Source organism: Saccopteryx bilineata, chromosome X (assembly GCF_036850765.1).
Source record: "Saccopteryx bilineata isolate mSacBil1 chromosome X, mSacBil1_pri_phased_curated, whole genome shotgun sequence".
Taxonomy (NCBI): Eukaryota; Metazoa; Chordata; class Mammalia; order Chiroptera; family Emballonuridae; genus Saccopteryx; species Saccopteryx bilineata.
This window is the reverse complement of record NC_089502.1, coordinates 59191089-59312984: the sequence shown is the minus strand read 5'-3', so window position 1 is coordinate 59312984 and position 121896 is coordinate 59191089. Positions and strand designations below refer to the sequence as shown.

Sequence of the window (121896 nt, the reverse complement as noted above, 5' to 3'; positions counted from 1 at the left end):
AGTATTTCAAATTTAAACAACTGTTACAAGTTGAGGCTAATTAATTCTACATATAACTCAGTGCCTCAAAGTAGAGGAACTTTTTTCTTAAAGTGGTAGGTATAAGTTTTCAGCTTAGTCTATCAAGGGATTTCCCCATCCATGGGAACACCTCACTGTTTAATACCAAAAGTAAGATTCTTTTTAGAAGAGGTTTATTTTATTCTGTCTTCACTAGACTAAGTCTATAAAGGGGAGGATACTTATGCAGGATTAGTTCAAGATCAGTCTTCTCCGCATGTGCATGCACACATACACAGTAAATACATTTTCTCACACATACAATCTCACAGTCACATGCTTGCTGGAGTCTATCTCACAAAAACACTTCAATAGTTAGCCATATACATGTACATGCAGCAAGATGTGAGTTGCCCCAAGTGATTAAAGGTGGTGCACATATGTCTACGTGGGGAGGTCATTTTAGGGTATAGGTGTACACAAGCCAATAGGGCCATTCATTTGTAGATTTTGTATTTTTTCCTCTCCCCCAAGATAAATAAATAAAATAAAAAAATACCCGCTGACATCTTCCTGGGTATCATGGAGGCAACTGCCTGGAAGGTCTACTTTTTGCACTTCCACTTTCCTATGACAACTTCATTTTGCCCTGAGGGGCCTTCTCATATAAGGAGGGTTGCTCCTCAGCCTTTCCCTCATTTCCTACATTGCCCATGGGCAAGGGTTTCTTCTCAGAAGACCGGTCTTCAGGCTTGCGGGCAATCAGCAGGCGGCAGGTGAGTAGGATTCCAAACACCAGGGCATGGGCATAGCGTTTGAGAGGATCACCGACTAGCTGATGGAAGAAAAGAACAACCAACACCAGCAAGAGCAGGAAGAAGTTAGCCACATCTTTGGGACGTCCAGGCACAAGGGTCATGACAATGCCACAGGCCACTTCAAGAGCACCAATGCTTTTACGGAGGATAATGGAATTGATCCCCATTTTCTTCAGCAGAGGAAGGGCTCGGACATAGGTCTTGTAAGCACGTTTCTAGAGTGGAACACCATAAGAAAATCACTGCTTTAATTATGACTTTAACATTAGAACAAAGAAAACACAAGCAAGTCCCTCCTTCCCCACCATTCCCTTTCCACACCAGCCAAGGGTGTCCCATTTTTTAGTGTTCCCCTAAATAAAAGCCTAGTAATTAAGAAAAGGAAAAAAAAACAAGTAATCTGCTGAGATCCCTGTGATTTAAACCAGGTGTCCCCAAACTACGGCCCATGGGCCGCATGCGGCCCCCTGAGGCCATTTATCCGGCCCCCCACCGCACTTCCCGGAAGGGGCGCCTCTTTCATTGGTGGTCAGTGAGAGGAGCACTGTATGTGGCGGCTCTCCAACGGTCTGAGAGACAGTGAACTGGCCCCCTGTGTAAAAAGTTTGGGGACCCCTGATTAAACCTTAGTAACAGCGTAAGAGGTACAAGAATTTGGCTGTATTATTGGATTTTTTTTCTGATTGTAAATCATAAACATTAAGAATTTAAAGGAAATTTTATCAGTCCCAAATAAACTGGCACAGATTAGCCACATTCAGATTTTTTAGTGCCTGCCTTGTCCAAATGCAGATAGATATGAATATAAATATAAATAAATGAAACAAGGCAAAGCACAGTATGGTAAAGCCTCACTAATTTGGACTTCCCTAATTTGGAATCTGTGATAATTCAGAAACTTCAGCTGAGCTGGAGTTTATATTTGTGGAATCTGTAAAAAAGAAAAAAGAAAGTGTGTGCTAAGCAAGTAGAAAATTTAAAATGTGTGTAGATGTTAGCCCCTTGTGCATCTTTAAAATATAGTAAGACAAAAATCATTCTCAGGGTCATTGAGAAAAATTCCCAGGCCTTTTACAAGGCATTATGATTAGCCTGGTTCAAGTTCATTAATTCAACAAATATTTATTGAACACCTACTATGGATTATTCGATGGAGATATACAGATGGATAAGACAGGGTCAAGAAGCTCTTGGTCTAGTGGGGGGAAACAGATACATAAACAGCATTATAAAGCAGCATGGTTAGTGGTATATAATAGGTCTGCACAATGTCTAATTGTAGCCCAAAGGGAGACATCATAGGACAGAGGAAGGAGTCACTGGCTATATTACAAAATAATAGAATTATATTGACCTTAGAGTAATAGATAATCATAATTTGCACTATTCAGAGTGGCCTGATCCTCATTTCAAACTAAATTGATGAGATTTTATTAAGTGTCTTATTAGGTTGGTCCACTGATTGGTCTTCATTAAGTATCCATTAGTTCATTCAGTATTTATTGTCTCCTCATGCTAAGCACTGGACTAGGTACTCTGAATACAGATATCAATTATTATAGGCTCTGTCTTCCTGAAGATTGAGATTATAAGAGGAATAAAAGTTATGCAAATACATAATTGCAATAAATTAGTACAGGTACTGAATAAAATTATATAAGTGGGTACAGTGGAGGCGTACCAGTGGGGATGGTCAAGTATCCCTGGATGGAGACTGAGGAAAGCTAGAGTAGAATCTTCAAAGAAGAGCAGGTGTTTGCAAGACCAATAAGGGAAGTATATTGCAGGCAGGGGAAGCTGGCTAGATGAGCAAAGGCCCTGAAAAACAAATTAGACTGATGTGTTGTGAATACCGCCCCAGTTCAGCATAGGTTAGGGGAGGGAAGGGAGACATGACACAGGGGAGATAGATATGAATCAGATCACTAATGTGTTGTGGAGCTGGATTTTATCCTATAATCCAGGGGAAGCAACATAATTTGCTTTTAAGGAAGAAGCCTCTGGAAATAATATGCCGGATGGGTAGGGAGAGGTATGCCTGGAAGCAAGGAAACCAGGTGAGAGGCCTGGACTAGAGTAATGATAGAAAAGATAAAGGAAAGAGAACAGGGTCAAGAATACTTTGAATGCAAAATCAACAGAATTTCGTGTCTTATTGGATGTGGACACTGAAGGAAAGAGACATAAAAGAAAGATTCTCTGGTCTCTGGCTTGGGTGCCTCACTAGAAGTTTGGGAATGCACACAGGGGAACTGGTTGAGGGTGGCAGAAGGCAGTAAGGAATAAGAAATTCAATTTGGGTTTTTCTGAGTTGAAGTATCTCTAAGAAACCCAAGTGGAGATGTCTGGTAACCAGTTGGTGAGAAGAGTCTGGGGTAAAAATACAGAATGGATTGTTATCAGTATGCCCAGATAGAATATATATAATGGGAAAATTTGTATGACAGACATTTAAGAAATGGGGAGAGGAATTGTGTTCACAAAGTAAACAGAAGTAAGTATGGTCTGAAAAGTATATGAGGAAAACTAGCAGAGATAGGGTCTTGGAGGCCAAGAGGAGTTTTAGAAGAGATTAGTCAAATGAACATTCAGAAGTGAAATTGTTGGGTCATATGATAGTTCTATACCTAAGTTTTTTGAGCAGCCTCCATACTGTTTTCCATAGTGGCTGAACCAATTTACAATCCCACCAGCAGTATACAAGGGTTCCCTTTCTCCACATACTCACCAACAAAATTAAAACACTAATTTAAAAAGATATATGCAACCCATGTTCATTTACAGTAGCCAAGATATGGACGCAACCTACATATCCATCTATAGATGCATGGATAAAGAAGATCTCTCTCTCTCTCTCTCTTACAGACACACACACACACACACACACACACACTACAATGTTACACAACAATATAAAATAATGAAATCTTGCCATTTGAGGCAACATAGATGATGGACCTAGAGGGTACTGTACTAAGTTAAATAAGTCATAACGAAAGACAAATACCATATGATTTCACTTATATGTGATACAGAAACAGACACATAAATACGGAGAACAAACTGATGGTTGCCAGAGGGGAGGTAGTGGGGAGATGAATGAAAAAGGTAAAGGGGAGAAAGAGGTCCAAAGTTCTAGTTAAAAAATAACTTCTAGCCATGAGATATAGTGTATAGAACAGGGAATATAGTCAATAATGTTGTTAATAACTTTGTACAGTGACAGATGGTTAATAGACTTCTCATGGTGATCACATTGTAAGGTATTTAAGTGTAGAATCACTATGTTGTGCATCTGAAACTAATATTGTATTCCAACTATAACAATTTTTAAAAAATAAAAATAAAAAATAAAAAAGAGAATAGTCAGAAGCACCAGATGCAAGACAAGTATGGGCAGAAAGCCAACTTGACCTCTCAGAAGCACCAGGCACTTAGAAGAGTGTTTGGAACAAATGATAAGCCATTTCTCTTACTTCTGAACAAGAGAATGTACCCTTGTTTCCTTGCTTAATTGTCATGAGTGGCACAAGATAATCCTTTATGAGGACTGTTAAAAGATGGATGGTTCAGTGAACAAAGCATGGGTTTGGATTCAAACAGTCTTGGTTTCAAATCCTATCTCTGCCACTTTCTACTTGAGTGTACATAGGCAAATCATTTCATCTCCTTGAGCCTCACTTTCCTTAGCAGGGCTGCAACTAAGGTGAAATAAGTGAACCTATTTGCCTTGAGTACAAAATTTACTCAGTCCACTGAAGGCCCATGGTCAGGGCACATATGAGAAAGCAGTCGGTGAGCAACAAAGGTGTAGCAACAAAAAACTGATGATTGATGCTTCTCATCTCTCTCTGTTCCTGTTTGTCTGTCCCTATCTGTCCCTCTCTCTGACTGTCTCTCTGTCTGTGTAAAAAAAATTAAATAAATAATCTTTTTTTAAAAAAAAAAAAAGATAGAACTAAGTTTAGATAGGGTCTTGGCATTATAAGAAACCCTTTTTCTTTCTCCTGTGGAGTAAGATGAAACATCAAAAGTTTGCCAGTCCCATCAATATTCTGTCCGGGCCACCTCAGTTCTAACAATAGAAGGGGCATATGTCTTGCATCTATAGTAACAAGCTTTCTGAAGACTTTAATTGTTCTGATAGTAACAATAAAGAGAGTTGATGGAATGACTCTCTTAAAAGACTCTTGCAATTCACTTTGTTAGGGCTGTTTCCTTTCCATTGCAATGACCTAGACCCTGTAATCACAGTCTCCTTTTCAGGAAAGAAAGTAGGAAAGAGCAGGTTTCAACTCCCTTAATCAAAGGCAATCATCCAGCAACATCCTTGAACTGGGATTCCTAAAATAAGCTAAATTCCAATTTTCCTTTTGTCCCTAAATTGCATGTAGGAAATTACTAAGTATTTGATTTCCTCAGTTTCTTCTTTTGTAAATTAAAGCATTTTGGAGATTTAAGAATCATAACATCAATCAATGGCCAAAGGCACATATTTTATCATTAATGAACTACACAGTTAAAAATCCATAAGTTTGAGCCTGGTCTGTGGTGGTGCAGTGCCTACAGTGTTGACCCAGAGTGCTGAGGTGGTGGGTTCGGAACCCTGGGCTTGCCCAGTCAAGACACATATGATAAGCAATTAATAAATAACTAAAGTGAAGCAAGTATGAGTTGATACTTCTTGCCCACCCCTTCTGTAAAATCAATAAATAAAAAAATATTTTATTTAAAAAAAGAAGAAATCTATAAGTTTGCAAGCCAGTAATTAATGATAATAGTGTTGAATCAAGCAGGTCTATTCTTGTGGTATGAGGAAATGATTCAGACATGAGTCAGAAGCATATGGAGTCTTTCTTTAATCATGCCTTTTTTGTCATTTATTCTTCACAACACCCCAGGGTCTATGATCTCATATTAATGACATTAAACTTGAACAGCTCAAAACTGTCGAGTAATATTTATCTTTGATTACAATTAATAACAGACCCAAGCCAGATACCAGGATAAAATGGGAACAGGGGGCAAGTGGTTTGGTCCACTTTAGTTCACTTATGCCAATTAAGTAAAAGAAAAATTAATTTGGCTGACATATTGAATCATCCCATTTATATAATGGGCAGAAGCTATTAAAACTAACATATTGTAGAGTCCAGATACCAATTACCCTTGTAGAGATAGTAACTGGAAGGGGCCATGGCGGGTTTTCTGAGGTGCTAGTCATGTGCTGTTTCTTGATGTGAGTGCTGGTTATACAGGAGTGTCCTAAAAATTCCTTGCACTGTATACTTAATGTGCACATTTCGGTATGTATGTTATACTTCAATAAAATTTGCAGGGAATAAACTATATGAAAGCAGAAGAACAACAAAAAGAAAACACATACATATCATTAAATACTTCTCAAAGTCTATACAATGTACAAGACAAAGAGTGAACCTAATATAGACTATGGACTTAGTTAATAACAATGTATTGATATTGGTGCATCAATTGGAACAAATATACCACACTAATGTAAGATGTTAATAATAGTAGGAAATAGGAGGGAAGGGGGTATATGGAAACTACTTTCTGCTCAATTTTTCTCTAACCTATAACTTCCCTCCCCAAATTTAAGTTCATTAATTAAAAAAAAAAAACCTGACCAGGTGGCATTGCAGTGGATAGAGCATCTGACTGGCATGCGGAAGACCCAGGTTCGAAATCCCAAGGTCACCGGCTTGAGCGGAGGCTCACCAGCCTGAGTGGGGTCACTGGCTTGAGCATGGGATTATACACATGACCCCATGGTCGCTGGCTTGAGCCCAAAGGTCTCTGGCTTGAGCAAGGGGTCACTTGCTCTGCTGCAGCCCCCCTCCCTCCAGTCAAGGCACAAATGAGAAAGCAATCATTGAACAACTAAGGAGACTAAGGAGCTACAACAAAGAATTGATGCTTCTCATTTCTCTCCATTCCTGTCTGTCTGTCCCCATCTGTCCCTCTCTCTCTGTTATAAAAACAAACAAACAAACAACAACAACAAAAAACCCGGGAAACTCTGCCTGGTTGCTATCTCACACCATAAAGCCTACATAAGTGCTACAAAATGTACTGACTCAAGTATGACTTCCCTGAATCTTTGTGGGATAAAATGCCACATGTGAATCATAGATCATTTCTTCAATTCAATACAAGGCCACACATGTTTCATTGCCAAATATCCATATGAATGATAAATACCTTTTAAGCATTAAATATAATCTATACTATATAATAGCTATAATATATAATGGCTGTCATATAATGCTCACCTAAAGAAGCTGGGAAACTTGGTCTACTAAGGTGAATCCCTCCCCAATTGCATTTTGGGGCAAAAGAGTCTGACTTCTACTGTCAGTCAAAAGTCACTCTAGCCTGACCAGGCAGTGGCACAGTGGATAAAGCATCGGCCTAGGACACAGAGGACCCCAGTTCCAAACACTGAGGCCACCAGCTTGAGTGAGGGCTCATCCGGCTTAGCCTGGGCTCACCAGCATGAGTTCAAGGTCTCTGACTTGAGCGTGGGATCATAGACATGACACCAAAGTCATTGGCTTGAAGCCCAAGGTTGCTGGCTTGAGCAAGGGGTCACTGACTCGGCTGGAACCCCCCAGTCAAGGCACATTTGAGAAAGCAATCAATGAACAATTAAGGTGCCACAATGAAGAATTGATGCTTCTCATGTCTGTCCCTGTCTAGCTGTCTGTCTCTCTCTCTCACACACACACACAAAAGGTCACTCTAAAACAAGCATAGTTGGCCACCAACAGGCTACAAACTCCCTGGTATAAGTTTCAATACAGTTTAGCTTGGGAGGCCTAGCTGTGTGAACTAAGCAAAGTCACTTTACATCTCAGGGTCACCTTCCTCTCTGAGGGAATAAATGTACTATGCTACCTCAGAGAGCAGTCTAAGCATCAGTGAATTACTGTTTTATTGCCTAGTTGGAGAGCAATTAATGGCAGTGATTGGAAGCATAAAAGATTACCTATGAACATTAAATAAACTGCTCAAACATATCTGGAGTGCTTCCCCAGAGTTACATGAAAAGGAGGACACTTAACTATAGATAAACATATAAATGAAATCAACAAACCTTCCCTATGAGGGGATGAAAAGAAACCAGATTTGCCCTTCCTGAAAGCCAAAAATCCCTTCGCTTCATTGTGACAGGATTTGGGGTGTTTTCTTACTATTTCATATGTGGCCCCTGTGCTTACAGAATGAAACCTCTGCTATCAAGAGCTGAATATAGTCTGCCCTGTGGTGGTGCAGTGGATAAAGCATAGACCTGTAATGCTGAGGTCGCTGGTTCAGAACCCTCGACCTGCATAGTCAAGGCACACATGACAAGTAACAGCAGAGAGTTAATCCTTCCTGCTCCCCCACCCATTTTTCTCTCTTTCTTTGTCTCCTCTCTCTAAGAAATCAGTAAATAAAATCTTGGGGGGAAAAAAGAGCTGAATACCAATGTACAGCAAGTCACGCATTCACATTTTCCTCATCACTGCACAGGAAACTGTTTAGCAGCATTGGAAAGCGATCTCTCCCAATTTCAAATGAATTAATGAAGGCATTTAGTCAAGGGAGTAGTTGGTCATGTTGAATTCACATGGGATTTAGAATACTCTATAATGACAACTTGCTAAATCTGGAGGAGAGTTTGAGACAACATACACAAAATGGGCTATTCAAGAGAGGCACCTGGAAATTCTGCATGGGATCCAGTGTGCATTACCCAGCAGCAAGTGTGGTGTTTTCAATACTAGGTGAGGGCATAAAGTCTGTTCATCAGGGCAAAGGAAAATAATACCTTGCTCTTCTGAAATGCCTGATTTTAATCCCTTAAACTAATCTAAATGCTTGATTCCAATCCCTCAATTTAGTCAGAGATCCACTGCATAAAATAGAATCAATCCTCCTTACCACTTCACTAAGAGCATGTTTTGAACACCTATCATATGCAAACACTGTACCATATGCTTCCATATGTAATCTCTGTTAATATTTACAACAATCTTCTGAAGTAGGTATTATTATCATTTTACAGATGAGAAAACTGAGACAGTAAGAGTGTTAGGATTTGAACCCAAACCTGTATGATTCAAAGCCTGTACTTTTTCCACTAACTTCTCCTGGCTTTCCCAATAGAGAAAGGAAAGAAGTTCATGGTTGTTTGTCTGTTTGGTTTTTAGCAGGAATTCTTCAGAGAGATGATAACATCTAAGCATAGTACTACTAGTAGTTTTGAAACAAGAAAAAAAAAGTTGGCAGAAAAGGGGAAAAAAGTCTGAAATTGAAAGAATTGGTTTGAAAATAAAACAAAACATCAAGGTATGAATTGGGGCAGTTGAATTGATACGAAAAAGGAGAAATAAAATGCCAGATATTTTCAAGAATCAGTTGTAAGTTCTGACATCCAAAAAAAAAAAAAAAAGCAGTTGTCACCATTTAATGATCCCTCTATTGAGAGTACTGAGTCATGGCTTGGCTTCTAATCTCTGCTCCAGCAACAGTTTACCTTAAGATCTTGGATCAGATATCCATCAGTAAAAGAAGAATAGATAATAAAATGAATCTACCTCACAGAGACCTTTTATTATTTTTTTCATTGATTTGAGAGAGAGAGAGAGAGAGAGAGAGAGAGAGAGAGAGAGAAAGGAAGGGAAAGAGAGGGAGGAGGGAAGAAGAAAGAAACACCATGTCATTGTTCCACTTGGTTGTTCCATTTAGTTGTGCACTCATTGACTGCTTCTCATATGTGCCCTGACTGGGGGTTGAACCAATGACCTCAGCGTGCAGAGATGATGGTCTATCCACTGAGCCATTTGGCCATGGCTCACAGACATGTTTTAAAGAACAAATAATATTAAAATAACAACAGCAATACTTTGAGATGTTATAAGAAAAGCTACTGCAGTCAATACAAGACTAACTCCATCAATGCAGAGGAATCATTCCTAAATGGAAAACAGAAAATCCCAGATAATCTTCTCAACTGATGTAGGGTTGGGGTCCTGATTCTCCCTTCTAAGAATCAAGAAATAGCTCCTAAATTGCATAATTGAGAGTCAGAGAAATCCGAAGGGTGGTAACCAATCAAGACAGTGCCACAGTCACTCATTCATTCACCCATACATTCAACAAACATAAATTGAGCACCTTCTTTGTAGTAGAACTGAATTGTTCCCATTTCCTGTGGGTTCAAGAATAAAGCCGGACCAGCCCAGATACTATTCAGTGAGCCCTGTCCCAGACAGCCAACTCTAGTTTGGGGTGCAGTGCTCAATGCAGGAAGGGACCCTGGAAAGGGCAATCTAAATATCACCCTCGAGCTTCATACTATTATGAAGTCTACCTCCCAGCTAGATGTAGTTCTTCCATTCCCTCCGGAAGCCCCTAAGCACAGAAGTACAGAGTTGTGCGTACAAACACCCACCCACCCACACACAATGGTTCTGTACTGCTGTTAGATTAAACCTATTTAAGTATGTTCCTTTGTATAGTGTGAAATCTTCATATTTGTTTCTTCTTCTGCCTTTCTTTAGACTGCAATAGACAGCTCCGCTCTCTAGGAAGAAACCTACTGTAAACCCATTTGTGGCTGGTCCTCCTGTGAGCTCCTACCAAGCTAGTAGAAAGCTTCCCGGTGACTCCATCTTAGTTGGAGTGCCTGCAGAGCCTAACACTGTACTTAGAGTGCCGCTGAGGGGGCTGGAAGGCAGCAGAGCAGTATCCAGTGGACATCAGGTATATTGAAGAAGGGTACTGTGTCCCCAAGGAAAGGGAAAGCTTAAAAATACCTCAGATGCACATAAAAACATATACATATATGAAAAGTAAAAAAAGGAAGAGCACAATAATTTATTTATAATCTAGCACTGCATTACTACTGCCAAGACAGAAATGTAGTGGCATTTCTCCTCCACCCATCCCTCTGCTTTGGTGGCTTCTGCTACCCCACTTCTCCCTCGCTCTGCTCTCCAATGCAGGCTGCCTCGGAGACTCATTTTGACCTGATTTCCGTTCCATCTGGTCAAACAAGTTGGGAGGAGGGGAAAGAAGAAGAAATACATTAGGATTTGCTACTGGGACTAGATCTAGGTCCCTGGGTCCCCAGTCAGCCTCCCCCACCCCAGGGTGATCCTGGGGCGAGGGGGGATTTGGAAAGCACGGCTCAAACCCTGAGACGGAAGCCAGAGCCGCCTGCAAACGTTTTCTGAGCATCTACAATTGGCCGGTCTCCGTGCATTCGCAGCTCACGTTGAGGGTCACTGGAAAGCTCCGCAGTGGGCTCTAGGATAGCTCCGCATTCCGATCAACCTGTGGGGCTATTCCTCCTTGCCTCAGCCCTCAGTAGGAGTCCCTCTTACCCCTCTCCCTTCCCTTTCCTCCTCTAAGCTTCTTTCCTTCTTGACCTTGAGAGCCCCGAAAAGGGCTCCCTCCTATTACTGACAGTCTGGCAAAGAAAAAAAAAAGAAAGAAAAAAAAAGTGGGAAGCAGTTTATCTTCAGCTGGGGCGGAGAGATCGAGGCAAAGTGACAGGGCAAGAGGCGGGAGGCCGAGAAAGTGCTGGAAACATCCCCTGTCATCTCCTCACACTCCACAGCGGAGGAACAAGTCCTCTTCACGTCCCACCGGGGAGAAGAGCCCAGCGCCGAGGTTGCGGAGGAGACGATTTGGCCAGTCACCTCCTGTGGTTCTAACTCTGCAGAGAGAAAAGCCTGCAGAGGGCCTGGCCCTGAGCACCCAAAGGAGGCGGAGGGGGTTCCGTGCTATCGCAGGAGGGAGGAGGCAGACTTTGCCGATTGTGCACATTTAGCTCACCAACAAAACAAAATAAAACATCCAGCTGTCCGCTGAGAGAAGGGGAAGAAGCAAGCTCTTGGTGACCTTTATTTGGGCCAAGACTGCTTTGTCTCAAGGATACAGACACACGCCCATGCTGCTAGGTTAATACCATCTGCGCTCCGCCCGCGACGAGGGATACCTTTCCCGCCCCTAAAAATTGTTCGTTTTAGTAGCCCGTTCTCCCCCAGCCCTTTTCCTTCTTCCCCTTTGTTCTTCCCAAAGATAAATAAACTCTGCAGCTTGCTAAAACTCTTAGCTCCTAGGGAAAGAAGCCGACTTGCAGACCGGTTGCCCCGACTTCGGGTGTGCTGGGAGGCAGGCAGGGTTCCTGCCGGTGACAGGTGGTACGCGGGTCTCAGCCCCCCTACCGAATCACTTGGCGGTGGGGGGAGACCCTCCGGGCGACCCCTCCCCCCAACGGGCATTCAGCGGCTCCCGAACAGTTGCTCGAGGCATAGCCCACAAATGCAATCTCTGTCGTCCAGCTGCTTCTCCCGAGCTGCAAAGTTGTTGGGGAGACGGAAGGGTCCGGGTAGGGGTGGGGGTTAAGGGCATGGGACCCCGGGCTGGGAAAGAAAGAAGGGGAGATGTGTTCGCTGTCCCCTGGGGGTGCGCTCCTCACCACCCCGTTAGCTCCACTTACCATCTCATTGTAAGCATCCTTGCTGAGCCTTGGGGTCAACTTGATAGTCCCCATAAAAACAAAGAAGAGTCCCAGGGCCACCGAAAGGGCCACGACAGTTACGGTTCTGGGGGATGCCATGGAGTGACCGAGGAAGGTCCGAACTTCTCTGCTTTGCGCACCCTGTGAGTCTAGAGCACTGGCAGCGGGTACGGAGCAGGCGAGAGGGACGCTGCGGAGGCAGCAGGCAGCTAGAATGACAAAGGGAGAGGAGGGAGCTCGAGAGAAAAATTGAGAGATTGAGATTCTACCTCTCTCACTACAACAATCGCTGGGTCCTAATGCCCTACGCCGCCTCTTCTCTGGCCAAAAGCCCAGTCTCGAAGTTAAAAGAAGCTCTAAAAGGAGATGGAAAATTCAAGCCCTAAATGCGAAAAAGGTACTTTAGGCTCCGGGCTCAGTCCCTGAGCTGCCTCTACACTGAGGATTAGGGACGTCTTCATTTCTGCCACATCCCACTAGTTATATCTCTGTAGTCCTCAAATGACCACTCTCTTTTTTTCAATCTCTCTCATTTTATCCCTTTCCTGTCCCTCAGTCAAATCCGTACTGTTTTCTGCAGTGGATAGCGCTCAAGGATTAAACTGCAAAATTGTCAGGTTTGATTGCTGCCAAGGGAAGGCTTTCTCTTTATCTTCCTCTAAAACCTTTCATGGCTTCAGCTGCCCAGAAATTGAATTCTGGTTTAACTCCGGAATTTTAAGCTGCGCATTAAAGACCCTCAGCCTATCTGCCAATAGCCCCCACTGCCAAGCGCCACCTTTCCCCTCCTATCTCCTCACGCCCCACAGAGCCTGACCTTTCCCACCTCCACCATATTCCCCTTTCCCAGGGCTCTTCACTAACATTTCACATTTTCTTCCAGCTCCTCCATGAAGCCTTCCCTGATCCATTTCCAGTCGGATTTCATTTCTTCTTCTGATTTCCTGTAATAATAACCAAAATTTATCGACCATTTACTAAGTGCTAGATGCTGCCCTGGTATTAACGAAGTTATCCTTATATCAATACTGTGAGCTAGGAATGAGCTCTCATTTTATGTACGGAATATTGAAGGATAGGGAAGTGAAGTAAGTAACTTGCCCAAGAGTGTAAGCTAATAAGTAGGGAGCCAGAATTCAAACCCAGGCAGTCAGTTCCAGAGTCTGGATTCTTAAACATCGTTCTACTGCTTCTTGGTATAATATTTTACATCATTAGTATGGCACTTACCTGATGCTGATTAGCACTGTAATTACACACACACACACACACACACACACACACACACACTTTTTTGAACGGCAGTGTTCATTAAGGAAGAGAGAACAGTCTGGACTCAAACTCAGAAGGCAAAATTTAAATCCTAGCTCTGCCATTAACTCTGTGAACTTGTATAAATCACTTAGCTGAGCCTCCATTTCCACATTTATAAAATATGGATGAAAATTCTGCCTCAAAGGTTTGCTGTAAGAATTCCATGTAAATCAATTGCCTAGTAAGTGTCTAACATAAGATTCCTTAATGGCTGTTGTTCTCTTTTTGCTTCTTCTGCCTTCAAAACCTACTCCACAATTAGTTTAGATTATAAGCATTTAAAAGGAAGGAACGACTTCTATATATCCCCCATAGCATCTATGAAACAACACCTTTGTGCAACAGATCTTAATACATCTTTGTTGGGGAAAAAATTGATGAATTTAAATGCAAATATTCCTGGGAGCGGTAACACATTAAGATTCAGTGATCATTTGCATATTATGGTGGAAGAATTTCAGACTCTTTTATGATTATAATGAAACCTATAAATTACTGAGTGCATACAAAGTGGATACAAATGAGTTAGACACTGTAGGAATACACAGATAAATGAGTCATTGACCCTGTTCCCAATGGGCTTGTGGTATAAGAGAGAATAGGCTTTATTAGGGAGGAGAGTATTTATACATACAAGAAAAACTGGAAAGAATAAACCAAAATGAAATGTTTGTCTTTATCATTTGTCTTCCAAATATCTTACATTGAATATGGCAGTAAAATGGGCACTTAGGGAAGCCCATTCATATAGTTAAGCAACTGATCGAAATGTATATATATACTATTTTCTTTCTCAACTTACATGATAATGGGAATAATGCTATTCATTATCAAATGTATAAAATACTGAACAATAAATAAAAAATAATTTATAATCCCAACCTGGAGAGATAAACATTGTTAACATTTTGGTCAATATTTTAATTGACCTTTTTCTTAAGCACCTCTTTATGTACAAAATAGATGTGAATTAATCTTTCAAAATCTGACCCTACTGTAGGTTTAGTTTTATATCCTGCTTTGTTTCACTTGTTGGCATTTTTTTTGCATCATTAAACTGTCTTGAAAAGCACAATCTTTTAAAAATGATTGTATAATACTTCAGCATCAGTTGAATGTACTATAACTCATTTAACTGTTGTTATTGCTAGATATTGATGCTGTTTTCATGACTGTTGCTTATGCAAGTGAAGATGTGATGCATATCCTTGTATGTATATATATCTTTTTTCTGAATTCCTGAATTTTTTCCTTAGGATAAATTTTAGAGGTCAAATGGGTCCAAATTAACAACTTTTCATTTTATCTATATCTATGAAATATATAATATAATATAATTAATATAATATAACAGAGTATAATATAATATAATATAATATAATATAATATAATATAATATAATGCTAACATTTACTTATTACTTAGAAGATGCCAGACACTATGCTCAGTGACTTGTATATATTGTGAGATTAGTACTGTTAATTCTCTCCATTTTATAAATGAGAAAAGGAATGCCCTGAATCCAGATCAGGGCTGCCACCTTTTGGGGTATTCAACTTAATCCTATTGTTTATTAGTATACTGTAGCACCTTTAGTTCATTTAGGAGATATGAATGTTTATGCAGTAGCACAGTGGATAGAGCATTGGCTTAGGATGCTGAGGACCCAGGATAAAAAACCCCAAGGTTGCTGGCTTGAGCATGAGTTCACCAGCTTGAGCGTGGGTTTGTTGGTTTGAGTATGGGATCATAGATATGACCACATGGTCACTAGCTTGAACCCAAGGTCTCTGGCTTGAGCCCAAGTTTGCTAGCTTGAGCAAGGGGTCACTGGCTCTGCTGAAGCCCCACCCCCCGCCCCCTATCAAGGCACATATAAGAAAGCAATCAATGAACATCTATGACGCAACAAAGAATTGATGCTTCTCATCTCTCTCCCTTCTTGTCTGTCTCTCTCTCTCTTGCTCACTCGCTAAGAGAGAGTAAGAGAGAGAGAGAGTGAGTGAGTGAGAGAGAGATGAATGTTTAAAAGACTCAATGCATATTACTCATATGCTGTCTAGAAAGAAAATTTAACCTCCCATCAGCAGTATAGAAGTGTGTGCCCTTCACCACATCAGATCTGCATGGAGAATTTAATTTTTCATCTTCACCAATTTCATTCATTTAAAAATTTCTATGTCATAAAATATTAATGTTAGAACATTTTTTCATATATTTATTAGTTGTATGTATCTCTTCTGTTTATGTTCCTTTCTACTTTTATTTTGAGTATTGGTGTTTTTGATTGATTCCTAAGAGCTCTTTATATCATACTGACATAAGTCAAGTTTTAAATATTTTTCCCAGTCTGTGTTTGCCAATAAATTTGACAGAGTCAACTTTAGCAATACCTTTATGATTTTCCCATTGCTTTTATGCTTAGAAAGTTTTTCCCAATCTCAAGATTAAACATTTGCCTATATTTTCTTAAAGCTGTTGTATGTTTTTTTTTTTTAATTTAACACTGATGACTAATTCAATACTCATTGGTTTGTGTTGCTTCTTTTACTGTGTATCAGTTGCTTAGCTTTTTTCTAGGTCAGTCTCAAGGCCTTGTTTTCTGTCCAATTGATTTCTTTGTTGATTCTTGTGAAAACACTATAATGTTTTAGATATTATAATATATATATATATATATATATATATATATATATATATATATATCTTGTAAACCAGGTTTCCCATCATTATTATTATACTTTTTCAAAAATGATTTGCCATTCTCCCTTATTTATTTTTTAGGTGAACTTTAGAATCACTTTATCAAGGTAAAATAAGTTTAAATTTTGACTGGATTTAATTTAACATGTAATTAATTTTTAAGAGTTGATTTCTTATAAAATACAGCTTTCCCATTCAGAAATATGTTATTAATTTCCATTTATTCAAATCTTGGTTGCAGAGAGATATACAAATATCCTTGGGTGTTTTTTTTTCTTTGTATAGCCTGTTCATTTTTTTAAAATTAAAGTTATTCCTAAGAATTTTATGCTATTTTCCTTTCATCACGAATTCTTTTCTATTATATCTCTAACTGGTTGTTGCTGGCTTACAGGAAAATTATTGACTGGTATTCAGCCACTTCACTGAACTCTTTTCTGAACTCTCTTGTTAAATCTATGGGTGTTTCAATTGATTCCTTTGGGTGTTCTCTGGACAGAAAACTGAATCCGTTGCAAATAATGATGATTTTGTCTCCTTTCCAATAGTTCTACCACATTTCTTTTTCCACATCTTACTGTATTAGCTACAGGCCAACTTTTAACATTTGCCTGGCTTGAGGCAAGAGTACAAATGGAAGCCCACTTGCCACACTGTCATAGAACCATGAATTGGAACACAAAGAGAAGCTAGAAAGCCAATGTTTGTTACTACTGAGAAACAATCATTGTTATGGAAGAATCTATTGCTATTGAGAGAGGAAGAACTTGACAAATCAATTTGTCTTTTTTCTTACTAGGCAATTCTGTTTAAATTTCCCCCTGCACATCAAAGCAGTGCTTGACATCGGCAGCAGCATAATTCACAAACCTTCATGGTATCTGTATGAATTTGTCTCTTGTTTTAAGTACATAGGGCAAGAGATATAAAGTGTTCTCCTTATGGTTGAATGATGTTAATCATGAGAGCAGAGGTTTAGGATTATGTGTTGTGTGCTGGATCCTGAGTGACATGAGTGCACGTCTTCTTTTTTTTTTTATGTTTCCTTTTTATTTTATTTAGTTAGTTAGTTAGTTATTTTTCAGAGACAGAGAGAGAGTCAGAGAGAAGGATAGACATGGACAGACAGGAACGGAGAGAGATGAGAAGCATCAATCATCAGTTTTTCATTGCAACACCTTAGTTGTTCAGTGATTGCTTTCTCATATGTGCCTTGACCATGGGCCTTCAGCAGACCGAGTAACCCCTTGCTCAAGCTAGCGAACTTGGGTCCAAGCTGGTGAGCTTTGCTCAAACCAGATGAGCCTGCACTCAAACTGGCAACCTCTGGGTCTCGAACCTGGGTCTTCTGCATCCCAGTCCGACGCTCTATCCACTGTGACACTGCCTGGTCAGGCATGTCTTCTTTAATAAACTTATTTTGTATAGTTGGAATTTGAGGGATCCTTTAAAGCATGGGTCCCAGAGCAGAAAACCCTTCTTGCCTAGGTGTTAACAATACAATTGGTGTCTGACTGGTAGTAGTATAGTGGATAGAGCGTCAACCTAGGATGCTGAGGTTCCAGGTTTAAAACCCTGAGGTTGCCAGCATGAGCGTGGGCTCAACCCACTTGAGCATAGGTTCACCAACTTGAATGTGAGATTATTGGCTTGAGTGGGATCATGTTGATAATCCCATGGTCACTGGCTTGAGCTCAAAGGTTACTGGCTTAAAGCCCAAGGTCATTAGCTTGAGCAAGGGGTCACTGGCTTGGCTGGAGCCCCCCCACATCAAGGCACGTATGAGAAGCAATCAATGAACAACTATGGCTCTGGCCAGTTGGCTCAGTTGTAGAGCATCGGCCCAGCATGTGGAAGTCCTGGGTTCGATTCCTGGCCAGGGCACACAGGAGAAGTACCCATCTGCTTCTCCACCCTTTCCCCTCTCCTTTCTCTCTCTCTCTCTCTCTCTCTCTCTCTCTCTCTCTCTCTTCCCCTCCTTCAGCAAAGGCTCCATTGGAACAAAGTTGGCCCGGACACTGAGAATGGCTCCATGGCCTCTGCCTCAGGCACTAGAATGGCTCTGGTTGCAATGGAGCAACGTCCCAGATGGGCAGAACATCACCCACTGGTGGGCGTGCAGGGTGGATCCCGGTAGGGCACATGTAGGAGTCTGTCTCTCTGCCTTCCTGCTTCTCACTTCAGAAAAATACAAAAAAAAAGTTAAAAAGAGAAAAAAAAAAAGAAAAAAAGAAAAAAAAAATGAACAGTTATGGTGCCACAACTATGAGTTGATGATGTTTTTCATCTCTCTTCCTCTCCTTTCCTCTGTCTCTCTGTCTCTCTAAAAAAACAAAAACAAACAAAAAAATGGTTGCTCAGAACACTACTAAGCACTTTTAAATGGCAGCAGTATAGTTTTGTCTTTGACTCTAGTAAAAGAGCAATTTCATCCAATAGAGTTCCCTTCAGCAAGTGAGGTAAGTTACCTGCTGACTCTTTCCTTCACCTGTCTTTCTTTGTACCTGCTCCTGTCACTCCTTATTTTCTGGGATTCCTCCATCCAACCCAGTTCTTCCTCCTACTCATCTCAAGAGTTCAAGATTCTACTAGGGTAAAGGGGAACCCTTGTGCTTCCGGACCTTCAGGGTTCACCCCTGGATCCTGCAGCTCCTGCATCCAACCTGTCACTGAGTGGTGTGCGCATGTGTGAGGGCAGTGAGGGGTGGTGTGGATGCTTGTGATATTGATGCTTTTGTTTGTAGCCACCAGGCTCAGACCACATGCTGGGACCATCCCAAGATGACCGAGTTATACCAAACCCTGGGTAAGAATGAGAGGTTCCCATAGAGGGTGGGGATTCAGCTGCCTTTGTTCTATAAGAACAGAAGGGACTCCCATTTGATAAGCAGGTGGGCATGAAAGTGAGTGCCTTGTTTTTCCTCTAGTTGCCTCCTCTCAGTTTCCATCTGAACCTCCCTCACCTGGAGGCTCTACATTCCCCCTGGACCAGGGGTACCCAAACTTTTTACACAGAGGGCCAGTTCACTGTCCCTCAGACCGTTGGAGGGCCGGACTATAAAAAAAAAAAAACTATGAACAAATCCCTATGCACACTGTATATATCTTATTTTACAGTAAAAAAAAACAAAACAGGAACAAATACAATATTTAAAGTAAAGAACAAGTAAATTTAAATCAACAAACTGACCAGTATTTCAATGGGAACTATGCTCCTGTCACTGACCACCAATGAAAGAGGTGCCCCTTCCGGAAGTGCAGTGGGGGCCGGATAAATGGCCTCAGGGGGCCGCATGCAGCCTGCGGGCCATAGTTTGGGGACCCCTGCCCTAGACCATTCTATAATCACATTAGGGGATTATGCTTATAGATATGAACCAGATCTGCTTTGAAAGACATTGTCCAGGAAGTAGTGAATGTGACTCTCATGTGTCTTATATTTGGCTACTACCAGATTCACCATGAGATTGCAAGTTTTATCTTTATTTGGCTCTGGAGGTAAAATAGAATACTAGATTTTTAAACTTGACTTGAAACTGAACTGAGATCTAATACCTAGTCTTTACAAAGAAGTGGCCCTCTTTGATATCTCTTAGGGCTTGAGAAATTCTGTTCTCAATACATCTCTTTTCTTACATCCTTCCTACCACTTGGGTGTTTGAAGGTTTTTGCTTCAACTTTAAAGGTCTCTGAGTGGTTTATGCACCAGGGGTCACAAACTCACATGCCTACAGAGGGTGAAGAGTTAACATAAGACATTAGGCAACAGACATTAGGGTTATTTTTTTGTATTGTGAACTCTACATACTCTAGAAATTTAACAGCTGATGAAGCCACCAGGTACAGTGAAGACCATCTTTCATTCTTCAACATTTCTCAAAATGTGGTCTGAAAACCCAAAGTGATCTATTATTTCCTCAGGGTCCTTTGTGGGCTGATCTCTTAGAATATAAATGTTACTTTGTTTTTGGTTTGCTTTTACTTGGTGTCTTATCCAAAGAAGCATCATTTCCCCCATCTGTTATGGGAGGTTTGCAAGATAGATGTTCTGTAGAGTCATTTGCTTTATCATAGTGGTCCTTATTGATCTCGAGATCCAGAGCAGAGTGGGTACGCTACTCACATCTTCTTTAAGGTCAGAGCCTCATGACTTGCTCTGTTTGCTGAAAAGGGCTGCCTTAATTTTATTACTAGCCACCATCTAGTGAGCGATCACTCTGTGCTAGGCATTGTACAATTTTATTGCATCGAATACACCAGCCTATTCAATCCTTAAGACAGCCCTATTAAATAAGTCCGATAGGTTCTATTATTTTGCCAATTTTTACAGATGGGAAAATTGAGGATCTGAGAGGAAAAGTCATATGCCCAAGGTCATCTCACAAGTGACAGAGCCAGAAATGGAGTCTGCACAACAGCAGAGCCTTTTTGACAATTATTGATTTTTAACCTTGTCTGATGTCAGAATCACCTGCAAATTTGTTTTTAAGGCACATAAGCAGGACCCATCTGCAGAGATTCTGATTTAATTGGTCTGGAAGGGGTGTCCCCAGTCCTTGTATTTTTAAAAAGCTTTCCAACTGCTTCTAATCTGCAGCCACACTAATAAACACTGCAGTCTGTTGCCTCAAAATTCAGTGACCTCAGCTGTAGTTCACGGAAATACTAGGCACATGGTGGGAAATGAGTGTAAAGTGAAAAGAGAAACAAGGTTACGGCGGGATGAGTGTTAAATTCAACTTATGCCTCTCTGTCTACTGAAGGCAACACATGTTCTTTTAAAGGTAGGTGTGAATAGCAAGCTCTGAGAAGAGTTTGCACAGTAATGGCCCTTTCCTCAGCTTCACAAGTAGTGTTAATCGAGACCCTACATGGCATCAGACTGAATGTGTCAGTTATATCATAACCCCAACTGACAAGTAGCGACTCAGCGAATACTGCTCTTCAACTTAAACTCTGAGCTGCTTCCAAAAGAAAACCAAGAACATACGATACATGCATCAGCTTTTTGTAGCTGTCAGGACTAAGTTGGAATCCGAACCTAACCCAGATATGTCCAGCTCTTTCTAGATATATTATGTTCTGTGAGCACCGTCTATGTGCTGTGTTCTCTCCCACAGCGGAGTCTCTAGCCAGTTGTCAGGTCTTCCTGGGGAGGCGAAGGCAGCGACTGAAACCTGCACATCAGAACTTCCCCATGATCCCTGAGCACTGAGCCATGAGGAGAGAGCAAGCCCACTGTCCTTCATTGTAACTGTAGCCTCTTTTCCCTTGACTGGAGGCTATGGAGTACAGAGTGAATGTCCTCTATTCCAGCAACATCAGCATCACCTGGGAACACATTAGAAATGCACATTTTAGGCCCTACCCTAGACCCATTGAATCAGAAACTCTGGGGATGGGACCCAATAATCTATTTTAACAAGCCCTCTGGAACTTTGCTGCACACTAAAATTTGAGAACTTCTGTTTAAAAATTCAAAGAATAAAAATAGAGATGCAGGCAGGCATCAGACAGCTGGATTCAAGTTCTGGTTCCACCACTTACTATGTGACCTCGAACAAGCTACTGATCCCTCTCTAAGTCTCAGTTACCTCATCTGTAAAATACGGCTACCAATTTTCTCATTTGTAAAATAGGTACTTACATGGGATAATGCACATAGAGCACTGATGAGCACAGTCCAAGGCACAGAGTAAGGATTCAATACAGGTTGAATCTATATTATTAATATACGGGCTATTCTGAATAGTAACTTTCATTTCCAATGTCATTGAATTCCTTTGGAAAAGAGACTAATTATAAAGTCAGAAACCAAATAGTGTCTTAAACAACCCATTGGGTATGGGGCAGAAAGTATTTCATCTACCAGTTTCTTCATTCACATAATTGTTGAACATTAAGGGGAGGGCACCCTAAAAGCAATCTAGTTCTATCATCCATTCAAAGTAATAATGGCTCTTAAAAAATACAAGTGTGTAGCATCAGGAAAGAAAGTAGAGAGGAGCGGTTGAGGATGGTGACTTGGAGAGGACTGAAATTACAGCCTCTTGGTAGAAGTGGTACCCTTAATGCTGAGTCTAGGCACGAAGCCAAAGTTCCTGTATTGATGGCACTGCTGTGCAGAGCAGGAAATGGGATCGTTTTCCCCCTGTTATTTCTCTACATCTAGCTCTGACGGATGAGCAGCCACTGTTGGAATGCTATTGACATTGATTGCAAATTTTAACACTATAAATAGGAAAGGTTAAGGACCTTATTAAGTGAGAAAATGAACATCAGCACCAGCCATGTAAACCTGAGGAAGTAAATATCTGTTACCCTAGAAATCAGAACGTAAAGGTAGATAGGTAGTTTGGTTATAGTTTTCAGGGTAATTTCTCCTACGTACAATATGTTAACTCATTTTCCACATGCCCACTGGACTTTCACTCCAGGTTCCACTATCATCTCCCCTTCCAGGAAGACCTCCTTTCTGACTTTCCTATTTTTAAGTGCCCGTGCCATTCTCCTAAGTACTATTGTCCAAATTCTTGATGTTTATCATGACCTGAAGGGCCCCAAAAGTAATATGCATCTCCAAACCTAAGAGATACAGTTTAGAAAATATTAGACACATAAATCAGAAAATGATAGATGCTTTAATTGAAAAAAATTTTTTAAAGCTCACAGTGGGTGAAACGAGCCCTCTGTAACTCTTCCGCGAAGTGACTTCTTGTAAATATAATTTGTATATATGCTGCAGATGAAATTAAGATGCTTTCCAGTATCTCACCTGGGAGCTACCAACCTAGAATATAATTCATGTTAGATGAGCTGTTACCTTGGCAACTGTAACATGTAATGAGCATAGGAGGCAGGTGATATTGTAATGACAGAAGATTCTGGTAACTAGTTAGAAATGGTGGAAAAAAAGAACATGGGAGAGTCAATGTTTATCCAGTACTGTTCAAGTAACAGGAACACTGGTCTGATAGATGTGTTACAAATAACACAGTCGAAGAGCCCTCAAAACCATTGCGCTCCATATGTTCATATTTCAAGTGACCTTCTGATTGCTAGTTGGCTATCTCAGGTACGTTAATAGCTGGAAGGTATAACCTCAGATAAGAGAGGAAAATGTTTCAGTCACTAGGAACTGTATTCTTCACTGGTATTTGGCTTATAAGCCAGTCTCCCTATAAATCCTCTTACAGTAAATTAGTTCCTAAGACTCTAAATCATTTCCATGGGAAATGATAAAATCTAGTTCTCAGTTGCATAGTCTGGACTATGGGGCTTTCACCAAGTTTTATCAATTCACATTTTTTCCTGACATTTTACTTTGTTTTTTGTTTGTTTGTTTTTTGAAAGAGACAGAGAGAGAGAGTCAGAGAGAGGGACAGATAGGGACAGACAGAAAGGGAGAGAGATGAGAAGCATTAATTCCTCATTGCAGCACCTTAGTTGTTCAATGATTGCTTTCTCATATGTGCCTTGCCGGGGGGGGGGGTAGTGACCCCTTGCTCAAGCCAGCAACCTTTGGGCTCAAGCCAGTGACTTTGGGCTCAAGCCAGCGACCATGGGGTCATGTCTATGATCCCATGCTCAAGTCAGTGACACCCCCCCCCCCGCTCAAGCTGGTGAGCCCACGCTTAAGCCAGAAACCTCAGGGTTTTGAACCTGGGTCCACTGCATCTCAGTCCAATGCTCTATCCACTGCGTCACCACCTGGTCAGGCTACTTTGTTCTTATTATCAGTGTAATGCCTGTTCATTGTAGACAAATTAGAAAGCATAGAAATGGAAAAGAAGCAACAAATGACTCACTCCAAGCTCACTATCGAGAGTAAACAGAATATAGACTAAACAGTTGGCATACTGCCTTTTAAGGCGTTTTTAACATACAAATTTCAGATCATACTGAATGCACAATTCTTTATTTTTTCATATAAGGTTGCTGTCTTCACATACTGTCATGTTGTTAAAACTAATTTATATTTTTACAAACTTTCAAAGACACGATTTTAAGCTATATTTTTCAAGGAGAGAGAGGAAGAGAGACAGGAAGGGAGAAAGATGAGAAATATTAACTCGTAGTTGCAGTACTTTATAGTTGTTCATTGATTGCTTCTCATGTGTGCCTTGACTGAGAGGCTCCAGTCAAGCCAGTGACCCCTTGCTCAAGCTAGTGACCTTTGGGCTCAGGTCAGTGACCATGGGGCCATGCCTATTATCTCACGCTCAAGTCAACCTGCACTCAAGCTGATGAGCCCACGTTCAAGCCGGCAATCTTGGGGTTTCAAATCTGGGTCCTCAGCGTCCCATGTTGATGCTCTATTCACTGTGCCACCACGGGTCAGGCTTAAGTTAAATTTTTATTGAAATGTAACCTACATACAGAAAGGCTTACATATCCAAAGAGTATAACTCAATAAATTTTCTCAAAGTGAACACACCTCTATAACCAGCACCCAGATGAAGAAATCAAATTTTATCAGCTCTCTGAAGCCCCCTAATGCCCTCTGCTAGCCACCCCCAACATCATAAAGGCAATGACACCATGACTTCTAACACTATACCATGAATGTAATTTTTAGTGGTTTTGTAATAGTCTATGGATAGACCCTATTTTATGTAACCAGTCCCCATTTTTTTAATGTTTGACCTTGAAGATGCTTTTTATTTTCAACCGTCAAAACCTTTGGGCATATATCTTTGTCCACATCTCTACTTTCTTAGAATAGATTCCTAGTTGGAATTTCTGGGACAAATAATATGAAATTTTTAAAGGTGCTTCATTCTAATTGCTTTCCAGGAAGGCTATATCAATTTGCAATCCCGCCAGCTATGTGTGAGACTGTCTGTCTCACTGTCCATATATCAATACTTTGAGGAATATTAGTGCTTTTTTAAAATCTTCACTAGTTTGATAGGTAAAATAATATTATCTACTTGATATCATTTGCATATTCTCTCCTTAACAGTAAGGTAGAACAAAGCACTATTATACCTTTTCCTTCCTTCCTTCCTTCCTTCCTTCCTTCCTTCCTTCCTTCCTTCCTCCCTCCCTCCCTCCCTCCCTCCCTCCCTCCCTCCTTTCCTTTTTTTCTTTCTCTCTCTCTCCTTTCGTCCTCCTTCCTTCCCTCCCTCCCTCCCTCCTTCCTTCTTGCTTTTTAATTTATATTTATTTTGAGAGTGAATGTATTAAAGCTGGGGACAGTGAAACAAAAGAAGGGCTTAGGCTAGAAGTGACAGGAGGGGGCCTAGCGGCTCTGCTTTGGCCTCTAGAGACGTTATAGGAAAAGTGAGCCAAGGTGGGGCTGCTGTCACTCACTGGGAAGTCAGAGAGAAGGGGGCCCTGGGGGCCCGTGAGGGGGTTAGCCCAGGACAGGCTGCCGCTGCCCACTGCTCCCCTGGTTGCAAGTCCGGTGGGGAACCTTAGAGTTTAGGAGAAAAGAAAATCACTCAAAAAGGAGACTTGAGTGGGTGTTCCCCAAGAAAGGCACACCTACTTTATCTGATTTTTTCAGCTTTATTGAGATATAATTAACATAAAATTATAATATATTTAAATTGTACATCACAGTGATTTGACAAATATGTATATTGTGAAAGGATTCCCCCATCTAGTTAATTAACACATCCATCACTTCACATATTTATTTTTAGTGAGAATATTTAAGTTCTACTTTCTTAGCAAATTTCAGTTATACAATGCAGTGTTATCACCTATTATCACTAGATTTTATATTAGATCCTCAGACCTTACTCATCTTAGAGCTGAAAGTTCGCACTCTCTTACCACTGTCTCCTTATTTCTACCCTCAGTCCCCTGGCAACTACTTTTTTCTTTTTTTTGGTGAGAGAAAGAGAGACAGACAGACAGGGACAGATAGACAAGAAGGGAGAGAGGTGAGAAGGGAGAGTGATGAGAAGCATCAACTTGTGGTTGTGGCACTTTTAGTTGTTCATTGACTGCTTTGTCATATGTGCCTTGTGGGCTCCAGCCTAGCCAGTGACCCCTTGTTCAAGCCAGTGACCTTGGGCTTCAAGCCAGAGGCCATGGGGTCATGTCTATGATCCCACACTCAGTCCAGCAACCCTGTACTCAAGCTGGTGAGTCCACACTCAAGCCAGCAACCTTTGGGTTTCTAATTTGGGTCCTCAGTGTCCCAGGCCGATGCTCTATCTGATGCCACCATCTGGTCAGGCATCTGGCAACCACCCTTCCTCTGTATTTCTTTTCCTGAGAATTATCTCTAGATGCCTTTGCCAAGGTCTTTATTGAGGTGTATTCTTCATATCAGTTTAAATAAGCTCTTTATACAGTAAAGATAATGAATGACCTTTTGCCATACTTGTATATATTTGTTGTTGTTTATGATTTCACTTTTTTTTTAAATTCAGTGAAAGAACAGGAGGCAGAGACAGACTGCCACATGCACCCCGACTTGGATCTACCCAGCATGCCTACTAGGGGGCATTGCTCTGTTGATCAGCAATGGAGCTCTTCTTAGTGCCTGAGTCAGAGGCCATGGAGCCAGCCTCAGTCCCCAGGGCCAACTTGCTCCAGGAGGGGAAGAGAGGGTAAGAGAGAGAAGGGAGAGGGGGAGGGGTGGAAAAGCAGATGGTCACTTCTCCTGTGTGCCCTAACCAGAAATTGAACCTGGGACATCCACACACCAGGCTGTTGCTCACCATTGAACCAACCTGCCAGGGTGATTTAATTTTTTAATTACATTTTTGTCATATAAAAGTTCTTAAGGTTTATGTAGTAAAATGTACCTATGTGACAGGTTTTTAATTCTTTTAAACTGATTCTTGGTTTAGAAAATTATCTTCTGTCTTTCTGTCCACATTTCAGCATAATCATCTATATTTTACTTTAGGGCATTTCTGATTTTTTTTTTTTTTACCTTCAACTAATTCAGTTGATGCATGGTAGTAAGGCTGAAATTTGAATGGGTGTCAACTGGAGAGCTTGTTGCAAACCCAGACATTCCTAAGATTTGGATTCTGTTGGTGTGAGGTAGGGCTTAGGAACCCTCACTTGTTACAATTACCCAGCCAAATTACACTGCAGATGGGCCACCATCCACATTTTGAGAAATTTTCGCAGAATGCCTTCGTACAGAGAGTTAGCACTCCACATCTAGATGACCGCAGCAGTCTCCCTCAGCTTCCAGGTCACTGCATCTTAAAATCCACCCTATACAGCCCTGGCTGGTTGGCTCAGCAGTAGAGCATCGGCCTGGCGTGCAGGAGTCCCAGGTTCGATTCCTGGCCAGGGCACACAGAAGCACCCATCTGCTTCTCCACCCCTCCCCCTCTCCTTCCTCTCTGTCTCTCTCTTCCCCTCCCGCAGCCAAGGCTCCATTGGAGCAAAGATGGCCCGGGCGCTCAGGATGGCTCTGTGGCCTCTGCCTCAGGCACTAGAGTGGCTCTGGATGCAACAGAGCGAAGCCCCAGAGGGGCAGAGCATCGCCCCCTGGTGGGCATGCCGAGTGGATCTCGGTCGGGCGCATGCAGGAGTCTGACTGCCTCCACATTTCCAGCTTCGGAAAAATGAAAAAGTAAAATCCACCCTATACAGATCTCTTAGAGTTCTCTCCCAGAAACATCTCATGAACACCTCTTCATTAGCTGCTCATTGTTAAGGGAACTAGATCAGACCCCTCATCCCAGAACTTGAGGACCTCCACTATCTCTCTGGATCTGTTGAGATGATCAGCTGGATCTCCAGTGATTCGGGGCCCATTCTTCCATATAGCCAGGGCTGCCTCCTCATGGGCATTAGACACATATTGCTCATTTCTGTTTCCATGCTTTGGCCCTGACTTCCTTTCAGGTTATCCAAATGTCATGCGTTTAACTCACTTCTCACATTCTCTTCCTTCCCTGACTACCAAGAAGATGCTGCTTTCCTAGAATTACCAAAGCTCATTTCATTGTTTTATATCTTCACTGTATGTGTCTTACCTTTCCACCAGGTCACACAGTCTCCAGGGCATGATCGGTGTCTATCCCTTACAGCCTCAAACACAGCCCTAGATAAACGGAAATCACATCTGAAGAATATGGTTAAGGGAACCAAACCAGCCCTAACTGCCAAGTGATTTTAAAACATGTTATTTCTGAGAGTTGATGCTGTAGCCTCTCAGAGATGTTTTACTTGAACCAAAATGAGAGTGTTTGACAAATTTCTAGAGATTTCACTTTATTGTGATTTGATTTGCTGATAACAAAGTTAAGCAAACGTTATCTTGATTTCATTCTTATTTAATTCAACAATATTGCTTATAACCTAAGACATGTCCATTTATTAACTTTCTGGATGAAAAAATCTAACCTTTTTTATAATATGGGGTATTTCTTTCCCCTCTCACAAATGTAATGTAATGATTTCCCTCTTCTAGGAGGACCTGCTTTATCAGATTAAATAAATATAAAAGGGTTAATGGTGAAATGATTACATTATAGCTTCCTTAATCTCTTTTCCCTCTTGTCCCCTCAGGGTCTGCCTTCTCCAATGACAGACCTGCTTTAAAGAAGTTGGCTTGTGGCCCTGGCTGGTTGGCTCAGCGGTAGAGCATTGGCCTGGTGTGTGGAAGTCCCAGGTTCGGTTCCTGGTCAGGGCACACAGGACAAGCGCCCATCTTCTTTCCCTTCTCCTTCCTTTCTGTCTCTCTCTTCCCCTCCCGCAACCAACGTTCCATTGTAGCAAAGTTGGCCCTGAGGATGGCTCCATGGCCTCTGCCTCAGACGCTAGAATGGTTCCAGTTGCAATGGAGCAACGCCCCAGATGGGCAGAGCATTGCCCCCTGGTGGGCATGCCGGGTGGATCTCCGTCAGGTGCATGCAGGGGTCTGTCTCTGCCTCCCTGCTTCTCACTTCAGAAAAATACAAAAAAAAACCCCACAAAAAAACCAAACAAACAAAAAAAAGAAGTTGGCTTGCATCCTCAGAACGGGTGGGGCTGGGGTGAGTCAAGATAAACTCTTTCCCTTTCAGTAAACAAGCTGGGGTTCACTTCAATTCATCAGATATTTACTGAGCTCGTACTGGGCACCTGGCTCTGTGCTAGGCACAACAAAGGAAGCCAAAGTGAGAAAAGGTAAAGGAGTAAACGGGCAAGAGAAGAAATGGACAGAAAAGGCAAAGAAAGGAGAAGAGCTGGTATCCCCATGAGTGGGAACTAAAAGAAGAGAAAGGGAAAAGAGAACCAAAGTCGCTTTCTCTAGCCTTGTCTCACTGGATGGAGCGATGCAGGCTAAGAAACCCAAAGCAACACTTTGGGCTCAAATTTTGCTTACGAGCCATGAGAGCAGTTAGGAAGGCCACAATCTGAGTGAAGCATTTACCAACTCAAACCTTTAGAATGGGAAGCAAAGGACCCCCCCCCTTTAAAAAATAGTATATATGTACATTTACACACAGTATATAAAATTGTTTTTGAATGATAATAGCCAACATTTATTTGAGGGTGTGCTTATTCTGTTCTAAGCACTTTACACATATTAAATTATTTAATCTTTCTCACAATCCTTTGAGGTAGGTGCAATTATTATTGACATTTTTTCAGTTGAGGAAACTGAGGTACTGAGCAATTAAGTAACTTGCTCAAATTCACACAGATTATAAATGGCAGTCCTGGGCTTTGAGCCTTGGTCTAGCTGACTTAATGTTGGCTGTTATTTGAGGTACTGCTGCTCTATGTTTAATTTACTGCTGTACTCACTAGGGCTAATGCATTGCCTAGCACATAACAGGCATGTTAGGCTCTGAATAAATAACTGAAATATTGACTATAAAGTGCTTTCCATTTAAGTCAAATTACTATTAGGCATAGAAATTAAATGTAGGTTCACGTGCTGTAAATTTTATTCCATTAAAGAAACAATTGATTTTTATTTTTTAATTGATTTTAGAGAGAGAAGAAGGGAGAGAGAGAGAGAGAGAGAGAGTGCCACTTACGAGTTGATGCTTCTCCTCTCTCTCTCTCTCTCCCTCTTTCTAAAAAAGAAATTTCCACTACAGTGTTGATAGTGCTGAACCGTTCCTGGGAACCTGTGGTTTAACTCTTCTCAACAAAAGAATAGATTTCTAGCAGGCATCAGATCCACACTGGGTTGGAAGATTGAGAGAGAGAGAGAGAAAGAGAGAGGAATATACAATAAATCTGTCCCTGTATGTGCCCTGACCAGGGATCAAACAGTCTCTGTGCTTCGGTACAGCGCTCTAACCAACCTAACTATTGAATATCTAGCCAGGGACTAAAGCAACAATTTCTTACAGCACATACATGCGTGCACCTTTCAATGTTCTCTTAGTCGTTTTGCTGGGCCTGTGACCCCTCAGAAATGTAGTTCAGGAGTTGATAAAAAGAACTAGTGGTTTCTGGCCTACTTCTGAATTTCATAGTTGAAGAAAAAATTCCTTTCCCTGAGGTTTTAGTATTTAGTAGCCTTGTTTGGGACCCACTTAAGAAACCAGGTTTACCTTGTCATAATAACATAATACTTTTAGCATGCAATATAAAATAGAGGGGGAAGGAATGCCTGAAAAAGCCCAAAATAATGGTTGCGATTTTAGAAAACCTCTTTCATCTCTCAATCTTCCAACCCAGTGTGGATCTGATGCCTGCTAGAAATCTATTCTTTTGTTGAGAAGAGTTAAACCACAGGTTCCCAGGAACGGTTCAGCACTATCCACACTGTAGTGGAAATTTCTTTTTTAGAAAGAGAGAGAGAGAGAGAGAGAGAGAGAGAGAAGAAGCATCAACTCATAAGTGGCACTTGAGTGCCTTCTTCTCATAAGCGCCTTGACGGGGGGGGGGGGGGGGACGTGTCACAGCCAAGCGGGTGACCCCTTGCTCAAGCTAGCGACCTTAGGCTTCAAGCCAGAGACCCCCACACTCAAGCGGGTGAGCCAGCGCTTAAGCCGGCACATTCGGGTTCCAACCTGGGTCCTTGGAGTCCTAGGTCGAAGCTCTATCCACTGCGCAACCGCCCGTCCGGTTGTGTTGAGCACTGCTTTACGATTATCAAGGCTTATCCAGATCCACCAATGGGACAGGGAGAAGAGCTGGCGGTGGGCTGGGTCACAGGGAGGGGTGGAGAACTTGGGACGGAAGCCGCGGGGCAATAGGGCCGGGAATGCTTTTGAAGGAGGTCTGGGGAGAAGCGCCCCCTAGAGAGCGGAGAGAGAGGCTCGGGAGCCGAGCTGCGGGGGTCGGGCCGCCGGCCACTGCGCGAAGCCTGGGGTCCCGCGCGCCCGGGCCGGCTGTGTGCGCTGAGCTCTGTGCACCAGGAAGTGACTCTTCCAGGCCGCTGCGATCCTGGGCACTAGCTGGTTTTTCGTTTGTCTGTAAACCAGGTCTGTAAGAGGGTTCATTGGTTACGAAGGTAAGGGGGTTACCAGGACGGCCCAGAAACCCCGATTTAACTCTTACTGTCCTGAAAACTGCCAGCTGCGCCCAATTGCCGGCCTGGCGGGGAATTGAGAAGACAGGGTAGGGACGGGGACGCCACCCGATTCAGCGCTGGCTGCACTGGGTCGTGTCTAGCCTTAAGTCCCCCTGTGCTCAGACGTCCTCCACAGTCCCTCCCTCCCGGTTCTTCCAGACTATCCCCCGCCCCGCAGCCCCGCAGCCCCGCAGCCCCGCAGCCCCGCAGCCCCGCAGCCCCGCAGCCCCGCAGCCCTGCAGCCCGCCCAAGTTCAGTGGCAGCCTTTACTACTGTGCCCTTCCAACAGGCGCGCGGTGGACAGAACTTGCCCAGAGGCGAGGGGGATGGAGGGGCGGGTGAAAGGGTCTGGTAGGGAAAGGAAGGACCTGACTGCACGTGGGCTGCAATCAAGACGAAGCTGTAAAGCCGTCTGTCTGATTTAGCCAGAAACCATGTCTGGGGCTAGGCCAACTGAAGGAAGGGTGAACAGAGAGTGTAAGCAGGACTTTGCCTGTGGATGAAAGTTTTGCTTCAAGAAGATTCTTGACCCTGTTCACATCTACCTACCACATAGTCTCTGATTTGAACTAGTTTGAGGATTTCAGGCAGGTTAGCCATTCCAGCCCTAGAGCCAGAGGCAGTTTAAGTTCAGTTGAGGCCCGGGGTGAAGAGAAAATATTGGGCTCCTTAAAAAAAAGACAGACAGGGAAAATAAAAATACATGTTAACCATATATATATGGTTACAGGGACAGAGAGAGAGTCAGAGAGAGGGATAGACAGGGACAGACAGACAGGAACGAAGAGAGATGAGAAGCATCAATCATCAGTTTTTCATTGAGAGACCTTAGTTGTTCATTGATTGCTTTCTCATATGTGCCTTGACCACAGGCCTTCAGCAGACTGAGTAACCCCTTGCTTGAGCCAGCAACCTTGGGTCCAACCTGGTGAGCTTTCTGCTCAAGCCAGATGAGCCCGCGCTCAAGCTGGCGACCTCAGGGTCTCGAACCTGGGTCCTCCACATCCCAGTCCGATGCTCTATCCAGTGTGCCACCGCCTGGTCAGGCGACCATATTTTTTTTAAACTGTCAGTGAAAATGTTTATTCAGAACTTGAAATTTCAGACTCTTCCATGTAAAGTAAGCCCCTATCGAACTGATTGCCTGAATTCTTTTTGAAAAATTCTGTCTCATTCCAAGGCCCTTTTCTCTTCCTTCCTGAAGCACGCACTGCCTGCTTTGTGTGCCCGCCCTCCGGTGCTCTGACAGGAGAACAGCAGGAGAAGGGAGACCAGCTGCACCTAGGGGCATGGACAGAAGGTCAGAGGATGTGGGCAAGTAGGTGCTAGGGTAGGGGCCCTGGGGGGAGTGGCCATCCCAGGAACACAGCTGGGACAGTTTGCTAAGCTAGGGAGAGAAAGATCTCCCAGGGAAGGAGGGGAGTGAGCAGATCCCAGGAGTTTGGCTTGCTGGAGACAGAGGGGAGGGTTTTGGTGATGCTCCTTCAATAAGTGAGAAGCAGCAGGAGAAGATGGGCCTCTCTTTGGACTTTTTTTTAAATTCAATGAGAGGAGGGGAGGCAGAGAGACAGACTCCTACATGTACCCTGACTGGGATCCACCCAGCAAGCCCACCAGGGGTCGATGCTATGCCCATCTGGGGTGTTGCTCTACTGCTCAGCAACTGAGCCCTTCTTAGCGCCTAAGGCGGAATCCATGGAGCAGTCCTCAGAGCCCAGGTTCTTTGGACTGTCTTTGCAGTGCTATTCAGGGCTGAGCTCTGGGGACCACAGCCTTCTAGGCTTTACATTAACTAGTATGAGCTTTGACAATGAGCATCTACACACAAACACAATCTCTAGTCTCTACAACCACCCTGGGGGCCCTGAAGACATCTGAGGTTCTCCCATAGTCATTCCCGCCACTCCATTCTCTTCTTCCTTCTGGCCTTCGAACGCTGATTTTGTTCAGGTAGCGCACTGGACCACTTGGGCTGCCATAACAAAGGGCCGCAGGCTGGGGGAGGTGGCTCGCAAAACAGAAACTTATGCTCTACCAGCTCTGGTTGCTGGAAGCCCCACATCAAGGTGTAGGTAGGGTTGGCTCCTTCTGAGACCGTGAGGGAGAATCTGCTCTCAAGCTCCCCCACGACTGCTGGTGGTTTGCTGGCATCTTTGGGCTCCCTGGCTGATAGAAGCATCGCCCCGATCTCTGCCTGCCTCTTCACATGGCGTTCTCCCTGTCTCACCACATCATCTTCCCTCCAGTCAGTATCTGTTTCTATTTAAGTCGATGTGGAGGTCCTACTCTTCCTTGTGGGGTGGAGAAGACAAACGGATGTGATACAGTCTTAACCATATTTTTAAATAAATAAAAACATATTATGTACTAGTCATGTTAAAATTGCACATATGAAACAAAACTTGGTGTAAGAAAAGAGTGTAAAGTTGGTGTTTTGCGGAGGGACCTTCAGAAGTCAGGGTCCAGAGCCTACACCCAGTGCACCCGCCATTAAATCTGCCTCTACCTAGAGCACTACCTTCCTATACAGCATCTCTGGACCCTGGGTCCCTTTCAGATCAATTCCTGAGGCAGAAATAGAGCAGTTATCACACACTTTAAAGAAAAAATCCAGCCTGACTTGGCGGTGGCGCACTGGATAGAGTATGTATCTGGGATGCGGAGGACCTAGGTTCGAAACCCTGAGGTCTCTGGCTTGAGCGTGGGCTCATATAACTTGAGTATGGGCTCACCAGCTTGAGTGTGGGGTCCCTGGCTTGGGCATGGGATCATAAACATGACCCCATGGTTGCTAGCTTGAGCCCAAAGGCCACTGGATTAAAGGTCAAGGTCGCTGGCTTGAGTGCAAGGTCTCTGGCTTGAGCAAGGGGTCACTCGCTCTGCTCTAGTCCCCCCCATCAAGGCACATGTGAGAAAGCAATCAACAAACAACTAAGGAGCTGCAATGAAGGGTTGATGCTTCTCATCTCTCACCCTTTCTGTCTATCCCTATCTGTCCCTCTCTCTGTGTCTCTTTCTGTCTCTGTCACACACACACACAAAATCAAAGTATTTATGTAAAACAGGAAAAATATAAAAATAGTATTTTCTGTGAAAAAATATAGTTCAGTGTGGAATTTGCTAAATATGATGAAAGGTTCTTTAGCGGGAGAGGTGGCTGGTTGGCACCCTAAAATAGTAGGATCCTATTTTATATAATATCTGATTATTCTGAGGAAGAAGCCTAGATCAACAAGGGGCTTTCTGCTGAGGCACAGGGCAATTAGAGCACTATCTCATGGTGGCAGTCACCAGTGAGAGGACACACACACTCACAAAATAGTCTAGAAGTCTAAATACAGCTGTCTCCAAATTGCTCAGCTCTCCTGTCCCTCCTTTGCCAACCCCCAAACGGGCCAAGGGCTTCACTCACGTTTCCATGCCAGCTGGCAGGATGGGCCCTTCCTGTACCAGCACCGCTTCCTCCCCCGTAGTCTGGGCCTTCTGGTGCGGAGAAGAGTAAAAAACATTCTTTATTCTTTGTCTCCTGCCTTTGCACTCATTTCCTTAAGTGGTTTTTTCTTTTTTAAAAAAAATATTATACACGTACATTTGCCTCACCCTGGGAAAATTTCCTTCACAGGTCACACCTGTTTGCTAATATTAACAGGTGGTCCAGGTCAGGCCGTAAGCTCACCATGCTGCAGCAGGCACTGATGCAGAAGGGGAGGACAGGGTTCTTGTGTGTGTCGTTTTTTCAGTTTCCCACATCATTGTACTTTCCCTCACACCACTCACATACATGATTTCATCTCTCCAGTTCTGCATGTTGGATGTAGGGAGGCACGAAGAAGTCAAGTGACGTACTTCACATCGGAGTGTGAGGAAGGGCAGCAACACGTGTTGAACAGTTTCTGTGTTAAGCACAGTCCTAAGCATTTTATATATTTCATTCACACCACAATGCTGAGAGGTAGGTATTATCCGTCCTATTTTTATAAATGATGACACTGAGATTCAAAGTGCTTAAGTAACTTGCACCAAGTCGTAGAGCTAGTGAAAAGCCAACCTGGGCTTCAAACACGGCTTCAAAGTCCATGTTCCTTTTTTTTTTTTTTGTATTTTTCTGAAGCGAGAAGTGAGGGGAAGCAGAGAGACAAACACCTGCATGTGCCATACTGGGATTCACCCAGCATGCCCACCAGGGGGCGATGCTGTGCCCATCTGGGATGTTGCTCCGTTGCGGCTGGAGCCATTCTAGCACCTGAGGCAGAGGCCATGGAGCCGTCCTCAGCTCCAGGGCCAACTTTGCTCCCATGGAGTCCTGGCTGTGGGAGGAAAAAAGAGAGAAAGAGAGAAAGAAGAGGGTGGAGGGTGGAGAAGCAGATGGATACTTCTCTTGTGTGCCCTGGCTGGGAATTGATCCCAGGACTTCCATTCGCCGGGCTGATGCTCTACCACTGAGCCAGCTGGCTAGAGCCAAAGTCCATGTTCTTTTTTTTTTATTTATTTTTATTTTTTATTTTATTTTATTATTATTTTTTTTACAGAGACAGAGAGTCAGAGAGAGGAATAGACAGAAATGGAGAGAGATGAGAAGAATCAATCATCAGTTTTTCATTGCAACACCTTAGTTGTTCATTGATTGCTTTCTCATATGTGCCTTGACTGCGGACCTTCAGCAGACTGAGTAACCCCTTGCTGAAACCAGCAACTTTGGGTCTAAGCTGGTGAGCTTTGCTCAAATCAGATGAGCCTGTGCTCAAGCTGGCGACCTCGGGGTCTTGAACCTGGGTCCTCCACATCCCAGTCTGACGCTCTATCCACTGCGCCACTGCCTGGTCAGGCAAAGTCCATGTTCTTAACGATGTATTTCTTCCTAGGAGTTGGCTGGAGGGCACTATCAATGACACCTGAACTCTGGGCCAGTTTAAATTTATTCTGATAGAAATTTGAAATCCTCCCACAAATGCTTTCATATTATAACAATTACTTTTTTTTTAGTACTTTGTAAACATACAAATGGTACATGGGCTAAATATTACAGCACCTGTGTTAGCGTAAGTTACCTGGTGACCATGACATGCTGATTTACTAGTAAGAGAGGGAGGTGTGGAAGAATCTTACATAGATATCATTCTGAATTAAGGTCTGACTTACATTGGGATGAAATCCAAGGTAGAAGGCAAGGGCAAAAAGGCAGTTTCACAGAAGATCAGCAAGGTGTCCGGTCAGGTCCCGTCTCTTCTCATGTTCTGGGTGCTCAGAAGAGTTCCACAGCAACGAATGATCAGGCAACGTAAGGTAATTAGGCAACAACACAGAGTTCTGCTGGAGGACGAGGGATTCTTTCCTCTTTCCAAGTCTCCTCCTGTTCTAACCCTTCCAGCTTTTTCTTCAGTTCCTCCCACTCTTCCTTCCCCCTGGTGACCTCCTTCAGTATTGCCACTGCCACTCAGTCCCATGTTGTCTTTGAACATCATAATGATTATAATGAACATGTACTGAGTTTTAGTACTGGACACTGCTCAGAAGTTTAAAAATTTTTTATTTAATCTTCTAAGTACTTTTTTTTATTAATGATCCCTTAGTTAACTCTTACAACCACTAACTGAGATAGTTACTGTTATCCCCATTTTACAGATGAAAAGAGGAAGATCAGAGGGATTGTTAACCTGTCAAAGGCCACCTAGCTAGTAAGTAGAGGAACCAGGAGATTGCTCAAGCCTCTGACTTTAGGGCAGGAGTCGGGAACCTTTTTGGCTGAGAGAGCCATGAATGCCACATATTTTAAAATGTAATTCCGTGAGAACCATACAACGACCAGTGTACGTTATGCATTATCCAATAAAAATTTGATGTTGTCCCGGAGGACAGCTGTGATTGGCTCCAGCCACCTGCAACCGTGAACATGAGCAGTAGGAAATGAATGGATTGCAGTACAGGAGAATATTTTATATTTTTAACGTTATTATTATTTTTATTAAAGATTTGTCTGTGAGCCAGATGCAGCCACCAAAAGAGCTACATCTGGCTCGCTAGCCATAGGTTCCCGACCCCTGCTTTAGGGTCTGCACACCTGAGATCTCAAACCTCATTTGTCCTGCCACTTCCCATTGTCCTATTTCTCTTCTTTCTTTCACCTCAGACTCGCTGGATGTGTCAGTGCCTCCCCGAAAGGCATCTCCCTTGCCCTCCAAACTTCATACTCTCCCGGTTCTGAGTTACCAGCATCCCTTCTTGTTCTTCAACTATTGCCTTTCTCCCAGGTTTAGTTACTGCTCTTTTGCTATTCTCTTGAAAGCTCTGTTTGTTTAAAACAATTATTACAGCTTGTACTTCTTATTGGCAATTCATCAAATCTCTAGCCCTGATTTCTTTCCTGCCATGTAGTACTGTTTCTCTACTTGTTAGACATTTCCATTTGGTTGTTTCACTGCCATTTCAAACTCATGCCTCAAACATGAATTTGCTTTTTAATAACCTCCCTGTTTTATCTTTATTTCTCTACAGAAAACTTCCATCAACTCATTACTGCCTTCACGATAAAGTCTATATTTTATTCAAGCATTAAATTTTTTTCAGATCTTACTTTGTTATAGCTTTTCAGTCTATTTCCTCTATTCACTAAAAGGAACTACTACAGGGGTCCCCAAACTATGGCCCGTGGGCCACATGCGGCCCCCTGAGGCCATCTATCTGGCCCCTGCCACACTTCATAAGGGGCACCTCTTTCATTGGTGGTCAGTGAGAGGAGCCTAGTTCCTATTGAAATACTGGTCAGTTTGTTGATTTAAATTTACTTGGTCTTTATTTTAAATATTGTATTTGTTCCCGTTTTGTTTTTTTACTTTAAAATAAGATATGTGCAGTGTCCATAGGGATTTATTCATAGTTTTTTTTTTATAATCCGGCCCTCCAACGGTCTGAGGGCTAGTGAACTGGCCCTCTGTGTAAAAAGTTTGAGGACCCCTGAACTACTATTTTAGCCAGATCAGTCTAAGCCACTAGTCCTCTAAATATCTGATTCACCTTTCTGCTGTCCCTTAAGACCTGGTGCAAGGCCTACCTGCTCTGGGAAGCCTGTTCTGAGTACTTATCAGGAATCAAGAATGTGATGTTTGTTTGTTTGTTTATTAGTGAGAGAGAGAGAGACAGACAGGGACAGACAGACAGAAGAGAGAGAGATGAAAAGCATCAACTCATAGTTGCGGCACCTTAGTTGTTCATTTGCTTCCTCATATGTTCCAGCGACCCCTTGCTCAAGCCAGTGACCTTGGGGTCATGTCTATGATCTTACGCTCAAGCTGGTGACTTTGCACTCAAACTCATGAACCTGCTCTCAAGCCAAGACCTCAGGGTTTCAATCCTGGGTCCTCAGCATCCCAGGTCAATGCTCTATCCGTTGTGCCACAGACTGATCAGGTTGTGGTGTTGTTATAATTTTTTCCTGGTTCTACATTTGTTTTTCTCAATTAGATTGTCAACTTTATAACCCCTTTAGAACCTCATGTTGCACAGCGCCTTACATAGTGTAGGTACTTTATAAATATTAGTTGATTGGTTGGTTGTTGGGTGGGAGGGTAGAATATGGAGAGGGACTGGCCATAGAAGTGTATCCAGAGAGTTGAACTCCTTCCTGGAGGACAAAGACTATATTTTTCTTATCCTATTTGGGGGGGGTGGAATTAAGTCAGTACCTAGCCTTCAGTAGTTCAGTTCTTCTCAGCAGGCCTGTTTTACTGAGTGTTGACTCTGCCAGGCACTGTGCTAAGTGCTGATCTTCTAGAAAGGTTTATAAATGAATGAAAGGATCTGGGAGTTGTGCCTTTGCTTCCAAGCTTCTGTCTGTCCACCTTTCATGCAAGTGAATCTCAGTGTTTCTGTGGTTGGCAGGTATCCCAATGCACAACCCGAGATGCGTTCTCTCCAGAGTGGGTCTGTTCCCCAAACCTGGACTGCTCCCCTGGTGTTCCAAAAAGCCTCCAGTTTGGTCACAGCTCTTCCTGGGCTCAGCATGTAAGGGAAACTTCACTCGTGTGATCACAAGGAAGTGGCAAAGCAGACAGAAAAGTCAGAAGAAACCAAGCCATCTTGGGCCACTAGATTGCTCCTGGCAGGAAAGGTAAGAGCCAGGTTGATGTTCTTTCCCCTTAGCAAGTCCGAATCTCTGGGTGTTCTGGAAGTCTGCATTCCTGATGTAACTAATAGGGATGGCAGAGATTCAAAGGGGAACCTTCGCTAGGACACCCAGGGCAAACCTGAAGACATCTGAGGAATGTTGTAGGAAATGCTTTGGAATTGCAGGAAATATTCTACTTGCCTTTAAGATATTAAACTGGGACCTTACTAAGATGGTCCAAGGAAGGTGGACTGACAAGACAACCAGATGCCCAGAGAGAGACTGGATGGACTAGAAAGGAATAGCCCATTGCAGCCATCAACACACATACCTTATTTCATGCAACAAATGTACTGTCTAAATCAAATGATATTTTAAAAACATTAGAGAGGTGGGCTATCACAATAGTTAAGCCTTTTGTGATATGACTAATTACTTCCTTATAAACCTGGAGTTTTCTTATATTAGGGTTGTCCATCTGTTCGGCTTTATTAAGTAGACAGCACCAAAATGGGCTCTTATCCCAGACTTTATCTTCCCGGGGCTATGAGAATTAGGTCCTCTGAATAATAAGAAAAATGCCAGAGAAAATGGTGGCGGGAAGTACTAATGCATAGTGTAGGTACAGGCAGTCCCTGGGTTATGAAAGGGTTAGGTTCTATAGATTTGTTCTTTAGTTGAATTTTTATGTAAATCAGAACAGGTACATTTACTTATTAATTTTTTTATTTTTTATTTATTCATTTTTTAGAGAGGAGAGGGAGAGACAGAGAGAGAGAGAGAGAGAGAGAGAGAGGAGAGAGAGAGAGAGAGAGAAGGGAGGGAGGAGCTGGAAGCATCAACTCCCATATGTGCCTTGACCAGGCAAGCCCAGGGTTTCGAACTGGCGACCTCAGCATTTCCAGGTCGATGCTTTATCCACTGCACCACCACAGGTCAGGCACATTTACTTATTAAATGCAATTTAGACAGATGTTTGTCTTAACATAGTTTTTTTACCTTTCTGTGGATATAAATACCTAAGCATATTTTTTTACCTTTCTGTGGATATAAATACCTAAACATTTTCATATACAACCTTAAACAATCTTGTGTGGCGCAGAAGATGATGGACTTGTTGGAGGGGACAGGACTGTGTTAGAGGGTCTGGGTTCGATTCTGCTGCCGGAGTCAGTTTCCTGAAGGGTAGGCATCAAGGGAGGTTTGGACAGAGCTTTTCTTTTTCTCATCATACATGGCCCTGTAGCATCTCAGGCCTTTGGTAATTATACAGGAAACTTCGCTGAGCCTCTCTGTGTCAGAATCTTGCTCCTCTCACTTTGCCATTCCTGCTTCAATGAGATAAAAAGCATCAGCTAACTCTTTTGTAGAAAACTTCTTTGGTTCAGAGTTTCTAGGCCCCTGTTTTCTTTCCTAAATGCTGTCACCTGCTGCTCTAGTTCCATAAGGTCTTCATTGCTTAGTTCTTTGCCGTGGGAGTCAAGTAAATATGATATCATTTTCACTGATGTCCAACTGCAGGTGATTACCCATAGCCCTTATGGTGCTCTGTTCCTAAGTATGAGTTGTATGTAAGTCGGACATTTGTGACTTAGGGACTTACTGTACCTAGTTCATATATATATAATGAACTAAGTCTTTGAATTATTTTATCCAAGGCTGGCCAATGTTGTGTCGCCACTCTGGAGGCTGAGCTATGAAGAACAGCTTAATGTTGGTACCCAGCTTAAGTCTTCAGTCCTCTGTCCCACCATGTCAATGGTGTTAGATTTGTAAGAATCTTGACTGGACAGCTCTGCCCAAACACCCCAAGGAGTCCTTAAATTCAATATACCAAGAACTCTGAAATTTTGACTTTGGCCCAGTTATGTCTTCCAAACATTAGAGCCATATATAAATGGCTGTTTCCTTTCTTCCTTGCTTTTTTTTTGTTGTTATTCTTACAGTTTAGCTACCTGTGGTGATTTAAATTTAAATATAGTGAATTATACTATAATGCTTGTTTTGAAAATGGAAATTTGTTCCAATGGATTGATATATTATGAAATAATTTGTACATAATATGTCGTATTTGCTTAGGAATGATTTCAGCTGTAGGAAATATCAGCTGAAGGAAGGAAACAACCCCTCTGAATTGAGTTGCATGAGAATCCATAAAATGAACACACACAAACACACACACACCTCAGACATCTGCTGCCCTCAATTCGCTGAGTGTGTTACGAGCCACACCCATTCATGGCTGCTGTTAGAAATCTCTGTCCCATTCACATGACCCTCATGATAACTCACGAGTGGATAGCCATCTTCCACAAGCAAACTTCAGGTCGTGGTCAGGGCAAAGTGCCACCCTTATTGTAGTATTTATCCAGTTTGAACTACTTAACATGTGAAACTATACTACTCTCTTTGTTAGCTTCCTGTCTTTTCTGTGTGTATTACTGATAAAGTTTTGGAATATGTGTGCCCAACCCTATTTTTCTCACAATCCTGGTGATTTCTTTTGCATGATTTTGTATAGTATGGTGTAGGAAGGCTTATGTTATGTTATAGCAGAGTTGACTGTACAATTAAAATTAAGATTAAAAATTTAGTCTGACCTGTAGTGGCACAGTGGTCAAGTGTCGATCTGGATTGCTGAGATCACCGATTCGAAGCCCTGAGCTTGACCGGTCAAGGCACATATGGGAGTTGATGCTTCCTGCTTCTCCCCCCACCCTTCTCTCTCTCGCTCTCTTTCTCTCTCTTCTCTCTCTCTAAAAATGAATAAATCTAAAAAAAATTAAAAATTTAGTTCCTCAGTCACATGAGCCACATTTCAAGTGCTCAATAGCTACTTGTGGCTAGTGGCTGCTGTATTACATAGAATATAACACCAAAATAGAAGATTTCCTTTACTACAGCAAGTTCTACTGGGCAGCACTGACATATAGCTTGAGTGTTCAGTCTGAAAGATCAGATAAAACAATGAGCGTACGTAAGAGCTCACTCTTGACCTTTCCCCAGTACCTTCTTAGGACTGTTGCTTGTCTATCATTTCGGATTCCTTTTCTGCCAAAAACATGTGGCAAGTGTCTGTGCGACAGTCTTCTCTTACCCTATTTGTTTTCATTCCTTGAGGTGATATTGCAAAAGTCTTTTGTTTTATTGTTTATATTCTTTTGCAGGTGAAATTTGAAGCTCAGAAGAAAATTCTACAAACACTCGAGTCTTACCCCCACATGCTCAATGGATTCAAAATGACAACAGCTGCACCCCAATCGGAGGGGTTCTATTGTCTTCTCCATCCTATTATACCCTCGGTAAGCCCTCATGTCCTGCTCAGTTGCTGGGGATCAGATCTTCTGCTAAGTGATTAGTATGCATTATTGTTTTGTTTACTGTTTACAATCACTCTGGGGGGGGAGGCACTATCATTTGACAGATGAAGACATTGAGTCTTAGAGAGATTAAGTAATTCTCCCAAGGACACACATCTAGAACGTAGCAGAGCTGAGGTTCATACTCAGTCCTATCAGATGCAAAATGCATTTTCTCAACCACTACACTACTACCTCCTTGGAAAAAAATATGACTTTAGAAACCTAAAGATGCCTGACCAGGCGGTGGTGCAGTAGATAGAGCATTGAACTGGGATGTGGTGACCCTAGGTTCAAAACCCCGAGGTTTTTTGGCTCATCTAGTTTGAGCAAGGCTCACCAGCTTGAGCCCAAGGTCACTGGCTTGAACAAGAGGTCACTCGGTCTGCTGTGCCCCCAGTCAAGGCACATATGAAAAAGGAATCAATGAACAACTAAGATGTCACAACAAGGAATTGATGCTTCTCATCTCTCTCCTTCCTGTCTGTCTGTCCCTATCTGCCCCTCTCTGTCTCTGTCACACACACAAAAGAAACCTAAAGATGCCTCAGGGAGGTAAAATTTAATTTATGGCAGAGGTTGACAAACTATGGCCTGTAGGTTATATCTGTCTTGCTGCTTGATTTTCTAATAAAGTTTTATTGGAATAGCCGCTCTCCCTTGTTTATGGATCATCTATGGTTGCTTTCACATGACAATGGCAAAGTTGAATATTGTGACAGGAACCATAAGTCCTACGAAACCTAAAATTATTTACTGTCTGGCTCTTTTTTTTTTTTTTTTTTTTTTTTTTTTTGCATTTTTCCGAAGCTGGAAACGGGGAGGCAGTCAGACAGACTCCCGCATGCGCCCAACCGGGATCCACCCGGCATGCCCACCGGGGGGCGATGCTCTGCCCATCCGGGGCGTCGCTCTGTTGCATCCAGAGGCATTCTAGCACCTGAGGCAGAGGCCACAGAGCCATCCTCAGCGCCCGGGCCATCTTTGCTCCAATGGAGCCTCGGCTGCGGGAGGGGAAGAGAGAGACAGAGAGGAAGGAGAGGGGGAGGGGTGGAGAAGCAGATGGGCGCTTCTCCTGTGTGCCCTGGCTGGGAATCAAACCCGGGACTTCTGCACGCCAGGCTGACACTCTACCACTGAGCTAACCGGCCAGGGCCCTGTCTGGCTCTTGACTGAAAAAGTTTGCCGAATCCTGCTTTATGGCCAGATTGGAACTCCTATCTACTATGAAGTGTCTGTGGTGTGCCTTAATCCTCTCAGCCATGGACTTTCAGTGGTGCCATACTTTGCAAGCAAGCCACTTATTTGTCCTTGTCCAGAGAACATTCTTTCATTCCCTGTATTGTTGTCCTCCTTGGTTCCATTTGACCTGTTTTCCCTTTCCTGCCTCCTCCAGACTGTCATTAATGGCTACTGAAATAAATCCACCTTCTCTGTGAACCGAGGTCCAGATGGCAGTCCGAAGACCATGGGGTACTACCTGGGAACTTGGAGAGGTCAGTCAATGGCCATGCCTAGTAGAAATTACAAACCAAGGACTGAGAAGAAAGGAGATGGTGCAGAGAACAGTGTCAGGAGGACTGGAGAAGAGTAGGGAACAGTGGTGCCCTTAAAGCACTAGGCTGAATTGGGAGTCTTTGATGCTGAACTTGATCACAAGGTTAATTGTGTATACTTTTTGGTGGGTAATCATAACACAGCCATAAGAATCACAACCCTCACCCCTTCTCCCTTTAAAAGCCATATGCCTGAAACCTAGAAAGTGCCTAGTAAGTGTTAATATTGCTGCTGCTCTCCCGTCATCATCATCATAGTCGTTGTCATCATTTTGTGCTACTTTCTATACTGAGTGTAGTCTCCTCTTTATTAGAGTTGCCTTTTATATGTCACATCCCCATATCTTTGAAAACTAGAGTTTTCTATGATAAATTTGCCTCAAGTGAATCTATAGAGGCCTGATCAGGCAGTGGCGCAGTGGATAGAGTGTTGGCCTGGGATGTAGAGGACCCAGGTTCGAAACCCCAAGGTCATGGGCTTGAGCGCGGGCTCATCCAGCTTGAATGGAGGCTCACCAGCCTGAGTGAAGGGTCGTGGGCTTGAGTGTGTGATCATAGCCGTGACCCCATGGTCACTGGCTTGAGCCTAAAGGTCACTGGCTTGAAGCCCAAGGTCGCTGGCTTGAGCAAGGAGTCACTCACTCTGCTATACCCCCCCAGTCAAGGCACATATGAAAAAGCAATCAATGAACAACTAAGGTGCCACAACAAATAACTGATGCTTCTTGTATCTCTCCCTTCCTGTCTATCTGTCCCTCTCTCTGTCTCTGTCTCTCTCACACACAAAAAAGAATCTATTGGGAAGGTGAGTGCTGGTGAGGGAAATCATTACAGCATATTTCTAAGACTTAATTTCAGTATCCATTCCCAGATTCCATTTCTGAACTTTTCATTTGCCCATTTTCAATAAATCCATTTGAAACACCATCATTTTATATTAGTCACACCGTTTAGTATCCACATGCCTTAAACCACAGTTCATTAGGGCAGGCACTTGGCTTTTTTCCCCTGTGTGCAGAATTAAATGAGTATATGACGTTACCATTCTATTCAGTAATGAGAAACAAATCCCATTACTATTTATTTCCCTTTTAAAGTCTAAATAGAAAGTAGATGTCATATTGCTTATCCCTGGTATGAGATAAAATATTGCATACCGACTCCATTAAAAATAAGCTTTTTAGTGGCTAGATGAGCACACAAGTTTTCTCTGAAAAATGGCTTTGAGCTTGAAGTAGGTACTTTGCTTCTTCATACGTGCTTATGCCTCTTAGAAGGAAAAAATTTGAACTGCCACACATTTTCTTCTAAGTAATGTTTTAGGAAACAAGTGTATAAATCAAAATATTTTTCCTTCCATAGACAGAACCATTGTCTGTGTACAGTCTACCCATCTGAAAAACATCCCTGAGAAACACAGCCAAGTGGCACAGGTAAAAAGAACAAGTGCTTGTTGAGGACAACTGGGGCATTGTAGGCTGGAACGGCAGCATCCCTGATGTTTTAATAACAGGGCTGCATCAGGGGGAGCGGTAGGGGGGCTCTGTTCTGAAAGCATACCTCTTAACGTGGAGAGAACATTGCTAGTGTTTCATTTTCAGGGAAGATGGAGAGGAGACAAGAGAACTGCATCTATTACCACAAATGTCAGACATCCAAGGAATTTTAATAAGGGGAAATATTAGGAAAGAGAGGTACTGCTCTGGGCAGCACAGTAAGCGGCAGGTGTCTGAAATATTGGGAAGGCTAGTATGTTTAGCTGAACAGAATGGAGAGATATCCTGAAAGATGTAGAAGTGGTGGTTGGGCATCTACATCATGAGGCTGGACTTGCAAACATTTTTATATCTTTCTGTTTCAAGCACCCACTGTTTATTGAGTACCTACTATGTGTCAGGCACTGTATTTGGTGCTGGGGATCCAATAGTGACTCAAATAGACATGGTGCCTGTCTTCATGAAATTAAAAAAGGCAGAAGCCTTACCTTTGAGGACTGAACAGAAATTCTAGCTAGCATTCTTATTACTTGTTCATTCTTACCAGCATCCGCCCTCCTAATGATTCAGGTTTCTGGCACTTGGGTGGTGCCTTCTGATAGGATACCTTGTAACCTCCAAGATTTCCCTACTAGGACACAGTTCCCTTTGTAAGATCATTTTTCAGAAATCTTCCTACATGGCCCTTGTCAGTTCTCCCATTCTCTTCAGTGACTCTCCTAAACTCCTCCTTGTCCTCAAATTTCCTACCCCACCACCGTTACCCTTGCTCTCAGCAGATGTACATTCCTGGTTCTTCACTGGAAAAGACAATCAGATGAGAACTTTGTTACCTGCTTCTACCATCCAGCATTTCTGCTGAAATCTTATCCCTCCTGTCTCAGTGAAAGGCCGTTGGTCCTCCCCTGATTCAATGCTCTCCTTCCTTGAGACACCATCTTGAACTCATCCCCTCCCTTCCCAGGATCTTACTCCTTTATTACATACCATCTTCCTCCTGTTTCTTTCTTTTTAAAAAAATTTAGACAGAGAGAGAGTCAGAGAGAGGGATAGATAGGGACAGACAGACAGGAACGGAGAGAGATGAGAAGCATCAATCATCAGTTTTTTGTTGCAACACCTTAGTTGTTCATTGATTGCTTTCTCATATGTGCCTTGACCATGAGGTTACAGCAGACCGAGTAACCCCTTGCTTAAGCCAGCGACCTTGGGTCCAAGCTGGCGAGCTTTGATCAAACCAGATGAGCCTGTGCTCAAGCTGGCGACCTCAGGGTCTCGAACCTGGGTCCTCCGCATCCCAGTCCGACGCTCCATCCACTGTGCCACCAGCTGGTCAGGCTTCCTCCTATTTCTTTATTACCCCCCACCTCTATCTTTTCTTTTGTTTTAGTTCATAAACATGTTCAATATCTCCAATCTTTTTTTGTTTTAATCTGGCAATTCTTGCTTCTGCCCCCAACACTCCATGGAACTTGATCTTGCCAATATCATCAGTGATCTCCATTTTGCCAAATTTAGTCAAAATTTTTTGCCCCTAACTTGCTCAGCTTTTCTCTGCTGTTGGCATCACTTATTATTCTCATTTCCCTCCTTGAAACACTGTCTTTGTTTGGTTTCTGTGATTCCATTTTCTGATGTTTCCCTGCTGCCTTGCTGGCTACTTCTTAGTTTGTCTCATGGGATCTTTTCCTCCTCTCTTTTCCCACTGTAAGTGTTGGTGTCCCCCAGGGCTCTGCCCTTGGCCTTCTTTTGGAATATACTCATGGGTGACAGTACCCAACTGTAGCTGATGACTGGAACGACCAGCAATAAATTGAAAACTCTTAAACATACATAGTTGACCCTTGAATAATGTGGAGATTACAGGCATGGAGGCCACACACAGTGAAAATCTACATATAACTTTTGACTCCTCTAAACTTAACTATTAATCAGCTGTTGCCTGTAAGCTTTACCAATAGCATAAATAGTTGATTAACACATTTTGTCTATTGTATGTATTATATACTGTAATCTTACAATAAAGTAAGCTAGAGAAAAGAAGAAGGTTATTTAAAATAAAATCATAAAGTTTGTCCATTAGTTTTTTTTCAATTTGTTTCACATATCCCCCAATTTTCCCACTATATTTGTTGGAAAAAACCTGAATATAAGTGCTATTAACTGGTAGATCTGGAGTGTTGATTAGATTTGGGCTTGATTTTTGGCAAGAATATTTTTCTGAATATATGTCTGATTGACTCTCCTTTGGTGATGTTGAAACTGGACAGTGTATTCAGATGTCATCAGTCTGATCTACTCATTAAAAATTTCCTCATCGATTTTTCACCTACTGGTTTTAGCAGTCACAGATATATACTGTGTTGATTTGATAAACTTATATATTGCAATATGATTACAGGTCCCTTCATTCTTTCTTTTTTTTCTTGTATTTTTCTGAAGCTGGAAACGGGGAGAGACAGTCAGACAGACTCCCGCATGCGCCCGACTGGGATCCACCCGGCACGCCCACCAGGGGCCACACTCTGCCCACCAGGGGGCGATGCTCTGCCCCTCCGGGGCATCGCTCTGCCACGACCAGAGCCACTCTAGCGCCTGGGACAGAGGCCAAGGAGCCATCCCCAGCACCCGGGCCATCTTTGCTCCAATGGAGCCTTGGCTGCGGGAGAGGGAGAGAGAGACAGAGAGGAAGGATGGGGGGGCTGGAGAAGCAAATAGGCGCTTCTCCTATGTGCCCTGGCCGAACCCGGGTCCCCCGCATGCCAGGCCGACGCTCTACCGCTGAGCCAACTGGCCAGGGCCAGGTCCCTTCACTCTTAATACTTAGGCATTTCCATTTAAGAAGAGAGATGTCTTGGTCTCCATTTTATAAATGAAGAAACCAAGGCCCGAGCGCATACTGTGGAGAAGCTGTATTTCGTATTTACGTACCCATTATACTCTAAGTCTGACTCTTAATTTCCTATCCTTCCAGGACCTTATTGACATTTGAATATTGCTCCCAAAAAACATTCTTTGCCAACCAGCCAGTAAACAACAATTGAACCAGTTTTTCTTTAAACCACCAATCTAAAAATTTGAAAAAATATGTTCACTATAGTTAGGCATATCTTATGTTGCATTTATGTGAATTATAACAAAAGTGATTAAGTGTAACCTTAATTTATTTTACCATCTAGAGCAGTGGGTTTTTTTTTTTTTGTTATAACTTCCCGTTCTATGCATAACTTTTGGATTGTTTGAAAATACAGTGGATGTAGAATAAATGTATTATGAAACCAAAAGGACCTAGTAAATCAGACAGTGTGTCCTGTTGTGGTAGCAACAGGCTTGTGTTTGACTAAATCAGGATTGCATTTGACTTATATTCACCAGGAGGAAATGGAGCTAATTAAACTATGCTGCCATTGGCACACGGTTATATGAAGAAATATAAAAACGATGGGCTGCCTGACCAGGCAGTGGCGCAGTGGATAGAGCATCGGACTGGGACATAGAGGACACAGGTTCAAAACCCCTAGGTCACCGGCTTGAGCCTGGGCTCATCAGTTTGAGCATAGGGTCGCTGGCTTGAGCAAGGAGTCACTTGGTTTGCTGTATCTCCCCCCCCTCTGTCAAGGCACATATGAGAAAGCAATCAATGAACAACTAAGGTGTCGCAACGCGCAATGAAAAACTAATAATTGATGCTTCTCATCTCTTTCTGTCCCTGTCTATCCCTCTCTCTGACTCACTCTCTGTCTCTGTAAAATAAATAAATAAATAAATAAATAAATAAATAAACGATGGGCTTACATAAAGAAGTTATAGGTAGGAATAGAATCATAGCAGCTGAGTACAGGAATTGTTACCAGGAGAAATTCACAATAATAGAAGATTATTGTATTGCATACTATATATAGAAAATAACCTGAGAGTGTACATATAAATAAAATACCTTTTCTGTTCACTCATGCTTTCTTTCAGTAGTAATTATTGAGTGCTATTATTGAGCAACTATTATATGCCAGACTAGGGATACAACCCTAAGCCTTCATGCAGCTTGCTGTTTGGAATGTAATGGATTGTGTCCCTCTATGAGGTCAAAGGGCAGGGATCATGTTTCTTGCATCACTGTTAGTTTGCTAGGCCTGCCATAACAAAATACCACAGACTAGGTGGCTTAAACAACAGAAATTTATTTTCTCACAGTTCTAAAGGCAATTTCCAAGATCAAGAAGTTGACAAGCTGGTTTCTTCTGAGGCCTCTCTCCTTGGCTTGTAGATAACCATCTTCTCACTGTGTTTTCACGTGACCTTTTCTGTGTGTATCCTGTTGTATCTTTGTGTATCCAAATTTCTTTCTTATGAGGATATCAGTCAGATTATATTAGGGCCACCCTAATGTTCTCATTCAACTTAATCCTCTCTTTAAAGACCTTATCTATACATACAGGTACGGGGGGTTAGAGTTTCAATATATGATTTTTTTTGGGGGGGTATACAATACAGCCTATAACAATCACCCAGAATGAATAATCAGCTGTAGAACTTGTTAGTTTTACCTGTGTAATAATACTGTTTTCTTCCTAGTACTATGAAGTATTCCTTCGACAGGCCTCAGTAGAACCCTGCCTTCTGTTTCATGAAGGTGGACACTTGTGTGAGCTCACAGTCCGCACCAATAGCCAAGGGCACACAATAGTCATCATTACTTTCCACCCCCAGGAATTAAGGCAGGTGAGACTCACGGAATGATAATGGGCAGCTTCTGTAGCAACCCTTACTATTACTATCTATGGTTGGTTTGGGGAAGTTTCAGGGAAGATAGCAGAAACTACACATCCACAGAATATCTGTGTCAGTTGGGAAGAGAGGTTAGGGGTGAGGAGGAGGAGATGGCAAGGATGCTCTTTAATCATGCTGATGGCGTAATCAAACGATGGGGACTGAGGCGACATTACAAAGTTAATTATCATGTGAGGACCCCTAAGTATTTTCACAGGAACATTATCCATGAAAGTTACTAAGTGCTCTGCCAAATCTCAGAACCAATTCAATAAAGACTAGAATATAGCCATAATTTTATAGCATAAATAATATTTCATATTTGTAATACACTTGGAGCTGTCAAACATTCACACATTGAAACATTCCTATACTTATATGATCATCTCAACTAACTTGTGAAGTAGATGAGAGAGGGAGAGGTATTGTCATCCTTGTTTCACAGATGGGCAAATAGAGGCATAGAAGTATCAAAGATTAAAGAGCCAGGAAATAGGGTTTGAACCCAAGTCATTGATTTCTGGCCTTTTAACTCTATAGCTGTGCCCTGGCTGGGTAGCTCAGTTGATTAGAGCATCATCCTGATATGCCAAGGTTGCGGGTTCTATCTCTAGTCAGAGCACATACAAGAATCAACCAATGAATGAATAATAAATGGATAAGTGGAACAATAAATTACTGCTTCTCTTTCCCTTCCTCTCTCTGTCTCAAGTCAATAGAAACAAAATAAATTTAACTCTATAGCTCCAACATAGTTTATTGTGTTGTATCCTTGTGTCAAGCTAATGGTTAGTGACAGGAATTTAAAAATGTTCTGAACTTGCCTTACCAGTGGTGGCACCGTGGATAGAGCATCAACCTGGCATGCTGAGGTCCCATATTTGAAACCTGGAGATCTCAAGCTCGAGCATGGGTTCCCCAGGTTGAGTGAGAATCACTGGCTTGAGCGTGGGATCATAGACATGACCCCATGTTTGCTGGCTTGAGCCCAAAGGTCGCTGGCTTGAAACCCAAGGTTGCTGGCTTGAGGCCAAGATCACTGGCTTGAGCAAAGGGTCACTCAGTCTGCTGTAACCGCCCGGTCAAGGCACATATGAGAAAGCAATCAATGAACGACTAAGGTTCTGCAACAAAGGATTGATGCTTCTCATCTCTCTCCATTCCTATCTGTTTGTCTTTCTTTTTTTTTTGTATTTTTCTGAAGCTGAAAACGGGGAGAGACAGTCAGACAGACTCCCGCATGCGCCCAACCGGGATCCACCCGGCACGCCCACCACAGGCGAAGCTCTGCCCACCAGGGGGCAATGCTCTGCCCCTCCGGGGCGTCGCTCTGCTGCGACCAGAGCCACTCTAGCACCTGGGGCAGAGGCCAAGGAGCCATCCCCAGCGCCCGGGCCATCTTTGCTCCAATGGAGCCTTGGCTGCGGGAGGGGAAGAGAGAGACAGAGAGGAAGGAGGGGGGGGTGGAGAAGCAAATGGACGCTTCTCTATGTGCCCTGGCCGGGAATCGAACCTGGGTCCCCCGCACGCCAGGCCGACGCTCTACCACTGAGCCAACCGGCCAGGGCCTCTGTTTGTCTTTCTTGCGTGCTCACACACAGAAAAAAAAAGTTCTGAACTGAAAGAAAGGATTTAGTTATCATGCTCATTCTTTTTCTAGCACTTTTCTTCTCCTAGTACTTATGTCCTCTGAGATTTTAGCACTTTTCTTCTCCTAGTACTTATGTCCTCTGAGGTGGTGTTTGGGTGGATGGTTGTGATGTTTGAAGTGGAGAAGTATGAAGGGAATTGAAAGGTTAGTGTTTCTTCGTGATGGGACAACAGCTTGGTTTAGTTTCTGTTTACACAGCAAGGATAACTCACACTTTTTTTAGATAACTATTAAATGAGCTCAGACTAGAGACAGTGTGTGTCTGTTTTTTAGGATTTGTCAAAAGCCGGTAAGGAAATACTGCTTCTGCTGAGATGTAAAAATAGCTTACTTTTTGTCCTATAGAACAGTGGTGTTCAACCTTTTTACACTTGGGGATCAGTGACCTAGCCAGCCACAAACAGAAACATGCAAAAAATAAAGAATAAAGATTTTCTTACCATTTGTAATAGTGCAACACGGTACAACACGGTACAAGCTGGTGCTTGATTTGCAAACTCCATCCACATGTACAATGTTTTTTGTCTATTGCAGAACATCAGGGTGGTTAACTTTCATAGACTGGCATGAAATTTCTGGTGCAGTGATACCTGTCTGCAGACCAGCGGTTGAAAAACACTGCTATAGAACATTGCTTTATGTTCAATGTTATTTACAATAAGATTTGAGAAGTGCGCTCTCTTGTGTGACTACTGAAGGGCCTATTACTTTAGAGCTAGAAGAGAAAATCCGTCAGAGATGCATCTTTGCTTGACTCCTGACTTTGTGGTCTGGACAGGAGGAGATCTGTATTCAGAAGGAGACTGTAAAGGAGTTTTTCATCAAAGAGCCAGGAGCAGTCTGTGATGTGACATCACTATACTTCCAGGAAAGTTAAACAGCAAGCCAAACAGCAAGCAGGAGGCTGCTGGTCTGCCTCAGTCTGGGCTGTGGGTTGGTGAGGTAGGGCTGCTGATAATGGAGGATCTGGGTGAAATGGTACTGGCCCTGTACACCCCCCGGGTCTGGGGGCCTGGGCCAAGCTGCAGAGGAGAGAGCGTCTGCATGTGCCCCCATCCCGAGAGGGAAACTCCTCCTACGCTCTGAGGGCCGTGCTGTAGAGGCTTTGTCTTCAAGATAAGATGCTGCCCCGCCCCCCCGCTCCTAGCCAACCAGTACAGATAGAATGAATGGCCTGCCATTCCAAGATGCTTTCTTATTTTACTCTTTTCCAGCACGATGACCCTTTGCAGCCATCAGTAGTCTCCCTACCAGCTCCTATTCGGGTAACCGCACATCTTTGAAGAGCTCTTGGGCTTGAAGATCCGCATTTCTCCAGATGCCTTTTACACTGCTGGTGCAGAGATGCCGTTTCAGACCGTGGGGAAGCTGAGTGGAGTGAACTCGAACGCCATCCTGCTGTGGAACCGGCAAGTGGCCGCCCAGGGCCACACCTCCACGTCGCTTAGCTCCCACACTCCATTCACACAGCACCTAGGGTCCTGGGTGGGGAGGTGGCTGTAGTGGTGCAGGCATAACCTCGTTGATTTAAAACCCTACAATAACCTCCTCTTGTTCTCTTTCACTTCTTCTCCAGATGTGATCGGCCTCTCTGGCTCAGTATACCTCCCAGGTCCTGGGGATTGAGTTGGTGCAGCAGGCAGTAGAGGACGCCAGCTGGACTGCAGTCTTCAACGGTATATGGCTCACAGTCTGGGGAGAAATTAAGAGCTATAGTTGTGTCTGTGCTTTCAAAAGCGTGAAAGAATTGTGTTGTGCTGCGAACAGCACGAGAAAGTGAAGACCTGAGTGGGGGTGACGGAAGATGAAGGAAAACACAGAGACCTAGAGAGAGTTTGGGCAGGTGGGACAGTGTGCGCTGATGGAGACACAGTGACCCCCAACCCTGTTTTCAGGCTGGTGATCTCTTGGGGCTTCGAACCTGAATCCTTTGTTATCCCAGTGCGACACTCTATCCATTGTGTCACCATTAGCTCTGTTGTTGGCGTCAATGCCAGAAACAGCCTTCAGATTGTTATAGTGACCTTGTCTTGCCAGGTCACTCAAGGCTGAACAGGGCCCTTCCTCTGCTGTCAGCTGCACATAGGCCGGTCGCATTCACACGCAGTGGCTCTCGACACTGTTGGAAAGGGCATCTACTGTCTTCATGACCTGTGAGGAGGAGGGGAGGGTGTTCTGGAGTGGTCAGAATCGGGTTCTGATGATTTTCTGAAAGAGATTGCAATAACGAGTCTTCTTTTTTTCTATCCAAAGGCAAATCATGCGGGAAGGAATAAGCCAAGCTGATAGGAAGGGAACTTGGCAAAAACTTTAGATAATAGAAAAGCGCCTCCTTGACATTAGACTCATGAGGCAACATAGCATAATATAGTCGGTTTCAAACTGCTTTTAGCATCAGAACCTTTTTCTTTGAACAAAATCTTAAGCCAATCTTCAATATACAAAACAGATCCCTTTGTCCTGTCTCACCTTCACACAGCTCCTGAGGCTCTGTGCAAAAACCTTCAATATAATAAAAAGAACGCTTGAATAAAAGTCAAGGTTCTCTTGGTATAGGTACCTTTGTGCTGTGCGAGTCATGAAATTGTGAAATCACCCTGTCGTGCTTCTCAAGCTGAAAGGCCTACTGAGGTATTGCCAGGGAAAGGACGTTGGGAAAATGAAGCAGGTCTAAAAACATTTCTTTCATTGTTATTCGGAGGTATACTGGATCTAAAGGAAAGTGGCAGAGCGCTGGCTCCTGTACGTTTCTCTAACACTGAAGCTCCCTGCATCGCACTGTTGGGCATGAGTTTTCATTTATGTCATGTGGACCTCTCTTTTTCAGGCATCACCAACTGTGAATTTCATGCTGGTTGTGCAGAGAAGATTTTGCCACAGCTGCTGAAGTCAAAGGAAGATGGGCAGTCAATTGTTGCTGTGGTGAACCCAGCCCAGGTGGGACTGTGTAATGATGAATAGCTTTCCTGCTATATAACTAGTTAGGCGTGGCCCTGGCCAGTTGGCTCAGTGGTAGAGCATTGGCCCGGCATGTGGAAGTCCCAGGTTCAATTCCCGGCCAGGGCACACAGGAGAAGCACCCATTTGCTTCTCCACTCCTCCCCCTCTCCTTTCTCTCTCTTCCCCTCCCGCAGCCAAGGCTCCATTGGAGCAAAGTTGGCCGGGGCACTGAGGATGGCTCCATGGCCTTTGCCTCAGGCACTTGAATGGCTTCTTTTACAGTGCAGCAACACCCCAGATGGGCAGAGCATCGCCCCCTGGTGGGTGTGCCAGGTGGATCCCTGTTGGGTGCATGTGGGAATCTGTCTGTCTCCCTGCTTCTCACTTCAGAAAAAGAAAATAACACTATGTGGTGTGCCCATGTTGTCCCCTAGCTTTAGTCCCATTCTCACACCATTCTAAGGGTGCTCCCAATGGACTGGCTCCAAACCCGTTTCTCCTCTATTGCTCACCAATCCTAGGTGCTGGCCAGTTGAAAGTTCATAATAACCCAGATCATGGTAATTTAATTATATCAATAGCAATGTCTTTCTTCCTTCAGATTACCAGGTGGTTCAAGCCATTCGAAATTGCAGGGCCATCCACACGCTAATGTTTATTTCCTGCAAGCCCCACGGTGAAACCACAAGGAACATCATTGAGTGAGTCTTGATGTTTTTTTTATTTAATTATTTTTTTCCTGATGATCAAAGTAATTCATGCTTATTGTGTAGAATTTGGAAAATGCAGAGAAGTGTGAAGAAATAGAAAAAAGTAATTATACTGCCACCAAGAGTCAGTTATGCGACCCGGTCTTCGTGAGGCAGGTAAAGTGACTGACTTAGGGTATAAAATTTAAAGGGTGCCCAAAATCTCAGTAATAAAGATACATTTTCACTATAGTATTTTCAAAAGTTAAAATTAGTACAAAAATCTATGATGAACAAAATATTTAGATTGTTTAGAAAGGTGAGATCCACTATTGTACCTTCTAACCCTTGCCTCATTCACCTTCCCCTAAGCCTGGTCTTGTTTCCAATAAGATTTTTTTTTTTTACAGAGACAGAGAGAGAGTCAGAGAGAGGGATAGACAGGGACAGACAGACAGGAATGGAGAGATGAGAAGCATCAGTCATCAGTTTTTTGTTGTGACAGCTTAGTTGTTCATTGATTGCTTTCTCATATGTGCCTAGACCGCAGGTCTTCAGGAGACCGAGTAATCCCTTGCTTGAGCCAGCGACCTTGGGTCCAAGCTGGTGAGCTTTGCTCAAATCAGATGAGCCCGTGCTCAAGCTGGTGACCTCGGGGTCTTGAACCTGGGTCCTCAGCATCCCAGTCTGACGCTCTATCCACTGCGCCACTGCCTGGTCAGGCCAATAAGATTTTTTAAAATAAAAGTAGGCAGCTGCAGCCTGACCAGGCAGTGGCACAGTGGGTAGAGCATCGACCTGGGATACAGAGGACCCAGGATCAAAACCCCAAAATCACCGGTTTGAGTGCAGGCTCATCAGCTTGAGTGTGGGGTCTCTGGCTTGAGAGTGGGATCATAAACATGACCCCATGGTTGCTGGCTAGTGCCCAGGGGTCACTGGCTTGAAGCTGAAGGTCATTGGCTTGAGCCCAGACTTGCTGGCTTGAGCCCAAGGTCGCTGGCTTGAGCAAGGGGTTACTCACTTTGCTGTAGCTCCCTTGTCAAAGAACATAGGAGAAAGTAATCAATGAACAACTTAGGTGCTACAATGAAGAATTGATGTTTCTCATCTCTCTCCCTTCCTACCTGTCTGTCCCTGTCTGTTTTTCTTTCTGTTTCTCTCTCTGTCTCTGTCTCTCTTGCTTAAAAATAAATAGGCAGCTGCAGGCCATAGTTTTATAAATTAATTTTTCAAAATATTAAATCAAAATAGCATGTCTTGATTGCTGTCTTTTTTTTTTTTTTATGGCATCTTCTTCAATTTTGCTCCCAAAGTGAATGCCTCTTGCTTTATATCAGTTCTGGCCTTGGTCAATTATTTTATTTTTTTTATTTTTTTAATTTTTTTTACAGACACAGAGAGAGAGTCAGAGGGATAGACAGGGACAGACAGACAGGAACGGAGACAGATGAGAAGCATCAATCATTAGTTTTTCATTGCATGTTGTGACTTCTTAGTTGTTCCTTGAATGCTTTCTCATATGTGCTTTGACCACGGGCCTTCAGCAGACTAAGTAACCCCTTGCTGGAACCAGCGACCCTGGGTCCAAGCTGGTGAGCTTTTTCTCAAACCAGATGAGCCCGCGCTCAAGCTGGCGACCTCAGGGTCTCAAACCTGGGTCCTTCCACATCCCAGTCCAACGCTCTATCTACTGCTCCACTGCCTGGTCAGGCTATTTTAATTTTTGAGATGGTTTCTTCCTGTAATCTCTCTCTCTTTTTTCTCTCCTTCTCTCCCTTTCTCTCCTCTACAATTTATTTATTTGTAATATTGAAACCACATAGGTGGGTATAAAGTACAGATGATATGATGGATAAAACAAGTGAGATTTAAAAGTAAATAAATTGGCCTGACCAGGCGGTAGTGCAGTGGATAGAGTGTCAGACTGTTTTGCAGAGCACCTCAAAACCCTGAGGTCACCAGCTTGTGAGCAGGCTCATCCAGCTTGAGCGCGAGCTCACCGGCTTGAGCACAGGGTCAGTGACTTGAGCAAGGGGTCACTCGCTCTGCTGTAGTCCCCTGGTCAAAGCATGTATGAGAAAGCAATCAGTGAACAACTAAGGTGCCGCAAGGAAGAATTGATGCTTCTCATCTCTCTCCTTTCCTGTCTGCCTGTCCCTCTCTCTGACTCTCTGGCTCTGTAAACAAACAAACAAACAAATAAAGTAAATTAATTGAAGGGATTAAGCAAAAAACAACTCCTAGACATAGACAGCAGTGCAGGGATTACAAGAGGGGAAGGAGGTGGGGGGAGGTAGATGAATATAAAGGGGGGATAAATGGAGATGGAAAGAGACTTGACTTGGAGTGCTGAACATAAACTATACTAATCATATATTATAGAATTGTACACCTGAAACTTATATAATTTTATTAACCAATGTCAACCCAATAAATTCAATACAAATCACTTAAAATTGAAAATAAAATCAAAGTAATTGAATTGAGCTGTCAAGTCAATGAGCTAGAAAAAGAACAATAAACCTAAAGGAAACTGAAGGAAGAAATCAATAATGTTAAAAAAATTTAGAAATTAATGAACTACAAAACAAAAGCCTGTAGCCTGACCAGGCAGTGAGTGGCACAGTGGATAGAGCGTTGGACTGGGACTTAGAGAACCCAGGTTCGAGACCCCAAGGTCGCCAGCTTGAGCGCGGGCTCATCTGGTTTGAGCAAAAGCTCACCAGCTTGGACCCAAGGTTGCTGGCTTGAGCAAGGGGTTACTTGGTCTGCTGAAGACCCGTGGTCAAAGCACATATGAGAAAGCAATCAATGAACAACTAAGGTGTCGCAACAAAAAACTGATGGTTGATGCTTCTCATCTCTCTCCATTCCTGTCTGTTTGTCCCTGTCTATCCCTCTCTCTGACTCTCTCTCTGTCCCTGTAAAAAAGAAAAAACAAAAGAAACAACACAAAAGCCTGTAGACTTAGCAAATAAACAAGGTGTTATTACAAGAAAATAAAATAGCTATATAAACCTAATTAAGAATATAAAGGAAAAAAAAAGAATATAAAGGAATCAAATGTAAAAATATAAAGCCTGAAGTGAGAAAATGATCATAGGAACAAATATGAAGACCTTTTAAAAAAAGATATGAAAGTACTTTTTACAATTTCCTTACAATATATTTGAAAATCTAGATGGGCGGTTTTCTGGGAAAATGCAAATGGCTAATACTAATTCCAGAAGATACAGTAAATCTAAATAGACCAGTAATCATGGAAACAAAATTGGGAAAGTTGTGAAAGAGCTTCTTCTTCACAAAGTAATAGCATGAGGCCCATTTGTTTTCAGTCTTATTTCCTTGTCTGTTCTTGCACATTTACTCCTCTATTTGTACTTTATTTTATTTGTATTATACTGTTTAAATTTTTTTGACTATATGCTAAAGGTGGCACCTCAAATCAATGGAAAAAGACGGACCATTCAATAAATGCCAATGGACCACAGGGTAGCCATGGTGAAAAAAACACAAACTGGATTTGTATCTCACACTATATGCCAGGATATATTGTGAAGGAGTCGAGATTTAAATGTAAAAAAGGAAAGCCATAAATATTCCTTAGGAAATCATAGAATTTTAAAATAATCTTGGAATTCAGAATTCCTTTTTATGTTTAAAAATTCAGAAGCCATATAATAAAAGGTTGTTAAATTTGGCAACATACATAGTCATTTCTCCCTCCATTATACTGTGCACAGAAATGAAACTGGATCATAGAACTAAATGTAACAGCTAAAGCATAGGAGTGAACCATTGTGACCTTGGGTTAAGCAAAACTTTCTTCAGTATGACATCAAAAACCCAAACAACAACAACAAACAAAAACAAATAAATACATTTTGTGTGTGTGTAATTGGACATCATCCAAGTTAAAAAAAAAAACAACTTTGTGCTACAAAACCTTTCATGGTTCATAAATACAAATACAATATTTTTTTTCATACCTTCTGTTCATTTTTCTTTTTTTTTAAGCGAGAGAGACAGAGAGAGAGGGACAGATAGGAACAGACAGACAGGAAGGGAAAGAGATGAAAAGCATCAATTCTTCGTTGTGGCACCTTAGTTGTTCGTTGATTGCTTTCTCACATGTGCTTTGACTTCAGGGCTACAGTAGAGCGAGTGACCCCTTGCTCCAGCCAGTGACCTTGGGCTTCAAGCCAGCGACCATGGATGGGGTCGGGTCATGTCTATGATCCCAGGCTCAAGCCAGCAACCCCGCGGTCAAGCTGGAGAGTCTGCGCTCAAGCTAGATGAGCTGGCACTCAAGGCAACCTCAGGGTTTTGAGCATGGGTCCTCTGTGTCCCAGTCTGGTGTTCTGCCCGCTGCGCCACCACATGGTCAGGCTTTTGTTCATTTTTCTTTTGGGCTGTTCTTTTTCTTATTGATTTCCAGGACTTTGTTATAAATTGAGGGGAAAAAAGGTTTTGTCTGTGATATGAACTGCAAATTTATTTACAGCATGTATGCTGCCTCCTGTCTTTGCTTTTAGTGGGTGTTTGTTTGTTTTGTGACAGAGACAGAGACAGAGAGAGACAGAGAGAGACAGATAGGGACAGACAGACTGGAAGGGAGAGAGATGAGAAGCATCAATTCCTCACTGCGGCACCTTAGTTGTTCATTGATTGCTTTGTCATATGTGCCTTCACCAGGGGCTACAGCAGACAGACCCAGTGACCCCTTAATCAAGCCAACAACCTTGGGCTCAAGCTGGTGAACCTTGTTCAAACCAGATGAGCCCGCACTCAAGCGGGCGACCTTGGGGTTTTGAACCTGGGTCCTCTGCGTCCCAGTTTGATGCTCTATCCACTGCGCCACCGCCTGGCCAGGCTGCTTTTGGTGGTTTTCATCATGCAAGTTATTGACTTTTTAAAACTATTTTACTGAGATATTATTAATATACTATATGGAACACTCATTTGTGCAGTTCATTGGCTTTTAGTATCTTTACGGAATTGTGCATCTATCACAACAGTCAATTGTAGAACATTTTCATTAACTCAAGAAAATACCATGCACGTCATTTCTCCCCAAACTCCTACTCCCCAGCCCTAGAAAAACACAAATCTATTTTCTGTCTTCTGATTTGCCTTGTCTGAATTTTTCCTGTGAATGGAATCAAAATGTGTGGGCTTTTGTGTCTCGCTTCTGCCTCTTTATTTAATTCTTTAAAATATTTTTAAAAAATTATTTATTGATTTTGTTGAGAGAGGAAGAGAAAGAGAGAAACATCAATTTGTTGTTCCATTTATTTATGCATTCATTGGTTCATTGTTATATGTGCCCTGACCCCTGGGAGCAGACCCACAACCTTGACATATCAGGACGACGCTCTAACCAACTGAGCTACCTGGCCAGGCTGTATCTGGCTTCTGGACACCAGTTTCTTAGCAGATAAATAATTTGCAAATATCTTCTCCCATTTTGTTTGTTCTCTGTTCACTTTCTTGATGATGTCATTTGAAACCTTAGAGGTTTTTTTTGTTTGTTTGTTTGTTTTTTACAGAGACAGAGAGTGAGTCAAAGAGAGGGATAGACAGGGACAGACAGACAGGAACAGAGAGATGAGAAGCATCAATCATTAGTTTTTTCATTGCATGTTTCAACACCTTAGTTGTTCATTGATTGCTTTCTCATATGTGCCTTGACTGCGGGCCTTCAGCAGACCGAGTAACCCCTTACTGGAGCCAGCGACCTTGGGTCCAAGCTGATGAGCTTTTGCTCAAATCAGATGAGCCTGTGCTCAAGCTGGTGACCTCGGGGTCTCAAACCTGGGTCCTCTGCATCCCAGTCAGACGCTCTATCCACTGTGCCACTGCCTGGTCAGGCTGAAACCTTAGAGTTTTTAATTTTGAATATATCCAAACTATTTTTCTTTTTTGTGGCTTGTGATTTTGGTTCTAAGGTATGCTACTAAGTGGAAATAGACAAGTGTGCAAAAATTGTTTATATAATAGTAAACTATCTTTGTAAAAGAAGGACAAAGGATGAAAACAAAATAGATTTGTATTTGCTGCATATGCATAGACATAGAGAAACTGTGAAGTTATATAAGAAACTGATGATAATCATTATCTCTGATGGGAGTTAGGTGGGAAGGAGACTTTATCATATATATTTTTATGTTATTCTACTTCTGAATAATGACCGAAGTTTACCTTAGAGTTTACTTTTTAAGTTAAATTTATTGAAGTAATATTTGTTAATAACATTATAAAAACAATTGTTCATTTGTTATTAACAAATGTTAATAACATTAGCATTTATAGAAACAATCCTGATTTTAAAGGGGCTGTACTACTTAAACTATTGCATGTCAGCCAGGGAAATAACTCTTCTGTGTTGTTGGTTTGCATGTAAATTGGTACAACCTTTTTAGAACAACTTAATGGTACATATCATAGGGCCTTAAAAACATACAGCCTCTTTAACTCAGCAGTTCCACTAAATAAAAAATATGTGCAAAGATATGACTATAAGAATATTTATGGAGGGATGTTTTGAAATAGCCAAAAGTTAGAAACAGCTTAATTTTTCAATAGCAAGGAATTAGATAACTAAACTGCATTCAGTTTACTTAATGAAATACCATATAGCCAATAAAAATGAGATAGCTTTACACATAATATAGTGAAGAGATGCTCATGATGTATCATTATTATTATTATTTAGCGAGAGAGATAGACAGAAGGACAGACAGGAAGGAGATAGATGAGAAACATCAGTTCTTCATTGTAGCACTTTAGTCCACTGATTGCTTTCTCATATGTGCCTTGACCAAGGGGCCACAACAGAGTGAGTGACCTCTTGCTCAAGCCAGCAACCTTGGGCTTCAAGCCAGCGACCTTGGGCTTCAGGCCAGCGACCTTGGGCTTCAAGCCAGTGCCTTTTGAGCTCAAGCCAGCGACCACGGGCTCATGTCTATGATCCCATGTTCAAACCAGTGACCCTGCACTCAAGCTGGTGAGCCTGCACTCAAGCCAGCGACCTCGGGGTTTCGAACCTGGGTCCTCTGCATCCTAGTCTGACGCTCTATCCACCGCGCCACTGCCTGGTTGGGCTTTTGATGTATTATTTACTGAAGAAATAAATTTTAAGAAACCAATTTAAATATACACTTTTGGAAGGATTTATTATGAAAACTCAGCAATGGTTATCCTTTTTTGTACGGTGAGTTTATAGGTGAATTGCTGATTTCATTTTTGCTTGACTGTGTTTGAAATAAGGGCAAAAATGTAATCTACTTTTTTATAGTAGGAATCTTTTTTTTTCTATTTACTCTTTTTTAAAAGTAATAAAGTAAACTGTTGAAACAGTTCAACAGAGTAATTTAATTCAGTAATACTTATTAATTACCTACTGTGTGCAAATCATACAGAAAAGTATATGACCTAGGCCCTTGCCCCATTTACCATTGAATCCCTACTCTGTGTCACACACTGGGAGCACAGAGATGAATAATAAGCAGTTTTTGCCTTATTTCCACCCTCAAAAAGAGAAGACTCCAGTGAGGAAGGTGGTTAAAAATCAGGTAGTTACATAAAATATGCTGAATGCTGTTATAGAGAAACACAGGGGCTGTGGGAACACAAAAGCAGGGCTTAAAATGAAAGAGAGCATGTTCTTTCTGAGTTCTTGGTTTCTAGGAGCAGATAATATGATTTTTCTCACAGTCTGTGCTGTCCTCCGAACTCCGCTAAGAGGCTTCTCGGCGAGTCTTTTGTCCTGAAACAAGCTGTGCCCCTGGACCTGTTCCCCCACACCCCGCACTGTGAACTGGTGCTCCTCTTCTGCAAAATGGTCGGCTCTTCGTTGAGGCTGAAGTTGCATTAACTCCTAGGTTCAGCATATTGTTACATTGCGGACCCTGAGAGCATTACCAGGGAAACTGATCTTTGGTTCTTGAGCGGCAGGAATATAGCAAGTCTTCCCTATATGAGCCAGATTTATAACCTCAGTTTCCAGGTTGCCTTGCTCTTCCGTGTGTTTTCTGTGACCACTCCTTGGCCCTGGATCTGGACTGTTCCTTTCTTTCATTGTCAGCCTGTCATGGCTCCCGCGGTCCTAGTTTATTGTCTTGTCTCCTATGTCTGACTCTGCCTGTGGTGTGGTGACAATTGAGCTTTTCTCAGGAGCTGGTCATAATTTCTCATTGTCTCAGGTCTCTGTATTTGCCCAGAGATTTTATTAGCTTTGTCCTGAGTTCGTGAGGTAGCCAAGAATTAGAACTGGAAACAAGTCTAGCTTAAAAGATATATATTTTATTTAAGAAATATATATATTTAAGAGAGAGAGAGAGTAAGCTGCCAGGTGATTGCAGGGTGACTGCATGAACTCAGTAGAGCTTCATTTGTTTGGATTTTATAGCTTCTCGAATATCCTCTAAAAATGTGCTTACTCCTAGGAGTAATAACACCAATTAATTCTCACCCAGGGAGGGAGAATTAGTTGTAGTAGAGACCCTATGGGAAAAGTGATCTTCGAAGAAGGGACTGACTACCTACAATTGTGCTGTGTGTTATGGAGGCATAAAGCTCCAGAACCCCCTTGTGATCCAGTATATAGTATAATAAACTGGATATTGAAACTGAAATTCTCTGGTGCATGATTTCTTCGTTTAATTTTAGAGTAGTTCTTGGATACTTACCCAACAATTTAAATTGTTTTTAATCGTTTTCTTTTTTTTTTTTTCAGAGAAAGGAAGGTAGAGAGATGAGAAACATCAATTTATAGTTGTGTCTCATTAGTTGTTCACTGATTGCTTTCTCATATGTGCCTTGACCAGGGGCTCCAACTGAGCTGGTGACTTCTTGCTCAAGTCAGTGACCTTGGGCTCAAGCCAGCAACCTTGTAATCATAGATGATCTGGCGCTCAAACTGGTGACCTCATGGTTTCCACCTGGGACCTCAGCGTCCCAGGTCAGTGCTCTATTCACTGTGCCAACACCAGTCAGGTCTGTTTTGAATCCATTTTTTTTTTTTACTGATTTTATTTTTTAGATTTTATTTATTGATTTTTAGATAGAGGAGATAAATAGAAAGAAAGAGAGGGACAGTGAGAAGGGGGGGAGAAGTGGGAAGCATCTACTCGTACTAGTTGCTTCCTGTATATGCCTTGACCAGGCAAGCCCATGATTCAAACTGGTGACCTCAGCATTCCAGGTTGACACTTTAGCCAGAGTGCCACCACAGGTCAGGCTGTTTTGAATCTTTTAACCTCAGGAGGTGTAACTTAGTAAACACTGTCTGATTTACAAAATGATATCAGACCAACTAGTATTTTCTATTCTAAATATTTCTAGAGAAGCCTCCTCAGAAAAAAAAAATTTATTTTAATTTTAATTTTATTTTATTTATTCATTTTAGAGAGGAGAGAGGGAAAGAGAGAGAGACAGAGAGACAGACAGGGGGGAGGAGCTGGAAGCATCAACTCCCATATGTGCCTTGACCAGGCAAGCCCAGGGTTTCGAACCAGCGACCTCAGCATTTCCAGGTCGATGCTTTATCCACTATGCCACCACAGGTAGAAATGAAAAATTTTTTTAATTTTTATTTTATTTTATAATTATATTATTTTATAACTTAAATATTTACATATAGAGCATAAATGTAAAGTGACTTTATTTTATCTTCCTTCCATGAACCTGGAAATGGCAATTCCATCTCTTAGTTATCTAGGTTGGACCCAAGGTTATCTTTCTCATTCCTGTATCCAGCTGCCTACAAGGTACGTTCCACCTGGATATATTCTAGGCACTCCAAACTCAGCATATCTCATGTTGAATGTTTCACATCTTTTCCCTAAACCTGTTCTTGCTCCTGTATTTCCAATATGGATGAATATACCAATCTACTCGGTCACTCAAGCTAGAACCCTGGGAATTCCACGTCTGTCTCCTTTATCCCCTGCCAACATCCAGTATATCACTGAGTCTCCATCCCTGCGGGTTACCATCATCTCTCCCTGGGTTATTACTTAAAGCACCATCTTCTCAACTGCTTCTGCTGTCTCCACTCTTGTTCCCATCTGTTTCATTCTCCACAATCAGACTGAGTTTACTAAAATGCCAATCTCATTGTGTTTCTTCAGTGCTTGAAGTTCATCTGTCATTGGGATCTTACTGCTTTTAAAATAAAGTCCCAAATTCTGGATGCAGCCTCAAATCCTCTTCATAACCAGGGAAGCCTCATTTCTGTACATGTTGAATTCCTTTCCCTGACAGAGCTCATTTATATCGAGGGTAGCACTACTCTATCTTCAGATTTCACCACTGTTCCCTAATGTCTTTTGTTTTCAGTTTACTTATTATATTTAGATGTAGTGTCTCTTTAGTCTCTTGTTTATTTACTTATTTAGTTTTTTTAAGATTTTGTTTATTGATTTCTAGAGAGAGGAAAGAAAAAGGGAGAGAAAAAGAGAAGCAGAGAGGTGGGGGAAGAAGTAGGAAGCGTCAACTCCTAGTAGTTCCTTCCTGTATGTGCCCTGACCCGGCAAACTTGAAATTTTGAACTGGCGACCTCAGCGTTCCAGGTCCATGCTTTATCCACTGCACCACCACAGGTCAGGCCTACTTACTTATTTAGTTTTTAATTATAGTTTTTCTTTTTGTTGTTCTGATTGGGTGTTTTCTGCTACTTCATCTTCTAAATCACTGATTTCATTCTCTGTTTTGTCTAATCTCTTGTTGATTTCTTCTAGTGTGTTCTTCATTTTGATTAGTATATTCTTAATTTCTAACTGGTCTTTTTTTTATTTTCTATCTCCATTTCTATGTTTCTTATCTCTTTGTTGATGTTTTCGCTGAGTTGACCTATTCTTCCCCTGAGTTTGTTGAACAGCCTTATAACCAGTGTCTCTTTATTTATTTTTACATTACAGTTTACATTCAATATTATTTTGTATTAGTTTCCAGTGCACAGCATAGTGGTTAGACAATCATATACTTTACAAAGTGACCCCGCTGATATTTCCAGTACCCACTTTGCAACATACATAGTTGTTACAATATTATCAACAGTATCCTCCATGCTGTACTTTACATGGACTAATTTTATAACTGGTAGTTTATACTTCTTAATCTGTTCCCTTTTTTTGCCCATTCCACCATTCTATTTAGTTACTTAGTCTAGAATAGTCTCCCTACTTTTTAAAAGAGCACTGCCTTTTAGAGACCAGTTCTGCTCCACATTAGGAATCTGTCTGATTGTAGTTTGACCAACCATCCTGATTTGCCTGGGACACTTCTGGTTTTCTCAGTGATCCTGCATCCTAAGACACCCCTCAGTCCTGGACAAACTGGGATGGTTAGTTTTCTTTTTTTTTTTTTTTTTTTTTTTTTTGATGGGCCATCATCTTTAATCCTACCTTGCACCCGGCGGGCAAGTAATAACACACACTGTGCTCCAAAACCCACTCACATTCAGTGCTCACAAAGCTACTGACTTATCCGAGTTTCCTAGAATCAAAGGTTTCTAGCTCACCAGACTTATTCACCTCTGTTCCCCATCTCCTTCCTTCTCCCTGCACAAACTCTGCACAAACTGGCTTCTCACTCAACACTCCGCCATCTTGGCTGCTTCTTCTGGCCTCCTCCACGTGGCTGTTCTCTGCTCTGCTCTCTAACGCTAATCCTAGGAACCAAGCATGGTTAGTTTTCTTATAGTGGTGTTTAGTGCCTTCTTCTAACCCTCAAATTTTCAGTAAACTGGAAGTTATTGAGGCTTGATTAGATTCAGATTAAACCATTTTTGGTAAGAATGCCTCATAAGTAATGCCATGTAATTTATGCCAAGACTCATGAACAGGCATGCATGTAATATTAGTTGTCTATTCTTAGTAAAGGTGATGGTTAAGGTGCTAGCTCTCAGAACTCTCCATGTAATTTTCTCTTTATAATGAACAGGAAACCTGTGAGTGGTACTTTGGTATCATGTGACTGTCTTCTTCCCCAATAACCTCTCATGTAAAGATTTTAGCATCCATCAGTTATTGTTTCCTGACTCAGTAATTTGTTTTTCTAATTTTTAAACTGTATTTCCTGACTCGATGATTTAATCGAGGGCTGCAAAATGGTAATGTCCTAATTCTGCCATCCAGTTGTTGCTTCTTAGGTGGCATTTTTTGGTGGAGATGAGCTTTTTCCCATTTATAGGATTTGAACCAAAAAGGTGAGATAAAAGCCTAATTCTTTGTCTTGAATACTAATTTTTGGAGCAAGAAATTTTTTCAATAGCAGCAAAGTAGGTTTATTTATTTTATGGGTATCACTTAACTTGATGTTTTTCTTTCTCATTTATTTATAATTACTTTTTTAAAATTTTATTTATTCATTTTAGAGAGGAGAGGGAGAGACAGAGAGAGAGAAGTGGAGGAGGAGCTGGAAGCATCAACTCCCATATGTGCCTTGACCAGGCAAGCCCAGGGTTTCAAACCGGCGACCTCAGCATTTCCAGGTCGACGCTTTATCCACTGCGCCACCACAGGTCAGGCTATTTATAATTACTTTTAATTATAGTTGGCATAAAATATTATATTAGATTCAAGTATACAGCATAGTGATTAGATATTAATATAACTTATGAAGTGATCACCCCATGACTAATTTTATAATTGAGAGTTTGCAGTAATATGTTTCTTATTTAAACTCAGTGTTTTACATTTGGCTCAGTCATTTGCTATGTAATGCTGAAATTCTCTCTAGTGCCGCCAGTGGGAGAACCTTCAGGTTGACTTCCACGGCTCTTTGACATGCCGCCACAGTCTTTGAGCACTTCCTTAGATTCTGGCACAAGACTTGCAGACTTCACCTCTACTTCCCTGCCCTAGTCCTGGAATCAGTTATTTCCAAGGAGGCCTCGTGTTTTGTTTGTTTGTTCATTTTTTTTTTAATGGCAAATGGCATTGAGAAACTGAGATCTGAATGCTGGATGTTAGAAGCAAACTCTCATAGTATTGTATTCCAGTCTGTGAACTGTAAAACAGTACAGGGACCAACTGTCCTGATTTACTCTGACTCTGGGACTTTCAGCACTAAAACCAGGAGTGTCCTAGGTAAAGCTAAAAAAAAAAAATCACCCTAGATTGGTCACATTATTGGTGCATAGTCATGATTAAGGAAGAACAGTGGAAGTTGGGATTAGGACACGTGGACCAGTAGTAGCTGAAGTAGCTGTAAATTCCCAGGAGATTTGAGGGCTTGCACTAAATCAGTGTTATGTGTCTCGAGTAGAGTGGACTGACCAGTTGCAAGGACTACTTTGGTAGACCCAATTAGATGTTGCTTCACGAATGTCCCTGAAACACACTGTCCTGCATAGCTGCCTCAAGGTAGGTTAAGACAGAACCAAGCACAAGTTATTTTATTTTTTTGAGAGAAAGACAAACAGAGAAGAAGGGAGAGAGATGAGAAGCATCAACTCGTAATTGCAGCACTTTAGTTGTTCATTGATTGCTTCTTATACATTTCTTGACCAGGGGTCTCACAGCCAAGCCAGTGAGCCCTTGAACTCAAGTCAGTGACCTTTGGGCTCAAGCCAGCAACCAAGGGATCATGTTGATTATCCCACATTTAAGCTAGTGAGTCCAGGTTCAAGCCTGCAACCTCGGGGATTTGAACCTGGGACCTCAGCATCCTAGGTCAATGCTCTATCCACTGCACCACCACCAGTCAGACCCAGGGCACCTTTTAAAAAAGCACTCCTTAAGAGATTTTGATTTAATTAATTTTAGGTGTAATACTAGCATCATATTTTTTAAATTCCTTAGACGACTATAATATACAGGTAAGCATAAGAACTGCAGTCTAGGGTTTGTTTGTTTTTTTTCACCAAGCTCAGTGTTTGTCTTTTTTTATGTGTGACAGAGACAGAGACAGAGAGAGGGACAGATAGGGACAGACAGAAAGGGAGAGAGATGAGAAGCATCAATTCTTTGTTGTAGCACCTTAGTTGTTTATTGATTGCTTTCTCATATGTGCCTTGACTGGGGGGCGACAGCAGACCAAGTGACCCCTTGCTCAAGCCAGCGACTCTGGGCTCAAGCTGGTGAGCCTTGCTCAAACCAGTTGAGCCTGCACTCAAGCTGGTGACCTCTGGGTTTTGAACCTGTGTTCTCCGCATCCCAGTCCAATGCTCTATCCACTGCACCACTGCCTGGTGAGGCTCAGTGTTTGTCTTGATGAGCGAAAGTGTACATCAAGTTGCAGATAAACACTAACTAGTTGGGTAAATACATAGGCCAAGTACAGATATACCTTGTTTTGTTGCACCTTGATTTATTATACTTCAGAGATGTTTTTTTACAAATTGAAGACAAGAATCCTCCACTAGCAAAAAGATTTAAGACTCACTTTATTGCGATGCTGTGGAACCAAACTTGCAATAACTCCAAAGTATGCCTGTAGCTTGCTTTTCTGCTTTCTCCTTGCTTAGACCCACCCAGGGTCTCTGAGCACTGCTTTTTAGTCCTTTGCAAAGGTTTTCATGCCTTTAAAACCTTTCCTTTCTCATTCTTCCTGCAGTAATTTTGGTGGGTGTGGTAGAGAGTGAGTTTGAGATATAATCAATTGCTGGTAATCCTAGCTAAACCTTAAAATTAACCCTCAGACATGACAAGCCAAATTGAGTTTATTTTTTAAAAGTTTTATTCATTTTTAGAGAGCAGAGAGAGAGAGAGAGAGAGAGAGAGAGAGAGAGAGAGAGAGAGAAGAGTGGAGGAGAAGCAGGAAGCATCAACTCCCATTTGTGCCTTGACCAGGCAAGCCCGGAGTTTCGAATTGGTGACCTCAGCATTCCAGGTCGAGGCTTTATCCACTGCACCATCGCAGGTCAGGCCAATTGAGTTCATTTTAATACTAAAGTATGACAACTGTTTTAAGGTTTTTGTGCTCAGCCTGCTTGCTACCTGTCTTCCAAAACTGTTGTCTCATTACATTCATCTTCGAGTGGCTGTAAGTCTGAGTACAAATTTTGCCATTATCTTTATTGCAAGTCTGGATTTTCACCTACAGCAGTGGTTTCAATCTTGGCTGAACATCTGGGAACTTTTAAAAAAAATCTCGATTCCTGTGGCTAGGCCCTACCCCCAGATATTCTGATTTAATTGGCCTGGAGTGTGGCCTAAGCATCTGGATTTTTAAAAGGTTGTCAAGATTCTTAGAATGCGCAGCCAGAGTTATGATCCTACATTAGGGCTAAGGTTCCCAAACTGGTCTGCATGTTAAAATTCCCTGGGGATCTTTTAAAACTTCCAAAACCTAGGTCACACCCCAGGCTAATTAAATCATCACAATCGCTGGATGTTGGCAATTTTGACGTTTACCCAGTGATTTCAAGGTGCATCCAGCATTTAGAACCACTGAGTTAGGGTATTTGATTGTTTTGAGGTTGTAAAGGAGAAGAGAATGGTTGGCATTTGTTTAGATTTAAGTCTTCCAACCTTCATCTTCAAAATCACATTGCCAGTTTACAATTTACAGGGTCATTATTGTAATATCTTTAAGAAAATATATTTTGAAATGCCTTGCCCATAAGGTACAGTCATGAACTAATGGAAGGTCCCGTAGAGCTCACCAATCAATGCAAGTGCAAAAGGACAATTGAAGTAGAATATAATTATTATGTTCCAGGCTTAGAAGTTTTTCATCAGCTGATTTAATTTTATCATTATATGTATTTCCACATTATACTTCCCATTCTCCTCAAGGAGTGTATGTGGGATGGCAAAGCCAAAATCTAGCCAGAGCCACACAATAGAGGGATATCCTTAAGTCCATTCTCTTTTTTTTTTTTTTTTCTGAAGCTGGAAACGGGGAGAGACAGTCAGACAGACTCCCACATGTGCCCGACCGGGATCCACCCGGCACGTCCACCAGGGGCAACGCTCTGCCCACCAGGGGGCGATGCTCTGCCGCTCCGGGGCGTCGCTCTGCCGTGACCAGAGCCACTCTAGCGCCTGGGGCAGAGGCCAAGGAGCCATCCCCAGCGCGCAGGTCATCTTTTGCTCCAATAGAGCCTCGGCTGCGGGAAGGGAAGAGAGAGACAGAGAGGAAGGAGAGGGGGAGGAGTGGAGAAGCAGAAGGGCGCTTCTTCTATGTGCCCTGGCCGGGAATCGAACCCGGGACTCCTGCACGCCAGGCCGACGCTCTACCACTGAGCCAACCGGCCAGAAGCCCTGGATTTCAAACCGACAATCTCAGTGTTTCAGGTCAACGCTTTATCCACTGTGTCACCACAGGTCTGGTGGAATTTAAATATTTGAAGGTGTTGACATTCACTGCTTTCATTTACTGCTCGCCTTTACTTGTAATCAGTTCAAAGAATGATTGAGAAGAAGAGAGAGCTGTATAGTCCCTCTCCTCCAGGTGCAGTGTAAGGCTTGAGAGGATAGGGTTATATCCTGTTCACTATTGTATCTCTGTCTAGCACCCAGCCCAGTATCTGAAATGTAGCAAGTGCTCAGAGTGGCAGTATAGTGCACTGGCCAAGGAGACCAGCTTTGGAATCAAGCTGACAGGTCTTGAATCCTGGCTCCTTCACTTATATGCTGTGTGACCTTGAGCAATTACTTAACCTCTCCAATCTTCTATTTCCTGCCACTTCCATATAAAAGAAGGGTAATAGTAGTATTTACTTCATGGATTGGTTGCGATGATAAAAGAAGGGTAATAATAGTGCTTACTTCATGGATATGCTGTGACCCATTCAGCAAAACAATATATATAAAGCAGTTTGCAAATTGCCTGGTACATAGTTGGCATCCATGGAGTGGGAGTTATTATTAATAATCCAATTATTTCTTGAAGGGAATAAATGGATGTTGAAACCTACTTTTCCTTCCTTCTCTTGAGGTTATCAAGCAAAAAAAAACCTAATCAAGTTGGTTTCTGTAAGATTTCTACACTTAATTTTTGTTTTTGTTTTGTTTTTTAATTTTATTTATTCATTTTTAGAGAGGAGAGAGAGAGGGAGAGAGAGAGACAGAGAGGGAGAGAGAGGAGAGAGAGACAGAGAGAGAGAAGGGGGGAGGAGCTGGAAGGCACATATCAACTCCCATATGTGCCTTGACCAGGCAAGCCCAGGGTTTCGAACTGGTGACCTCAGCATTTCCAGGTCGACACTTTTTTATTCACTGCGCCACCACAGGTCAGGCTACACTTAATTTTTGGGAAACAAAACCAAACATACATTGGAAAGAGTCCCTTCCCTGTTGGTGTGGGTGTTTCTCAACATTTTTGTTATAGTCAAATATTACAGCTTCTATTAAAATGTTTAAATACAGTTTGAAGAAAAATGAAGCACAGAAAACAGATAAGGCCATCCTTCTCATTTTATCACCCTCATAATATTGGCTGCTAAAATAGCTCACTTGTCAAATTCCTTTGTACTACTGTGGGAAGTGCTAATGTAAGACATGTTTTCTGAAAATAACTGTGATGAGGTGTTATGAATTAAGGGCTTTGGTACAGAAGTGATGGAGTTCCCTTCTAAGTAGCATAGCTAAGGATCATAAATTGCCCAGAACATCTATTGCCTTAGCCTTTCCATCTCTTAAGAGGAAACTTGTGTCTAGGGGTGGTTTTTTTTTAAATTTTATTTTATTTATTCATTTTAGAGAGGAGAGAGAGAGAAGGGGGGAGGAGCTGAAAGCATCAACTCCCATATGTGCCTTGACCAGGCAAGCCCAGGGTTTCGAACCGGCAACCTCAGCATTTCCAGGTCGACGCTTTATCCACTGTGCCACCACAGGTCAGGCTAGGGGTGGTTTTTTATAAAACTAAGCACACTACAACTGCTGTACGGGATCTTGGATTAGATCCTGGTCAGAAAAAGGACACTAGTGGGAAAAACTGGTAAAATCTGAATCAAGTTTGTTGTTCAGTAAATAGTAATGTGCTGATGTTAATGTCATAATTTTGATCAATGTACCAAAGTTATGTGTGGTGTTAATGTTAAGGGAAGCTGAGTGAAGGGTATATAGGAACTCTTACATTTACAACTCTTCTATACATCTATAATTATTTCAAAATCAAAAGTTAAAAACAACCTAAACATACTGATTGAAAGCTAATTCTAGAAAAACTGAGTCAGGGCAGGTGTTGAGGCCAGGGAGAGAATAGTGTTCACCCAGATATTCAGATATGCTAGATGCTTGACTGTAAGCACTATCCTTGACAAGGTGACAAGGGGAAGAGAATAGAATGTGGCAATTCTTTTACAATAAAGAATTTTTGGCCTGACCAGGCATTGGCACAGTTGATAGAGCATTGGCCTGGGATGCAGAGGACCCAGGTTCGCAACCCCAAGGTTGCTGGCTTGAGCATAGGCTCACAAGCTTGAGCACAGGGTCGTTGGGTTGAGCATGGGATCACAGACATGACCCCGTGGTCACTGGCTTGAGCCCAAAGGTTGCTGGCTTGAAGCCCAAGGTTGGTGGCTTGAGCACGGGCTCATCTGGCTTAAGTGAGGAGTCTCTGGCTTGAGCGTGGGATTATAGACATGACCCCATGGTCTCTATCTTGAGCCCAAAGATTGCTGGCTTGAAGCCCAAAGTCACTGGCTTGAGCAAGGGGTCACTCGCTCTGCTGTAGCCCTGCAGTCAAGGCACATATGAGAAAGCAATCAATGAACAACTAAGGTGCCACAACAAAGAATTGATGCTTCTCATCTCTCTCCTTTCCTGTTTATCTGTCCCTTTCTCTTTCGGTCCCTAAAAAAACAAGAAGAAAAAGAAGTAGAATATTCATCAGCCTGTCAGAACTAATTCCTTTTTCTCTGTATAAGCTAGCCTGGTTGAAAATCCAAAAGCCTGACTTAATAGCGGTCCAAATAGATGTTTTCCTAACTGCTTTGTTAGAGTTTGGTCAGGATAGGGTATTTGGAAGGAATTTCTTATTATAGCACCAAACCTGAAATGCTAATTGTGCCGTGAATGTGAGAAGAGTGGGGAAGGAAAGGATCCAACTCATTTTAAAGTGCCAGCCTCCTTAGCATTCGGTTCTTCTCTATTCCTTGAATCAAATGATCTGCAGAGGCGACTCCTGTGTCATTAAACGCCAGATGTCTCAGTAAACCTAGCATGACCAACATGACCATTTTAAAACATGTGAGCATAAAACATGTTGACGGAGTGGTATAATCTCAAAAAGGGCTGTGGTGCTCTTCATTCTCTTAGGTTCGTTTTCCATAGTTGTGATCTGCATGTGTACCTATTCCTTATTTTTCTGTTTTCACTTAACATTATTTCACATTCAGTTCACACCTGCATAGTGCACATAATTTTCATCTTTAATGGTGGTGCGTGTGATAATTCCTTTTTATGAAGTAGCATTATAGTTCTGAAGATTGGGCTCAATTTTTTCTGAGCGGATATAAAAGGCCTACAGTCTCTTAGCACTAGAGGTCTATTTTAGTCCCTGGAAGTGGCAAGCCACAAGACTGTGGGATTGTGTGGGATCCATTGAGTCATCATTGTGCAGCACAGTTTACATCCTTTGTTAACGTGGCTCTGCCCAGTACCCGACAGCAGAGCCTCCTGGGCTCCCTGGACCTGCACCAGGTGCTTCATGGGTCCTGGGGTGGAAATAAAAGCCCCCCTGACTCCCGTAACCCTCAGCTGATACCTATCTGTGAGCCAACAGCAGGAAGTTCCTGCCACTTTCTTTCTTGCTTGGGACAATGGATTCACCTGTCTTTCCCACAGAAACCGATTTGAAAGAAAAGGCAAGGGTAATGGGACGATGAATTCTTACAGCTAAAGGAACACGGCACAGGTCAGGAGTGCCATGGCTACAGTTGTTCTAGGTACATTTGTGAGAATGAAGTGGGATCAGGGAATGATTTCAAGGCCTGGAAAACTGGGTGATACTCTTGTTCCATACACCCCTTCATGCCAGAAATCTAAGTTTTGGGCATTCAATAAAGATTTACCAAGATGATGTCAGGAAAGCAAGGAAATTACTCAGAAAAGGAGAAGCCTATGAGCCCCTAGTCAGCCATCTTGCCTGTACCATCCTGCTGTTCTCAGAGGCAGGTGACAGGCATGGATGTCTATGTTTCATTGGAGTGGTTCCTGGACCTCTGAGGGGAAGGGAGAGCAAAAACAGTCCTTCTGCCTCATGGTGGTTGGGGCCAAGAGTTTGGAACCTCCAGCCCTGGGAAAAGACTGGGTAACAGCAGATATCTGAGTGGTTTTCTACAGACCCTCCCACTCCTGAAAGACCACCTATTCTCTCATTTCCCCTTGTGGGGACTGCACATCATTGGAACTCTGGGGACTCTTGAAGAAGAAAGGCCTGGAGTGGCCTGGAGCTCGCTGCCCTGAGTGCAGGGCCCAGACTGCTTCCCCTCCAGCTGCTGAGCTGCACAGCTGGCCACCCCACCTGCTTTCTGTTCTTCTGTCCAGCTTCCAGGGAAGGGGGTAGGCCCTGCCAATGGCTGCAGGCAGTCGGGCCTCTGCACCAATGAGGGTTTCTGTGGCCCTCCAGCCCCATGGTCAGCATGCTTTGTGCTCTTGGTTGCTATGCTGGGACAGAGGGAGAAGCCAGTGACAGGAGAGGTGCATTCTGAGGCCACCACCCTCCTGACTGTCCAGAGAAAGGAGAGCCCCTTAAAGTCACCCAATCAGGAGCCCTTGTCCTGAAGGACTTCCTACTTTTTCCTTCCTCAGCATGGAAGGCCTGGTGGGGCTGAGCATGGGGACAGCTTTCCGAATGGGGTGGTGACTCTGGGAGCAAGATCATGAATAGCTGGGACAGTGACTGGAGCGGCAAGAGCAGGGCTGAGAGTGTGTGGCTTTGGCCAGGATTATCCTAGCCCCTCCCCCCGAGAGGTGGAGTGTGGGGATCTCAGCTCTGCTGTCCCTCACCCCAGGGTTAGCCTAGTTTCCAAGTCTGTTCTCAGAGGAGAGTAGGATTCCTGCCTCCTTCCTTCAAGATAGCAAATCTGTAACAACGTAGGGGGCACCCCCCTTTTCAGTCCTTGGCAGACTGAGACTGAAGTATCACTTAATAAAGACCCCTGAAGCCCCCCCCCCCCAATGTTTACAGGTGTGAGTGACAAAGCAGTGAGTCCAGGTAGGTTTGGTGCCTACTCATTCATGGTCAATGGCATTTTATAGTTAAGAATGCTAGTTGAGGCTCTGGCCGGTTAGCTCAGCGGTAGAGCGTCGGCCTGGCGTGCGGGGGACCCGGGTTCAGTTCCTGGCCAGGGCACACAGGAGAGGCGCCCATTTGCTTCTCCACCCCCCCCCCCTCCTTCCTCTCTGTCTCTCTCTTCCCCTCCCGCAGCCAAGGCTCCATTGGAGCAAGGATGGCCCGGCACTGGAGATGGCTCCTTGGCCTCTGCCCCAGGCACTAGAGTGGCTCTGGTCGCGGCAGAGCGACACCCCAGAGGGGCAGAGCATCGCCCCCTGGTGGGTGGAGCGTTGCCCCTGGTGGGTGTGCCGGGTGGATCCCGGTCGGGCACATGCGGGAGTCTGTCTGACTGTCTCTTCCCATTTCCAGCTTCATAGAAAAAAAATCTAAAAAAAATAAAAATAAAAATAAAAATAAAGAATGCTAGTTGACACTATTATTCTGAGAGGAGTGGTATTGTATTCAGTGCCTTTGGTTAAGTCTTGCTAATAGTAACTGCCTTGAAAATGAATGATTCTAATAGGTTACTGGGAGGGAAGAATGATATTCAAAACACAACTAGTAGGCCAGCACCAAACACTCAAATCTCTAGGAGATTTTTTTTTTTTACAGAGACAGAGAGAGAGTCAGAGAGAGGGATAGATAGGGACAGACAGACAGGAACGGAGAGAGATGAGAAGCATCAATCATCAATTTTTCGTTGCAACACCTTAGTTGTTCATTGATTGCTTCCTCATATGTGCCTTGACCATGGGGCTACAGCTGACCGAGTAAGCCCTTGGTTGAGCCAGCAACCTTGGACTCAAGCTGGTGAGCTTTTTTGCTCAAACCAGATGAGCCCACACTCAAGCTGGCGACCTTGGGGTCTCGAACCTGGGTCCTCCGCACCCCAGTCTGACACTCTATCCACTGTGCCATCACCTGGTCAGACTCCAGGAGATTTATGGCTAGGTTACCTACTACTAGTTTCCATGCTCCAAACCTAAATTATCACAATTATTCCTTACCCCTTTCTGTGTACTAACCATATGACCCATGTCCTGACAATCACAGTGGATACTAATCCACCTAATAGGGTACTATAGGGTAGATAGATAGGGTAGATAGAAACAACACGTGAATGAAGAGTGGTGACCAGATTTTAGGAGTTGAAAACCATTCAGAGCAGATGGAGTCCTCTACCCATGCATATTGAATTCTCTACTCAGAAATCTGAGCAAGACACCATGCGAGACAACATGCACTAGTACACAGAGCCATGTGAAGCTTGTTGAATAATGGGTCAGGGTCCTATGCTTCAAGTGCCTCTGATAGGAGGTAGGCTCTAAAAAAGTCCTGAAGCAGGGAGGCCAAGACCTTGGCAATGAAAGGAGAGGAACTCCAAGGCAAGTACTTTCCTGAAAGAAAATTTGCCCTCTAGGCTCAAAATCTGTTGTTAATCTTGGTCCCTGAGCTGACATTTGGAAATGAATTTGTAAAACTTCTTTGGCAAATTTACGATTGTCAAAAATGGGAGCTGGTGGCTGGCAGTGATATAGTTACCTTAGAGTCTCTATGCTCTTATGGAGTTTAGAATCTAAGACATCTTTGAGTTCTTTGCACAAAAGGAGGTACCTCAGAAAAAAGGCATAGCTGTCTAATGATGTAGTCTCCTCCCTTAATTATAAGAGCAGTAGCTTTTTTTTTTTATTAGAGAGAGAGAAAGAGAGAGAGAGAGAGATACAGACAGGAAAGGTGAAAGTTGAGAAACATCAGCTCTGAGTTGTGGCACCTTATTTGTTCACTGATTGGTTTCTCATATGTGCCTTGACCAGGAGGCTCCAGCCAAACCAGTGACCCCTTGCTTAAGCCAGAGACCTTGGGCTCAAGCCAGCGACCATGGGGTCATGTCTATGATCCCACGCTCAAGCTGGTGACCTTGCATTCAAGCTGGTGAGCCCGTGGAGCCCGTGCTCAAGCCTCTGCGACCTCAGAGTTTTGAACCTGGGTTCTCAATGTCCCAGGTTGATGCTCTATTCACAGTGCCACCACCTGGTGAGGCAGCAGTAGCTAAAATTTAATGAGCCATTCATTACGTGCTAGTCAGTATGCTAAACGTTTATATTTGGATTGTCCCTTTGACCTTCACAAGCCTGTGAGGTAAGGTACTCTTATTCCTGTCTTCACTGGGAGAAATTAGCTTGATAAGGGGGTAGGAAAGTATAGGAACTGCCTGAAGTAACAAAATTAAGATTCATTCTAAAATAAATAAGAGTGTGTTGGCTGTATTTCGGGATATTCTTTAAATACCTACTTGTGATTGATGGATTCTATGTAGAAAAATTTGGTTGACACCGGGGACAGATATATTGTACAAATGGAAGTGTGTCAATATACTGCAATTTAATTTTGTCAGAGGCTGTTTCAACCTAAATTCACCCTGCCCACATTCACAGGTGGTACTCCCACACCCTTTTGGTTACAGTTCCCCTTCCCTCTGGGCCTGAGCGGAAAAAGAGGCCACATACTAAACCTGACAAGCTCAGGGGACATCCGCATTGTGGCCCTACATGGGTTGGTCTGAAAATCGAAACTTCTGTAACTAAAATCCAATAGTCACTTCTGTAGTCATGCTCTAGGGTGGTATTTTTCCCTAACAAAGGTCAATGTTTACCTTAACTGAGCCTCTCCTCTTTTTGCATCTTACAATAACGTTCCTTTAAAATATAAGTAACATGCCTTTGAAATGAAGAGGAATCTTCTTTTTTCCAGACCCTTCAGGGCACAGCTACTAGAATGGAGACCACAAATCTCATTGTTATTATCATTAATTGTTAACTATCCTGTACCCACCTATGTAAAAGAAGTGTTTTACTTTTTTCCAATCCCCCAAATTTCCCCACTTTTGCTTTCTCCCTCCCCCCTAATCTATCACCAGTAGATTTCATGTAACCCTCTTAAGTCTTCCCCTTTTAGTCTGATGTGTAAAATAAGTGGTAAAACTTAGGCCTGACCTGTGGTGGCGCAGTGGGATAAAGTGTCAACCTGGAACACTGAGGTCGCTGGTTCGAAACCTTGGGCTTGCCTGGTCAAGGCACATATGGGAGTTGATGCTTCCTGCTCCTCCCCATTCTCTCTCTCTCTGTCTCTCTTTCTCACTTCTCTCTCTCTAAAAAATCAATAAATAAAATATTTTTTTAAAAATGATCCCTGATTAAAAAAAAAAAAAGTGGTAAAACTGCCATTTTTTGGAGGATTTTCTCAATCCATTGAGATTTTGCTTCCTGGAAATTGTCATCAGTTTGCCTCAAATAAAGTGATAAAAACTCTTACAGGTTTGAATGTTTCTTACATTAACACTTGCCTCATAAACACACGTGCTACAAAGAAATGTGGATGATGCAATTTTCTTGAGAATCTTGGTTTGTTGAATTAGTCTCCTGCCTGATAAAACTCCTCTTTAGTAGAAATTTGCTGTGAGAATGATTGTCAGCACTGTCAATGATACCTATTGGGCATACTGGAGGAATGTAGGTGGATAAAGTGTGGCCAGATAAGACACAGGGAAGATGTAAATGAGGGGTCCTCAAACTTTTTACACAGGGGCCAGTTCACTGTTCCTCAGACCGTTGGAGGGCCGGACTATAAAAAAAAACTATGAACAAATCCCTATGCACACTGCACATATCTTATTTTAAAGTAAAAAACAAAAACAAAACGGGAACAAATACAATATTTAAAATAAAGAACAAGTAAATTTAGGTCAACAAACTGACCAGTATTTCAATGGGAACTATGCTCCTCTCACTGACCACCAATGAAAGAGGTGCCCCTTTTGGAAGTGCGGCGGGCTGCATGCAGCCCGCAGGCCGTAGTTTAGGGACTCCAGTTGTAGATCATGTGCTGCATAGTGACTTCTGGGTCAACATACACAGCAGTGGTTGTGATGTTGTATAGTATTGTACCCCAGATTCTGAAAAGAACCATACCTTACTTCAGCGGGTTTATATAGAGACACCAAGTCCAAAAATGAATTTTGAGGAGTTTTATTTGTAAGAATGAGACGGCACTCGAACTCCAGGTGTGCAGGCTTTATTAGAGGAGAAAGACCTGCCGGGGCACTTCTCCAAAAGAAGGGCCCCTAAAACAGACAGAGGTAAAACTTTATAGGGTTGGGGATAGCCTCGAGCAAGGGGGAGCTGGTACGTTCGGCTTTCTGGAATACTCTTCTTTGGGGTGATTGACCAGCTTCCTGGAACCCCTCTGTCCCAGGGGTGATTGTCCAGTAATTAAGGGTGAGGTCTGGCAGCCAAGCAGAACAGCAAAAGGGCAGTTGTAATTCCTGGTAAATTCATGTATCTATCATTTCTCAACTCTGTGGTTACGTATAAAAGGAAGGCAGTTATTAATTTTATAATATACGGTGAGGGGTGACGAGGAGAAAGAGGAGAAAAAATTGGAAAGTTATTGTTTCTTCTGGAGAGAACTCGAAGAGAACCTTGCCAAACCAAGTCCCTCATTCAGTTAAGGAGGTCGTCAATTTCTGTGCTGTAAGGTCTGAACCATGCGATGTCTTTGAAAACCTGAGTGAGGAAGTAAAAAAATCTTGCGAGGTAATAATTGTTAGTTGCTTGCTGGAGTGCCAATTGAACAGGGTGACATGGTGATACATGGTCTCCTGGATGAGCCTCATGAGACGTGCTAGTCTGGTTCCTCTCAAATGGGAGGACATGTGGAGATTTTTAGAGACAAAGAACGTGTTGGTATAAGTTTTAGAGTATGTGTGGTTTAAAAGGAAGGGGGTTTGGAAAACATTCAGGAGGGAACGTCTCGGGTTGAGGGGTGGCTTCTTCCTGCTGTCATCCCTACCTATTTGATATTTCCCTCGTAAAGTTCTCCTTGGGATATAGAGGAATAAGAGTGTAGAAGCATTTGATTGTAGGTAATCTTAGAGATTTCTCTCATCCGGTCCTGTAGGAACTTGATAAAGAAGGGGGCAAGCATTAAAATTAGGCACAGAATTAGGATTGGTCCAATAACTGGTGCTAGCATGGAGAACAAGGGGTTTTTCCACCATTGTTTGGAGTAGGTGTCAGTACCGGCCTGGCCACTGCAGATTCGTTCTTGAAGTTTTTGGAGAGAGTTGATATTCTCCGCGACCAGGCCAGATGCGTTAATGTAGTAGCAACATTGTTCCTGTAAAAAGAGGCAAGTACCGCCCTTCTCTGCTGTTAGTAGATCTAAAGCTCTCTGGTTTTGTAGGGCGACCTGAGCAGGAGAGGTCAGTTGTCTCTGGAGGGAGGTTAGAGAGGTAGCTGAATTATCAAGGGCCTGTTCTAGGTCTGCCTTTAGTTGGTTAGTAGTTTATATACTATGGCCTAAGCCAGCCCCGCCTATCCCTATAGCCATTATAGAGGTGGCAAGGGTAAGGCCAAGGAGGACTGGGAGGAAGGCAGCCTGTTTATTTCTGCTTGTTCTCAGCTGGTTTGAAAATTCTTCCTCTCCATAATATGTTAGTTGTGGCGCAACTATTACCAGGACACAAGGAGGGGGGAAGAAGTGTTTAAGGTTTTTAGAATGGTTCCATTGCACCAGAAATGAAAACCTGAGTGAGGAAGTAAAAAAATCTTGCGAGGTAATAATTGTTAGTTGAAGTGAGTTCTGTTAGGGCTGGTTAGAGAAGTTTGGATTGGGATAGTCTTATTACATAATGGGGTAGGCCGATTGGTGTAGCAAATTAAGAGGGTCTTTTTTGGAACAGAGGAACTCTGGAGAGAGGAAAAGGGTCTTGAATTTTGGTGGTGTTGAGTGGGTATGGTAAAGGAATTTTGGTGATGGGATGTTGTGGACCATAAATGGCAAAAAGCCATTATAGATTCGAGGCTTAGCAAAAGGCTAAGTTCTCCCCCCCCCATCTCCATATTTGGCTATGATGCTGAGTATTTTCACCCACTCTACTCGCTTCCTTGGGTTGCAGGAAGCAATATACATGCCCTTCCTCTGACTGTTTGTTTCAGATGTTGGTAGATTTCACTAATGTATCCTGTTTTTACCTTGGGAGAGTTCCTGTCTTAGCCTTGGATGTGCAAGTTTGTATAAAGGTCTTTGATTTGCATATGGCTATATAATAAAGCAAACTGGGGCTATGGGATACTCGGATACTGCCAGGCATTTTGAAGAGTCCTCCCGGTCCCATTGTTTTTGTTTTGATAAGTGTGTTTCCTTAATTCTGCACCGTTATTTGGAGCCGTGCTGGTCCGCGGCAATGGGAGGCTTGTTTAATAAGGCACAGAGAAAGCAGTGAGAAGTGTTGTATACAGAAATGAGGTTGAGAAGTTGGATGCCCTGCTTGCTGAGTCCTAGCCATGAGAAAGGTTGGGAGTAGGGGTGTATTTATAGGGTTTCATATTTTTCTGTTTCGCGAGGGCAGGTTTCAGGGTTCGTGTGTAGGGTTAGGTAGATTTTTCAATTTTCTGATTGGCGAAGGTCTGCATGAGGTTCTGTAAGAAACTAGTGAACAAATGTAAGAGGCAGGGTCCAAAAGTTAGAAAAATAAATAGGAGAGTGAGTGGACCAATGAAAGGCAATAGTCAAGACACCCCCTTTTTGTGAAACTACTGATTCCATGACTCAGTTTGTTTTTTTATGAATTCGTTGGGCTTCAAAGAGAGAGAGAGAGAGAGAGAGAGAGAGAGAGAGTAGGAATAAGACAGGGTAGTGGCCAGTCCCCCCGCCCCTAAACCTATTTTGTAGAGATTTCTAAAGCAACAAGGAGAGGAATTACCTGTATAGTTTGTTTGGTCCTTAGATTGATGGATAGTGTACTAGGAATTGAAAGAGGCTCATGGGGTGGGATTAGGTTGATATTTGGGGTGAGATAGATTAGGGTACAGGTTTCTGTTCAATTAGTAGGGAGACACATATAGGTGTTGGTCCCACACAAGTAGAAAGCCCCTGATTGGTTGATACAGGATGAAAGGTGGATAGAGAATAGAAGGACAAGGGGTCAGTTTCGTTTCTGTTTCTGAGCTCCAGATGGTCAGGGTAGAGGAAAGAGTCATCCCAATAAGTGGGGAGAGTAGAGGATTGTTAGCTAGGGTGACTAATTAAACATTCTTTGAAAACCCGTTTTCTGATTGTTCAAATTCTTTTTTTCTCGGTACAAACCTCCTACAACCTGCACAAACCCTATAAACCTTCAATTTTAACAATTTGCTTTTCCTTTTCCTTTCAAAAGTATTTCCATACTTTATACTTCTATTATTAAAACCATACAATTCCTTTCTAGTCAGGACTTTTGATTTAAAAATCTTTAACCTTTAGTGAAAATTAAGTTGACTTTCTTTTTACCCTAGTTTCCTTTTTCCCAAAGTCTGATTAAAAGAGTCCTTAGTTTCTTCATATATTTGCCATACGCAGACCAACCAGCTTCAGGTTTGTGGTTGGAAGAAGGCATGCTGTTTTTCTACTTTAGCAGCAGTGGGAGTTGTCAGGATTACGGTGTGTGGACCTGTCCACGTGAAAGTCAGTCCTTGGGTGATGTAATGCTGGAAGCACGTCTTGGACAGTCTTTGAACAGTTTGCTGAGTAACCTGTAAATCCTGCAAGTACTTAGGGAAAGGGTGGTTACATTTCTACACTTTGCAGTTAGAGTTTAAGTCCTAGTGACCACTGCTTCTAGCTGGAATTAGCAGCAGGTCCCAGCCTACAATAGGGATGGGGCATTGAGACAAGAAGAGTAAAGGAGATACTATATATTAAATAAAGTAACAAACTCAGACTGTCAACACGCACAGTAGAGATCTTCGAGGGATAAATAAAACTCAGATATTCAGGCAAGGCATAGTAGATGACCCTTGTGTTTCCCAGAAATGAGATCAGCTTATCTGCTACTTAGGCTCGTGAATGATGTCCTTGGACCTTCAGTGGCAATTCCCAGCATGCTGGGCAAGGTCAGGTTACAGGTAGCTGGAGCAGGGCTAGAAGAGACTGAACCCTCCCTCCATGGAGCAAGGGGGCAGCTTACCTTCTCATGTCCCTCTTTTCACAGCAATGATGTGTCAACCGATGGGGCGGGAATCCTAGCAGGCTTCAGTTCAATGACCTTTCTTTCCATTCTGGAGCAGGGCCCTGATGGAATTCTATGAAGCCCTTTAGGGTGCTGGAGTCTTTAAGAGCATATGCCAAAAGCTGGTATTTCCTGACTTCTTTTGGGCCTTATTTGCCCTTTTTGTATAATGCCCTGGGCCATTATAGATTTTTTTTTTCATTATAGATCTTAAAAGCCATGCACAGATTGAAAGGATTCAATCTGTGGTGGTAGGTGGTTGGAGACTGCGGGGGGTCTGAGTTTGATCTAGGGTGAGGCCTCAGGTGGTGGGGGTTAAGGCAATGACCAGATATACTATGGACTGAGGGACTCACAGAAGTTGAGCCTTATCAGAGAGGGCACAATATCCCTTCACAGTGAGGAAGTTAAGAAGGGTGGCTATGTGTCTCCTTGAGGCAGGCAGGGAGAGGCTGCAGAGGAGTAGGTTATTTACATATTGTAAGAGAGTACTAGTTTTGAGATTGCATGTTGCTAAATCCTGAGCTAGTGCCTGCCCAAACAGGTGTGGGCTGTTTTTGAACCCCTGGGGTAAGACAGTCCATGTAAGTTGCTGGGCTGCATTAGTGTCTGGGTCAGTCCACGTAAAGGTAAACAGAAAGTAAGAGTTAGGGTGTAGAGAAATGGTAAAGAAGGCATCCTTGAGGTGTAGGACTGTGAAGTGAGTGGTGTTTGAGGGAATGTGTGACAGTAATGTGTAGGGATTAGGGACTACTGGATGGAGGGGAACTACCGCCTCATTGATTAGGCATAAGTCTTGTACGAGGTGATAAGTCTCTGAAGGTTTTCGAACAGGAAGGATGGGGGTATTGCAGGGAGAGTCCGTGAGGATGAGTAAGCCTTGATTTAAGAGGTGGGTAATTATTGGTTTAAGGCCTTAGAAACAGACACAGTTATACATTAAACAAAGATTTTACATCCAAATTATAAATTAAGAAATTTAAATGAGCGTGCTTTACTTGTTTCAATTAAATTATACTAGAGATATTTTCTGACAAAGAGACAAAACAGATTACTCACTCACACAGCCCAAAAGACAACTCTGTTTTTTTAAGTTTTTTGAGATGGCAAGGACTTGTCAGCATAGAGGGGTGGAAGAGAGAAAGCAGACAGATGGACAGTGTGAACAGCTGGATGGAAAGAAGGAGGGTTAGAATTTGCAGGAGGAGGGGGAGGAGGTTGGAGTGCTGGTGGTGGCACCATGTGGTCAGAATAGTCAAAAAGATTTAGAGCTCTGAAGGGAGGGGAGAGGATGAGGGGGAGAAGGGCATAGCTGTAGTGGAAGCTGGTGGGGAAAGGGAAATGGGTAAAATACAGCTGAAGCTGGTGGGGAGGGGTTGAAGAAGAGAGACAGGCACCGCAGCCGGAGCCACAGCTCTTAAGGAGGGAGGAGGGATTTAAGAACAGTGGAAAAGGGAGGGGCCCCTGGCCAGCAGGGGAGGAGAAAGAGAGACTGGTATTTGCAGGTGAATAAGAAAGAAGATTTAATGAAGAGAGGAAAGGAGGTTTTCTGGAGGGAGGAGACTGAAGCAAAAGAGATTTGCAGAGGAACCAGAGAGAAGTCCCAAGAGAGGGGCACCCCCGGGGTTCAGGCAGGAGGGGGAGAGAGTTGGGAGTCCGCGGAGAAGGAAAGATTAGGAGCGGAGGTTTTAGGTGAGTTTTCTTTGGCCAAAAAACTGCCTGCATGTAGAACAAGCAGTACAGAAATTAAGGACAGGAGAGAAGGGAGAAGAAAGGCCTGCACATAAGGAATCTCTGATGCCCTCCCCATCCGGTGGCAAAAGTTGTGAAGGTCTCTTAGCATATTGTAATGGTAGCAGAAAGTAACCTAGCTAGACTCCTAGACTTTCAAGGAAGTCTGTAGAAGCAGTTTTCTTGGAGTAGAAACCTCCCAAACTGTGAACCCCAGAGAGTAGAGTGAGCATCCTGAAGGAGTAGAGGAGTCCCGAAGGAGTAGAGGAATAGTCTCTGAGGCCTGAGATTGAGAGGAGCCCATGTTCCAAGGGGAGCCTGGCTGGACGGTTTGGACTGGGAGGAGCCCACAGTAGAGGAGACTGGTGAGGAAAGGGGTGTCCCCGCCTTCAATCACAGTTCCAAGAGGAGAAAATCTCCATAGAAAGAGAGTCTCAGACAAGAGGTCTTCACCCCAAGGCCGAGATCCCGGGACATAGGAGAGGGGCCTAGCTAGGTGCACCTAGACTTTTGTAGAAGTCCAGTAGAGGCAGACCACTTGTAGATATGGGGTCCGAAGTCAAAACCGTCCGACCAGGAAGGGGTGTTTTGGAGAGAAATTTGGAGGCCAACCGGGGAAGGGGAGAGAGAAACTTCTAACCTTCCTGATTCAATAGGGTTCAGGACAGGGTCGGACTGCTGGTCACTCAACCGCGCTCACACAGCTGAACAGAATGAGGGAGTTAGCCCAGACAAGATGCCACTGTCCACAGCTTCCCTGGTTGTAAGTTCGGCTGGCAAGGGGGTCATCCAGGCAGCTGGTGCCCCATCCTGGGTTTCCGCACCAGATGTAAGAATGAGACGGCACTTGAACTCCCGGTGTGCAGGCTTTATTAGAGGAGAAAGAACTGCTGGGGCACTTCTCTGAAAGAAGAGCCCCCAAAACAGATTGAGGCAAAATTTTATAGGGTTGGGGATAGCCTCGAGCAAGGGTGTGCTGGTATGTTCGGCTTTCTGGAATACTCTTCCTTGGGGCGATTGACCAGCTTCCTGGAACCCCTCTCTGTCCCAGGGGTGATTTTCCAGTAATTTAGGGTGGGGTCTGGCAACCAAGCAGAACAGCAAAAGGGGCAGTTGTAATTCCTGGTAAATTCATGTATCTATTGTTATTGATTAAACCAGCAGCATACACGGGGGATGCTTCAGAACCAAATCATGCAGCCCCAAGTGTATTTCAGAGGCTGGTTATATACCCTTTGACTACATACAGGTTGGGGAGGGGTATGATAGCATGACACAGTTATTAGTTATTAACCAGATTAACAAGCTTATAACATTTGTCTAAGGGATCTATAAAAAATGTTAAAACTTTTAAGGTAATACAATTAAAGACATTCACAAATCTTTTAGTATTTATCTCTCTGCCTTTGCCTAGAGTTACACATTAATCTCAGGATTCCAGGAAGGGAGGGAGAGGTAAAATCAGAGTAGGGTGGTATGCAAATTTTGTCTCTTATGGAAAGGGAAAGGAAGTTCTAAAGATAACCTTAATCCTTTCAGAGAATTAAAACCAAATGATCCAGTTATCCTTATAAGTCAGGAGACTTTCATATCCTTTTCCCTCCATTTTCCAAAGAAAGGACAGGACAGAAAGCCTGACTTTTCCTCTTTAAAATGGCGTTGCCAATACTAAGTTTTACAGTTCTCTGGCACCTTACCACATTCCCCACTGGTTTTATATTCTGAGTCAAATCCTTGACTCATTTTAATGAGGTGCATGAGGCAATTTTTAATTTTTATACATTTTCTTAATTATTCAGAAATAACTGGCTTTTATAACAATTTACTTTCTTCCTTTCTCTTTCAAAAAGTATAGCTGTACCCTATACCTTTGGCTACTATACAATTCCTTTTAGTCAGAACTTTTAAAAAACTTAACCTTTAATGACCACCAAGCTGGCTCTTCTTTTACCCCAGTGTTGGGCAGATAAAATGTATTATGCTCACTTTGTTAAAAATGGTGCTGCCCACATGGGGCCATCGCCCAGGTGATATTAATGTGTGTTGAGAATCCTTGTAGCCTGGGGCTTGGTTTTGGGATTGGGCCTTTCCCACCCTTTTTGATGTGGGGTGGTACAATCCAATCATGCCTCAGAGAGGTGACTTTGTATTAGAGACTTCCCTGTTTTGTATATTGGATTAAAGGTTTGGATTTCTACACTATAAAATAGGGGCAGAACAGGAGCTTGCGCTCTTGGTTCCTGAGATTATCAGAGGAGAGAACAGAGCAGAGAGCAGAAGGAGGCCACGTGGAGGAGGCCAGGAGAAGCAGCTAAAATGGCTGAGTGCTGAGTGAGATGCCAGTTTGTGTAGACTTTGTATCTGGGATAAGGAAGGAGATGGGGAACTGAGGAGAATAAGGCTGGTGGCTAGAAACCTTTGATTCTAGGAAACTCGGATAAGTCCGTAGCTTTGTGAGCACTGAATGTGAGTGGGTTTTGGAGCCCAGTGTGTATTTTTACTTGCCCGCCGGGTGCAAGCTAGAATTAAAGATGACAGCCCATCAGTTTTGGGCTCCGTTGTTTCTTTACCGACTGTCCAAATCCAATGTGAACCTGCATGGGCCAGGCTGCTGTGATAGTGGCAGCCCCGGCTTCTGGCTTTAAACCCAGTTTCCCTTCTTCCCCAAAGTCTAATTAAAAGAGGTCTTCAGCCTGACCAGGTGGTGGCGCAGTGGATAGAGCGTCGGACTGGGATGCGGAAGGAACCAGGTTCGAGACCCCGAGGTCACCAGCTTGAGCGCGGGCTCATCTGGCTTGAGCAAAGAGCTCACCAGCTTGGACCCAAGGTCGCTGGCTCCAGCAGGGGGTTACTCGGTCTGCTGAAAGGCCCGTGGTCAAGGCACATGTGAGAAAGCAATCAATGAACAACTAAGAAGTCGCAATGCGCAACGAGAAACTGATGATTGATGCTTCTCATCTCTCTCCGTTCCTGTCTGTCTGTCCCTGTCTATCTCTGCCTCTGTAAAAAAAAAAAAAAAAAGAGGTCTTCAGTGAGTTTCTTCATGCATTAACCATATGTAGACCAACCAGCTTCCGGTTTGTGGCTGGAACAGGGCATGCCGTCCTTCTCAGGGTTAACTTACAAGGGTTGGTGGGGTCATCTCCACTGTACAGGAGGGTGTCTCTGGTGGGACTGCAGGCTTTAACTGGCTATGGTGGACCCAGATGAACATGCCTTCTACCTTGGCAGCAGTGGGAGTGGTCAGGATCATGATGTGTGGTCCCGTCCATATGGGAGTCAGTCCTTTGGTGATGGTGATGTACTTCTTTATTCGGACTGAGTCCCCAGGCTGAAAAGGATGTATCAGATCTCCTGGCAGTGCTGGAAGCGCCTCTCAGTCTTTTGAACAGCCTGCTGAGTAACCTGCAAACTCTACAAGTACTTAAGGAAGGAGTGGTTACGTTTCCTTTATGATTTGATTTATGCATTCTATTTGCCCTGAATTTTTGGGACCTGTGGGCACAATGTAACTTTAAATTAGTTCCTTTCCTGCTAGCAAAATCTTTTTTCTAATTGGTTGTGAATAAACCTTTGGCTATATGGATTTTAGTCCTAAAAACCCCACTGGTTTTAGGTAGCATCTTTAGCTGTCTGGCTTTTTCCTGAGTTTTTAGGGAGCTTTCCTTCCTTTGGTGTCCTGGTCAGTGGATGACCTGTATTGTTGGGGTGAGGTTCTGAGCCTCACCTTTGCTACTTCTTAAGCCTTCTCTTTATGCCCCCCCCCCCGACTGTATCTGTCTTAGGTTGTCCTTTTCTTTTAGGGATCTTACCTGTCATTCACTCACCAGTCATCTTGAGAGCCAGGCAGAGTTATGTGATTGAGGGAGGAGTAATGTCCCTTCCGACATGCTTAGTTTTATTCATTTATTTTTAGCAGCTGATGCTATTTTTTCAATAATGTTTCCTTTTTTTTAGATTTTATTTATTCATTATAGAGGGGGGGGAGAGAGAGAGAGAGAGAGAGAGAGAGAAAGAAGGGGAGAGGAGCAGGAAGCATCAACTCCCATATGTGCCTTGACCAGGCAAGCCCAGGGTTTTGAACCGGCAACCTCAGTGTTTCCAGGTTGACGCTTTCTCTACTGCACCACCATAGGTCAGGGTGATGATGCTATTTTTTTAAAAAATTTATAATACATTTTCTTCCTAATTTTTAGAGCTGATTGCTATGTAAAGGCTAAGTTGCCTCAGTATCTTTTCTGATCCTGGCTAACATAAACTGAGGAAAAATGTCTAAATTTTCCTCACTTGCTTGGGAGCTAGAATCTTACTTCAGCTAGGCAACTAGAAATATTTTCTTGAGGTGGTCTTGATTGTCTAACAGTCCTGTTAGGGCTTGAGGCTTTCCTGATAAAGGGAATTCTGAGCTTTTTAATTCTAGAGGTCACTTTGAAAAAAAGGACTTAAATTATTTTTATTACATTTGTGTCTCAAATTCTAAAGATTTAGTTATAATTACTAACTGAAATGACCAATATTTTATAACCAATTAATTTGGTGACCTAACATTGAACAATACTGCTTCAAAAATAATAAACTAAACATCGCATAAAAAGACATTATTAACAATCATTACATATTTCCCAAATACCGAAACCAAGATTTCAACATCACAGGGTTATGAAACAGCAGATAAAAAGGAGAATTAACAAAAGGCTTTTAAAATAACATCTATTTCTAACATGGAAAATATTTTTTACATAACAAGGGATCTTTGGTATAAAAAGGAAGTCTTTGGCAGGCTATACAATTCTATATGCCTTATTATTAGTACAATTTTAGTACAGTTTACAATAAGAGGATTGTAAACTACTACCCCAATGAATTATTGATTGACTTAGAAAAATAAGGAATGGTCAAAATGCACTCAATATTTTGTAACTACTCAGCTGACAAAGAGATACTAATCTTTTTTTTTTTTTTTTTTTTTTACCTACAGTGCTTTACACCATTGTTGGTTAAATAAGTTTGTAAATATGATATATATGTTTGCTCACTTATAGTTTGCAATGGGTGTGGGAGACAGGCTGTAAGCAGGCAGGGTCCTTATTGCCTAAGGCTTAGTTTTAAGACTAAGCTTTTCCCCACACCCTTGACTGTTGCATGATGTGGGTGGTGCACTTTTATGAGGAATCCCATTATGCCTCAGATAAGTGACTTTGTATCAGAGACTTCCTTGTTTGTATATTGGATTAAAGGTTTTGATTTCTATAGTATAAAATGGGGCAGACTAGGAGCTTACTCTCTCTTGATTCCTGAGATTAGCATTAGAGGAGAGCAGAGAAGGGCCACGTGGAGGAGAGGAGAAGCAGCCAAGATGGCGGAGTGCTGAAGATGAAGCCAGTTTGTGCAGAGTTTGTGCAGGGAGAAGGAGATGGGGAACAGGTAAATAAGGCTGGTGAGGTAGAAACCTTTGATTCTAGGAAACTCAGATAAGGCAGTGGCTTTGGGAGCCCTGAATGGAAAGGGAAGTGTTTTCCCACTGTGTGTATTTCTTGCCTGCCAGGTGCAAGCTAGGATAAAGATAATAGCCCACCAGTTGTTGGCTCTGTTGTTTCATTACTGTTTGTTCAAATCAAATGTGAACCTGCACAGGCCAGGTGGCTGTGATGGTGGCCATGGCTACTGGCTTTACATTTGGTGTAGTCCGTGGCAGGATTCGATCGGTATGGAGCCACCACCACCTTTGAGCGGTGGAGTAAAGGACTGGCTGCTGTTATGGTTCCTCATGGCTGTCCTTTTGGGTGCCGTAGGCTGGCTGACTTTTACAGCCATGTGCGACGAAACCAAGAGCTCTGTGGAAGAGGCTGTCCAGGACTTGCAAACTGAGCGGTGGAAGGAGCTGGAGCAAATGTGGGAGAGATGCCGACCCTGGAGCTGGAGCAAGTACTGGAGGAGGCCGACCAGGTTTGTGAAATTCGCTTGGAAATGGAGCAGCCACTGGAGAAGGATTCACAGGTGTGTGAGTTGCAAATTGCCCTGGACATTGTGGAGAGCCAGCAGTGGTGAGAGGCCGGGGCTGAGGTTGGAGCTGGGGCTGCAAGGCCCACAGAGCAGAAGGTGGCAGCGGCTCGGGGCTCGAACCCAGCTGTGGGAGCGGGTGTTTTCAGTTCATCTTTGAAGGATGAGGAGAATTGAACTGGAGTTGCAATCTGCAGTCTTCAGAAGGTGAGAGCCCAGCAGCAAGGAGTACCTACTATGCCTCTGGTAGGTCTTCAATTTTGGGACATATGGGTGAGTGCCATCATGCTCTCCAGAGCAGAGATGGAAATGCTGACTGCCATTGCCTCATGTTCTTTGGGTCAGTGTAAGATCTTCCAGGACAGCAGGGATGAGGGATAAGGGGGGTGGCTGAGGCCCCATGTGCGTGGACTAAATCCTGGACTACAATCGGAGTGTGAACTTGGCTCCTTATGGACTTACGAATTTTGGACAATGTGAAATGCCCTGATAGGGGTGGGGGACAGCTTTGCTGGAGGCCCTGCCCCTGCCCAAGAAGCTTTTCCCATGGCTAGAAAGATGGCTGAGGACATTTTGTGCTTTTGGCAAAGTGCTCAGAGACTGGTAAAATGTACCTTTGTAATTGTTGAAACTGTATAATTTATGCTGTTATTGTAATTCTTGTAATATGCTTAATTTCCTTATACTGGAATACCTGTGCTTTAGATTATGAAGCGAGCAAAAGGGGTGGAATGTTGGTCAAATAAGGCTTATTTATTTTTTTTTATTCTTTTTAGGTTCAAATAAGTTTTTAAATATGATATATATGTTTGCTTGCTTATTGTTTGCATTGGGTCTGGGGGCAGGCTGTAAGCAGGCAGGGTCCTTATAGCCTAAGGCTTAATTTTAAGACTAAGCTTTTCCTCACACCCTTGACTGTTGCATGATGTGGGTAGTGCATTCTCATGAGGAATCCCATTATGCCTCAGATAAGTGACTTTGTATCAGAGACTTCCTTGTTTGTATATTGGATTAAAGGTTTTGATTTCTATACTATAAAATGGGGCAGACTGGGAGCTTGCTCTCTCTCGGTGCCTGAGATTAGCATTAGAGGAGAGCAGAGAAAGGCCATGTGGAGGAGAGGAGAAGCAGCCAAGATGGCAGAGTTCTGTAGGTGAAGCCAGTTTGTGAAGTTTGTGCAGAGAGAAGGAGATAGGGATCAGAGGTGAATAAGGCTGGTGAGGTAGAAACCTTTGATTCTAGGAAACTCAGATAAGGCAGTGACTTTGGGAGCCCTGAATGGTAAGGGAAGTGTTTTCCCACTGTGTGTATTTCTTGCCTACTGGGTGCAAGCTAGGATTATAGGTAATGGCCTACCAGTTGTTGGCTCTGCTGTTTTATTACTGTCTGTCCAAATCAAATATGAACCTGCACGGGCCAGGTGGCTGTGATGGTGGCCATGGCTACTGGCTTTACAACCCATTTCTCAGAATGTACCTTCATCATTAAGCAATACATGACTATATTTAGACAGGGAAGATAGAGACCCAGCTCAGGCACACAGAAGGTCTGGACTATAGGGACAGGTCAGTGATCAGCTGTAGTCTTGGAAAAGTCACTTAACCTCTCTGTACCCCAAATTTCTCATGCTTAACAACTGGGTTGGACTAGAAGCTGTATGATGTTCCTTCCAGCTCTATGACTAATAAGCTAAGTTTCAGTCAGAATCCTGTCAGACCCACAAGGTACCAGGGGTGGTTCCCTTGGAGATGAGGCTATATTGCAATGCATAATAAGAAATGACACAGACTTAAAACAGTGTCAGACTGTCCAAATGGGGTTGTAAGACTGATCTTCCTGGGCAATGTTTTTATCTCTTGGAAACAATTATGGGCTAGTTGGTCTATACTGCCTGGGATACCATATAGAGTAGGAATTAAGAACATGAGTTATGGAGTTGGACCTTAGTTTGAAAACCAGTTCTTCCACTTCATAGTGGGTACCCTGGGACAAATGATTTGACCTCTATGAACATCAGTTTCTCCTTCTGTAAGATGATTATAATAGAACTGACCTCATAGGCTTGTGAAGGTGAAAGGGATATGTAAGGCACTTAGCTTGGTACCTGGCAAAATGGAGGTGCTCAGACAATTGTGTCTTTATTATTATTGGTGTACTCATTGCTATCAATGAAAATCTCCTGACATGGATGTGACTAGGCTTTGGCATTTTTCCTGGACATAGCTTCCTCTTTGTGGATAGAGTTTGAGAAAAGCATAACCAGCTATTTTTTGGCCTATAGCAGCTCTAGCATCAGACCTGGGTTTAGTTCCCTGCTCTGCTTCTTACAGTCTCTGGGACCTTGGGAAAATTCTCTAACTTCTCTGCCCTTATGTGTAAAATGCAGGCAGGTATAGTACCCACCTCCTAGGGTTGTGAACATGATAATGAAGAACATAGTGCTGTGCCTGACATCTAGAAGCCACTCAGTAAGGGATGGCTGTGAGCCTGACCAGTGGTGGAGCAGTGGATAGAATATCAAGCCAGGACTCTGAGGACCCAGGTTTGAAACCCTGAGGTCACCAGCTTGAGGGCAAGAACATCAACATGGTTCCAAGGTCACTAACTTGAAGCCCAAGTTCGCTGGCTAGAGCCCTTTCCCCATGCCTGTTAAGGCATGTAAGAGAAGCAATCAATGATCAACTAAAAATGAAGCAACTATGAGTTGATGCTTCTCATCTCTCTCCTCCCCCACTCTCTCCCTTCCTGTGTCTCTTGCTCTTTAATCAATTAAAAAAAAGTGGTGGCTGTGATAGTCATTGTTGTAAGGATAAATTATTACCTCTACTACCGCTACGTTTGTTGGGGTGGATGGTTGAATGTGTTCAAGTTTGTATAGTTTTTGCATTCCTAACCAAAGTGTTAGGAGAGGCAGCAATTGCTGTTCCTGAAGGGATGGCAAAGGAATTGTTGCCAGGCTTCACCAACAGTGACTGAGAATTTAAAACTGAGTTGTTTTGGGGTTTTTTTGTTTTTGTTTTTTGTTTGTTTTTTTTTACAGAGACAGAGAGTCAGAGTGAGGGATAGACAGGGACAGACAGACAGGAATGGAGAGATGAGAACCATCAATCATTAGATTTTCGTTGTGCATTGCGACACCTTAGTTGTTCATTGATTGCTTTCTCATATGTGCCTTGACTGCGGGCCTTCAGCAGACCGAGTAAACCCTTGCTTGAGCCAGCGACCTTGGGTCCAAGCTGGTGAATTTTTGCTCAAACCAGATGAGCCCACACTAAAGCTGGCGACCTCGGGGTCTCAAACCTGGGTCTTCTACATCCCAGTCTGATGCTCTATCCACTGCGCCACCGCCTGGTCAGGCAAAAACTGAGTTGTTTTTGGAGGCGACTGAAAATGATTCAGGAGACCGTAATTCTCAGCAGAAAAGTTCTACTTATTTTTGCCAGGCCCCTTACACACAAAAACCACCCAGAAAAAACTTAATCTAAACTGGCCCTGTACAGACAGGCTCAATTCCATTTTGAAATTGCACATCTTGTTACAGGTGTCTGGGAGCATCTATTGTAAGATGTACAATTTCATTGTGAAATGGATGCTACCTAACTTTTCACAAGCCTCTCAGGTATACGATTCATTTGATAGCTAGACTGCAGATGTACAAAAACAATGGAATACCTTAACTGCAATAATTATAACGTAGCTGAAGTTGTAGGGGACTGTTTCTTATGAAATCCCTCCATTTTTTTTCAATTTTCCATGGCTTTAGGCGACCCCTGTGTTTTGGTTCTTCGACCCCCACCGGGGTCGTGACCCACAGGTTGAGAACCGCTGATTTAAGGAATACTAACTACAGGTTTCAAAGATGTCTTCATAGACATCTTCCAGGAAAAATTCGTCTATATCCAATGAAGCTGTTTTAATATTTGTGAACAGTCCTGAGGTTATAGAAAAGAAAAAATGGATTTCAATTTTGCACAGAGTTAGGAGTAATTTCTGATATCTAAAAAAAATAGTTTCTCTGTTCTTCCATCAGATTTCTTCCACTCAACTCTCATCTTTGCCCCTCATTCCCACATCAGTGCCTCTCTCCTCTCCAGTGCTCCTGGCCAAGTCCAGGCACCTCCATCTAGGTGTAACAACCCGAAATGTTCGGGTAGACTGAGGGCAAGATCCCTTAGAGAGCAGACATGACATTACAGTATTGATAGTTGACCATCTCAGTGACTGGGATCCCAAGGAACACTGGGAGGAGGAGCTGTTAATGATAATGGGCCTTCAAGTTCTTACAGCTCTTTTTTTTTTCTTTAATGCTTTTATTATATTGGGAAAAATCATATGTGCTTATTATAAAAATAAAATTTCCAATAAGACAAAAATCCAAAGAAAGGCACTTAGGCCTTTTACTTTTCACCTGGTATACCAGTGGTCCCCAACCCCCGGGCCGTGGACCGGTACCAGTCTGCAGAGAAAAATAAATAACTTACATCATTTCCGTTTTATTTATATTTAAGTCTGAATAATGTTTTATTTTTTAAAAATGACCAGATTCCCTCTATTACATCCGTCTAAGACTCACTCTTGACGCTTGTCTCAGTCACGTGATACATTTATCCGTCCCACCCTAAAGGCCAGTCCATGAAAATATTTTCTGGCATTAAACTGGTCCATGGCCCAAAAAAGGTTGGGGACCACTGTGGTATGCCACTCACAAAAATGAGGGGATATTGCAAAATGAATATGAAGTGATGAAATATCCCCTCATTTTTGTGAGCAGTACCTATTACCCCTAGAGAAAACCACTGTTATTGGTTTAGTAAATTTTCTCCAGATATTCTTTGCATATGTATTCATCATGTTATGCTCTGACTTGCCATTTTCTCTAACAAAACATCAGGTTGTGGAAAACTTCTCATGTCAGTAAATATGTCGACAATAGCCCTTTTAATGTCTGCATAGTATTCCATTGTGTGGATGTACTATAAGTTATTTAGCCATTCTCATTGTTAGACATTTAGCTTGTTTCCAACTTCTAGCTATTGTACACAATGCTGTGATTGAATAATTACAAGCATCGTTTTTTGGGGTACTTGTATCTTTGGATATAGTTTAAGAAATGAGATGGTTGAGTCATAGGGTTTCCACATTTTTAAAGTTCTCAATACATATATCGAGAGAGAGAGAGAACAGGAGGGAGACAACCAAAGTACCCTCCATAAAGGTTGCACCAATCTGTATTTCCACCACTGGAAATGATCTTTTAAGATAACCCTATACCCCCCCCCCCAAAAAAAAAAAAGATAACCCTATACCCAGAGGCGGATTAAGGTTGGTTGAGGTCCCGGGCGCAGAAGAAAATATTGAGCCCCTTATCATTAGAAAAAAGTGTCAAGTTGGTGTTTTTTGGGGCTGTTCAGAAGTCAGGGCCTACGGCCCGTGCCAGGTGTGCCTGCCATTAAATCTGCCTCTGCCTATTACTATACAAACAAAGATTCTGTCTCAGCCAGTTATGAGCCATCATACTGGATGACCAAATAGTGGTCCCCAAGTACTCTCCCTCCTTTCATCCACTTCTCCTGACCACCAACCATAGATGAGAAAAAGAGTTTCAGACTCAAAATAGGGATACTATTTTATAAATTGTGAGTTTATATATTTTTTCTTCTCTGACTAACCACTGATCTAGCATTACCTTCAACATTGTTATCATTATAATCATCATCATCATAGTCATTGTAACCATTGTCATCGATAGAAATTTGGTGGGGCTGACTATTAGCACTCTGATGGTTGGGAAGCTCACTAATGCTGCTTCTGGATTCAATTTGACAGGGTTCTTTTTCCATTGGTTCATCCAAAGCAAATGTCACTGATACATTCTTTTTAGGTCTTAAGCTTATGCTTTTTTTTCTGTATAGCAAGAAGATGAAGGGAAAAACAAACAAACAAACAAACAAAACACCATCAGCTGGTGATGAAGAGTTTAGAGATTGGTGCCTGGGGCAATAACATTTAAAGAGCTATTTACCAGGATTGGCTTTATGGCTTTAGCTTCCATTGAGTGTTGTCCTGGGAACTGTTCTCTTTATTCAGAAATAGCCATTTTTCCCCTATTATTAAATTTGGTGAAGCTGGAAAGGACAAAGCAGTAGTGAAAACAGACACACTTCAGGTTTCTTAATTAAATGCAGGCGTTATCCCGTTCCTGAGCAAGAGGACATTTAGGCCTTTTACTCCTCAAAACTGTGGCCACTTCCTGTTTTCCTTTACTTAATTTTTCCTTCTTATTGAATTTATTGGGGTGACACTGGCTAACGAAATTATTCAGATTTCAGGTGCACAGTTCTACAACACATCATCTGTCCACTGTATTGTGTGCTCACCCCCCCCAGTCAAGTCTTTCTTCATCACTATTTATCACCCTTTACCCTCTTGCACCTCCCTTCCCCCTGGCCCCCAGCAATCACTGCATTGTTGTCCATGAGTTTTTTCTCTTTTCTTCTTTTTATCTCAATCCCTCCACCCTCAACCCACCTCCTCCCTCTTCTGCCCCCGTGGCCAAAAGCAGTTAACCTGCTCTCTCTCTCTCTGAGTTTTTTTCCATAGTCCTCATCTCTCCCATTTTTCCTTATTATTGGATGGGAGAACTGGAAGTGGAGAATGTGGATTGGCTCCAGGACATTCATGCAGAGAGTACTGCCTGTAAGCTCCTTAAGGGGCTTGTGTTCCTTTTCTCCTCCACATGGCAAACCAGGGAATAGAAACCCTGTTTTGGAGAAGCTCTAATGTTGATAGCATGGCTTTACCTTTCTGCAGCTCAACCCACTAATGCAACTACTTAAGTTGTGCTGAGGGGAGTGTGTAGCTAACAGCGTTGGAATTTTTGTGGTCACCTAGCCCTATTTGAGCCAACTGATCTTGAGATACGTGCTCAGAACCACATAGAACCCAAACATCTCCCAGAACTCTCTGCTTATGTTTTCCTTCTTATTGAATTTATTGGGGTGACACTGGCTGACTCCTGCACCTGTTTTTATCAGCCTCATAGAGGCAGTTCAGTACCTGTCTGATGAAGATCCTTCCCCAAAGTCTGTGGTGTCCATGGGGGTTGGGGAGGTTGAGGTGAATGACTCCTGGTGAGTAGACGGATCTTCTTGTTTGTTCTCAACGGCAGTTAATAGCCAGCACAGGCCTGACCAGGCAATGGTGCAGTGGATGGAGCGTCAGACTGGGATGTGAAGGACCCAGATTCGAGACCCCAAGATCACCAGCTTGAGCGCGGGTTCATCTGGTTTGAGCAAAGCTCACCAGCTTGGACCCAAGGTCACTGGCTCGAGCAAGGGGTTACTCGGTCTGCTGAAGGCCCGTGATCAAGGCACATATGAGAAAGCAATCAATGAACAACTAAGGTGTCGCAACGAAAAACTGATGATTGATGCTTCTCATCTCTCTCCATTCCTGTCTGTCTGTTCCTATCTATCCCTCTCTCTGTCTCTGTAAAAAAAAAAAAAAAAAAAAAAAGCCAGCACAGTGCTTCAATTAGGGCCTGATGGTTCTTTTCTTGTAGGTTTCGAAGGAACCACCATGTTTCCTGTGATGAAAAGAGAAGACTCTAGCTCAGGAACCCGAGACCACTGGGGACCACAATCCCTATTATTTTCAGCCAAGGAGCGGAGGTACATATAGGCTCTGCTGTGCAGAGTCAGGCTCTAGGACTTTGTAAGAGATACTCAGCATTCACAGCTAAGAAGGTAAATGAAAGCTGGAAATGCTATGGTCATTTAATAAAGTGGTTGTGGTGTAATGTCTTGGGTCTATGACTTTGGGAAAATCATTCAGTCTTTGAACCTCATTCATAAAATGAGGATATTGAAGCTTCCAACTTTACAGAGCAATTTTGAAGGTCTAATGAGATAAAAGATATGAAAGTGTTATACGAGTGTGATATTTATTGTCACCATCAAGTCAGAAACTACTGTAGATGTTGCCTGGCAAGGAGAGGCTTTGCCTGATATCCAGCAAATTACAGGTCATAGACATTCAGGTAATAGTCCTCAGATGACACTGTAATTAGAGCTGGGTCGGTAGAACTATCACTTTTGTTTGGAAGTACTGTGCATAGGGGAAGAGAAGAAAAGCAACCACAAAGCAGGGTGATATAGTTAGATGAAAACGTTAAATGGACTCTGACTAGAGCCTTCCCTGAGAAATCCTACTGAAGCATCCTGCCATCCCACTCACAGATTCATTTTTCTAAACCAGCACCTTTCCCAGGATACCCTCTCCTGGCTCAGTATTCTTTGGTGAGTGCCACCACTCCCAGGATAGAATACAGACTCCTTTGCCTTCTAACCTGCCAGACCTGTCTGTACCCTGTCTGGTGTCCATGGTGTCCCTGGTACACAGGCAGTCTTTTCCTACCTCTACTTCTCGGGTCACACTCCCCACACTTCACAAGAAAGCCACACTCATTCCCCAGGCCTTCACAAGATGCTATCCCTGCAGAGTAGAACATTTCTTCCACTGCTCTTTCCTTGGTTACTGCCTATTTAAGAAAGTTTGCCCTAACTCACACCACCATCCCCCAAAGTCTGGATAAGGTGCCTTTCTTCTGGGCTTACCACTATTACAGCACATATGACAGTGTTATAAATTCAACAGTTTTCTTATCTGGGTCATAAACTGTAACAAGACGGGAACTCTTTCAGTTCTTTCACTATTACAGGTATATTCATGATGCCAAGCACAGAAGCTGGCACACAGATGCTCAATAACTAGTTGTTGAATGAATTTGATAAATGAATGAATGAATGAATGAACAAGAGGCCCTTCTCTTCCACCCTTTCTTCAAGGCTCAGCTTCTTTAGGAAAGCATCTCTGACTTGCCCAGCTCTCTCTCTCCTCGTTGAGCACATAGTCTGTTAAACGATGGTCCATCACCTCATTCTGTGCCTGCCATGTCTCTGCAACTAAAATAGCGAGGGAAGGGCTCTGCGTTAGGTTACACACAGCAGGTATTCAGTAAATGTTTATGGTGCCTGTTATCGTGGAGGAGTGTGGAGTCCTCTTTGTATCTCTTCCAAGAAACCATACCAAACTCAGATACATTTGCCTTCCCAAGGCCATAGCCAGAGCATACACCCCCATAGGGCCTTCCATACCTTGTTCTGTTCCCATAGCAATGCAGTGCAAAAAAGACAGTGTTTATACACATTCCAGTCTGTTGAACTGACAGTTCTGACCTAGCTCTCTGCCCACGGAAGTAGCAAAATGATTTTATGTATTCTCTATGCTCATGCCTGGGAGTTCTAAGGCCAGAATCAGCAGCTTTTTATTTCTAGTCTCAGATCTACCTGTAACATTTTCCATAGGATTGCCAGAATGAGTCATTTAGCTGAGAAGTCAATAAGATGCTTTCACATATTTGGAAATGTATAATTATACATGTATTTACATATATATGCATGAATATGCATATATTATTATTACATTTTAATGTGATCTTATCTCTTCTGTTTTCATGTTAGTCAATATTTTTAATTACAGGTTTAAGATAACGTGATTTTCAGTCACGACTTTGCTATTTACTGTGTCTGTATTAGGCTACTTAAAAATTATAAGTGAATATGGTAAAACTCTAAAGGTACTGTAATTTTAATTTGTTTCATGCAGCAGCAAGACAACATTGATATTCTTTTAACCCTGTCTGAGCAAAACATTTTTTCTAGTTATTTTTCCTTGTACCTGGAACCTTACCAATTCCTTCAATAGTGCAGTCTATTATTGGTGAATCCTAGAAGCCATGAGTTGTCCCCTGACACTTTATATTTCTCTTATTGCCTCTATTAATTCATAATTGCCTGTCCCTGAGGACAGGTAATGAATCTAATTCATCTCTGTATCCCTAGTGGAGTATTTCATAAAAGCACAACAATCTGGGCACTGTCCGCTTCCGAGTTACAAGGGGGTGATAAAGTCCTACCCTATACAAATTGAATCAGAATCTGTAGTCTGAAGAAAAAAAAAAAAATCTGTAGTCTGGGACCCAAGTACTTGCATTTTTAAAAAACTCCTATATTTAACAAAATTCCCAGGTGATCCTTCTGCACTTTAAAGATTGAGACCCAGTTCCCTAGAGAGAAATGCAACACATGCCTGTTGCGTCTCAGCATCATCTGGTGCTTGCTGCTTGTTAAGATTTTGATTCCATGGGCCATCCCCACAGCAAAGCATCTGAGCCTCCAGGTCTGGGGTCAGTAAGTGTGAAAGCTCCCCATGTAATTCTAATTTTTTGGCTCTCAGTATTCACTATGCTAAAGGATCACCTATGGATCTTTTAAAAACTTTGACACTAGGCTTCATTCTCTGAAAGTTAGATCTGTGGTAGGACTAAGCATCATTTTTAAAAAAGCTCCCCAGATGATTGAATTGGACAGCCTGGTTTGAGAGGCACAGCTCTAAATGCCTTCATTTAGGGCACCTGCTTGTGCTCATCCTTGAGTTTTTCACCCCACATGACCATGCCATACAAAACAGTTATAGTGAATGGTGCCATTGAGAATAATGGCTGCTGTCCCCAGGTATTTTATAGCTGGCATCTTCAGATGTTCACACAAGTTACTACTTGTAGATTGGAATTTTCTTCCTAGGCTAGAATCTATTCTTGGCAATCATAAACATTTGCAGGTGCAGGGGAGTTGAGCTATTGCATTTTGGGTACAGAGCAGCCTACTAGATTGACTCTGGTAGCCCTGTATGGACAATGGTGGACTAAGACATTTTTTAGAATGTGGCATCAGTGGCACTTTGTTTCTTGACTATTAGAAACTTCTCGCCTGACCTGTGGTGGCACGGTGGATAAAGTGTCGACCTGGAAATGCTGAGGTTGCCAGTTCGAAACCCTGGGCTTGCCTGGTCAAGGCACATATGGGAGCTGATGCTTCCAGCTCCTCCCCCGCCTGCCCCCGTCTCTCTCTCCTCTGTCTCTCTCTCTCTCCCTCTCTCTCTCCTCTCTAAAAATGAATTAAAAAAATTTTAAAAAGAAACTTCTCTGTGAATGAATTCACAGCCATAAAGCTACTGGTTCATGAATCAGCCTGAAGTTATTCACCAAGCATGAGATAAGTATTACAGTAACAAATTAAATAGACTCCAGGTTCTATCCTTTAGGAATTATAATAGAAAGCAAATACTATTCTCACAGACAAAATAGCATATGGCTAATTGTAAATGGGTGATTCCCAAAGCTGGCTGCCTGGAGAGCTCTTAAAATACAGATTCCCAGGCCCTACATAGACTGTCTGGGAATCTAGGGGCAGGGCTGAGTGGAGACTCTAAAAATTATCTCTACTTTTATCAATAATCTTGTGATTTATCCTGGCTCTTTGGTTTTCCTGATACTGTTTACTTTTTTATCATGTCTGCTTTTATCAGAACTGGGAGAGGCAAGGAGTCAAGTTTGCTATCTAAAAGTTGGGATACTAGGCTGAACCATTGGCTAAAATATGGTGCTTGGGGCTGCCACTCTTCCAGTGGGGAGAAGAGGGGGGAGAGAAGTTGTAAAGAAGTAATATGTAGCTTGAGGAGAATGATGGAATAGGGGAGACCATTCATCCCACAAATATTTACTGAGTACTTACCTGATGATACTAAAAGTACAGGGACCAAAGATACAGAGCTGAAAATATTAATTACTTCTCAAGGGACTTATAATCTAGGATATGGACTTGCAGTTGCACAATGATGTTGTGATAAGTGCATAATAGAGTGAGGTACAGAATAGAGCAGGAAGGAGGTACTAGGCATTAAGGATGGCTTTCCCGAGGTCACACTTAGACTGTGTCTAGAGGCGTTTGGTTAAGCAGAAAGATAATGGAGAAGATGAAATGCTAAGTAGAATGACAGCATTGCAGAAGGGGTGTGAACTAGATTGGTATGATGATAGAGGAATGACAAGTCATTTGTTTTGGTTCTATCGGGTCACATGCAGAGAGCATAAGAAATGAAATTGGAAGAGAAGTCAGAGACCAAATCATGGAGGACCCTGTGTGTTTTGTTTGGATGCCAATGGGGAGACTCTGAATGATTTTGAACAGAAAAGTGCCATGATCAGATTTTTGCATTAAGTCCAACACGCAACTGTTTTGACTGGATGCTGGGGGGACAACTAGAAATGGCAAGATCAGCCAGCAGGCTGTTGCTGTAATTCAGGAGGAAATTGATGCAGGTTTCCAGTAGACCAGTAGTAGATGAGTCAGGTTAGCCCTTTCCTGGACTTTGCTGAGGGCTTCCAGGTTATATAAGACCCAGCCACAGCATCATACCCCTACTTTTATTTAATAAACATCAATGGAGGGCATCCTATGTCAGTCGCTGTGCTGAGCTCTTTCATTGATTGGCAAGTAGTTAGCTGTTTCTTTACAACTAGAATAGTGGCTCTCTGAAATTCTGTGTAACTGCTTCTTGAAATGTCAAGGTATTTCTATTTATTTATTTATTTATTTATTTATTTATTTATTTATTTTTAAGGTGAGAGGAGCAGTGATCATGAGGCAGACTCCTGTATGTGCCCTGACTGGGATCCACCCGTCAACCCCATCTGGTGTTGTTGCTCGAATCAACCAAGCTATTTTGAGCACCTGAGACTGATACAGTTGGACCAATCGAGCCACTGGCTGTGAGAAGGGAAGAGAGAGAGAAGAGGAAGAAAGGAGAGGGGCAGAGAAGCAGATGGCTGCTTCTCCTGTGCACCCTGACCAGTAATCAAACCTAGGACATCCATACACTTTACTGACACTATCCACTGAGTCACCAGCCAGGGCAGAAATGTCAAGGTATTAAACTAGAGATCTGGTACTAAACTTGCACATCTCTGAACTGACATTTTTCAAGTTCCAATCCTCTATGTTAACTGCTACAAAGTATTTCATGTTATTAAAGGTCTTCATCATCCCACACTTGTCTCTCTTACCTAGACTGAATTCTACTTTAATTAAACTCTTAAACTAGACACTGTTTCAAACATGCTATCCTTCATAATTGACTGCAGTGATTTCCATAGTGTGAGTTCATTTCTACTGACACTACAGGAGTACCTTCAATTAGGATATCTTGTAAAAGGAGGTGACAGACATTAAATGAATAAGCTGATAACACCCCAGGAGAGGAGAATATGTGTGTGTTGGAGAGTGCTTATCTTCAAAAGAGGAAACCTGAGGACCATGATAAAAAGGAATGATTCTTTGCACTGGTCCCTGTGGCCCATGGGAGACTTAAACCAGTATCTAATGCTCTTTGTTTCTTACATCTCTGTAAGGCCTCCACAAAAGCACTTTTTCCTGAATTGTCCAATCCGATGATTATGATGGTCACATTCCTGCTAATGGAAAAGAAAAATGAGCCAAAGCCTTAAAATCACTGTTAGTTCTTAGAGTAAACAAAGAATTCTACTCTTCCTTGGTATTTGGGGCTCTGCCTGCAGTAGTCCCAATGTACGTACCAGAAAATGCACAGCCAAAGTGGTAAAAGGTGATGGAGGAACCTCTCACCAAAGTCTCCAAGGATGCTTTTCTTCCTTGATTCACTTACCTTATAGAATTGGCCATTCTCCTCAAACATGGTGCTCAATCTTGCTGACCCTGCCTAATCACTTCCCCTAACAATACATACCATGAAGATTTGTCCCTTGAGGGACTGTGGGCAGATACATTGGAGGAAATGGTGGAATAGGTCTAGAGAAATAATTACAATATTACCTTCGGAGCTCTCCAGTTGTTATTCGGGACCAGCAGGATGACAGTAGCTTGAACATGATTAAGTTTAGTTCTGAAATGCTAAAGAGAAACAAGTAAACAAGAAGTTAGCCTCATTAACAATGAACAGTCTCAGAAAACCTGAAACTGTCAGAAGTCCATTACTTCATTCTAGTCAACCTTGTCTATGAATGTCATAGAGGAATCAGTGATCCTCAACTCTAGCATCAGGTTCCTGCAAAAAGAATTATTTCTTGTTAAAGCAATCTACACTGACATGGTGGCATCAGGTATCCAGTCCCTTCAACCATAGATTACCCTTGTTAGGAATATCTTTATTCAGCCTTGGGTAGAGTGGGATGGAGTGAAGCTTCAGACAAAAAACAGCTTAGAAATCAAGAAGGACCTCTTAGGAGACCTGCTCTAAGTAGTAAATATCTACTGTGCTTGGTTCTTTTATTGCCTCTGCTTCAAAAATGTTGGTGTTGGAAGTCCACTGTCATAGATTCCATACAATTCCTAGAGCCACAAGGGTTCTTAGAGATCATCTAGTCTAATAGATTTCAAACATTAGTCCAGATGCTCCACTCTCAAAGATTCCCTAGGAGCTGCATAAGCTCCATAGGAGATATCAAATTGTAGCCATATTTGGAAGTGATTGCCTAAGTAAACGAGTTAATTTAGACAATCACTTCAAGTTTCATCCATATCACAGCATGTAATAGTATTTTGTTTTCTTTTATGGCGGAATAATATTCCACTGAATGGATATACCACTTTTGGTTTATTCATTCATCAGTTTATGGACTTTTGGCTCTTGTGAATAATGCTGCTATAGAAAATTTGTACAATATGTAACTAGGAGTGTAATTGCTGAGTCATATAATAGCTGTATGTTTAACCTTTTGAGGAAGTATCAGACTGTTTTTCCAAGTGGCTGCAACATTTCACATTCCCACTAGCAGCGCAGGAGGGTTTTAATTTCCCCACATCCTCACCAGCACTTGCTGTCTTTTATTTATAGCCATCCTAGTGGCTGAGAAGTAGTATCTAATTGTGATTTTGCTTGACATTTCCCTAATGACTAATATATTGGAGCCCAGAACTGGGGAAAGCTCTGGTTGGCTAGCGAAGTATTTCAGGTGGTACTCAGATGAGCACAGTTGGTTATCAATGAGTAAAACAGCAGCATGGTTCTGCAGAGTCATCCACTGTTTTGGAGAATTGTCATTACCAAGTAGGGACTCAACATTTCATAGCATTTCTTAAAGCCCAGTTTGTTTCCTAGGGAGATCATCTGGCTTCCCATAAGGACCTCCTGGTCTATGCTAGACCAGTGTGTCAATTGCTGGTCTGCGAAAGGAGTTAACTATACTGATGCCGGTCAGTGGACCAGTGCCTATCCACCATAAGTTTCCACCGGAAGAAGTTTCCACCGGAAGAAGTTTCCACCGGAAGAAGTTTCCACCGGAAGTTTTGTGCGCTTCCACGAAAGGGTTAACCACCCAGTTGTGTGCTATCTTATGGATAACCCTTTTGAGGAAAGGCAGGAAACAGGGTAGTTAACTTTCATAGAACGTCATAAAAATTTTGGCAAATGGGCTCTGGTCCATGGACCGGCATTTGAAAACCACTGTGCTAGACCAAAGGGAAACCTTATATATGGCTTGTGATCAAAACCAGCTTTTCTCCAACTTTGTTCATGAAGCTGATAAGACGTTGAGCCTGAAACACCAGAGCCTGATTGGGTTACACAATAGCCAGTAGCAGCTTCATGCCTATTTCCTAGTAATTGGCAGAGCCTCTTAGCTTGAGCTCAGGCTTTCTGTATTTATTCCTGCCACCAGGAAAGGTCAAACTGGCATCACACAAGTTCTTTCTTAAAATCTTATCTTAAGGGAGACTTAGTGGAATAATGGAGGAGAAAAATGATTGGACTAGGGATTACTGATACTTTCCTTCATTTCCAGTGCCTCTCCTGGGAATAATGATATATTTTGCTTACCTTGAAATGATTAATTACTTATCTGATTAGTAGTTGTTTCTTTATGGATGAAAGGCTAAGATGACTAGGAGGCCGGCATGCTGAGATTTCTGGCCTTCATGCCAGAGTAACACAGCTCAGTTGCCTCTTTATGACGCTATGCCAGTGTCCTAACAATGGAAGTCAAGGTTCTGACATATCTATGGCAACCGCTGCCTGGTCAATAGCAAAAAACCCTCAGATCTCCTTACCTTGTATGATTATAGCTGATTATTAAATGACTTTTTAGTCATCACAGTATTTTTAGTTTACTAAGTTTATGGAACTTACAATGTGCCAGCACTTATTTAAATACTTTATACATATGTCTCTTAATCCCTATTACAAAATGACAAAAAGTAGGGACTATCATTCTTACTTTTAAAAGATGAGGTTCAAGCCCTGGTCGGGTAGCTCGGTTGGTTAGAGCATCAACCCGATATGCCAAGGTTGCAGGTTCAATCCCAGATCAGGGCACAGACAAGAATCAACCAATGAATACATAAATGAGTAGACGGATTGATGTTTTCCTCCCTCCCTTCCTCTTTCTCTTCCTCCCTCTCTCTCTTTCTCTCTAAAAGTCAATTAAAATATTTTAAAAAGAGATGAGGTTCACAAAGAGGTTACATAACTTGTTCAAGGTTACCCGGCTCTTAAATAGTAAATCAGAATTGATACCCAGGTGATCTAGCTTTAGAGTCTGTATATTAGGTTAAGAATCTTACAGGCTGTATGAGTGAGGAGACCTGAAATATCAGAGAAACTGCCCTTCTTTGAGCCTCCCCATCTCTTCTAGCCAGACTGTACTACACTTATTCTTTTTTTCAGTGAGCTTTTTTTTTTTTTTTGGAAGTAAGTTGACATACGGTATTATATTAGTTTCAGTTGTCCAACATAGTGATTCAACATTTATATACTTTGTAATGGGATGATCACCACAATAAGTCTAGTAACCATCTGTCACTGTACAAAGTTATTTAGTGAACTTTTAAAAAAATAAACTTTATTTTAGAATGGTTTTAAATATACAGAAAAATTACCAAGGTAGTAAGTACAGAGTCCCATATAGCCTTCACTCAGTTTCACCTATTCTTAATATCTTACACTAGTATGGTGCATTTGTTGCTACATGGTTATTTACTAAAGTCCATGTTTCATTTACATTTTTTTAGTTTTTAGTTAATGTCCTTTTTCTTTCCCAAGATCCCATTTAGGATACTATGTACATTTAGTTGTCAAGTTTCCTTACCCTGCTCTTGGTTGTGACAGTTGTATAGACTTTGTTTTTGATGACTTAGACTGGAGTATTAGTCAGGTGTTTTGTAGAATGCCCCTTACTTGGTGTTTGTCTTATGTTTTTCTCAAGAACAGACTATATTTATGTGTTCTTGGGAGAAAAACCACAGAGGTAAAGATCTTTCTCATCATATCATATCATGAGTACATGCTATCACTATCTCTTATCACTGATGATGTTGACCTTAATCATGTGGCTCAGGTAGTATTTATCAGGTCTTTCCACAGTAAAGTGACTCAGCTCCCTTCTTTTCATGTTGTACTCTTTAGAAGGAAGTTATGTGCAGCCTATTTAAGGAATGGAGAGTTATATTCTACCTCCTTGAGGGTGGAATATCTACATAAATTATTTAAGATTCTTCTGTATGTGAAATTTGTCTAGTCTCGTCCATTTGTTTATTAAATCATTAATACAGTATAGACTAACAAGTATTTATTAATACATTGAGCTATAATCCACTGCTACTTTATTTACTTGCTCAATTTATTCCAGCTTTGGTACTAGGAGTCTGAGAGTTGTTTAAATTGACTTCTGTATCCCTTTGACATACATGGGTTTTTTTGTTTGTTTTTTAGCATTTCCTCTCTTGCTGGGACTGTAAGGGACTTCAAACTCATCTTCTGTATTCCCCACCCTAGTCTTAAGATTAGCCATTTCTGCCTGACCTGTGGTGGCGCAGTGGATAAAGCGTCGACCTGGAAATGCTGAGGTCGCCGGTTCGAAACCCTGGGCTTGCCTGGTCAAGGCACATATGGGAGTTGATGCTTCCAGCTCCTCCCCCCCCCCTCTCTCTGTCTCTCTCCCTCTCTCTCTCCTCTCTAAAATGAATAAAAGAAAAATTAAAAAAATAAATTAAAAAAAAAAAAAGATTAGCCATTTCTCCAAGGATCTCTAGATCCTTTTATTAGAGAATAGTCTTAGAAACAAAAATATGGGTACTAGATGGGCTCATTGCTGCTGGGGTGTCATTGCTTCTAGGCCCTCTTAGATGACAGAGCAAGTGAATCTATGCATGTATATTAAATTGTGAATATACACATATATATAAACATTTATGTGACAATGTTTATCTATATTGAACTAAACATGAGGTCATACTGATGTTTTCAACTCCAGCCCATCATCATGTGGATCATTCTAGCCTTACTGCTTTGCTTGGCTGTATGTAACCTTCCACTTTAACAATGAAAATTTTAGCTTCCACTATCCACAGTTTATTTACTTGATTGTTTAATTTCACTATACATGTATAGCAGTATCAAAATTGTTAACTCATATACCCATGTAATATCAGGATGGTTAACTCTTTTACAGACAAGCATGAAATTTCTGGCAGACTGGCACTGGTCTGCAGATTGAAAAACACTGATATAGTGCTAATTTACAGTTCTTTTCATCTTTAATTTTACAGACTCCACTTACATCCATACTTACTTGGGCCAGCACACTTAAACTACCTCTTTCACTGAGGCTGTTTCATATATTTGTAATACACATGCTGTGATAAGTTAATTTTATGTGTCAACTTGAGTGGACCACAGACTGTCCAGGTCAAAACATAATTTTGCATGTTTCTGTGAGGGTGTTTTTGAATGATATTAACATTTTTATATAAATATACAATTTTAATTGGATTTATAAAATTGCATATATACAATTTTAAGTGAATATGCCAGGGTGACACAAGTTAACACAATTATACAGGTTTCAGGACACCAAGTCTATAACACAAATCTGTACACCATATTGTGTGTTCACCACCCCCCGCCCCAAGTCAAGCCTTTGTCCATAACCATTTATCTCCCCATAATCTCCTCCACCTCCACCCCCTCCCAGGTAATCACCACACTGTTGTCTATATCCACGAGTTGTTTTTTTGGGTTTTTTTTTTGCTTTATCCCTCCCTGTCTCTCACCTAGCCCTTCCCTCCTCTACCACAGTGACAACTATCAGCCTGCTCTCTATTTATGAGTCTGGCCTATCAGTAGATCAGTGGTTAAAAAAGCTGTGGATCACATTAAAATTTAAATAGATCAACTAAAACAAATTGTACTCCCTAATATGAAGGCCTCATCTAATCAGTTGCTAAGGCTTGAAGAAGGCTGACCCTCCCCTGAGAAGAAGAATCTTTTTGCCTGATTGCATTTAAAATGAAACATTGGATTTTTTTCTCCTGCCTTCAGACTGAAACTTAAACTGTGGTTCTTCCTTGATTTGAGTCTTCTACCTTCATAGTGGAACTATACCCATTGACTCTCCTGAGTCTCTAGTTTGCCTATTTACCTTATAGATCCTGAGACTTTCCAGACTCCAAAATTGCATGAGCCAATAACTTATAACAAATATATACACACAGAGATATATACAAGAAATATAAAAGGTCCAAACACAACACTGTAGAAAGTCATCAACATATAAGAGAAGAGAGCAGGAGAATAAGAACAGAGAAGAACTACAAAAACAATAAGAAAAAAATTAATAAAATGGCAGTAAGTACATACTAGTAATTACTTTAAATGTAAATGGACTAAATGTTTCAGTCAAGACATAGGGCAACTGAATGGATAAGAAGACAAGACCCATATATACGCTGCTTAAAAAACAAAAAACCACTTTGCATTGAAAAATACACACAGACTTAAAGGAAAGGGATAGAAAAATATGTTTCATGCAAATTGAAATGGAACAAAAAAGCTATGGTAGCAATACTCACAGCAGACAAAATAGACGTTAAAGTCCATAACAAGAGACAACAAAATTTATTCTTAAATTTTTATTGAATTTACTAGGAGTGATATTGTTTAATAAAATTATATGGGTTTCAGGTATACAATTCTATAATACATCATTTTTATATTGTATTATGTGTTCACCACCCAGGTCAAGTCTCCTTCTGTCACCATTTATCCCCCCTTACCATCTTCTATCTCTTCCCACCCCCTTATCCTCTGGTAATTTCCATACTCTTATCTTTTTATGAGGTTATTTTTTTATTTTTTTGTTTAATCCCTTCACCTTCTTTTTTTTTTCTTTTTTTTTTTGCATTTTTCCGAAGCTGGAAACGGGGAGGCAGTCAGACAGACTCCTGCATGCGCCCAACCGGGATCCACCTGGCATGTCCACCAGGGAGCGATGCTCTGCTCCTCTGGGGTGTTGCTCTGTTGCATCCAGAGCCATTCTAGCGCCTGAGGCAGAAGCCACAGAGCCATCCTCAGTGCCCGGGCCATCTTTGCTCCAATGGAGCCTCGGCTGCAGGAGGGGAAGAGAGACAGAGAGGAAGGATAGGGGAAGGGGTGGAGAAGCAGATGGGTGCCTCTCCTGTTTTCCCTGGCTGGGAATCAAACCCGGGACTCCTGCACACCAGGCCGATGCTCTACCACTGAGCCAACCGGCCAGGGCCTCCCTTTACCTTCTTTACCCAGCTCCACCCACCTCCTCTGATAGCTGTCAGTCTGTCCTCTGTATCTATAAAAAGAACATTTCTTAATGATGAAGGGATCAATCCAAAAAGAGTATATAACCATTGTAAATGTTTATACACCCAACATAGGCACACCTAAATATATAAGGCAAATATTGATGGACATAACAGAAAAATAGATAGTAGTACAGGAATAGTAGGGTATTTTACCACCCCATTGATATCAATGGAAAGATCATTCAGGCAGAAAATCAATAAGAAAGCAGTGTCCTTAAATGACACATTAGATCAGATAAATTTAATTGATATTTTTAAAACCTTTCACCCAAAAGTGGTAGAATATATATATTTTCAAGCACTGATGGACTATTTTCCATGATAGATCACATGTTAGGCCACAAAACAAGCCTCAATACACTTAAAAATAATAAAATTATATAAAGCATATCCTCTGATTACACTAGTATGAAACTAGAAATCAATTACAAAAAAACTAAAAAATTCACACAGAGGCTAAATAACATGCTACTAAACAATGAATAAATTAATAATGAGATCAAGAAAGAAATCAAAAGATACCTTGAAACATGAAAATGAGAAAACAGCAACCCAAAATCTATAGGACACAGCAAAAGCAGTACTAAGAGGGAAACTTATAGAATTACAGGCATACCTCAAGAAACAAGAAAAATCATGAACGATCTAAACTTATACCTAAAAGAACTAGATAAAGAATAACAAACAGGGCCCTGGCCGGTAGGCTCAGTGGTAGAGCGTAGGCCTGGCGTGCGGAAGTCCCGCGTTTGATTCCCGACCAGGGCACACAGGAGAAGTGCCCATCTGCTTCTCCACCCTTCCCCCTCTCCTTCCTCTCTCTTCCCCTCCCGCAGCCAAGGCTCCATTGGAGCAAAGATGGCCCGGGCGCTGGGGGTGGCTGCTTGGCCTCTGCCCCAGGCGCTAGAGTGGCTCTGGTCACAACAGAGTGACGCCCCAGAGGGGCAGAGCATCGCCCCCTGGTGGGCAGAGTGTCGCCCCCTGGTGGTCATGCCGAGTGGATCCCGGTTGGGCGCATGCGGGAGTCTGTCTGACTGTCTCTCCCCGTTTCCAGCTTCAGAAAAATACAAAAATAAATAAATAAATAACAAACATCGCAAAGTGAGTAGAAGGAAGGAAATAATAAAGATCACAACTGAAATAAATGAACTAGACTCTAAAAAATGCAAAAGATTAATAAAACCAAGAGCTGGTTCTTTGAAATGATAAAGAAAATATAAACTTATAACCAAGCTCATCAAGAAAAAGAAAAGAAGAAAAAAAAGAACAAAGACAACCCAAAACCAGCCGAAGAAAGGAGATAATAAAAATCAGAGCAGAAATAAATGAATTAGAGAACAGAAAAACTATAAAAAAAATTAATAGAACAAGGAGCTGGTTCTTTGAAAAGATCAACAAAATTGACAAACCCTTGGCAAGACTTACCAAGGAAAAAAGAGAAAGAACTCATATAAACAAAATCCAAAATGAAAGAGGAGAAATCACCACGGACACCGTAGATATACAAAGAATTATTGTAGAATACTATGAAAAACTATATGCCACTAAATTCAACAACCTAGAAGAAATGGATAAATTCCTAGAAAAATACAACCTTCCTAGACTGAGTCAAGAAGAAGCAGAAAGCCTAAACAGACCTATCAGTAGAGAAGAAATAGAAAAAACCATTAAAAACCTCCCCAAAAATAAAAGTCCAGGCCCTGACGACTATACCAGCGAATTTTATCAAACATTCAAAGAAGACTTGGTTCCTATTCTACTCAAAGTCTTCCAAAAAATTGAAGAAGAAGCAATACTTCCAAACACATTTTATGAGGCCAACATAACCCTCATACCAAAACCAGGCAAGGATGGCACAAAAAAAGAAAACTACAGACCAATATCTCTAATGAATACAGATGCTAAAATACTAAACAAAATACTAGCAAATCGAATACAACAACATATTAAAAAAAATAATACATCATGATCAAGTGGGATTCATCCCAGAATCTCAAGGATGGTTCAACATACGTAAAACGGTTAATGTAATACACCATATCAACAAAACAAAGAACAAAAACCACATGATCTTATCAATAGACGCAGAAAAAGCTTTCGATAAAATACAACACAACTTTATGTTTAAGACTCTCAACAAAATGGGTATAGAAGGAAAATATCTCAACATGATAAAGGCCATATATGATAAACCATCAGCTAACATCATATTAAATGGCACTAAACTGAAGGCTTTCCCCCTTAAATCAGGAACAAGACAGGGTTGTCCACTCTCTCCACTCTTATTTAATGTGGTACTAGAGGTTCTAGCCAGAGCGATCAGACAAGACAAAGAAATAAAAGGCATCCATATCGGAAAAGAAGAAGTAAAGGTATCACTTTTTGCAGATGATATGAACCTATATATCAAAAACCCCAAAGAATCCACAAAAAGACTACTAGAAACAATAAGCCAATACAGTAAGGTCGCAGCATACAAAATTAACATACAGAAGTCAATAGCCTTTCTATATGCCAACAATGAAACAACTGAGAAGGAACTCAAAAGAATAATCCCCTTCACGATTGCAACAAAAAAAATAAAATACTTAGGAATAAACATAACAAAGAATGTAAAGGACTTATATAATGAAAACTATAAACCATTGTTAAGGGAAATCGAAAAAGATATAATGAGATGGAAGAATATACCTTGTTCTTGGCTAGGAAGAATAAATATAATCAAGATGGCTATATTACCCAAAGCAATATACAAATTTAATGCAATTCCCATCAAACTTCCAATGACATTTTTTAAAGAAATAGAGCAAAAAATCATCAGATTTATATGGAACTATAAAAAAACCCGAATAGCCAAAGCAATCCTAAAGAAAAAGAATGAAGCTGGGGGCATAACAATACCTGACTTCAAACTCTATTATAGGGCCACGACAATCAAAACAGCATGGTATTGGCAGAAAAATAGACACTCAGACCAATGGAACAGAATAGAAAGTCCAGAAATAAAACCACATATCTATAGTCAAATAATTTTTGATAAAGGGGCCAACAACACACAATGGAGAAAAGAAAGCCTCTTCAATAAATGGTGCTGGGAAAACTGGAAAGCCACATGCAAAAGAATGAAACTGGACTACAGTCTCTCCCCCTGTACAAAAATTAACTCAAAATGGATCAAATATCTAAACATAAGACCTGAAACAATTAAGTACATAGAAGAAGACATAGGTACTCAACTTAGGGACCTGGGTTTTAAAGAGCATTTTATGAATTTGACTCCAATGGCAAGAGAAGTGAAGGCAAAAATTAATGAATGGGACTACATCAGACTAAGAAGTTTTTGCTCAGCAAGAGAAACTGATAACAAAATAAACAGAAAGCCAACTAAATGGGAAATGATATTTTCAAACAACAGCTCAGATAAGGGCCTAATATCCAAAATATACAAAGAACTCATAAAACTCAACAACAAACAAACAAACAATCCAATAAAAAAATGGGAAGAGGATATGAATAGACACTTCTCCCAGGAAGAAATACAAATGGCCAACAGATATATGAAAAGATGCTCATCTTCTTTAGCTATTAGAGAAATGCAAATCAAAACAGCAATGAGATACCACCTCACACCTGTTCGATTAGCTGTTATTAGCAAGTCAGGTAATAGCAAATGTTGGAGAGGCTGTGGAGAAAAAGGAACCCTCATACACTGTTGGTGGGAATGTAAAGTAGTACAACCATTATGGAAGAAAGTATGGTGGTTCCTCAAAAAACTGCAAATAGAACTACCTTATGACCCAGCAATCCCTCTACTGGGTATATAGCCCCAAAACTCAGAAACATTGATACGTAAAGACACATGCAGCCCCATGTTTATTGCAGCATTGTTCACAGTGGCCAGGACATGGAAACAACCAAAAAGCCCATCAATAGATGACTGGATAAAGAAGATGTGGCACATATACACTATGGAATACTACTCAGCCATAAGAAATGATGACATCGGAACATTTACAGCAAAATGGTGGGATCTTGATAACATGATACGAAGCGAAATAAGTAAATCAGAAAAAAACAGGAACTGTATTATTCCATACGTAGGTGGGACATAATAGTGAAACTAAGAGACATTGATAAGAGTGTGGTGGTTACGGGGGGGAGGGGGGAATGGGAGAGGGATAGGGGGTGGGGAGGGGCACAAAGAAAACAAGATGGAAGGTGACGGAGGACAATCTGACTTTGGGTGGTGGGTATGCAACATAATTGAACGACAAGATAACCTGGACTTGTTATCTTTGAATATATGTATCCTGATTTATTGATGTCACCCCATTAAAAAAAAAAAAAAGAAAGAAAGAAAAAGAAAAGAGAGTCTATAAGGCCAGGAGCCGCCATCGTGGCCATTCACATACAGGTTCCCATTGGATTCGGGCAGACAGTAAAGAAATGGCGGAGTCTGAGTATGGTGGGCCATCCTATTTATTGGTGTCTCACCAAGACAGGCAAACCACAAAAGACAAGGGAAAAGCAGAAAACCAGCCTTTCCCATGAAGGGCAAGGGATCAGGGAAGCCCCTGCAATCGTGATAGCAGGAACTGTGTGTCCCACTTTATAATGTAGCAAACCAAAAACCCTTAATCCAATATACAAATAAGGAAGTCTCTGATACAAAGTCACTTATCTGAGGCATAATGGGATTCCTCATGAGAGTGCACCATCCACATCATACAATCAATCAAGGGTGTGGGGAAAAGCTTAGTCTTAAAACTAAACCTTAGGCTACAACGACCCTGCCTGCTTATAGCCTGTCCCCTACACCAAATATAAATCACAAGCAAGCAAACATATATATCATATTTACAAACTTATTTGACCAACATTCCACCCCTTTTGCTCGCTTCACAATCTAAACCACAGGTATCTTTCATGATGGTCATTGTGCTAGGAGTAGGATACATTGCATAAACAGAAATAGTACCAACTACAGCAATAGGATTAACAAATCAAAAGCTATGGGCAAAATGAGAGAGCTGTCAGTGGCACCAAGAGAGGCAAATCTTTTCCCTCTGGCAGAATACAGGCCAGAGTTTTGTCTGCAGACAGCACCATAGCTGGCACCAGAGGCCACCCTGAGCGGGCATACCAAACCTCATTGGCCAATACACCAGCATCTGCTGGTTCTATGTGTCGTAAAATAGGAGAACTCATTATTGGCCATAAAGAAATTACAAAGGTGCCCTTCATAATGCTGTCCTCTTGAGCACTCAAGGGATAATACACTTCTACTTTAGGTGGCCAGATGCTGGTTGCCCAAGCAGTTAACTGGAGGTCCACCTCTAGCCCCTTTCCCCATGGTGCCAACAAGGCCACCCATCTCAGATGGGGGGCCTGTACAGTCCAGGGCCAAGTCCATTGAAGCCGTTGTCCTTTAAGAAGGGCTGTTGGAACAGGCAAGAGCACGTTGCCCTGCTGTCCGAAACCTGGCTTGAGTAAAATGTCCTTGGTGCGTATCTGCAACTGAATGGGGGCAGCTGCCCGATGCAGGAGGGCCTCTACTGGAGCTGGGCTCCCCCGTCGAGGTCACTCATTCAAAATCCGGAGTACCGTCCAGAAGCGGTGCATCCATCTAATAAGGGAGCCGGTGCCCACCTCCTGTCGCAGTCCCTGCTTTAAGAGTCCATTATACCGCTCAATGATATCAGCAGCCTGGGGGTGGTAGGGAACATGGTACTTCCAGTCCACCCCCAGCTTTTGAGCCCATTGCCTCACCGTTGAACCAGTGGTACCTCACCAAGTGGGTACCATTGTCACTTTCAAGGACCAGTGGTCGCCCATATGCAGCACTCAGGCGGTCCAGAGCCTGTATGACTGCCCTCTGGTCAGGGTTACGGGTGGGGTAAGCAGCAAGCAGCCCGGTGGCAGTATCTACACAAGTGACTGCATACTGGTACCCTTCTGACTTTGGTAAGGGTCCAATCATGTCTATCTGCCATCGTGTCAGTGGAACATGACCCCTCTGGATCTGTCCAGGTGACACCAGTGGTCTCTGAGGGTGCTCCTTAGAACACACTGCACACTGCTCACAGGCTGCAAGTACCTCTGCATAGGACACAGGCAAGTTCCAAGCCTTAACCGTAGCCCACATAGTTTTCTGTTCTGCATGGAGCAGGCGCCAGTGGAGCCACTGTGCCACATCACCTGCAGAGGCAGTCTCCAACCATCGCACCCTTGCCAACGTATCTGCCTCATCATTCCCAGGATGGGCTAGAGGGGTATGCCCTTGACATGATATACTGTCACCTGCTTCTGGTGTCCTATTTCCCATAAGTCCTGCCACATGGCCTGACCCCATAGTGGACGGTGCATTACCATCCACTGGTTAATGTGCCAAGTAGCAATCCAAAGGGTCAGTCCATGATAGACAGCCCAACTGTCAGTTCAGATCACTAGGGGTGAAGGTTCATTATGGGCAACTAGCCAAACAGCTCTTAATTCTGCCCATTGGCTGCTTTGGCCTATACCCGTGTCCATCCAAATAGTCTCAGTGGCTGGATGGAAGGCGATAGCTGTCCATTTGGCAGGTTGGCCCCTGCTGGAACCATCAGTATACCAGGCATCCTCGGGGATGGGCACCCGCCCTTCCTGGTAGGGACTGACTTCAGGTTCTGCCTCCTGAGCCCCAGTTGCACCTGACTCTAAGGTCGCATAGGTGACTGGACCCAAGGCTTCCTGCAGTTCTGCCCTCAATGGGCTGGTGCTAAGAGCACAGCGTTACTGCAGGTAGGCACCCCACTTGGCCAGGGTGGACATTTGCGCCATACCACTTCATGGTTTAATTGCCCAATCTCTCACCCATCCAGCAATAGGGTATGTATGTTGTCTTGACTGTAACTGGTGTTGTGGTTGTAATACTGTCAGTTGCCAGGAGGGCAGCATACACAGCTGCCAGCTGCTTCTCCACTAATGAGTACCGAACTTCAGCACCTTTCCACAATTGGGACCAAAATCCAATAGGTTGCCGTAAGCACTCTGTCCGCTGCCACAAGCCCCATCCAAACCCCTCCGAGGTTACATGAACATCCAGCTCACAGGGCCTGGCAGGATCAAACACATTCAAGGCCTGTGCCACCTTGACACTCTCTTAGCAGCTGCAAATGAACCTTGCGCCTGCTCAGTCCAATCCCAGAGAACCCCCTTTCGAATAAGTTTGTACAAGGGGCATAGTAACTGAGCCAAATGGGGTATAAATGCTCGCCAATACCCCAACAAACCTAAGAATTCCTGTAACTGTTTTACCGTAGTGGGCACGAGGTATGCTTGAATCTTATCTATAACTGCGTCAGGGATAACTTTTGTCTTACCCGACCAGACAACTCCCAAGAATTTAACAGATAACCCAGGTCCTTGTAATTTGTTCTCGTTGACTGCCCAGCCACATGCTTTCAAATGGGATAGCAGGGTAGGGACTGCTTGCTACAATTCTGGAAGAGAATCGCTAATTAGCATAATATCATCAATATAATGATACATGCGAACTGCCTCTGGCTGTTTCCATTTAGCAGGTCAGTAGCCACCAGCCCATGGCACAAGGTGGGGCTATGCAAATAGCCTTGGGGTAACACTGTAAAGGTCCATTGTCTCCCTTCCCGACTCTCGGCAGCTATCAATAGAGAAAAAAGCATTGGCCAAGTCTGCTACAAAGTGGTATGTCCCCAACTCATGGCTTAGCCGATCCATCATGTTAGCTATTGAGGGTACAGCAGCGTGCAAAGAAGTAACAACTTTATCAAGTTCTCTGTAATCTACTGTCATTCTCCAGGTTCCATCTGATTTACGCACAGGCCATACTGGGGAGTTGTAAGGACTGTGTGCTGGCCGGATGATCCCCACCTTTTCTAGTTCAAGGATTGTCCCTGTGACTTCTTCATAACCACCTGGCAGGCAGTACTGCTTGGTGTTAGTCACACGCCAAGGGATGGGTAATTGCAAAGGGGTATGTGATGCGTGTCCCTGCAATACAGCCTTC

The 121896-nt window shown here is 42.5% G+C and overlaps 2 protein-coding genes across 4 annotated transcripts; one reads left to right on the top strand and one right to left on the bottom strand.

The window, feature by feature from the left end:
- Positions 1-286: 286 nt before the first annotated feature.
- TMEM35A (transmembrane protein 35A) lies at positions 287-31408 on the bottom strand. Of its 3 annotated transcripts, none has more exons than XM_066250074.1 (5): positions 31314-31408; positions 28332-28399; positions 13219-13298; positions 12334-12563; positions 287-1033 (listed from the first exon to the last, which is right to left on the bottom strand). In XM_066250074.1, exons 2-5 carry the CDS (start codon positions 28361-28363, stop codon positions 629-631), a joined length of 747 nt encoding a protein of 248 aa, XP_066106171.1. In that variant the 5' UTR covers positions 28364-28399; positions 31314-31408; the 3' UTR covers positions 287-628. The 3 variants fall into 3 exon arrangements, with proteins under 3 accessions (XP_066106171.1, XP_066106172.1, XP_066106173.1); XM_066250075.1 differs by having other exon boundaries at positions 13181-13298; positions 31314-31380; XM_066250076.1 differs by lacking the exon at positions 28332-28399 and having other exon boundaries at positions 13181-13298; positions 31314-31365.
- A 99-nt stretch (positions 31409-31507) lies between these two features.
- Positions 31508-64254, top strand: TRMT2B (tRNA methyltransferase 2 homolog B). Its single transcript, XM_066250464.1, is given in 13 exon segments — positions 31508-31727; positions 39692-39920; positions 41576-41630; positions 43085-43219; positions 44673-44772; positions 46195-46265; positions 50901-51047; positions 53525-53617; positions 53959-54159; positions 54323-54422; positions 55574-55693; positions 56288-56387; positions 64095-64254. Coding segments are annotated over 13 exon segments (1731 nt in total).
- The last annotated feature ends 57642 nt before the right edge of the window (positions 64255-121896 follow it).

Coding starts and splice junctions, on each gene's coding strand:
- TMEM35A (XM_066250074.1), bottom strand. CDS start 28,363: ATGCCCTGGAGACTGTGTGACCTGGTGGAAAG. Junction 13,299..28,331: donor CTGTGTGACCTGGTGGAAAG/GTAAGACACATA, acceptor TTATTATTACAG/GAAATCAGAAGAAGAAATGA. Junction 1,034..12,333: donor AGGATGCTTACAATGAGATG/GTAAGTGGAGCT, acceptor GTTCCACTCTAG/AAACGTGCTTACAAGACCTA.